The sequence below is a fragment of the Stenella coeruleoalba genome (genome assembly GCF_951394435.1).
Source record: "Stenella coeruleoalba genome assembly, chromosome: 15".
Taxonomy (NCBI): Eukaryota; Metazoa; Chordata; class Mammalia; order Artiodactyla; family Delphinidae; genus Stenella; species Stenella coeruleoalba.
In genome coordinates, this window is record NC_137161.1 from 14,602,293 (window position 1) to 14,741,826 (window position 139,534).

The 139,534-nt window shown below is 51.0% G+C and overlaps 5 protein-coding genes across 11 annotated transcripts in view; 2 read left to right on the plus strand and 3 right to left on the minus strand.

Annotated features, from left to right (window-relative positions):
• The first annotated feature begins 5,924 nt into the window (after positions 1-5,924).
• NCOA5 (nuclear receptor coactivator 5) lies at positions 5,925-38,935 on the plus strand. 3 transcript variants are annotated; one of them, XM_079945257.1, is made up of 11 exons: positions 5,925-6,034; positions 17,805-17,871; positions 26,516-26,842; positions 28,515-28,651; positions 30,148-30,274; positions 32,144-32,343; positions 33,683-34,003; positions 34,453-34,896; positions 36,698-36,839; positions 37,800-38,550; positions 38,814-38,935. In XM_079945257.1, the coding sequence occupies exons 2-10, from the start codon at positions 17,834-17,836 to the stop codon at positions 37,882-37,884; spliced, it is 1,821 nt and encodes a 606-aa protein (XP_079801383.1). In that variant the 5' UTR covers positions 5,925-6,034; positions 17,805-17,833; the 3' UTR covers positions 37,885-38,550; positions 38,814-38,935. The 3 variants fall into 3 exon arrangements, with proteins under 3 accessions (XP_079801383.1, XP_079801384.1, XP_079801385.1); XM_079945258.1 differs by lacking the exons at positions 36,698-36,839; positions 37,800-38,550; positions 38,814-38,935 and having other exon boundaries at positions 34,453-36,487; XM_079945259.1 differs by lacking the exons at positions 36,698-36,839; positions 37,800-38,550; positions 38,814-38,935 and having other exon boundaries at positions 33,683-34,026; positions 34,453-34,642.
• A 745-nt stretch (positions 38,936-39,680) lies between these two features.
• SLC12A5 (solute carrier family 12 member 5) lies at positions 39,681-75,523 on the minus strand (the record flags this gene model as incomplete). Of its 3 annotated transcripts, none has more annotated exons than XM_079945255.1 (26): positions 39,681-39,800; positions 40,011-40,144; positions 40,407-40,421; positions 40,763-40,962; positions 41,054-41,176; positions 42,096-42,203; positions 43,107-43,238; positions 43,894-44,063; positions 44,895-45,090; positions 47,489-47,657; positions 49,202-49,306; positions 49,658-49,777; positions 50,689-50,787; positions 51,099-51,217; positions 51,797-51,971; positions 53,866-53,923; positions 54,072-54,170; positions 54,480-54,650; positions 56,266-56,477; positions 57,283-57,524; positions 59,490-59,620; positions 60,121-60,175; positions 60,985-61,131; positions 61,508-61,639; positions 61,988-62,082; positions 75,185-75,523. In XM_079945255.1, 26 exons carry the CDS (start codon positions 75,303-75,305, stop codon positions 39,709-39,711), a joined length of 3,420 nt encoding a protein of 1,139 aa, XP_079801381.1. In that variant the 3' UTR covers positions 39,681-39,708. The 3 variants fall into 3 exon arrangements, with proteins under 3 accessions (XP_079801381.1, XP_079801382.1, XP_079801380.1); XM_079945256.1 differs by lacking the exon at positions 75,185-75,523 and adding an exon at positions 67,714-67,765; XM_079945254.1 differs by lacking the exon at positions 40,407-40,421.
• A 4,147-nt stretch (positions 75,524-79,670) lies between these two features.
• Positions 79,671-86,711, minus strand: MMP9 (matrix metallopeptidase 9). The gene is made up of 12 exons (XM_079945385.1): positions 86,323-86,711; positions 85,811-85,959; positions 85,386-85,514; positions 85,124-85,297; positions 84,746-84,919; positions 83,799-83,975; positions 83,522-83,677; positions 82,185-82,470; positions 81,925-82,064; positions 81,427-81,577; positions 81,232-81,335; positions 79,671-79,902 (listed from the first exon to the last, which is right to left on the minus strand). Exons 1-12 carry the CDS (start codon positions 86,625-86,627, stop codon positions 79,784-79,786), a joined length of 2,064 nt encoding a protein of 687 aa, XP_079801511.1. The 5' UTR covers positions 86,628-86,711; the 3' UTR covers positions 79,671-79,783.
• Positions 86,712-111,196: 24,485 nt separating this feature from the next.
• ZNF335 (zinc finger protein 335) lies at positions 111,197-130,928 on the plus strand. Of its 2 annotated transcripts, none has more exons than XM_079945263.1 (27): positions 111,197-112,842; positions 114,180-114,420; positions 115,351-115,428; positions 115,677-115,982; positions 116,070-116,201; positions 117,077-117,223; positions 118,513-118,765; positions 118,858-119,035; positions 119,693-119,805; positions 120,723-120,741; positions 120,873-120,989; positions 121,061-121,137; positions 121,220-121,380; positions 122,102-122,334; positions 123,251-123,344; positions 123,462-123,556; positions 126,008-126,267; positions 127,204-127,315; positions 127,406-127,780; positions 128,542-128,684; positions 128,765-128,925; positions 129,064-129,167; positions 129,261-129,338; positions 129,556-129,639; positions 129,728-129,793; positions 129,877-129,958; positions 130,051-130,928. In XM_079945263.1, the coding sequence occupies exons 1-27, from the start codon at positions 112,642-112,644 to the stop codon at positions 130,176-130,178; spliced, it is 4,038 nt and encodes a 1,345-aa protein (XP_079801389.1). In that variant the 5' UTR covers positions 111,197-112,641; the 3' UTR covers positions 130,179-130,928. The 2 variants fall into 2 exon arrangements, with proteins under 2 accessions (XP_079801389.1, XP_079801388.1); XM_079945262.1 differs by having other exon boundaries at positions 116,073-116,201; positions 130,051-130,927.
• A 207-nt stretch (positions 130,929-131,135) lies between these two features.
• The window catches only part of PCIF1 (phosphorylated CTD interacting factor 1), a 12,707-nt gene continuing 4,308 nt past the window's right edge, over positions 131,136-139,534 (minus strand). For both annotated transcript variants that reach the window (XM_079945260.1, XM_079945261.1), the window contains 15 exons: positions 139,013-139,155; positions 138,798-138,922; positions 137,398-137,535; positions 137,090-137,220; positions 136,821-136,975; positions 136,018-136,165; positions 135,840-135,923; positions 135,481-135,580; positions 134,260-134,422; positions 133,380-133,552; positions 133,151-133,237; positions 132,881-133,065; positions 132,131-132,224; positions 131,863-132,038; positions 131,136-131,765 (listed from right to left, as the gene is read on the minus strand). In XM_079945260.1, the coding sequence (XP_079801386.1) occupies positions 131,534-131,765; positions 131,863-132,038; positions 132,131-132,224; positions 132,881-133,065; positions 133,151-133,237; positions 133,380-133,552; positions 134,260-134,422; positions 135,481-135,580; positions 135,840-135,923; positions 136,018-136,165; positions 136,821-136,975; positions 137,090-137,220; positions 137,398-137,535; positions 138,798-138,922; positions 139,013-139,136 (2,115 nt within the window). In that variant the 5' untranslated portion in view covers positions 139,137-139,155 and the 3' untranslated portion in view covers positions 131,136-131,533. The remainder of the gene's footprint in view (positions 131,766-131,862; positions 132,039-132,130; positions 132,225-132,880; positions 133,066-133,150; positions 133,238-133,379; positions 133,553-134,259; positions 134,423-135,480; positions 135,581-135,839; positions 135,924-136,017; positions 136,166-136,820; positions 136,976-137,089; positions 137,221-137,397; positions 137,536-138,797; positions 138,923-139,012; positions 139,156-139,534) is intronic.

The window sequence follows — 139,534 nt, forward strand, 5'->3', positions numbered from 1 at the left end:
TCTGGAACACTCATCCTTCAGATTTTGTCTCTACTGACTTGGCCGGTTTTCCAGTTCTAAACCTGGTAAGAGAGAGTCAACATTCTCATTTGGGGTTATTTGTAAGGGACTCTGAAACATGGTAACTAGCATTTACTTATGCTATCTCTGCAATTTTAATTACCCAGCCCAGTGGTTTGCAAATCTGGGAGGGCTTTTTTAACAAAAAAATGGATTCTCAAGTTCTACCCTAGACTCGCTGAATCATAATCGCCAGGAAAGAGTGAGCCATTGACTCAGCTGAACTGCCTTACTCTCTGATATTATCCTTAAACAGTTTTATGATTATTATATTTATATTCTATTTCTATACCCCAACCTATGTAGGCAAATTAGGAGATGGATCCTTTGAGAATTTCAAGGGAAGGGAGGCATTAATCAGATTCCCTGGTCATCTGAGGAGTACAAACAGCATTCAATTACCTATGTCAAAGAATTCTCTTTAAATGTTTTCACTAGTATATTTTACATGGCTCTGGAAATAAAATAACTAAATATATTCCATCTAGAGTAACAATAATTGAAATGGTGTGAATCATCCCAAAAAGGAATATTATGAAAACAATGAAGAGAGGCTGCGACAGTGAGAGGCCTGCGCACCGCGATGAAGAGTGGCCCCCGCTTGCCACAACTAGAGAAAGCCCTCGCACAGAAACGAAGACCCAACACAGCCAAAATAAATAAATAAATTTATTTAAAAAAAAAAAAAAGGGGGTCAGTTGGGCTTCCCTGGTGGCGCAGTGGTTGAGAGTCTGCCTGCCGATGCAGGGGACACAGGTTCGTGCCCCAGTCCGGGAAGATCCCACATGCCGCGGAGCGGCTGGGCCCGTGAGCCATGGCCGCTGAGCCTGCGCACGTCCGGAGCCTGTGCTCCACAATGGGAGAGGCCACAGCAGTAAGAGGCCCGCGTACCGCAAAAAAGAAAAAAGGGTCAGCAAGGCTGTGCTCCTTCTGGAAGCTCTAGGAGGAAATCTGTCTTCTCGCTCTCTCCTGCTTCTAGAGGCCTCCTGCATTCCTTGGCTTATGGCCCCATTCTCCATCTTCAAAGCCAGCAGTGCAGTAACATGTTCTGATCTCTCTCTCCCCCTCCCTCTCTCTATCTCTATCTCTGTCTCTCACCCCTGCTCTGCTTTTGTCATCATATCTCCTTCTCTGACTCTGACCTTCCTACCTCCCTCTGATAAGGGCCCTTGTGATTACACTGGGCCCACCTGGATAATTGAGGACTATCTCCCCATCTGAAGATCCTTAGTCTAATGACATCTGCAAAGTCCCTGTGCCATATAAGGTGACATATCCACAGGTTCCAGACATTAGGCTGTGGACATCTTTTGGAGGACATTATTCTGACTACCACAGTTGCATAGAGCTATCCTGACATAAATGGGTGTGTTGTGGAGGCCAGACTCCCTGATGGCTGGGAGGGACCTTAGGGTGACTGCTCTGCATTTCTGGAGCCGCCTCTTTCAATGTACAACACACTTGCCAAGTGGGGGCAAAGTCATTCTGATCCGCTTTGTTGGCAGAATCTTGCTTTGAGGAGTATTAGGTCTGTTGGGCTCACCAGGAACTCATTATCATCACAATAAAGTCCCCTCCACCGCCACCCCAATGTCCTGGGGAAAAGGACGCACTGACCAGCTTCCAGCGACATTTATTCCATCTGTGAACAGAGTAGGCCATGAAAAGCCAAGGGCCTCTGTTTTCTAGGGATGGTCTAAAAACTGTTAGCAAAAGCAAATGTATAGAAAGGTGCAAACCATAATGTCATAAAATAAACCTAGATGAGATCTATGAGCTGATGAGGCCACGTGGTGAGCCAGGCATGATATGTGCTACTTCATTTAATTTAACTTACTGACCTTACGAGGTACGTCCTATTCTTATCCCCAACTTACAGATTAAGAAAATGAGACGGGATGCAAACTATTATATACAGAATGGACAAACAACAAGGTCCTACTGTGTAGCACAGGGAACTATATTCAATAGTCTGTGATAAACCATAATGGAAAAGGATACGAAAAAGAATGCATATATATATATACGTGTGTGTATATATATATACACATATATATACAACTGAGCCACTTTGCTGTGCAGTAGAAATTAACACAACATTGTAAATCAACTATACTTCAATAAAATACATTAAAAAATAAATAAATAAGATAATGAGACATGGGAGGTTAAACAACAAGCTCAAGTTTGCCCAGCTAGAAAGTGATGAAGCAGAGTAGTGGACATGGGACTGTCTGATTCCACAGTCCACATTTGGGGAATCTGGGTGAAGGACATTCAGGAATTCTTCATCCTACTTTAGCAACTCTATTGTAAATCTGAAATTATTTGAAAAATTTCAAAATATTTCTAAGAATCACGAAGTCTAGAGCCAGAGGTTTCCGTGATGTAGTAAATGAGAATTGCACTTAACCTGCAGCCTGTCTGAACTCTGCACATCCTCCACATCAATAGAAAAAGGCTGAGAAGTGGTCTCATGAGACAACTAGCAGAACGGGGTGGCAAGAGACTCCTCAGTTGTGGAGTGCAGTGCAACCCGGGGGGTCAAGAGCCCAAGTCACTCACCTCCAGTCTCTGTGGCCTTGGGCAAGTCATATCAGCTCTCGGTGCCTCAACTGACTCACCTGTAAGATTGGCATACTGATAGTATTTACCTAGGAGAATATCTACATGACGTCACAAGAGGGAAGGAATCCTCAGACAAGACACTGAACACTACAAACAGTAAAGGGAAAGATTGAAACATATGACTACATTAAAATTTTAAACTTTTGAATGATGAGATACCATTAACAAAGTAAATCGACAAACTACAGAAAGAAGACCTAACTAACGCAAGATCAGTATCCAGAATATGTAAACAACTCCTATGGATCAATAAGAAAAACATAAATAAACCCGTCAGAAAAATGGTCTGGAAATATCAACAGGCAGAAACCTGGATAGCCTGTAAGAAAAGATGCTCCATATCACTAAATTCAAGAAAGTTAAAACTAAAACAACAAAGATATCATTTCACACCTATTGTCATAAGCAAAAATAAATGAATAAAGTCTGAAAATATCAAAAGTTGGCAAAGATATCTAGAAATGGTACTTACACATTGCTGGCAGAAGTATGTATTAACAATTCTTTGGAGAGCAATCTGGCTATAAACCTCCTAAAGCTCAAGATGTGATATACTACAAAGTCATCAGTTCCACTCTTAAGTGTGTATTCTAGAAAAGTATGACATGTATACACAAGGAGGTATGTACCAATGTGTTCAATGTAGCACTCCTTGTAATAGAAGTCTAAGTGTTCCTTAGTACAGATACATAAACTGTGACTGATTCATACAATAAAATACTATGCAGCAAAAAAATGCATAATCTAGAGCAGTAGTTCTCAAACATTAGGGTGCATCAGAATCACCAGAAGGGCTTGGCAAAGGGCAAATTGCTGGATCCTATCCCTAGAGTTTCTGATTCAATGGATCTTGGGTGGAGCCAATTTTTTGCATTTCTAACAAGTTCTCAATGTTACTACTGCTGCTTGCTGGTCTAGGGACCACACTTTAAGAACCACTAAACTAGCTATATGTTTCAACACAGTTAAATCTTGAAAACCTAGTCCAGTTTCCAGCAAGTTGTGAAAAGATACATAATATATCTCTAAACACAGTAAACAATAGCATACAGATTATGAATATATATTTTTTTCTTTATAATAAAAATACAAAATATACCTGAAAATGTATAGAGAGTGATTATCTCTAGAAGAGAGGGGAAGGCAATGGAAGGAGAATCTTAGTAGTGAGTAGAAAGGTATGTGTTATATTATTTTATGTAGTTTAACACATGTTTGAAATGTTAAGGAATTTTTAAAGTCTAAATTATATAGTATCAGAACAGAATAGAGAACCCAGAAATAAAAATAAAATTTTAAAAATATATAGTATCTATCACATAGAGTTGTTGTGAAGAGTAAATGAGATAATGTGAAACTTCTGGGTGGGTAAAAATAGCAGGATGCAGTGGAGTCACAGAATCTCTGTCCTTGTGTATCTAACCAATAATAAAAAATTAAGTTAAAGGATACCCCCCAAAATTAAGAGAATTCAACCAGACAATGAAAAGGGTACAATTTGGACTTTCCTGGCGGCACACTGGTTAAGAATCCGCCTGCCAATGCAGGGGAGATGGGTTCGAGCCCTGCTCCGGGTAGACCCCACATGCCGTGGAGCAACTAAGCCTGTGTGCCACGACTACTGAAGCCCGTGCTCCTCAACAAGAGAATCCACCGCAATGAGAAGCATGTGCACCGCAAAGAAGAGTAGCTCCTGCTCGCCGCAAGTAGAGAAAGCCCGCGAGCAGCAACAAAGACCCAGTGCAGCCAAAAATAAATAAATAAATTTTTTTTAAAAAGAAAAGGGTACAACTTTATGGCATAAACATCAAAAAGGCGTAATCAAGGAAAGAAACAGAAGATTCTCAACTGAGTCAGTGTGGTTTTTAACCTGACCCAGAAAAGGATATCAGGAAAGCAGGTGAATCCACAAAATCCTGAGCCTTCTCATCTAGAGTGAGTGAACAACCTGGGATAAAGGGGAAACTCCTGGGAGTAGAAGTCCCTATCTGCCTTCAGAACCTCTCAGTGGAGTCGGAAAAAAACACACAGCTTCCATTTTCCCAGGTGCCATGATGAATTATGGGAAGGATCTGAAGGCCAAACATATCTGCTCATAGGCATCAGACACACCCTGTACTATTCACAAGGAGAAAGACTAGACAAAAGAGTGGATCCCTATTTCTTTCCTTCAGTTATTTTTGTTTGTACACAAGTGTGATTATTCGCCTAATTCTATCTCTCCACTGCACAGCATCTCCAAGATAGCAGGGATGGGTCTGCCTTTGCTTATGATAGTGCCTAGCAAGTAGGTGTATAATAAATCATAGGGCCACCTAGTAGGTGTATAATAAACATTCAGTGAATAAATTAGTGAAGGAGGGAGCATATGAGCTGGTGTCAAAGAAATCTGATTTCCCATAGTGTTCAAATTTCACAGCCACCGTTTTTATTTTGCATTAACTATTCACAAGGAGAAAAACTAGACCCCATGGGGTCTGGGGCATTTCCTAACTAATAAAAAAGCCTACCTGATTCACATAGCCATCGGCGTGATTAATAGAGTGTATTTACAATTGTGTGAGCAAATTCTATTCCCTGTGACAAATATATTCTACAGATTAAATGAACAATACAACATTTTACGTGCTTCACGGTCAACATTCTGGGAAATTTCTTTTTGACACTGAATGAATATTCCAGAAAGAAAGAAATAATTCAAAAAGAACCTGTGACTATATCACCAGAATCCTTTTGCCTCTTGTTAGTGAAACTAATAGGACACACAGCCTCTTTAAATGTAAATTTAAATAAAACATTTTCTCTACCTCTCTGCTCTCTTTGTTCCTTGTGATCCGCAGATTACGGGAATATATATACTAGTCTCCAATACACACATCTATAGGTGTTGAGTTTTATGCAAGACGAAATCAAGGTATTCTAGAATTTAAATGATCTATTTCCACAGTTAGAGAAGAAAGAAAGTACTCTGAACATCAGAAGAAAGGCGAAGCCCTTTAGGGGGAGGGGACCAGGACTGGGACCCATCCTCAGCCGGGGACGCCGTTACTAGGCAACCCCTCGCGTTCTCAACCACCGCCCGAGCCACTTCCACGCCCTCATTGCTAAGGAGATCGACGCTCCAACTCAGCCCTGCCGCAAACCTGCGCGCTCTTGCGACATTGCCGCGCCTGCCGCTGCGTGCGCGCCCTCTGCCCCCACTCTCCGCCCCGGCCGCCATTGCCTCGTGCCCGCGCTGGTCGGTTGGTGGCGCCTTTGTCCTACGGCGGGCAGGTGGGCTGAGGCGGAGGCGGCAGCGGCGGGCCTAAGGCGAAGAAGCGGCCGGGAGCCCGCCGCGCTGGTAGCGGTGAGTGCCGGGAAGCGGTGGCCGTCCGCCGAGGCGTGGGGCTGACGGGCAGGCGGTTGAGGGGGGCCGGGGCCGGATGGGGAGGCTGAAGCGGGAGGGCCCGCTCGACGCGCGGCCGCGGCCTCGGCTCCTCTCCGGGTGCGCGCGGGGCTGCGCATGCCCGGTGCGGGGCGCGGCCTTCTTTGGCTCCCGTCGGGCATAGGCCCGGCCAGTCGGAGCGGCTGGAGGTGGGCTCCGGGCGGGCAGCGCCGCATTGCCGCTTCCAGTCTGTGCGCGACCCGCCGATAACAGTCCTCCGGGCTCCTCTGTAGGCTAGGGCTGCACACCCCGCGCCCCTTTCTCGAAACGTGAAGTCGCTCGCCTGCGGGTCCTCAGCGAGTCGGTGGCGCAGTCGGGATTCAAACCTGGGACGAGGCGGCCGGCCTCACCGGGCGTTCCGCTGGGCGCGCGGCGCCGGGCGGCGAACCGAATGCTCTGTCCCCCATCGCCGCCGCCCGCCTCGCGGCCCCTTGATAGCATCCTCGAGGCGTCTCGTTGTTATGTGACACCCTCCCCCCACACACCCGTTTTATAACGCGGACCCGGGCCCAGAAAACGGGGAAAGCAACCGGGCCTGCGGTTACCCTGGCAACTAGCGACCGAGCCAGCGTCCCAACCGGCTGGCTCTCTTTCTCTGGACCCCGGGCACTTTCCGCACCCGGACGACCCGCCGGGGGCTTTTTTTAGAACGGCGTTTCCCCTGTTTCAGTCTCTCGCGTTGCACTTTTATGTCCGTGTACCCATTGTACTGCTGTTTATTTACCAAATGTTACTTTTTTCTTCTTTAAACTGACTCTTTTCTTCTTTTTAAATATATTTGTTTAAGGTGGAAACGTAAATCACGAAGCGTATGATGGAAAGCCAGTTATTTTTCTAATGCTCATAAAGAAATAAATACTTATGTATTAAAATAAACAGTGCGTCCTGATTCCTCCTGAAATTATTCTGCGTTCCACGCTCTGGGAAACGCTGCTCTAGGAGTATGGGGTTAATTGTGCTCCTTCTGCGTTTAGCTCTGTGCACGAAATTGTTCCCTGAGGCATAGCAGATTCCATGAAATGCCCCAGGGTCTTCGGGGATAATAATGTTGTAAGCTTTCTCGTTGTAAACTGTTCTCGTTATTGACTTAACGCGGGATAGTCCCAGAGAACTTCAGGGACTGCGCTCAAGGGCATCCGGTGTGCCTCCTCAGTTTTCTTGTAGCATCGTGGTGTGGTAGCTACCGGACAGTTCAAAAAAGATGTTTCTGCCAGCGCCGATGGATTTGGCTTTTGACAACTCTAGGTTTAATGTTTTCTGTACGAGTCAGTCTGGGTGTGAAAACTAACTTTGGTGTTGACTTTTCCAAAACAGTAAAGCCCAAGCTTTGCGCTGTGAATATTGGCGATCACTTGGCTATATTTCAACATCAGTTTCTTCCTTCATTCTGATCTCTTTGCCTTTCTTTTAGCTCATCTGTCACTCTCCAGATATTCTTTGAAACCTCTGACAGTCTTTTAACCTAAAACATAGAAACAGTGATTTTCCTTGTAGGCTGTGCTGGAGAAGGCCCAGTGGAAGGAATTTTTCTAGGCGCAGGTTGTTCAATGGCACACGCCTCTAAACACCACACTTTGAAGGAGGCATTGGTGAATTAACTTATTCATTAGTTAACCGTCTGTTCCTATTTGCAGTATGTCCATAAGCTCTGTTTTTGTGTGTGAGAGAGTAGATTGACTCTAACTCACTGAGAGAAAAATCAGCATAGGCCATTCAAGGGTTTTTTTCCCTCAAAGGCTGTGTGAAAAATCCATATTCCTTGGGATTACTTTGTATGAGCACAGTGTAGAATTTACGGAAGGCTAAGGTAATTTTCTTCACATTTCTAAGCAGCAGTCCTGTGTGGAGAAGAAATGAGAATGTTATTTTACTCCAGTCAGTTTCAGAACTTCAGCAAATGGAGCCTCATCTACCAGTGCTCCAAGGCTAAGAATAAACATTTTTTGGAAAGGCTTTAGAAGTCTAATGAGAAGGAGCACCTGATGGTTTGAAACTTCATTTTAAATAACCATTGCAAGCATTCATTCTCTATGGCCTGCAGATGGCAGTGCCTTTGTACAGCTTATTATTTTTGTGCAAATTGTTGGAGTTCAGTTGTGCTTTTAAGAATGGAAAACCTTTGGAGGAAGTATATTTAATATTTTATTCTGTTCCGTTTACATTGTTTCTTTGTGTTGTTTTTTTTTGCTGTTGTTGTTGTTTTTTGCGGTACGCGGGCCTCTCACTGCTGCGGCCCCTCCCGTTGCGGAGCACAGGCTCTGGACGCGCAGGTTCAGCGGCCATGGCTCACGGGCCCAGCCGCTCCGTGGCATGTGGGATCTTCCCGGGCCGGGGCACGAACCCGTGTCCCCTGCATCGGCAGGGAGACTCTCAACCACTGCGCCACCAGGGAAGCCCTGTTTCTTTGTTTTTGACTCTCCACACTAGGAATGAAACATCTATTCCTACACTCACTATTACTCTTGGTGGTAATGATAACATACAACTAGCAGTGCTTATGGTTCACAAAGCAGGTTTACAAATACCAACCCATTTTCTCCTGCCAATCCTCTTGTGAGATAGGTAGACCTGTCTTATTGTTATATCTTTTTTGCATATGAGGAAAACAGTGGCTCAGAGAGGTTATATTTCTTGCCCAATATAACGTATTAGTAGAACATATTCAAGAAATTATTGAAGGTAAAAGATTTTGTGGTCAAGCAAAATTGGGAATTGTTGAGGTAAAGCATTGTTCTTACTCCAAAACTTCTCAGAGGCTTTAATATACTGAACATGTGCAATGTAGATGTCCAAGAGAGGAAGGTATTGTGATGCCTTTCTCTTGCTCTCCTCCCACGAACATCCTATGGTAGTAGTGTTCCCCCAAACTGACCACTCTTTCTTCTATTCTCGGTTTGCTCTCTGTACCTTGCCGTTAACTAATGATTACCATATGTCTTTAAGACAAATACTTTTAAAGCTCTATCAGCCTTTTTGTGCCAAAAGATTTGTCCTGTGAACAGCGTACACATTGTCCAGACTATTCAGTTACTTGAAGTAAACTATCAGGAAGTTAAAAGAACAGTGACAAACAGAAAATTACCCTCTGTGTAATTCTCATTAATGAGAGGCATTAAGGAAAGGATCAGGGTAAGGCCACTGGCTGAAGCAGCAGCACATTAGGGAAATATGAACTGTACTGACAGCTAAATATATAATACCAGCATGCCTGCTGCTTTTTAAATGGTGGTTTTATTACCACCAGATACGAGTATTTATAGGGATGGTCATTTTCATTCTTTATCCTGTCACTAAAAAATAAAAGATAATAGGTCAACTGGACCAATTACTTTTATGTTAAGAAAATAATTCCCCTCAAAGAATCAGAACTTTTCCAGACCATAAGACTCTTTTCCCTTTATTTCATGTTCAAAACAACATTATTGTTGACCTATGCAAAGACCAACAACTTTAGGCAAAGAGCAGGGGAACTTAAGTTGCATTAGTGAACAGTTATAAAGCAGAGTGTCTTATAACTTTAGTTCTAAAAAATATCTTGAGTGGTCCCCTGGTTTGGATCTGGAATGATTGAATTACTGAAGGTTAGGTTGATTCTGCAGTTAGTGGGCAAGCTTTGAAGAACTTTGAATTGTAAGTACTTTGGCTTGAAGTTGCATACTTAATCATGCAGTTGGAGATTGAGATAGTAATAACAAGTATTTAGGGTCAGAGATGATACAAGAAATTTATTTTTAATCTCTATTCAGAAATTACTTTTGATATCCAAAAGAAAAATATAGGAAAAACATGACTTTCGCTCAATTTTACAACTTAGAGTTATAAATATATAATTGAACTTTTTTGCAGCCTTTGGTAAACTTACAGTAGGACAGCATCAGAATCACTAGAACAGCTTTTTGGAAATACAGATTCTTGGATGCAGCTCCCCACCCCAACTCCTAACTGACCTATCTTTGGAAGAGAAAGCTAGAGAATCTGCCTTTCAGAAGCCACCCGTGCAGTTTTTATGTACGTTAAAGTTTTGAGAACCCCCGATGTAGGACTTTAGAAAATGAGCTTTCACTGAAAATGGAAGGTTGAAGCAGGTTCTAGTACTAATCTATTTGTATAAGATTACTAATGGGAATTGACAGCTCTGGTTTATGGTTGAGTTTCCGTTAATGCGTTTGTTTTAAGAGAGACATTAATTTTAACTATAAAATGTTTTTTGGCTTCATAGTTTGAACTAGAGGTAAGAAGAATAGTTATAATGTCTGGAGTTTTCAATATTTTAATCCCTTCCATTCACATCAGTCAGAGCTTTCACCTTATGGAGAAGAAAGCAGACCTACCAAGATTGCATGGTCTGCTTAATAACTTTAGATTTGCTTCACTTTGCTTGTAATAGTGTGAATGTGAAATTATATGTATGTGTCCATTTTTCTCTTTGTTGCATTTAGGTATGAGAGCAAAATGCCTCAGAAGTTCTAGCCCCTGCCAGCAAAACTATACTGACAGCTCTAGTTTGCAGAATTTAGAGAGAACTTTAATGGGTAGTTTGACCCTTTTTAGCCAAAGAAGTGGATAACATGCTGTTAAAAAGTGGCAAACTTGGTGGTTAATATTTTTCCTGCCAGTTTGTAACTACAGGATTGGAAAAAGAAGCTTAAATTTTCAGGATACTTTTTAAATGATCAGATGAAATTGAAGGGAAGTGATGGACTGCACACTCCTTGTGGGGGGAGGGGGCACTGACCTTATAATTGAATATTATTATTACCTTTAGCACTATGGAAACTTGGGTTGATCCCATTTCCTTTGGAGGTTGCTATGTGATTATACTTTCTATACTGTTTTCAGGGATTGTATTTTTACAGATTTTAGCCATTGTGACATGTTCTTTGTAACATGTTTATGAGCTATTTCCCCTTGAACACAGGAGTTTAGAAGGGTTTTTAAATGGAGAACCTAATTATATGTTATGCATAAACTACAGGGATAAATAGATAATAGAGTAGTACTGTAGTTCCCAAATACCTGCCAAGAATCACCTGAGAAACTTGTTAAAATGCAGATTCCCAGGCTTCATCCTCAGATTCTAAAAGTTTGAGAAGGGTCTAGGAATCTGATTTTTAAACATCTTCTCAGATGGCGCTGATGTATCTTCATTAAAGAAATGTGATGTGGAGAGTGAAAAGAATATATATATAAACGAAGGGAGAGGGTGAGGAGTTGTTTAATGGGTATAAGAGTTAGTTTTGCAAGGTGAAAAAATGCTGGAGACCTGTTGCACAACTGTGTGAATATGCGTAACACTACTGAACTGTACACTTAAAAATAGTTAAGATGATAAATGTATATGATGTGTTTTTTATCACAATTAGATTTTTTTTTACGATATTAGAAAAAAATGAGGAAGAGCGGTTTGTTGTTTGTTTCTTCGTAATCAGTGGATTGTTGCTATTAAATACTGATTCCTCTGGCCATCAGTTCATTTTATATCCCTTTATTGAAGGTAAAATCATAACGTTTTAAATATTTTTCTCCCACATGGTCCCTTCAGTGTCAAACCAATGATCCTTGAAGGACATTATTATAATGGGCAGTATTTTGAATGTCTGAGGTTTAAATACATTCTTTTTTTGAATATACATACAGTAAACCTTCCTTAATTTGGCTTCACTGAAACTCTGTTTATGGTAGTTCAGCGCATAGCCTCCTAACAGGCCCTCTTGCCACCAATTTCTTCCTTTGCCATGGCAAAGTTTTTTGTTATCTAGTCTACTCTGGCTTGCATCTGTAATTCCTCTCTTTTCCTGCTCCTATCCTCCCATTCCCTACATTAAACTCCTATGGTATTTCTAACTTATGTCCTTCACACCACTCCTTTCCCTTTGCACGTGCTGTAGTGACTTCTCTCTTTCTGGTAAACTTCTGCTCATTCTTCAGGACTCATTTTAAATGTTACTTTTAGGCCTTCCCACCTCCTCCACCTCTCCTTTGCCCCCTATTCCTCCCAGTCTTCTCTCTGCCCTGCCACACATATACACATAGTTAGGCCTTCATTGTCTCTGCCACAATCCCACTTTAAATTATATTGTGATTATATACATGTGCCTCTCTCCTTTATTAAGCAGTGAACTCCTTTAAGGCAGAGACTTTAGCCTTGTTGTTTCCATATATCTTAAGACCTAGTATAGAGTGTGACACGTGGTATGTATAGAAGCATTTGATGTACTGTACTTTTTAAGTTCATTAATTTAGTTCTCTAAGGATCTCTACTTGTACAGTTTACTGAAATTTTACCTGTTTTAAATACACCTGTATTTTGAATTTTGTGTAGGTACAACTTTTTTAGTAGTTTAGATTAGCTCAACCTTTGTCAATCCAGATTAGTGAGCTTTTTCTCTTAGCTGATAATCTTGAATCAATATAACTAATACAGGTAGAATATCCACTTTATCAGGTTCAGAGAAATTAAGTGACTTGACTAAATCCGCCCCCACCCCCCCAAAGTAGGACTAGAACTCAGATTTACTGATCCGAGCCAAGTGTTCTTTTCTCAAAAGAAGTCAAAAGGGCAGAAAATTAAATGTTGACAGAGAATTTTTGTCTGAGAGGTTGAAGTGAGTAGAATGTCAGTAGCAAAAGCCAGAAACATTGTGGTTTGAGGTGATAGAAATCGAAGTTGTAATTGAATAAGCAGGTCCTATCCTATTGAGTGTCTGGGGCACTTACACATTGCAGTGACCAGCATAGACTGTGCCTTTTCCAGATTCCATCAGCATTTGATCAGGGAGTCCTCGCCAGTATTTAGAATGGAAATCAGGTCTTTCTACTCCCTGTTGGAGTCAGCATAACATGTTTAAGCACTTTAGTGTCAGACACACCTGGTTTTGAGTTCTAGCTCTGCCTTTTGATCATCTTGTGACCTCAGCTAAGTCACTTAATTTCTCTAAACTTCAGATTTCCTCATTCACAAAATAGAGATCATAATAGTACTTAACTCCAAGAGTTGTAGAAAGGATTGCATGAGATAATGCACATAATGTTCTTATGCAGGCTCTTTCCCCCATTCCTGTTCCCTGGAATAATATTCTACCATTAAGGGCATAATAATTATTTTAATTAGAAATTGAAGGAGATAATCAAATATGAGGGAATGTGTAGTTTTCAAAGTGAGCGTAAAGGATTGATTTAGAAACAGCAAGCAGGGCATTCTCTTATCCCTGACTCTTTACAGTATAACGCATAAATGATATCCCTGATGTTACAATATATCATCAAAGTCATCTTCATAAATATAGTTTCAATGAGAAGTCCTGTCCTTTCCCTTCCCAGTTTTAGGAGTTACTGTGTGATATCCACTGTCTCATCAGTATGGTTTTCCAAGTACATCACCTTTGTCATCATGTATCTCCAATTTAATAATTCCTGATTGTTGGTTGGTTTTCAACTAGACCTTTTGGCAAGCTTTATTTCATTTGTAATCACTTATTGAAATTGTAGTGAATTCCCTGGTGGTCCAGTGGTTAGGACTCTGTGCTTCCACTGCAGGGGGCCTGGGTTCAATCCCTAGTCAGGGAACTAAGATCCTGCAAGCCCTGTGGCGCAGCCAAAAAAAAAAAAAAAGAGAGAGAAAAGAAATTGTATAGACTTCTGGGTTATTTCAACCAGTCGTGGTACTGTCAAATGTTGTGGTTCAAAATGCACTTGTTTAAAGTAGTTCTCACTGTTTTCCATTGTGATAGTCTTTGAAGTATAAAAATTGGTTTTAAGGGGAAAAGAATTATTTTACAGTGATACAGTTAAAAAATAGAGCATGGGGCTTCCCTGTTGGCACAGTGGTTAAGAATCCACCTGCCAGTGCATGGGACGTGGGTTTGAGCCCTGGGCCGGGAAGATCCCACATGCAGCGGAGCAACTAAGCCTGTGCGCCACAACTACTGAGCCTGTTGTGCTCTAGAGCCCACATGCCACAACTGCTGAGCTCACGTGCCACAACTACCGACGCCCGAGCACCTAGAGCCCGTGCTCCACAACAAGAGAAGCCACTGCAATGAGATGCCCGTGTGCCGCAACAACGCAGCCAAAAGTAAATTAAAAAAAAAATAGAGCCAAAGCAGTTTCTGATACTATGAATGAAACATGCATTTTTATTTATAACATATCTAAGAACATTGTGTGAACCCTGTCTGGCATATTAGTCTAAAATAAAATTGTAGATTAGGCATTGTGTCTTCCTTTGGGAGTTCTTTACCCCATTCTTTTGTGATTTAAAATAGCTCTGCCACTTCCTGTATAACATTATGTTTTCCAGATTTTTTTCGCATTTTTTCCTTTTATGTAAATCCCTTCAATTGATGCTGTTTTTCTTGTCTAAAAATTCTTACCTGAGTAGTACTTTTAACTGTTTTCACCCGTTGGAAATTATAGATATTCAGGTGAAAGTTAAGCACCTTGTGGTGATGGTGATTTTGAATGGCATTCACATTGCTAATAAATTGACAAAGTATAGAACTACCAACCAAACTGAGGTGGAAGAGACACTAAGAGACTGAGTTGGCCCGGATAAAGTAAAGCAGGAGGGAAAAGAAGCACCATTTCTTCCCTTTTCTATGCAGAGGAGGCATTCCACCTCTCATTGGAGGCTCTTAAGTTACCACTGCCCTCTTGTTAGTTATATTCTCTCCAATTTTGTTTCCCACCTAATGTCCAGAAAGATTCCCAAATTGTCTTTCCGTCTGTTTTCCCTTCTCCTTTACATTAATATTTCTGTTTCCTTGGTGTAGATTATGTATCTCAGTAAGGATTAAGAAATAAAATAATCTAATTCAACTAATTAATACAAAAGCCTCCTTTACCAGTCCCAGTATTTTCATTTTCAGAGAGAAACTTGTTCAAATGAACCTCCAATTGATGAGTTTTCAAATTGTTTGACAGAAAATTGGGAATGGGCAAGGTTTTTTTTTTTCTGATTCTTTAAATCTTTGCTGTACCATGATAAGCCCCCTGAAGTTATTTCCACTTTTGGTAGCTTCTGTAGTCTTCCTGTATTTCTGAACTCCTAGGTTTTCCAAAAGTTCTGTGTGCATATATGTTAGGATTTTTTCTGTATGGGAATTGGTGGTGATAATAGTTTTTCATAACTCTCACTGAAAACCCCTCCACCTCTACCCTAACCTGAGCAGTGAGTCCTCTTAGATGGCAATGAGACTATCAAAATTTTCCAGGTCTCATTTTCTCCATATCTTACTCAAGATGGAGGTTTAAGGAACTCTTAAATAGGAATGAATAAACAAACACTTGACATACCACACTAAAAGTTTGCTAACTCCTAAAATTAAGAAAATAGTCTAAGAATTCTCTTTTTTGCAAAAGAAACATAAGCCACACCATCCAAATATAATTCCTTTGTACTACTCCATGAAAATAGATACTAGGAGGCAAATTACAATCAGAATCGTTTAAAGATATAATCTTGAATTTTTAAATCTTTCAAATGATTGCAAAAAAATTTCACCGACTTCAAAGGAAAATATTTACCTCCTTCATTCTAACTGGAACCAGTTTTGCTCCAAAGGTGTATGGTACACGACTACTTTGGTCTCCCCAGTCCTGTATATAATGGCCCTCACAGAATTGGATATAATTATACAATGTAGTAGTCCTTTTCATATGATGAGGGCAAAATTATATAGTATTTATAGACACCAATTAGAGTAGTACCATATGTTCCATGTCACCTAAACATTTGCCAGGTCAAGTCAGTGTTTAGATGAGTTTTCTTCATTCACAAGGCCATTTAATAATACATGGAATCCTGCTGGGAAATATGGTACCTATTTATTTATTTTTAAATAGCTATTTATTTGGTTGCTCCGGGTCTTAGTTGTGGCAAGTGGGCTCCTTAGTTGCGGCAGGCAGGCTCCTTAGTTGCGGCTTGTGGGCTCCTTAGTTGTGGCATGTGAACTTTTAGTTGTGGCACGCATGTGGGATCTAGTTCCCTGACTAGAGATTGAACCCAGGCCTCTTGCTTCGGGAGTGTGGAGTCCTATCCACTGCGCCACTAGGGAAGTCCCTATGGTACCTGTTTAAAAAAATCTGCACACCACCACCACCACTCCCCATGTATTCCAGAGATACTTTGAAAACTACTTAAATAAAGACATTACATTTGTCTCTGAATCATAGTCACCGTGTATTAGAAAGCAGTACAAAGTAAGTGAGCAGCCTAGGTCAGTAGGCCCTTCTAAACCTGAACTGATACTCTTCACAATTACATATAAAAGGAACTAGATATTCCCTGTAAGACCTGTCATTATACAACATGTAATTCAGGCCTTAGTGAACTTTAAGGGTTGCAACTTGTGACATGCAGTACCAAACCCATGGTCAGGTATTACTGGCCAAGTCTTTAGAGAACATATTTTGTTACCTTCAGTTTGGTCAAAAGCCATTCTACTAAAGATAATGGGCTTTGACTTAAAATGGAATTGAAGATCATTCTCATTTGAACAGGAACTCACAAGTTGACAACATAGCAGGGTAAAGGCTATCCAAGACCTCTTAAGTTTTGTTATTACTGAGGTCTTTCACATGATAAGATTCTGGTTAGAATTTTTCAAACACATAATTACTATTTTAAAGCACTCTATGTGAGTGCTTAATACCATTTAATGTCACTAGATACACTGTTAACTGCTTAATATGGAACAAGGGGAATAAAATTACACTGCAGCAGAAAGCAGTTTTATTTCTCCATTTACTAAAGTATGAAATCTTTAATGTACTTATTTATCTTTAAGGCATATAAAAATTGTCAAGTATTATCTTTGGGCATGGATTGGTACTTTAGATACTTCATCAGTTTTTTACTTACATAATGGTGTTTTTATTATTCAGTTTTTGCAGAGCAGGTTTGTTTTGTTTTTAGCAGGGAGGCTTTAACTGCACAAATTGGCTTTCTGTAAGTTTGTATGTTTCCACTGTTCTTTATCTGGTTGTGTATGCTAGGCTTCTGTAACGAAAACTTACAGTGAGTGTTTTATTACCTAACCTTACTATACCAGATGCCAGTTTTTATTCTTAGGTACTTGCCTATGAGGGTTATAGATGTTAACATGTCATATACTTTGTTTAGAAAATAATAAATTTCTTTCCTACATCTCATCCTGGAAGATTCTATCCAGTGGAATGCAACACAAGGCAAACTAAAAGGAGGCCCTGCTTCATGGAATATTCGAAGTTTTAAGACAGTGGATTCCAGCCATTACTTCTTTATAGCATAAAATGGAACGATTTGCCTTTGCTCTTTCTTTTTTTTTTTTTTTAATTCTCTTTCTTCCTTTCTCCTCCCTCAAAAAAGAATCTTACAGCTGGTTCTCCAAGAGTTTAGAAGACAACCTTTTCCCCTTTCAGAGGGGGCAGTTGTTAGGTTTAGGCTTGGCATAGTGTTAAAGCATTGACATAATCAGTTTTACACAAATTATGTGTTAGCTAGAAAACTGAGGGGCATTCCCTACGAAGCCATGACAATGTACTGCCGTAACTTAATAAAAATTGCCCAAGTGACTGTGCGTCTGCTGAATGGATTTTCTTACACCATCTGGTTGTCATTGTAGTTTTTTTGTTGTTGCTTTCATTTGAAATGTGCTGATGATCTTGTTTTTATTCCGTAGCATTGAACAGATGGGTTGATTATTCTTTTCAGATATTAATAAGGCAGCGGAAAGAAGAAATATGAATACGGCTCCATCAAGACCCAGCCCCACACGAAGGTAAAGTACCCTGAAGCAGTGAGTTACCTTGGGAGAGTTGGGCTCTGGGGAGTTAAGCCCAACTTCGTACATCAAGGGTCTTTTCTTCCCCCCAACAAATCAGAAACGCTCAAGCAAACAATAAGAACATGAACCTTGTGTGAAGGGCCTTGCTGCTTTTTTAAAACTTACATCAGGAGATGCAGAGGAAGCTTTGTGTTTTCCGTGACAAACCCAGCAAGTTCAGCTTGCAACATAAGTTGCAGGCGATTGGAAGAGGATAAATCTCTGTCTGTCCCCAGCTCACGTGTCAATGGGAGCCTCCACAGCAGGAGTGCCCAAGGGTCGTTGGTGTGTGCTGCGCTGCACTGCAGCAGGCAGCAGAGATTCGACTCTTCATTCCAAATGGCTGCTGGTCCAGATGTTAACCCAGGTTTACAGAAAGTGCTGCTTGAGAGATTGCTACTGTGCCTGTGCTGCAGATCCCCGGTGTGCTCGCATGCTTGGGTTACCTATCGAGGGGAAATAAAAAGGGCAAAAACACCCCACCTCTCAGAAGTCTCCCTTTTTCTTAGCTTTCCTGGAAATAAAAGGCATTTCCCCAGATGTTCTTCCACTATTTACAAAAGAGGTAGTCCTGATGTGTATCCTCAAGGTGTGCATTAAATTGGTCCCTTCTCTTAAAGAAGAGCCTTATTAACGTTACCATTTATACCAAAGATGAGAATATTATATTCAAACTGTCTGGCTCCGTAAACAGCACACAAGTGGATGTAGTGTGTGCGGTTTTGTGTGGAATGTGGACATATATATCTCATATCTGGTGTCTCTTCATGGCCCAAGTGGATATTCAGCATGGGTTTTGACTTTTCCCCTAAGTAAAACGCCAGTTTTCTGCCTAAACTATATACCACAGTAAACTACATTTCATATGATAAACTGAACACTGCTGAGTACAATGAATCCTAGTCTGTACTGGTAGCTCCACAGGTCACCTAGGGATATACCCAACTAGCTGGGCATTTACACATAACATACAGTTGTCCTGCTTTGGACCAAAAACACCTATAGTTTGTTACCTACTTATAGGAAGGAATGGCTGCTGTGTGTTTGGTGTATATGCCCCCACTTGGATGTGAGGATATTTTCTAAGCTACCAGGATTAAATTACGCGTGTCTGTTCTGCAGAGCTCAAGCAGACCCTAGAGGCAAAGTAATGCTGCTGATTTCAGTTAGATTCTTTGAGCACTCTGCCTGCACAGAGGAGTTGAGTCTGACACCACAACTATAGCTACACCACAGCTGTTAGGTGGATACCCTGGTCATCCATTGGTTTCACTGCAGAAATGAGCATATACATTGGTATTCTGTTTGTTCTCTCTAACACCATAACGAACACCTGCAGCTTGCAGATAAATACTGTATTGATTCATTTTGTGTGTATGTGTGAGTATGCTAAAGAACATAAACGAATCCTGTAGAGCTTCAGCAAATCCATATAATGTCTGCTTCCGTTGTGCTGCATCTAACCGTGCTGCAGATGTTGGGCAGTCCCTCTGTGTTGCTCCTTGCCCCGGTAAACATGGAATACAGGTGGCTAAGAGTTTGCATCTGTTGGTCAGAAATATGGGGCTGCACTGGAAGTTGTGGTTGCTAAATGACTTGAAAGGAGATACGGTGTATACCTAATTTCTAAGGAGCTCTAGTGTGTGTGTTTCTGAAGTAGGTAGCTTACCAGGAGTGTGGAATTGGTCACTATAAAACACTCCATTGGTAAAATCCTCCTCCTTTCTGGTGTCCCCATGATGCTTATGATCTCTAGATAATGTTGGTGTGTTTCCGCAGGCAAAAAAGGGGGAGTGCACATCGCAGAATACAGAGTAGTTCCCATTTGTGCTATGGATTGAGAAGAATATTTTATGTCATTCCATTAACAGTATACCTAACCAGATGCTTTTAACATTTCCAGTTGATTGTAGGCATTCAACCTGCATTGGCAATGTAGGGGAAATAACCAACTCACCTGGTTGGAATCCAATATAGCCATTGCCAGGGCAATTTACATTTTAAATTGCATTAAATTTAAAAGATTAATTTCATCCCAACCTAAAATGCCACTCCATAATTTCATCTGTGATAGAAGAAATATTTTATGCTGTTTTTCTTCTTTTAATACCCCCCCCAAGGAAAAACATACAAACAACATTGGAGGGGGTCTTTTAAAATGTTCTCCTTAACCAGATTTACAAATATAAATACACGTTACCTTTATATACCTTTTAATATATCATCTTCCTCAGAAATAAATTCTAAAATGAGGTTGTTTGGGATGTGGATAGGGCTGTGGCTTCCCACTTTATTTACAATCAATAGAAGGGACAGCTAGGCTAATTCAAATTCCATTAAGAATCAGTCTTCCTTGGTGATAGTCCCTAACTGGATTCCTCATCGTGGTGTTTGCCATGATTAAGTTTCATATAGTCATGCTTTAGTAAGGTTCGGGGAAGAGGGATGTTCACATTTAGTAAAATCTTTTCTGGGCCCCATCTAAAAATCTAAGCAGAGTTTTTTTACATTTAATAAAAATAAAAATTTTCAAACCTTAAAGCCAGATAAATTGAACACTGTATTCAGAATAGAACACTAACATTTTGATCATTGCCCTGATCACGAATTATCTCAAGATATACCAATAGGTATATCTACCAATAGGGTAGAAATAAAATACAGTAAGTAGGCAAAGTGTGTGGTTAGTCTGGAAGGGGCTAATCATTTCTCTGAGGGTGAACACTGGATAGCACTGTCTTTTTGGGTGCATGCTTCCAGTCAGAACCTTGAGATAATTCCAAGCGAACCAGTATGTTGACAACAATCCAACTGCCTTCATTTGGCAACCCTAATCATTTTATGTGCCCCCAGGCATAGAGAAATGCATTATTCACAGGAAAAAAACCCACTACCTATAGCACACATTTCCCTTAAGTTGTAACTCTGTGTCTTCAGTGTTGCTACTTTTAATAAGAGAATTGTTTTTAAGCATGTTGGCAGGACCTTTGTAACATCTTGTTTTGCTGGACTTTAACCTTGAGTGTCAAAACACCTCAGTATCTTTGGGAGTTTTCACAGGATTATCACCTCTTCAAATGTCTCTGTAAGCCACGGTTCTGCTGGCTTTGCTCTCCGTTCAGTAATATGCCTCCCTAATGACTCCAGCTGTCAGAATGTGGTTCTGACAATATTGGCCCAGCCAAGCACAGAATTCTGCATCAGGGATCCCTGCTCTGGATCAGATTTCAGCCTGAATTCTCATCATTTAATCCTTGGACCACTTCATTGGACTCCATTGTATGCATTGAGTACATTGCATAGTTACCATGCAGCTTGTCTAGCATTGGTGCTAGGCATCAGTCCTTACCTTCCTCAGAGACTGGACCATGATTCTAGTCGTACCTCAGTTCTCAGTTTCCACCTTCAGCTCAACACTTCGACAATCCAGGTCTGGAATATATCCTTATGCAGACGTGGCCTCCAAGTGAGACTCTGCATTTCCTAAACCTTCCTGCATGACCTGAAAAAAAGCAAATAGAATTAACTTGTCTACATCAAGAACTCTGCAGAGAATTTCCCTATGTATTCGTGAAGGATGTTAGGCCTGGTGCCTCTTTGGTGAAAATCATCAAGGATTGGTTCATCAAAAATAACCTCGTCATCATCAACTATATTTCAGTTCTTTAAAGAAGAAAAGAAATAACCTAACTGTAGACAAGTTTCTTATGTAGCCCGAGGTGATTTCTGTGTATCCACAGTGTTAATTCCTTTGATAACTGCTTGCTCCTTGGGTATGAGACGGCCCTAGCTCTAGGTGGGCTTCACAATTAAAGATTGCAGGCTGTGATTACCTCTGCACTAACACTTAAAGAAGAGCCGTCAGTTCTCAGCAAGTGCCGCCTCTCTCTACCAACAGAAGAGTCGTATTTGTGTTTGAGAAAATCATCAGTGTGCTTCCTAGGGAGAAGCATGGGCACTTATAAAATTTGGATTTGTAATGTGTGATATCTCATTGCACCCCATTATCCTACCTGCACCTAATGGCAAAATTCTGTACAAGTCTGTTGTCTCTGTTTCTAACAGCATGGAGCGCATGGTGGGGGATCAACATCACACAGCAGCCGGCCATTTAGAGAATGGTATTTGTGGACAGTATCTGTGACAGAACAGAAGTACGAAGAGCTGATGAAGGATTTTTTTTTCAGGAGCAAAAAAAAAAGGCTGGCCTCCCAAGGAAAATATTAATGTGAACAGAAAGAAAAAAAGGAGATGCTGACAAAGAATAGGACAGAGGCCTTCCTCCCTAATCTTCTGTACAGCCAAGGCCAAAGGACACCATCCTGGGCTTGAGGTCTCAGTCTCTAGACAAAGAGAAGCTCAAAGTACATCAGTTGTCCAAGATAATCATCTTATCAGTAAGCTGTCAAATGCCTAGTGCTCTGCATACCCCTATCATCCCCAGGAAGAGAAGCACTTCTACCAGAAGCACCTCACTTGCCATGGTTTTTCCCTTCGCCCATCCCTCCTTACCTCTCAGATGTTTCCAAATGGTGTGACTTTATTTCTCTCAAGGCAAAGAGTATTTGGCCTTTTCCCCCCTCCTGCTGAATAGCTGAGGAATTTGCAACAGAATTTTAGTGGGTTTTATCATTTGCCTTCAGTTTGTGGACTCTGGTTCTGAAATTTCTTTAACAACTATTCAGTTTCTTTTTAGCCTCTAGTGACCTAGTACCTGAGGGTACAATGCATTGGTCTCCAGTTAAACACCTCTGGTACTGTGGGATGATATAGTGAACTGTATTCTCCAGAAACTTACTTCTAACCCATTTGTTATCTGAGGTCAAGCATCTCATTCAGCAGGCTTCATCCTTGCGGCACTCTGAATCCTGCACACTGTACCACCTTTTTGTTACCCGGTTCTTGCTTTGAGAAACATGTTGGGGCCAGAAGCAGGAGCCCTTTTGTTCTGGGGAGTTCTTTGTTTGGGTTTTAAAGTGACCTTAAAGGGTTTTTTGTTTTTGCCTCCAGAAGAGCAGCAGTCTGCCATACTGCTCGTCTTTTGGAGAAAGGAAAAAAGCGTTGCCTTTTCATTTTAGAGAATTACTATCCTCTCTGTCCCTGCTTCTACCACTCCTTTGGTTCTTCCCCATGTGAATATTGTCTCTTCTACATTTTTACCCAGAAGGTAATTGAGGGGAAATTTGTAGTTTTGTTGCACACAGACTTTAGATTCATTGAGGGGAGGAGAGTGCTTGCCTTCCCAAACTGGAAGCACGAACCCAGATTTGGGGAATCTAGGGTGTTATGGTCAACCTCCAGGGAAAACTCTTGACAGGTGAGTAAGGTATTTCAGTGGATTCAAAAGAATGCGCACCAAATATGGCATTTATAATTATCCTGAGTCTGTGAGAAACATGCTCTGACATGGTGTTCTTATCCCTGTCCCCACCCCTGTTTTCACCAGCCCACGGCTTTGTGTGGTCTGTGGTCTGTCAGGTTCATGATCCCTTTCAGCCTTGATTGCCAGGGAACACTTGAAATCTGATTCCACCTCTAATAACTGTTTCTAACTGCTCCCCAAGGCAGGTTTATCTGCTGATCATTAATCCAGAAATACTTTACAGTTGTCCCTTTCCATTAGATCCTGAGTATTTGCCCATATTATACACTAGATCAGATGTTACACGTGTTAGGCGGATTTATGTGACATAATAAAAGTTGAAGTAAAAATCTTGGTTAGTCTGCACTTTATTTTAATAGGAAAAATGTTTAGCTGTCCTCATTTAAATTCTCTAGTCTCCCATATGTTTGCTCCCACAAATCAGGAGTACTTGTGAGCCTTAAAACATATGACAAGGACTTTTCATAGAAGCAGAATTGGCATTTAAATTGTTTTTGCTGTGACCATGTGGATGAAGTGAAATTGAGGTTCTCTTCCAAGCTGAGGGCATCATGATGAATGCCCATATGTGTAGTCATGGTAGATAACAAAACTATAAAGAAAACATGGTGCCTGCTCTTGAGAGGCTTACATTTTAGTTGAACAATTCAATTCATTAAACATTTACTGAACTCTTTTCTGTGTCCTATGGATACAAAGCATTTGGAAGAGCTTACTGTTTGGTAGGGAAGCCATGTAAACAAATAACTACAGAACAGTGTGATAAGTGCAGCAGTAGAAATATGTGTGCAGAGCAAGACTCATTTAACATATTCATGGAGCGTCTGCTACATGCCAGACAATATAAACCTATGCGGTGGCTTTATCATGGAGAGTGAAACTGACAGTCCTTGTCCTCATGGACTTACAGTCTAGTAGGGCAAACAGACATTAAACAAATTGATAATGCGACATCAAATTGTGATAAATGACGTCAAATTGTGATAAATGACGTCAAATTGTGATAAATGAGTGAAAACAAAGTGCTGTGAGAGAAAGTGGCCAGGATTTAGGGACAGAAGATAAACTTTTAAACTAACAGAATCAGGGAGTAAGGGATACTTAAGCCTGAGACCTGGAAAATGAGTATGGATTCGTTCCTGCTACTCAAGTAGAGGCATCAGGAAAAACCTTGACTAGTTATAGCTGAAAAGTCAGTATGGTAAGAAAGTGGTGAACTAGGGAGAAGGTGAGACTAGGTTGGAGAAGACAGGAGCCAAGGCCAGGGAGAATCTTACTAGCCTCAGTAGAGATTTTAGACTGAATTCGAAATACTGTGGGAAACCAGTGAAGGGTTTTATATGTGTAAAAGATCACTTTAGAGTAATCTGGAGAAAGATTGGGAAACAGGCAAGAGGAGAGGTGAGGAGACTGCTTTAGAAGGCTCTTACTGTGGTTTTGGGGAGAGATGGTTTGGGGTTGGCCTTCAGTGGTACTTTATAGAGGTAAAGAAACGGGCAGAATGGACATTAATTTCAGAGAAAGAGTTAACAGAATTTGGAAATGTGATTGGAAGAGTGGATGCGACTTTAAGGAAAGGATGACATCCAGTTTCCTGGCTTGAGCAACTGAGTAGGTAGATGAGATGGAAAAGAATGGAGGAGGAGCATATTTGTTGGAAAAGATCAAGAGTTCAGGGTAGGTTCTATGGAGGAGGTAATCCTTAAAGTGGGTCACACGGGAAGACGTAAAAAGGTAAACAGATCAAGATGAGTAATAGAAATAGTAAGTGCTCAGAGAGTTTAGCAGGAGGGGTCAGCGGTTGCTAGAGATTAGAGATTCCTTGGAAGACATGGGACATGAACTTGCCTTTGAGGATTGGGTGACACCAGAGTTAGTGCAAGAAGAACATTCCATGTTGAAAAGCCGTATGAACAGAAATACTGAGATGCGTAGTGTGAGTTAAGTCATAAGAACAGCTTAAGTAAAACTAAGGAGGTTGGATCAGGAAATGGGGGAGAAATAATAAATGCAAAGGGGCCAGATCTGTTAGGGAAGGGTGCCCAGAAGCGTGATAGCCAAGCTGCAGTTGGTAACAGGTGGAAATTCAGATGATTAATCTGGTATTTGCTGAATGAATTGAAATTTGGAAGATTGGGTTTTGATTTTGTTTTTTGGAAACTCTTGGTGGTGCCAGCATAAAAATAAGAGTTTGCATTGAACTTAGAAATCCAATGAGAATGAACAAGGAAAACAAACAGGATTCAAGTGACCTAGTGGAGATAGAGAGGAAAAACCAGTTAACTTTCAAGGACTTAAACCATGGTAAATGGGAAGATGATTTTAGGTAGAAATGAAAAAGTCAGTCTGGGCCTGATTGGGTTGAATAAGAAGTTGGGGGTGAGTTCCCAGTTGGGTGGGATGTCTCATGAAGAATATTGAAGCAGATCAGGCCAAACATACCTGTGACTTCAAATACTGGGTTTTTTTTGGGGTTTTTTTTTTTTTTTAAACAAAAAAACACCTTGGCAAAAAAGGAACCAGGTTCTACATAAACCTCAGACTGAGAGAGACCACTTCTCAATAAGTATGTTAAGAAGGTAGAGAAACTGAGTGTACCTGTACCTGACTGTATGTCTCATATTGTACTTCTTTCTTTTTTCCCCTTAATTTGATTAATCCTGCTAGATGTTTTAAGTGACGGTTTTCTGTACTTTAAGGACAACGCCTTTGATCACCGTTACTTTGTATGAGATGGTGCCGTTTGCTCATTTTTTCTTCATGAGTCTTGCCCCGTATTATGACACACACACACGCACGCATGCAACGTTCCGCCCCTTTTAAAGTCTCTTTCGAACAAGTCTGATGGGAGGAAATAGGTTCTGAGGGAAGACACTTTCACTTTGAAAATCTGTTGAGATAGAGATGATAGTTTGACATGTATACAGAATACTGAATTAGTCCCTGAAGCCTGATAGACACTATGATCCCAGTCAGAACTTTTGACTCTGGATCATACATTCTTCCCTCAATATCCTAATCTTTTGAGATTCTAGAACCTACTAGTCTTTATTTGCTGACCAGATGGTAACTATCCTTAAAATTTTAATCACGTTCTCACTGACTGCCGTATTTTAGAGAAAAATGCTTAGAGGGTGGGGGCTTCCTCCAATAAAGAGCTGAAAGGTTGGCTCCTTCAATTTCTTTGTCTTAGCATTTTCTTGCTACCTCCCACAGGGATCCATATGGCTTTGGAGACAGCCGAGATACAAGACGCGATCGATCCCCCATTCGAGGAAGTCCAAGAAGAGAGCCCAGGGATGGCAGAAATGGCCGGGATGCTCGAGATAGCAGAGACATGCGAGACCCCCGAGATTTGCGGGACCACAGAGAGAGCAGAGACATTCGGGATCACAGAGACAGCAGAAGTATGCGTGATGCTCGGGACATGAGGGATCCTAGAGACTTTCGTGACCTAAGAGACTCTAGGGATTTTCGAGATCACCGGGACCCCATGTATGACAGATACAGAGATATGAGAGACTCCCGAGATCCCATGTACAGGTACCTGTATAGCTATTCTGCTTGGTTTTTTTGTAATAGTCTTTTTTATGTGTGTTCTGCTGAACTAATGGAAAGCTCTGTATAGCAGTGACTTTATCAGCCCTATATTTCCAATGTCTGTCAAATGGTAGATGTGCTGCTTAATAAGTATGTGGTGAATGTGTGAATGATGATGAACTGTGCTTAGTGAATGAATCTCCCTGTGGCCTCTGAAAGGCAACATCATGCAAATGGAAAAAAAGGTGGAGTACAAATTGTTTTGGCCGTGCAAAACCGCAGGGAAGATGCACAAATGGCCAATAAATACGTGAAAAGATGCTCGACATACTTAGTTATCAGAGAAATGCAAATTAAAGCCACGATGAGATACCACTTCATACCTACTAGGATAGCTATAATAATTTATTTAAAAAAAAGTGTTGGCGAGGTGTGGAGAAACTGGAATCCTCATACATTGCTGGTGGGAATGTAAAGTAGTATGGCCACTGTGAAAAAGTTGGGCGGTTCCTCAAAAAGTTAAATATAGTAGAATTAATGATCCATCAGTTCCACTCCTGAATATATATCCAAAAGAATTGAAAAGAGGAACTCACACAGATGAATGTGAATGTACATAGCAACACTATTCACGGTAGCCAGAAGGTAGACACAATTCAAATGTCCATCAATAGATGGATAAAAAAATGTGATATATCCATAAAACAATATTATTCAGCCATAAAAAGAAAGGTAATTCTGACACCTGCTACAACCTTGATGGTCCTTGAGAACATTATGCTACGTGAAATAAGCCAGACAGACACAAAAGACAAATACATGTTTTCACTTATATGAAGTATTTAGAAAAGGCAAATTCATAGAGACAAAGTAACAGCAAAGGGGGTTGAGTCTGTGTTCGGGGTGATGAAAAATTATTTATGTGGATTTTTTGATTTTTTTGGTTTTTAACCACAGTTTTTCAAAAGCACAGGGAAGGAGGCTTGGGATGAGGGCATGGAATGGTTCCTCAAAACTAATATCAATCATTGCTACCAGGGCTTCCCTGGTGGCGCAGTGGTTAAGAATCCGCCTGCCAATGCACAGGACGCGGGTTCGAGTCCTGATCCGGGAAGGTCCCACATGCCGCAGAGCAACTAAGCCCCATGCACCACAACTACTGAGCCTGTGCTCTAGAGCCCTCGAGCCACAACTACTGAAGCCCGTGTGCCTAGAGCCCATGCTCTGCAACAAGAGAAGCCACCGCAATGAGAAGCCTGCGCACCGCAACGAAGAGTAGCCCCCGCTCACCACAACTAGAGAAAGCCCATGTGCAGCAACGAAGACCCAACACAGCCAAAAATAAATAAATAAAATAAATAAAATTTAAAAAAATAATAATAATAATAATAATTACTACCAGTTATTTTGTATTTACTTTAGGCCAGAGAGCTTACTTTATGCTGAGAGCTTTCTGTACATCCTCCCAGTCATTTTGGAAGGTAGGTTAACTCAGTCCAGCCACAGAGCTGATAAGCAGTGAGTCCCAGATACTAATTTCGTTTGTCTGATCCCAAAGTCCTATGCCTTACTGTGCCTTACTTCCTCACAGACAACTGGGTCTTGAAGAATTCTCTGTATTTGATTTTTGCAGGATAAGACTTTTAACTTTGCGCACATTTCTGTAACTTTTCAGGAGAGAAGGCTCTTACGACCGATACCTGCGAATGGATGACTACTGCAGGAGGAAGGATGACTCTTACTTTGACCGTTACAGAGATAGCTTTGATGGACGAGGCCCTCCAGGCCCAGAAAGTCAGTCTCGTGCAAAAGGTAAAGTAGCAGAAACAGCACTTAGCACTGGTAGGACACTTTACAAAAGAAAGAGGAAGCTAATAACCAACTGGAAAGGGGCTAATGACTTGGCTAAGCAATTCACAAAAAGAAGAAATACAAATATCCTATTCATGTGTAGAGAACATTCAGCTTGAAAATCATTTTTAAAATGCGAAGTAGTACCGTCATCTGGTTTAGTCATCTAACAAGAAGAAATAAATACGAAATTCCAGCAATAAGAAAAAAAATGAACAAAAGATGGGAGCAGAAGAGGTCATTTGCTTTTTTTTTTGCTCATTGACCAAGTAAAACTGTTTGCATTATCTATGTAGTATGTGGGGTTTTTTGTTTTATTTATAATTTTTACCTAACAGCATCTACTTTTTAGGTAAAGACAAACATGTTTTTTATTGATAAAAGCCTTGATTTTCTCAATATATTCAATACATCTTTAAAGATTTTTAGATTGTTTTACACCTGGTCAAGTTAAGAACCTCTTTTTTTCTTTCTCTCTCTCTCTCTCTCTCTCTCTCTCTCTCTCTCTCACTGCATTGGGTCTTCGTTGCTGCTCTCAGGCTTTCTTTAGTTGAGGCGAGCAGGGGTCACTCTTCGTTGCAGTGCGCAGGCTTCTCACTTCGGTGGCTTCTCTTGATGCAGAGCACGGGCTCCAGGCCCGCGGACCCCAGCAGTTGTGGCATGTGGGCTAGTAGTTGTGGCTTGTGGGCTCTAGAGCACAGACTCAGTGGCTTTGGCGCACGGGCTTAGCTGCTCCACGGCATGTGGGATCCTCCTGAACCAGGGCCCGAACCCGCATCCCCTGCGTTGGCAGGCGGACTCTTAACCACTGTGCCACCAGGGAAGCCCAAGAACGTCATTTCTAATTTGTTACAAAACTTACACTTTACTGCCTGATTTTGTTTGTTTGGGGTGGGGGTTGTGTTTGTTTGTTTACTGCCTGATTTTTTTTAAACAAATTACAATTACCTGTCAATAGGGGACTTAAATAGTTGTCCCAAAAATGAAAATTAGAATAATAATGAAATACCATCTTTTACCTATCAAGTTGGCAGGAGGTTTTTTTGGTTTGTTTTTTGTTTTGTTTTTTAATGACAATACTCAATGTTGACTAAGATGTGGAGAAATAGCACTAGGTGCTCCACCCCTGTGAAAGGATAAATTAGTAACAGCCTTTCTAGAGGGCATTTTGGCAGCATGTATGAGATTAAAACAACCATGCCATTGAATCCAATCATTCCATGTCAATGGATTTATAATAGTAAAAGACAATAATAAGGGTTATTTTTAGGAGGTAGTCTAGAGGATTAATTCAGAGAAGTGTGTGTGTGTGTGTGTGTGTGTGTGTGTGTGTGTGTGTGTGTGTGTGTGTTATGACCTTTGCCTGCAAGTAGTTCAGGATTGAAAATAAGGCCTGTGACTTATTTTTATAGAAAGGCACGGTGCATGTTTCAGTTTTCTCTGGTGTCATCCTGCAGAGCGTTTGAAACGTGAGGAACGGCGTAGAGAAGAGCTTTATCGTCAGTATTTTGAGGAAATCCAGAGACGCTTTGATGCTGAGAGGCCTGTTGATTGTTCTGTGATTGTGGTCAACAAGCAGACTAAGTAAGAACCCTTTGGATATTTTTCCTGAGTGAGGAGAAGGATCAGAAGAGAAATTCAGGTTCCTTGGCAGCTGTACACACTTAACTTGGGCTGTTGTGTACTCTGGCATTGTTATACTGTGTTAACCAGGGTTCTTTCACTTGTAGGTGACAGAAGACCCATTGCAAACTGGCTTAGGCCCAAAGGGAAATTTTTAGTTTGCTTGACTGGGAAGTTCAGGCATGGCCACATACAGGGTCACACTGTCATAAAGACTTGTTCTCTCTGTTGCCTTCACTCTCAGACAAGCTTTCTACTCAAAAAGGCAGAACAGCACTGGCTCTAGACATGTATCTTCTTAGCTCAGCAAACCAGTGGAAAGAGAGCTGCTCTTTCCCATTGCTTCCACCTGAAGTCCTGGAATTGTTTCTCATTGGACTGCCCAGGCTTACTTTCCCATCCCTGAACTATCACTCTGACCAGCAGTGCTGGGATGCCCTGATTGGCCAGGGCTAGGTCATGTGCCCACCCCTAGAGCTAAAAGTGGAATTAGCCCTGTGGAACCATATGGACTGAGTGGGAAAGGGGTGCCTTCCCAAGGAAAATCGAAGGGGAATATATGCTGGTCAGGCAAAGCAATAAATGTCCCCTTTGTGAGACAACACCGAATCCCCAGTACTTTGGAAGGCATACGTCTCTGCATTTGTCAGCCAAGAGCCAGGCTTTCTTTGTGAAGTGCCGTGGCCTTGCAGAGCTGTTAGGTGACCATGCTAGCCAAGCCAGAGTTACAGCAGTATTTTACTGTACCTCTGTTTCACATTCTTTTCCTTGAAGAAGCAGAGTAGAGGTGTAGAAGGGAGTATATAGCAGCTTGCAAGTTTGAGAGTAGCTATGTTCCCTTTCCCCAAGTGGTTAGTAAATAACTTCATGTATTTTCTAGCAGTTTGGGGTTAAAGAGCTAATTTCAAGGCAGAGACTAGGGAAATAGGTGTTGAGACACCAAGCAGCAGGCAGCATTCACAGGCTCTGGGCTGCCTTGTTTAGAAACAGATGCTGCTTTAACTTGCAGATGGCTTTTTTTTTTTGCCCCCCCCCCACTTTTGACTCATGATAATGTCATTTTCTGAGCACCTACTCCGAACTACTACATGCTAGGCACTTAAATAAATTTTTTAATCTTCACAGTAATCCTGTTTCATGTGTATTCACTCATCAAATTTCTTCTATGTGTGACAGGTGCTAGGTCCTGGAGCTGTAATGCTAATAAGCAAACACACATGGCCCCTTCCTCTTGTGGAGCTTATACCCTAGTTGGACAAATGACAGAAATAAATGTATTGGTGATGTGTCTTATAAGAAATATATCAAGGATCTGATTTAGATTGCAGAGAAAGTCAAAGAAGTGACGTATGAGCTGAGCCATATTAATCCTGTCTGACTGGTAAAGAAACTGAGGTTTGTAAGAGGTAAAGGGACCTGCTTAAAGCTTCAACTTTGCAAGTAAATGTTAGTGGTAGGATCCAAGCCTGTCTTTCTAGCATTTAGAACCCATGCTTTTCCCACTATGTTGTGTAGCCTCTACAAAGACGGACATGTGTTACAAGTCTTAGGCATCAGGATGGTGTTTAGGAATGAACATCAGAGTAGAGAATCAAGAGAAGGACCTGGGTACTAAATACTGTGCTATTGGCAACTTTATGTGTGACCATTCTGAGCCAATATAGAGAAGGAATTGGTCTAGATTCTTGGAGCCTGAAGAGGGCGCTAGGGAGACACTGGTAGAGCTGGGATTTGAAGTCTTCATAGGAGCTCACACAGCTAGCTGAGGTGCCACAGTGGGAGTTGGGAGTTGGTCAGGGAGTACTCACTGGGTCCTGTTTGTTTCTACAGAGATTATGCTGAATCTGTGGGGCGGAAGGTTCGAGACCTAGGCATGGTAGTGGACTTGATCTTCCTCAACACAGAGGTGTCACTGTCACAAGCCTTGGAGGATGTTAGCAGGGGAGGGTCTCCCTTTGCTATTGTCATCACCCAGCAACACCAGATTCACCGCTCCTGTACAGTCAACATCATGTTTGGAACCCCACAAGGTATGGAGGCCCAAGCGGGTCAGAATTTCAGAAGTAGTCACTAGTCCATTAATTTTTTTATGCCTTACTCAGAAGCAGCAGGTTTTAGGTAAATGTATTTCAGCTCAAATGTAGTAGGGCCCTTTTATAAGTGCACGGCAGAGACTTGCATAGTCATTTAGTCGTCTGATATTCTTTCACTGGATACAGTTCTGGGCCTGCTGTATATGACGTTATATTTAGCACTTAGGTATATACAGTGATGTGCTGGCAAATGTTTAACAACCAGTTCTGGGGGGGGGCGGTGTGGTTTATAGCATTTGCTGATTTCCATGGTGTAAATACTCCCACTGTGTTCTATATCAAGCTCCCAACATGAAGTCACTTCAGGGCAAGTTGGGAAGAGATGCACACAGTCTGCTCTCACCAGTGAGGGCCGGCTCCAGCGCAGCTCTGGCACATACTACACTGAATGCAATAGAGTCCTTGCTTTCACCAGATTTTCTAATGAGGGACAAAGCATACAACAGGCAATTAGGATACTCTGTAAGTGTGCTAGAGAAGTGGGTGGAGGGGCTGTGAGAACAGGGAGGAGGCCCAGAGTAGGTTCCTTGAAGTCCTTCCCTGAAGTAGCTTTTAGTCCTTTGCTCCCAGATTGTTGAGACTCAGCCAGCTGATTCCCTGCTCGTTGCTTGCGCTCACAGCACAGACCTTTCGCTTTTCCCGCCACCCTGGGGCTTTCTATTTGCCCCACCAGTTTTACCCATAACAATGGAGTGCAGAAGCCTCTCCAGCGGGTCATTTGTCTTTCTGAGGAACAGTCCCTCAGGATGTGTGAAGACATTTCTATCAAGTGCTGAGAAGTCTCACAACGCTGTAAATCATTGTTGCCCAGGGGTGAGGAGAGGAGGTTATTTAGGGTCACAGTTTGATCTTAATCCGTAACCTTTGAACTGATATATTAAAAAAACAGCTCTATTCTTAGGAGCACAGTAGAGAGCCAGGCTTTACAGAAGGGCTTTTTGGACCCCCGTGGCCTGCCTCCTGCGGTTATTCTCCGCATGGTCTTTTTGAATCTGTGAGAGACTGTCATGTTTCTTTGGTTTTTACTACACGTCTGTGATCTAAGAATTCCCCAAAGAACTAGCTCTGTACAAGGGTGTCTGTTGCCCAGCAAAGAAATCCATTCACCTATCTTCCCAACCTTCATCCCCCTCCTCTCCCAACCTCTCCCCATCCCCATCCCAAGGCTTTTTGTCACTGTAATGGTTTTCTTGCTCATCTGAGCTTGGTAGAGTCCAGTAGGTGGGCACTCAGATCTGTCATGGGAGAAAATAACTCAGGTCATTCCCTCCTGCAGAGCATCGCAACATGCCCCAGGCAGATGCCATGGTGCTGGTGGCCAGAAATTATGAGCGCTATAAGAACGAGTGCCGGGAGAAGGAACGCGAGGAGATTGCCAGACAGGCGGCCAAGATGGCCGATGAAGCCCTCCTCCAGGAAAGAGAGCGGGGAGGCCCTGAGGAGGGACTGCGCGGGGGGCACCCTCCAGCCATCCAGAGCCTCATCAACCTGCTGGCCGACAACAGGTACCTCACTGCTGAAGAGACTGACAAGATCATCAACTACCTTCGAGAGCGGAAGGAGCGGCTGATGAGGAGCAGCGCCGACTCTCTGCCTGGTGAGCTACGTGGCAGGGCCGAGGTGAAGTTCTGACTCTGCATTTCTCTAATCCCCAGGCTCTGTTGGGAGGGTGGCAGGCCCAGGGCTCTTGGGGTGGGCAAGGGAAATGAGCGCATCCCTTGGGCTCTCCCGTGGGCCAGCCATGCTGGTGTAATGATAACTTAAGACCTGGGCTCTGCTCTGTAGTTACCGTGGTGGGTGGGTTAGTATGCTGGCTCCCTGGGAACCAAGGTGGACGCCCTTCTTTCTTTAAGTAGTTGTCTGGAGGAATGAAGCTGTTTTCTGGGAACAGCACGTACCATGAAGTGGCCCCTTTGGGAAATTGATGTTATAGTCTGTGTACTGTGTGATTGATGTGATCAGTGATTGTTGTTCTTCCCTGGGCTGCTAAGCCTCCTGCCCATGGAGGGTACTTTCAACCAGATACCTCCTCCTTCTGTCTTGTAGGCCCGATTTCCCGTCAACCACTCGGGGCGACCTCGGGTGCCTCGCTGAAGACACAGCCAAGCTCCCAAACGCTCCAGAGCGGCCAAGTGCTCCCCTCTGCTACACCCACTCCAGCGGCACCCCCCACCTCCCAGCAAGAGCTTCAGGCCAAAATCCTCAGCCTCTTCAATAGTGGCACGGTTGTGGCCAATAGCAGCTCTGCATCCCCCTCAGTTGCTGCCGGAAACACCCAGAACCAGAATTTTTCCATAGCAGCGAACAGCCAGCCTCAGCAAAGATCACAGGCCTCTGGCAATCAGCCTCCAAACATTTTGGGACAGGCAGGATCTGCTCGGAACATGGGCCCCAGGCCTGGGGCTCCTTCCCAAGGGCTCTTTGGCCAGCCTTCCACTCGCCTGGCACCCGCCAGCAACTTGGCTAGCCAGAGGCCCGTGTCTTCCACAGGTATCAACTTTGACAATCCAAGTGTACAGAAGGCTCTGGACACTCTGATACAGAGTGGCCCTGCTCTCTCCCACCTGGTTAGCCAGACCACAGCACAGGTGGGGCGGCCCCAAGCCCCCATGGGATCATACCAGAGGCATTACTGAGGCTAAATCTCAACTACCCCTGGTCCCCTCTTCCTCTGGCCTCCCACCTCTTGCGTTCTAAATAGAGTTATTTGGAAGATGTTCTCTGCACCTCTCCAGGTCCACATCGAATGTCATAAGTTTCTACCATCTGCTCTCTTCTGCCCAAGGCTATGTTGCTTACCCCTTCCAGAGTTCGAGTTTATACTGCACTGGAGGTGTATTTTGGTGGTGGTGGGGTGGGGGTTTGGGGGGTTTTGTTTTTGTTTTTTTGTGGGTTTTTTTGGTAGAAAGTAAATATCTCTGGGGTCATGGGCAGTATAGATGTCTGGGCTCCATTTGTATTTCAGTTGTCTCTCTGTCAGCTGGACGTGGGGCAGGGGAGGAAGAAGCAGCTGAGCCCCAGCTGGGTGAGCTTGGGGTAGCATTTTCATGTTGAAAGCCACTGCCTTTGTTCATTCTGAACCTACCATGGGTGTCCAGCCTCACACAGGCCCACCAGAGCTCGAGCTTCTGCCTGCAGCTCCTGTGTAGGGTTCCAGAGCAGCAGGTTGGGCTTGGTGGGCACAGTGTCCTCTTACCCCATCCCACATGACGTGGGGTCTGCTTGAGGACTCAGAAGCCGGCTGGCTACTCAGCTACTGGAGTTGTTGAGGAGTGGCCAAGCCGGCCACTTTTCTGCCTGACCCAGGGTTGTTGGGTTTTGGTTTTCTCTTTTTTTCTTTTTGACACTCATTTCAATGAAAGATCTCCCGTGGACTGCACAGCTCCAGTCACCAGCAGTTTAACACAAACTGTGAACCTGGGCCCCAGCCACTCTTACCCCTAATATTTCTGTTAGCCTCTCCCTCACCAGTGGTAGTTGAAAGGAATCGGCTCTGAGAAGGCAACTCTAGACTCTGGCAGTGAACACCCTTTTTTTTTTTTTCAGTGATTGCTTTGAGCTTTTGACTCAAAAATCTGGCTCTTGTTCTGTTTTCTAAGCAGCAGGAGATAGGGACCATTTTGATGTCAGACTTTTGGTAGCTGGACATGTTCTTGTTACAGGAGGCTGTTCATAACTTTTGAGCCAGAGTGAAGATACTAGAGGGAGGACTTCTGGCTGCTGCTCTACATGGAAACAAAGGAAGCTGCCCTCTCCCTAGGGATGGTGCTCATTAGAGCCTTGCGGATCAGTCTCAAGGGGCCCCTGGCAGAAACGAGGGAGAGCAGTGACTTCACCTGAGTCCCTGCCAGTGGCTGAGTAAACAGTGGTTTCAAAAACTCAAGGTCCCCAGATGGCAGCATTTTATGTTCTGACCTGTTTGTGTTATATAGTGTTTTTTTCCTCTTTGGAACTTTTGTGTTGTTAATAAGATGAGATGATTACTTTTTAATTAAAACGAAAAAGTGAAAGCTGTGTTGTCTTTCTTGGGTGTGCATATCCGCAGGACCTCTTTGTGAGCGTTCCTTCCCAGAGTTTGAAGGTGAGGTTCCCTGACAGAGCACTGATGGGTTTCGGTCTGCCATGAGCCTGCAGTCAGGCCTCAGAACCTCTTTTAACCCTAGCTTCTCTCCTTATGCAGCTCACCTAGTACAGTTCAGAGCAAAAGCCTGCTGGTTAATTATAATGCTATGTAAACATCCTTGTTTGTGGCAGACTTGCATTGTGTCAGAGACTTATCCTCTTATTCTAGGAAAGGAAAACAGGACTTGTGAAGAGGCCTTTCCTGGCCAAAGGCGAATGGAGAGTGGGGTGCTCTCCTGTTTTGATTTTGTCTCACTTGCCGCCCTCTGTCCAGCCCATTATGCAAGGAGTTGGCAGAAGCAGAGTCACAGGTAGGAGCTCTGGAGAGCATTTAATAGCCCTATCAGGAAATTTGGAGTGGGTGTGGTGAAGTGACTGGCACAAGGCCTCCAGTGGATTAGGGACCAAGATGCTGACATTGCTGAGCCTGACCTAGAAGTGCTCACCATCTCATAGGAGATGTGGGTGCAATGCCCCTGCTGCCAGTGCCTTTGTCCCTCTAGGACAGGGCCCCAGAACTATCAGTACACTAGGCAACCCGCCTGGAGTGGTGGTCAGTGTTTCTGATTAAGAGTCTAGGGTCCTCCTGGAGGGCCACCTTTTAACACCCCTCTTCCCACCTACTAATTCTTCCCCCTGGAGTGTCCAAACAGCACACCTCAGGCTGTGAAGGGTATAATAAAATTATTTTTATTGCATTTTGTGCAGATGGGAGTCTAAAAAATTAATACATAAAAGCTATAAAGCATTAAATGGGAGCATTCAACAATAAAGGAAAGAACCAACCCTCTCCTTTTCATATTGGCACAGAGAACACAAGATCAATACTGAGGCAGAATGCGGAATACTGAAACACATGGAAAGTTAAAGGCAGGCCTAATAATAGTAATAAATACTCTTGATTTGGTTTGCAACCTCTCCTATTTACAAGGGTGTTCAACTTCATTGCATTGCCCTGCACATAGATCGTCTAAAACAAAAGCAACACTAGTTATCACTACAAGGCTATTGAAATATTGCACTCAGAATAAAAGTCACTTGAATGGACATGAAACATCTAGCTACATGATTATAAAGATAATTTGATGAGTGACGTGTGATAACGTTCATAACAAATATTGCACATGTAGCACAGAAAACTTGGGGTTTTGTTGTGGGATGTCTGTTTTCATCAACCGAAACTGCTCTTGCCAACCAGACAGTCTAGGCCCAGATAGTGCAACTTTGGTTCCCTAACTGATGTTAATATACCCCCTTTCCCTTCTACCTAGCCCACCACTTCAGCCCAGGAGTGCTCAGGACCCCAGAAGGCTAGACCCAGCTGCATCTGTCAGAGGGAGGTTCTTTGGAGGATGAGCGTGGGGAGTGCTGGTGTCTGATACCTCCGACTTCTGATTACTACCCGGAAGAATCTATCCAGCCCCCTGATCAAATTTCAGAGGGGCCTTGGCCTAACCGGCAGACATCCAAACCTACCTCCAGCCACACCTGGCCCAGTCTAGGTGGCACCAGCTCCAGCTCTGCCTTGGGCTCAAAGGAAAGGAGGTGGTGAGGTCAGGAGTACCCAGTAGCCTCAGCTCTGGGAGGTGGGCAGGATGTCTAACTAGATGCAAAGTTCAGGGCCCTGGGGCTGAAGGTACTGTACCCAGTCCCAGAGGGCGCTGGAACGAGCATGCAGTGCCTGCCGCCCTTAGTAAGGTGCCCTGGGGGAAGGGAGCCCGGCCAATGCGGTTTCCCTAAGGGTAGAGGGCACCTGCAACCGGGCTGGTGGAGCAGAAGCGCCAAGGACTGGTGTTGGAGAAGCCAAAGGCCTTGGCTCCTAGTTGGAGGAGGGCAGAGAGGCGCTAAGAACAAAGCACATAGCGACTCCAGCCCTCCCCCACGCCCAGGTGCCTGGGAGACGCAGCTAGAGGCAGCGAGGCCGGGCCCCGGGACGCGGAGAAGGCGGCTGGGTCCCCGAGGCCAGAGCTGCCAGATGGACACAGAGGAGGGAGCATCAGGGACAGCGCTGGGGCCTCCCCGGTGAGTCCGGCCCCCAACCCAGAACCGCCCCCGCCTCCCTCATCTGTCCCAGGGAGGAAACTCCAGGGGAAGGGACGCCCTCCAGCTCCCCGATTTCAGTCTTTGGCGAAGAGCCATGGGATAGGAGGAGCAGGCGACAAGCCGATTGAGGAGAGCTGCCTGCTCCCCCAGCGAAGGCACCGGGGCGGGGCTTCCTCGGTGGGGCGAGGGCCTCTCTCGGTTTCTCTTCCTTGAGGAGCGCCCCTCCCCTATCCTGGCCCCAGCTTGCATAAGAGCCGATGAGAAGAGGCTGTGCCCGTCTCTGCAGCCACAGTGGAAGCTCACTCCGCTGGGAGGCGAATCCAGGAAAAGCTGGACACTTGTCTCACTTCGTCTCCGAGAAGAGCTAGAGGGAAGGGTCGGAAGCCAAGGGCGCGAGGAAAGGGTGAGGAGACGTCGAGGGGGTGTCGAGGGACCACGACTCCCGCCTGGGCCTAAAGCACTTTTGCTCTCAAAACTCTCGGACGTCAAGGAAAACCCAGCCTCCCGAGGCCTCCGCCTTCCCTGGGCGCCCCCAGCGGGAGAGCTCGACAGTGGCGAGAAGAGAAGTCCGTTGCGCTTCTAGTCACAGAAATATGGGGACGTTAAAAATACACGCGATGTCTCCTGTACACTATGTATAGGCTCGGCCGGCCGGCGCCTACGGCCGCGCGAAGACAAGTGACGTAGACGGCGGAGCGCAGCCTCCCCACCCCGCGCCCTCCGGGCCGCCGGGGGAGGGGTGCAGAGCGAGGACGGGGCGGGGCGCGGGAAGAGAGGGAAAGGGCCGCGCGGACTACCGGGGTTCCTCAAAGCCCCAGCTCCGCTCCTCTCTGCGCCTCCTCCGACCTTTATTGCAGCGTCTCCTCCGGCGGGGCGAGGCCGGGCTTAGAAAAAGGGCAGCCGGGGCCGACAGGGCGACGCGCCAACGGGGCGCTCGGGGCTCTGGTCTCCGCGCGGGGCGGTCCTCTCCGAGTCAGCCCCGACCGACGTGGCCTCCGGGCTTCAGGCAGCGGGGAAGGGGGCCAGGGCGCGGGCACAGGGTCTGTATGTAAACGGTGACAGCGGCGGGGGGCGCGGCGAGGGCTCCGGGGCCGCGCGGGCCGGACGCGCTCGGGCCCGGGTGGCAGGTCCTGGCTCTCAGGAGTAGATGGTGATGACCTCGCGGCCGCCGCCGCGGACCAGCATCACCCGGTCCAGGTGCTCGGTGAGGACCTCGAGGAACTCCATGTCTGAGCGCCCGTCAAGGAGAAAGACCGTCCCCTTCCCTCCCGTTGGAATTAGGGCCGCGCGTGTTGGGCGCCAGGGGAACGCTGGGTTCGCGTCCCTGTTCGCGGTGCTGATTCTGAAGCAGACCCGTCTCAACTCTTCCTTCCCAGGGCCAGGACCTAAGTCCCCTGACATCCACCTCCCGCTTCCTCCCAATTTTAAGCCCAGGATACAATTTTCGTCACCGTTGCGGTTGCGGGGAGGCCCTGGCATGTTGAGCAAAACAAGCTTGGCGTCCCGGGATTTCTTGACGATGACCTCGTTCAGCCGCACAGCGGTGTGCATGCGCCGCACGTTGGACTGGTTCCTGAGGGAGGGACGGAGGGAGGCACGTAAGGCTGGGAGAAGGGAGAGTTGGATCCAGTCTCCCTTCCAGCCCCCCCACCCCAGCACTGGGCTGCTGGGATCTAGTCCTTGCAAGCCAGGGACCACCAACCCTAGACTTCTCCAAGCTGGGCTATTCAGAGACCCCAGAGGTCAGGGGCACAAACTGAGGGTTCATGGTGGAGTGAGAAGAGGAGGGACCCTGGCCAACCTAGGTGAGAAGTTAAAAATTCTGAAGCACTTACAAGTTCTCCCACTCCCTTCGGGAAACATAAGAGAAGCAAAGAGAGGAAGAAAAAGAGGGGTCAGAAAAAGCAGGAGAAGCTGAGGACTACCTGAGCCACCATCAACCACCCTGTGTGCAAACTGGTCCCGCTCTCCCAGCCCCCCAGGCTTCGCCTTTCCACTGCCTGCCCCAGGGAGTTCTGACCCTTAGCAATCAAGCCCAATCTGAGTCCTCAGATGGGGAAACCAAGACAAGGTCTGGGCGGGGTCTTCCGACTACCAGGCCAGGACCCCTTCTGCTCATTTGCTCTGCCATGGGGAGCAAGGACCCTGTAGGCTCACCCCAGACCCTAGCCCTTAGCCCCCAGGCCCATACGGCTTCATGCTGAAGAAGTCCTTGATGCCCTCTGAGGAGACAGGACTGGGGCCCTTGTTCTTCTCTGCCACAGATTTGTCCTTGGTCCAGGTGAGATGCACTTTCTCTGGATCTGCCTCGCCCTCCCGTTCGGGCTCCTCCCCCGGGGATGGTGAGCTGCTGGGGCAGCTGGGAGCACTCTGGTCATGGATCAGCTGCACCTGAGGGATAAAAGAAGGGACAACATGTGACTCCTTTGGAGGCCAAAGTTCCTGCTCGCACTGGCTGGAGCCAAACCACCCCGCTGCATACCTCCTCTTCCGGCTTCTCCTCGCTGTCACCAGCTGTCTCTTCTGGGACGTTGAGGCGAAGCCGAGTGTTGGCTGGATTCTTTCTCCGGATTGAGCCCCGAGACTCATCTGTGATACTCTGGATCTAGGGAGTGACACATGTTGGTGCCAGCTCTGCTGGAAATCACTACCCATGCCCGCCCTGCAAAGAGCTACCCCCAGAGCTGATGTTCAGCCAGGATGTGCACTTTCGGGATCCCTACCAGTTGTTAAACTATTGCAATGCTTCCACATCAAATAGCTATTGCCGCCACTGACCTGGCCACTCCAACCCCTCTCCAGGACCCCTGACCTCCCCACTATCCAGCAACCAAAGGGTTAACACCTGGTCCAGCTGGGCTCTACCTTAGCACTATGGTCCAGTGCCAGTTCTGATTGGTCATAGCACATGCCATTTCTTACAATTTTACTGTCACCCACCTCCAAGATCTCTTCTGTCCCCAACCCCCAGGGTACCATAGCTCATTTCCCCAAGGACCCCACTCCCTGGGGTGGGGCTTTCATTCAAATGCCAGAAGGCCAGTGGTCCCACATTACCCACACTGGGGAGATCTTACACCCATACCCCATGAGAGCTCATCATTGTTACCCCTGAGAACCCAGTTGGAGGTTTGCCCCCAACTCTCATCATCAGCTGCATCCTGAAATATCCATCTGTTACCCACTCTCTAAGCCTCTCGAAGGGTCTGTCACATAATCCCTTGTCCCCCACACTGGCAGCCCACGCCCCTGAGGAATCATCCATACATATTTAACATCCACTATTCTCCCTTGGGCCCCAGAAGTCACATAGTGAGCGGAAGATCTGTCACGCATGCCAAAGCCCCTCTGCATCCTGGCTGGGAGGCTTGAGAGATGCAGCCGCTGTGTGTACCCCTGCTGCTGGGGAACCCAGTGCCAGAAGGTGGCAGTGCCAATGGCCAGGAGTGGGCCATCCCAAACCTGTGCACGCCCAGAGCTGGCAGCAGCTTGAGACTCTCCGAGCCCAGCCAGGGCAACCTCACCTCCCTCTCCCGCTCATTCTTGGTTAAATGCATCTGCTTGAGGATCTGGGAACGCTGCTCCATCACCAGCGTCTTCTCGTAGGTGTAAGCGGAGATGTCGCTTTCATGCTGTGGGCAGGCAGGGGTGGAGATGGGGTGGAGGAGGGGAAAGGGGGGGAAAGTACGAGCTTCGGTGCAAGGCCAAGGGGAGGGAGGCAGGCCCCCTTCTTTCTGCCAACCTAGGGTTTCCCTATCCAATGACCTAGTTTAATCAACAGTTGTGGGAGGCAAGGACGAAGCAGAGGGCGATTCTCTTTGGAGGCAATGCGGCTCATTCCCTCCTCAGCCAAGCACAGGACTGGGCGAATGAATGGGTGAATTAATGAATGAGTGGATTAATTAATTACCTGGGTGAATGGAGATGGGGGAGAAATATAAAAAGGAACACAGAGATGAATGAATTTTGTACATGGATGAATGGATGAGTGAGTGAATAAATACATTAATGGATATGTGGGTGGATTAATGAATACACAGAGAGATGGGTAAATGGATAAATAAGCTGAGAGAAATGGACAGACAAGAGGCTGTAGCATGTAAGTGCGAGGAGCATGGACTCTAGAGCCAGTCTGCTTGGGGTTGAATCCTGGCCCTGCCACTTAGTGTGTGTTCGGGGCAAATTACTTAACCTTTCTGTGCCTCAACTGCCTAATCTGTAAAATGGAAATGCTGATAATTGTATCTATTTCATTGATTGCTGTGAGAAGTAATATACATAAAGTGCATAGTACAGTGCCTCACACGTAGTAAGCATTATTAGACATGGCTATTCTTACGAACGAGAGGAGGGTGTATGGATGGATGGATGGATGGGCTCTCGGGTGAATACGTGAGAGGCTAAAAAGTGGATGCAGGGAAGGGATCCAGCATCACAAGCTGATGGGAGTTGGAGTTCCCCATTTGGTTCTGGGGCCAAAGGGAAAGAGTCCAGAAGGGATTCCAAAACGTCAGAGGTGGCTCCTGGGGACTCACCATCTCCACCACTTCGACCTCCGCGGTGATACGTAAATGGTACAGAAATGTGGTCAAATCCTTCTTCATCTGGATGCTATTGTCGTCCATCTGGGCCACAGTGAAGATTCGCATCTTGCACTTCCGCCAGACCTGGAGTGGTGAAGGGGACCCAGAAAGGTCCAGCCCAGGTGCAGTGCGGAGACCCAGGGCCAGAACGTAGACAGGACCCTGTCCCTCACCCTTCCCACGCACCTTCCCACACATACATGCAGCCCCCCAGTCCTCTATCTCAGCGGCCACTCCCTACAAAAACGCCTCTGCGGGGCTTCCCTGGTGGCGCAGTGGTTGAGAGTCCGCCTGCCGATGCAGGGGACACGGGTTCGTGCCCTGGTCCGGGAGGATCCTACATGCCGCGCAGCGGCTGGGCCCGTGAGCCATGGCCGCTGAGCCTGCGCGTCCGGAGCCTGTGCTCCACAACGGGAGAGGCCACAACAGTGAGAGGACCGTGTACCGCAAAAAAAAAAAAAAAAAAAAAAAAAAAAGTTTTGAAAAACGCCTCTGCGTAGATGAGGGTCCCCTCATTAAAGCATCACTCGATTGAGTTAAACATTGCTCTCCTTTATAGTTCAAGGACATCTGCAAGGGGAGACACCTTCAGTTCCAAGCACCTCAGAATTAAGGAGGGGATTGGAGCCCTTTCCCAGGAGCTCACGTGGAGGCTGGCCCCTTCCGGAGCCCAGAAACCCCGCCCATGGATGTGGGCGCGAGCACGCGCGGACGCTCACTCACGCACACGCATGCGCACCTTGTGGTGCCGCAGCAGGAAGGGCAGCAGCATGAGCATGCCGCCGTCGTGCACAATCCACCAGACGTCGATGCTGCCCTCCGAGAAGCGCTCCGGGTTACCAGGAAACATGGAAACGTTCTTGGTGACCAGCAGAGCCAGGTGACCGGCCGTGGTTTCCCGGACCAGCTCTGGAGGAGACCAAAGAGATGGCCAGACGGTAAAACAGTGACCCTGGTCCCCTTCTGGCACCCAGCACCCCACCCCCACCCCATCCCGCCTTGGTCTTGGGCTGAGGAGTCAGAAAAACCCCACCTACCTGGGCCTCATCGCTTGTTTGAATTTGGGGAAGCCTCTCTGGGCCTCCGTTTCCCCACCGTTCAAGTGGTGATAACAACACCTGCCCTTTCTGATTAAGAACTCGACCATGCAGGGCTCACTTAATCCTCCCAACCACCTTCTAACTAGGATCTACCGGTAAAGCCGCCTCAGGGTTTACCAGCTGCGTGACCTTAATCTCTCCGTGCCTCAGTTTCACACCAATAAAATGGAGACAGCAATGCCTAGCCCTCACAGGCCTGCTGAGAGAATGAGAGAAAGCCTCCACTTGTCTGGCACACAGAACACAGTCTGTAAGTGTTAGTTATTGTATTACTTAGTACCCACTACTACCAAGGCATCTGATGCCCAGAGAGGGTGAGGCACTTGTGAACAGTCACACAGCGAGGAAGGGCCAGAGGGGAGATGTAGACCCGGGCCTCAGCGACTTCAAAGCTGTAGCTCTTCCCACTCCCTGCACTGTCTTCCTGCCAGCGTTGTGAACCCTGCCGGAGCCAAGACTGTCTCCTCCACACCTGAGTCCCTGGGCTCCCCGCACAGTGCCTGGCACATGGGAGGCTTTGAACGCCATCACCTGCATATGCCGACTCCATACCTGTTACGCCTGGGAAATGATCCCCAGGCCCAAAGAAGGACCCCCCACACACCCAGCCCTCTACCACCCCAAGCCCACACCGCTTTACCAATGAAGTTCCTCCACGTCTGATGAGCTTCCTTCTGCCGCCAGTTTCGGGGCCAGCCAACAAGCACGGTGTTGTGCTGCAGCCCCCCGAGGCCCCCGGACTGAATCAGGTGGGACACGCCATCTCGCAGGTTGGAGGAGATCACTACCTGGCAGAAGCCCTTCACCTTCTCTGCCTCCATCAGGCGCCGGATGGACTGCGGGGAGGGGAGGGCTCTGAAAAGGACTAGCCTCAGGCCTCCCTAGCCCTGCCCAGCCCCTTGCAGCCTCCCTAGCCCCCATCTCTCCCCGCCATCAACCCTCCATTCCTGAAGCTCAGCTCTGAGCATGTCGGCCTCTGGCACCCCATCACCTATGGCCCCCGTTCCCCGCTGCTCAGTCAGAGCTCTTCATGTTGGGACACCACGCTTCCCACCGCCCTGCCGTTGCTCACACAGTCCCCCTGCAAGCTCTCACCCACCACCCAGAGCCCCTCCCCGGCCGACCCCATTGTCCATGACACTCTGCCTGGCCCAACTCAACCATCACCTTCCTCAGACACCACCCGTCCACCCAAACCACGATGAAACTGGGCCCCTCTGCATAGCCAGACAATTTGGTTTTTAACAGTTTTTAAAAGTCAGCATGACAGTAAGCATTTAAAACGCACATTCAATCTGCACAATGAGGGAAGTGTTCTATTACTCTCACTTTATAAGTAAGGAAATTGAGGCTCAGAGAAATTAAGACTTGCTTCAGGCCATACAGATAATGGATGTTACTGTAGAAGTTCAAGTCCAGGGGTCTGACTCCATCCTTCACACTCTTAACCAAGCCTCTGATGTCAAACAGAAAGGACTCCTGGGCTTCCCTGGTGGCGCAGTAGTTAAGAATCCCCCTGCCAATGCAGGGGACATGGGTTCGAGCCCTGGTCCGGGAAGATCCCACATGCCGCGGAGCAACTAAGCCCATGGGCCACAACTACTGAGCCTGCGCTCTAGAGCCCATGAGCCATAACTACTGAGCCTGAATGCCACAACTACTGAAGCCCACGCGCCTAGAGCCCATGCTCCGCCACAAGAGAAGCCACCGCAATGAGAAGCCCACGCACCGCAACGAAGAGTAGCCCCCGCTCGCCGCAACCAGAGAAAGCCCGCGCACAGCAACAAAGACCGAACGCAGCCAAAAATAAAGAGAGAAAAAAAAAAAGAGAGGGCTCCTATTTCTATCTCTGCCCCCGCCTGTTTAATTCAGCATGCAGTGGCTGAGAATGCGCTGTGCACCGGGCCAGGCCCCAGGGGAGATGGAGAGGCACAAGACCAAACCCCAGCCCTCAAGCTGGTCACAGGCTGGTGGGGAAGACAGAACGTACACAGAAGGCTCTCAAGCCCACCTGAGGTTGACAGGTGCTACGTTAGAGTTAATAACTGCAGAGCAATGTTGGGCAAATCACCTCCCTCTATGAGCCTCAGATTTCTCATCAGTCAAATGGGCATCGTGACAGCTACCTCGTCCAGGAAGAGGGTGGATGACATAACATGATGCGAGTAGAGCTTAGTATATACAGCCTGAGAGATCCTAAACACTCAACACGTTCTATTGCTCTGCAGTTATTCACTCTAACCTCGGACGGGTTTAGAGCCTTCTGTGTGTGTTCTATCTTCCCCACCAGCCTGTGACCACCTTGAGGGCTGAGATTTGGTCATCTACCTCTCCACGTCCCCCGGGGCCTAGCCTGGTGCCTGGTACACAGCACATTTGCAGCCACTGCAAGTTGAATTAAATGGACCAGTGGAGGCCTCCAGCCCAGGGCCCTGACAGATCAGTGTGAACGGCCCAGTGAGGCAGAAACAGCAACTGTCGCAAGCCATTAGGTGTGTCCCTCCCCCTCTCATCTCACCTCCCTCAGGCCCCCTTTCCTCTCTCCACTTCTAGCCATGGCCCCGAGAGGAGAGAGACCTGAATCGCCGACAGAACCCACTTCCTCTGTCACCCACCAGACACCTGTTAATGACGCTTAATGCAGAGCCCAGCTGCCCCAGCCCACACTGGCTGTGTACACTGCTCTGTGGACATGGACCAGGGGATTAGAACAAGAGCAGGTGACCCAGAGTCAGGGACCCGGGTTCAAATCCTGACTATGCTTCCAGCCACCTTTGTGACTTCCAGCAAGCTGCTTTCCGTCTCTGGGCCTCTGTTTCTCCCTGGGCCAAACAGGGGTATTCACCCTGCCGACTCCACTTGGTGTGGGGACCAAAAGGGTCCACCTATGTGAAAACGCTTTAAAAGATTTATGCTTCGGCAGGTGGAGAAGGGGTCTAGCAGTTTTAATGTGAGTCTCTGTTTTCTGTCCTTAAACAAATGACCTGACTTCTCTAAGCCTCAGTTTCCTTATCCATAAAATGGGCACTTCCGGCTCTGATCGTCTTTGGTTCTGCGAGTTGGATTCTAAGGAACTCACTTGCTGAGCCCTTGGACTCCTCTTCTAAGGAAGAGGACAGAAAAGCCTGAGCTCCAGCTGATGGCAAAGGTGGCAGGAGGGAAAGTGGAAAGGAGCAAGGACTGCCTTCCTGAGTGCTGCATCCTTCCGCCCTCCCCACCAGGGCCTCTACTTACCTCCTCCGCCCGCTGGGCCTGGGGATGGTTGTCCAGAAAGGTGCCCTCAAGGACAGAGCCCACAATGGTCAGGCCCTTCCCTGCCTTGAGCTGGGAGGTCAGCGAGAGCAGCTGTGGATGTGCCACGTTCTGGTCTTGGTCCACACGCACCAGCACCAGCAGCTGTGGCCTGAAGAGGGTGCAAGGTCACATGATCCATCCACCACCTACCCAACCGCCATAAACTCATACACCCGTACGCCATACGCTGGTGAGTTCACTAACCACACGACCTCCATACTCCTGTCCACCTATACACCCACCACCCACCCATCCACCTACACATCCATCCATCCATTGCCTTGAGTATCAAGACATCCAACCATCTCCCACACATCTGTCCATCTACCCACCCATCCATCTCTCCATCTACCTCACTCACCCATGTTTCCATCCACGCCCCCACCCATTTTATCCTTCAGTTATCCACTCATATCCATGTTAATTTACCTACACATCCTTCTACCGCCATCCATTCACACATTCACCTATTCACCCCACCACCCTCCCATACATATACACATTCAGCCATCTACCCATTGATTTATCTGTTCATTTCCTTATTCATTTAGCCACTGCAGCCAGCCAGCCACCATCAATTTAATAGCTTTCTCTAAACACCTACTCTGGGCTAGACCCTGTGCTAAGCATTTGAGGATTCACAGACAAATTATGCAAAGCCCCAGTCTCTGGAAGCCCAGTTTAGTAGACATCAGCAAGGACAAGCCAACGATGTCCTAGGCATAGTTCAGGGTTCCAGGCCTTACTCTTAGCAAAACGAACCTGAGGGAGAAGAAGGAGGGATTGGCCTTGCAGAGCAATTAGTTAGAAAGCACCCTGGGGGGCTTCCCTGGTGGCGCAGTGGTTGAGAATCTGCCTGCCAATGCAGGGGACACGGGTTCGAGCCCTGGTCTGGGAGGATCCCACATGCCGCAGAGCAACTGGGCCCGTGCGCCACAATTACTGAGCCTGCGCGTCTGGAGCCTGTGCTCCGCAGCAAGAGAGGCCGCGACAGTGAGAGGCCCGCACACCGCGATGAAGAGTGGCCCCCACTCGCCGCAACTGGAGAGAGCCCTCGCACAGAAACGAAGACCCAACACAGCCAAAACTAAATAAATAAATTTTTTTTAAAAAAGCACCCTGGGCTGAGAGGCAGGAGGTGAAGATTCTGGGTCCAGTTCTGCCTTCCATGACCCCTGAGACCTTCTCTAGGCCCTGACTGTCACGTGAATAAAATGGAGATTGTTATTCATCTAGAGATTTCTAAGAGGCCCCATAACTCTCAAGGTGGAAGATTCACCTCTCCCAGAGCAAATGCTACACGATACTGCGTTTACCTGTCTGTGCGCATGCCTTGTCCACGGAACTGTGAGCTCACTACATCCCCAGAGACAGGAAGGGGGCAGGGCATAGATCACACGTTCGTATATTTTTTCTAACACATGATGGAATGAATGGATGGATGGATAGATGGTCAGGAGACTGGCCTGGCGGGTGGGGTTTCGGAGAACAAATGTCTGGAACTCAGCTCAGCCTCGGTGTTGTAGGTGGGAAGGGTTCAGACAAGGCTGAACACCACTCAGCAACCCCAAAACAAAGCAAGCGGGGTGGGTTGGGCCCTGCTCCCTGCCTCTCCCCCCGCTGAGCCCTCACGCTTGTGCCTCCACCACTGACCTCCAGTTCTTGGTGTGCGGGGGCCCTTCCTCTAGGCGTAACAGGGCGTAGCGAGCCGCACTGAGAGACAGGCCTCGGATGCCATCGCCCCACTCCTTCTCCGCCCTGGGGCCGGGAAGGGGGATCGCAAGAGGCAGAAAGCCAAGGAGAGTCAGGGAGAGCCGTCCACCCCGAAGTGGCCACCCCAGCACAGAGCCGTCTATCTCAGGCTCAGAAAGGAGGTCGCTCCTGCCACCTCCATTTCTCAAAGCTTCAGCCCCTCCCTCTGCTCCTGTTCCGTCTCTCCCCATCCCATCCCATCCCCCTTTGCCCTCCACTCTAGTGCCACCTTCTCCCACTTCCTGCCTCATCTCCCCGACCGCCCCACCCCCGAGCACTCATCACCCCTCTCTCTCCCCTCCTCACCTCCTCCCATCCCTCAATCTCGCCCAGCCCTCCCCACTTCCCCGCGCTTACCCACGGTACTCGATATACTTGTAGATGAGCCCAGCAATGAGCATGGCCACCAAGGCATAATACCAGGAGCAGATGAACATGAGGGCCAGGCAGAGGCTCATGCCCAGGAACGAGAGTGTCCTGGACAGGGGGAGGAAGGGCCAGCCTCTGAGCCCTGGTGGGGCTGTCACTGGTGCCTGGGCTCAGACAGCAGGAGTTAGATGGGGCGGGGCATGGGCAAGACCGGGGAGGCTACAGCCAGGTCTAGGGGAAATCACACCGTCATCTCCATGAGCACCACGGGGACGTGGGGCCTCTGGATGAACGAGCAGCCAGGGCACCTCCCCTCGCCCCACCCAACTCCTAAGTCACCACCCTGCCCTGTCCCAGTGCCTTAGACCCTGCCAGACCGCCCTGCCAGGGAGGTTCTGAGGCAGGAGTGTCTGGAGAAAGTTGGAGGCAAGATCTCCCAGGAGGAATGTGACCCCAGGGAAGAGGTGACTGGCACAGCAGTAGCACTGAGATGGGGGGCAGGCAGCCTGGGTTCTGGGCCAGGTGTACCATAGTCTTGCTGGGTGGCCTTAGGCCACCTTTCCCTATTGGAGCCTCCGTTTCCCTTTGGTAGAACAAGCATGATCATTCCTGCCCTGTCTGCCCCACAGGCCTATTGTGAAGATAAGGAGCCGTCAAGGAAAATGATCAGAAGTCCAGCCCCCGTAAGGAGCATCTTCCGTGCACCAAGCAGTGTAATGCTTACAAGGGCCTATGAGGTAGGTGCAGTTATTGTCCCATTTCACAGCTGAGGAAACTGAGGTTTCCTTGTCAAGACTGGAAGGTGTTGCACACTATTGACAGGAGAGGGATTCTGGCTGAGACCGTTTATACAGTGTTGTGTTATTACTTGTGATTATAAGGAGACCTTCTCCAGGACTTTTCTCATGCTAGTTGTGAAAAGTGGAGTTTGGGATCCTTAGACCTGGAGGGGATGGGCTGGGGTGAGGGGGAGAGGAGAGGACGGTCCTCTGGGGCAGGGAGGGGGAACGGGCACCCACCAGTGGTAATAGCGAAAGCGTGGCCGCCAGTTGGGCGTCCTCAGCAGCGTCTGTACCGCACAGGCCAGGTTCACAAACATGTAGCACATCAGAAAGAACCTAGAACACGGAAAGGTCCCAGGAGAGACAGAGATGCAAGGGGAGACAGTCAGAAGCACAGGGAGAGACAGGAAAGGGAGAAAGAAACTGCGGAGATGGCCAAGTCATCGGCTTAGGAAGAGGTTCAAAGGCCAAATCCCCTTACAACATGCCCTGGTGCATGTGGGGGTGAATCTCCGTATAACAAAGGACAGGTTTCTACGACAGTGGGGCTGTTAAAGTGTTTGGGTGGGCTGTCCAGGGTCACAGCTGAAGGACCCAGGTAGAGAGACCCCCAGAGATGATGGGGAGGGCAAGAGGCCAGCACGCACATAGAGAGGATGGGGGCGACCTCGTCCAGGGACGCAATGAGGATGCCAATCTCGCAGATGCAGGCGGTGAGAAGCAAGGCCCACGTTGGCTCTCCGTTGGCTTTGCCGTGGCCGAAAACCTGAGGACAGAGCAACCATCACAGGGGGCTGAGACCTTAGGACTTCTTGTGTCTCTGTTCCAGTCTTGGAGACCAGTACGGCAGAGGCAGGGAGAGGATGCTGTATTTCTCATCCTTTAAATGTACCCAAGGGGATACCAGGTTTTTGCCGTATCTTGCCCACTCTGACATTGGTACCCCAGTGCAGTGCAGTTCAAATGATCCCTGAAGGGGAAAAGGAGGGGACACGTGGATGAGGAGCTGCAGGGGGCCAGCAAGCAGCCGTGACTGAGTTTACCATAAATCTTTTTTTTTTTTAAGTACCACAGAGAGCACCCTCCTCTTACTTGCCCTTTGGCTGCCTCCCTGAGCCCCTGCCCAATCACGAGGCCAAAGGAGGACCATTCATTTTTCCCCTAAGCGTGGACAACCCTGCCCAAAGAGATGGCCCTGATGTTGGGCCCAAAGGCACACCCGTTCTTCTTAGTGGCGGCACAGAGCAGCAGGGCCCTGCTCCCTGGGTAGCCGCCCTGGGCAGGGGCCTGGCTGGCTGGTGTAGGCGGTGGACTGCTGTCCCCACACCCTGCCCCTGCCGCTGACCTGCAGGAAGGGCACTATGCCATCGCGGGAGATGGCCTGCAGCAGGCGTGGAGCCCCCGTGAGGCTCTGCAGCCCAGCCCCGCAGGTGGAGAAGAAGGATCCGATGACGATAACCCAGGGGGACGGCCAGGCCAGGGTGCCCACCACCAGGTTGCCATTCACAGCTTCGCCAAACCTGGAATGAAGCAGCAAAGGGACAAGAGATGCTGGGTGAGCACCGCTACCTGGATTTCCAAGGTCTCCCGCACAAACTGCGGGACCAACTGTACGTCCACTATGAGGCTAGGCTGTGCAGGGGAGAGGGGACAGACAAAGCCCCTGATGACCTGGGCACTTTCTGTCTGTGTGACCTTGGGCGAGACATTCAACCTCTCTGTGCCTCAAATTCTTCAGCTGTAAAGTGCGGATCGTTATAAACCTATCTCATACAATTGGTGGGACGAATAAGGAGATAGCATATGTAAAATACTTGGCACAGTGCCTGCTACGTGGTACTAAGAGTGACACTATTTTTTTTTATTGAGGTGTAGTTGATATTCAAGATTATTTAAGTTTCAGGTGTACAACATGGTGGTTCACAATTTTTAGAAGTTGTACTCCACTTATAGTTATAAAATATTTGCTGTATTCCATGTGCTGAACAATATATCCTTGTAGCTTATTTATTTTGTACATAGTAGTTTCTACCTTTTAATCGCCTGCCCTTATCTCGCCCCTCCCCCCAATAGTGATTCCAGTACGAGGTCAATTGTGTGATACTGTGTCATCCTGGGCAGATGTCTCAAACTATTAGAACCTCAGTGTCTCCATCTGAAAACTGGGGGTTCTGGCCTCATCGTGTAGTGATGGTATGTGGTGTGAGGATCAAGAAAAGCATTTTCGAACAATGACACTGTCTTCAAATGGAAGATGCTGCCTCAGTAGGTAGAGAGAGCCCTGTCCCTTCAGTGTGCAAGCAAAGGTACACTCAGATGGGCCGTTGCTAAAGGACTTCAAGAAGCAGATGAAAGATTATCCTGAATGACCTGCCGAATCCCTTGCAATCTTGTGGGAGGTCTGCGATGAAATGAAATGAGATAAATGGAGGTTAAGTTGCCCTAAAAGCTAATAGGTGTAATATATGCGAATTGCCTATTTGGCCAGGTCACCTCCCTACTTAAAATCCTTCAGGGTTTCCCCCATTTTTTATAAAGTAAAGCTCCAGTTTCCTGGTGCCAAAACCCAGGCGTCCAGGACTGGCCCTAGCCTAGGTCTCCAGCCTCATGTCCCCACTTCCTGGAAGCCAGAATGGCGCCTCGGAAACTGACTTCTGTGACAGGACCTCCTGTCTCACCCCGCTGGTCGTGTATGCACACACCCTCCAGAGCTGTGTGCTCCAGAAGCTCTGAATGCTTACAGCCACTGGTACCTACATGCGTGCGCGCGCACACGCGGCTCTGGGTCCCCTCTACTTTGGCCATGCTGTTCCCACTGCCTGGAGTGCCCCTCCCCCTCCTACTTTCCTAGGTAGTCTCTACCACTCAGCGCGTAAAGTGGGAAGGAGAGATGAGAAAGCGTGTATAAGGCACTCCCACAGCATCTCCTCTTGCCCGACCCTCTGGGACTGGATCGCAGCCTCCATAACCCCCAGGCTTTGCTTTATCGCCACCCCTACTGCTCTGCGTTTCAAGTCTGTTGACAAGTATGGTGACCAGCTCCAAAGAGCTCCTTCAGAACAAAAATCATTAGTTATTTATCTTTGTTATTTATCCCTGCCCCCAGAACCCTGGACAGTAGCTAACACATAGACATCCAGGAAGTAGTAAATGAATTAGTAGATTTTAAAGAAAAAGGAAAGGAAAGGATCGTTATCTTAAAGGAAATCAGACACCACTCATACTTCTTGAGTTGGAGTGACAAGAGAAAGGTGAATTATAAGAAAGTGAGTTGACAGGCAAACCCTGTGGCCTCCCTCCCACAAGGCCCCTTGCCCACGTTTCAACTACCCTGCCAGGCCTGTTTCCCAGAACCCGGCCCTCCATGCCCCCCCGCCCCCCCAGAACAGGATCCTCCCTGATCCCCTTACTTACTTGTCCCGAAGGACGACCCCCTCGATGCAGGCCCCAAACAGAACAACGGAGCTGATGTCTGCAGCGGAGGATGAAGGAGAATCCCCAGGGTGGCGCTGTCCTTCCTCCCCACCCCTCCTGAGCCAGCCAGGTGAGGCGGCAGCTTCAGAAGCCCTCCGTCTAGCCCTCCCCACCCACGGTGGTCCCTGCCCAGCAGTGAAGGATACAGACCGCGGAGGTGGTGGCGATGGCCAGGATGGTGCCAGTGGGAATTGACTTCTGGGCATCCCGCAGGTCCCCAGAGCGGTTAGAACCAGCCATGATCCCTGTGAACAGAGGAGCAGCTAGGACAGGAGCCACAGGAGACCAGACAGACTGAGAAGAAAGGACATCAGCCTCAGAGTCAGGAAGCCGGGGATCTAGTCCTGGTCCACTGACTCCTATGAGACCTTGGACTTGTTACTTGGCTTCTCCGGGCCTTAATTCCCTCACCTGTCTGTCCAGTGGGAACTGAACTGTTGGCTCCTGCCTATGTAATGGGGCTGTTGGACTCAGAAATTCCCCACATCGTGACTGACTCTCTCCCTACCCATCCACTCCCAGCCAGAGTCCTCCCTTTCTGAGCTCCCCTTCACCTGTGACCGAGGGGAAGTAGATGCCAACCAGCAGGGTGAAGTAGGAGGTCATATCGCTGAAGACATAGGGATGGTCCATGTCGACAGGGGTACCATCTCCCAGGCCCACCGAGGGCATCCCACGCCTTTCCACAATCACCCCCTTGGTCAGGTAGGAGCTCCAGAGGTTCTCTGTGGGAGAGACAGGATGCTCAAGGAGAAGACCAGACGTCAGGGTGCCAGAGCTCTGGGGCCAGGAGGTGGGGTGGGCAGAAAGAAGGGTCAGGGTCAACCACCTCTCGCTCCCCGTGGGCCTTATTTCCACCAACACTTCCGAAGCTCCCGCTTTGGGCCAGGTCATGTGCAGGGACTTTGCACATGAATCAGATCTAGTCCTTGCCCTCAAATGGTCCAGTCTACTGGGGGACATAGACACACACATCTCAGGCTGATTCAGTGTGTCCCAAACTGATCTCACCACCTACTCACTCCAAATGGCTCCTTTCCTATATCCCTTATTTTGGTAAATGACACTACCATCAACTCAGAGAGCTTGGCATTGCCCTCAACTGCACCCTTTCCCCATCTCCGTTTCAAAAATCTCCAACTCCTGTCCCTTATTCCTCCTAAATATTTCTCAAATACGCCACTTCTCTCCTTTCCAGGGTTCCTCCACTTCTGCACTAAATGTCAAATTCAGCAATAATTGTGATGAGAACAGGTAATTCTTGTGTGGAGGGCTGTCCTGTAGCGCTGTAGGGTGTGGAAGAACAGCCCTGGCCTCCGCCGCCGGATGCCAATAATAAGCCTTCAGTTGTGATAACGCAAAATGTCTCCAGACGTTGCCACACGTCTCCTGGGGGGCAAAGCAGCCCTGGTGGAGAGCCACTGTGTCATTCCCACTGCTGTCACTCCGTCACTCCAGGTAAGAAAACCACCAGCTCTCACCTGGACCCAGCATCAGCCTCCTCCTAGACTCCCTGACTCGGTCCCCTCTCTGCTTTCAGCCCATCCACGTGAGCGCCAGAGTGAACCTTCACAAGCAACAAGCTGACCCAGTCCATCCCTTTACTCAGAACCCTTTGGTGGCTCCTCGTTGCCCTCAGAACACCGTCCAAACCCTTCAACGCGGCTTCCAGGGCTGACCACAGTCAGGCTCACGCCAGCCTCTCCAACATCATTTCTTGATTCCCCTCCTTCCTTTGTACTTTATGCCCCAGTCACACCAAATTACCTGTGGTTGGAAGGACACAATATGCTCTTCTGTGTCTGCATACTTTTAGGCAAGCTGTTCTTCTGCCTGTAATTCCCTTATTCCCTTTGTATAACTGAAAATCTCTTATTTGTCCTTCAAAACCCTTCTCAGATGAGTCCAGGAAGCCTTGTCTCACCACCTTATACACATGACCACTCCCTCCCTTGGGAGGTCTCTGTTCATTGAATGCACACCTACACATGTCCTAATTTATTTGCTATTACTTCTGCCTCTGCTATTAGACTCCTTGAGGCCAAGAACTGTGACTTATTTATGTTGTGTTCCTGGTGCCCAGTGCAGTGCTAGGCAGTTAGCAGGTACTTAGCGAATACTTGTTAAGCTGATAACTTTCTTTCCCACTAGGTGGTAAGGTACGCGAAGGCTCCCTTTCATCTCTACCTCTCCGTGATCCCAAGGATAGAACATGGCCCAGAGTAGGTGCTCAATTAAAACTGATCGAATTTAACTGAATCCCAAGGAGTCCCTTAATCCTGTTTAAGCCACAATCCCTGCAGCATTCCCTGGACACCAGACCTCTTCCCTCCCTCAGACCTTTGATGAGGCCACTGGCAGCGCCAGGAATGCCCTGGATCTCCGTGACATTGTTTCGGGTGAAGTACTCATCACAGGTGGCGTTGAGGAATCGGGAGGAGCAGAAAAGGCCCCAGAGCCGTGTGGTCACTGTCTCATTTCCTTCCCAAGCCAGCTTGGCACAGACATCAAAGCCATGGCGAGACAGTGTGCGGTTCCCCAGGAGGCAGATCCTAGGGAGAGAAACAAGGGAGGAGGGTGGTGAGGGACGTAACTTTGCCCTGGTTTCACAGTAGAATCGCCATGGGAGCACGAAAAACATAGATGCCAGGGCCCCATATCCAGAGATTCTGATGTAATTGGGATGGAGCCCGGGATCTGTGTTCTTTCAAAGCTCCCCACAAGTGATTCTTTTCTTTCCCCCAGGCCCTGGGAGTCCTAATCCCTGGACCACCAGGGAATTCCCTCCCCCCAAGTGATTCTAATATGCAGCCACGGCAGAGAACCACTGCTTTCGGGCGATGCTATTTCAGCACCGTGGACAGCAGTCTCCGTGTGCCGTTCTTCTGGGCAGTGGGATGTAGGGGAATGTGCCCTAGGGAGAGAGGCAGAACCAACAGGGATCTGAGCCCCGAGACCCTCTCTTCTATGTCCTTTCCCATGATAGGGAAGGTGTTTAATACTAAGAGGTTGTCACATTCCAGAAGGTTGTCTCTACCCAAGAAAGGTTACCTAACACAGACCGGTCTTCCCTTTAGACATTGTTCCACTTGGCTCTTCCTAAGTCCACCTCACCAGCCAGCCCTTGACCCTCACAAGGAAAACTGTGCACACCTCCAAAAAATGTTATCCCATCCTAAAGAGATTTCCCTTAAACCAGGAGAGGTTTTCCCTCCCAAGGGAGTTTATTGTAAATCCACAACCACTCTGATTCTGAGAGATGGGGGCAGGGGGGTTGGCAGACACTAGTGTGAAGACCCTGAAACCAGTCCAGGGAGGAGGGGGAGGATGCCTGAGGCTCAGGGCAGTAGCACTTACGGGAAGTTGGGTGGGTCAAAGGCAGATTTGATGACCCCGGCATAGATGGCCAGGATGGAGAGGATGACACAACCCAGGAAGACAAGGGCAAACTTGTTGACATACTTGACGCCCACAAATACCACGGTGGCCATGCAGGTGAGCACGCAGGTGCCGTACACACGCATATTGTTCAGCATGGCTGCCGCCTCCCCACTGGCATCTTCTGCCTTGAAAATGGCCATAGCTGGGAAGAGGTAAGCCTGTGGGAAAGGGGTGCAGAGGTCAAGTAAGTAGGTAACCCACTAAGTAACCAACTAAGAATCACCCCAAGGAAATAACCTGAGGTGCAGGCAGGACTTTGGAGAAAAGATACGCATCACAGCATATTTACAGTAGTACAAGACTGGAAATGACATCCAATGATAGGGGAATAGTTAAGGAAATCATGGTCTAGCCTGCAAGGACTATTATACTGTCATTAAAAGATTGTATTGCAGAAATGTTGGGAGCAATTATTAAGTTCTATTCTTTTGTTATCAAGTATAGTTCTTAATGATTATTTATTGTTTTTATTATTTCAATAAGAAAGGCAGATATAAATTAGACATTCATCCCTAGAGGATTGGGTAAATAAATCATGATATTTCCGAATAGACTATGTAGCTGTTAAAAAGGACAACATAGATTTATATGAACTGACTCAAAAAGGCTATCCATGTTATATTAGGTAAAAACAATCAATTTTTGAAAAGAATGTGTCTTATCTCATTTTTGTAAATATATATGTGTACTTACATGTGACTATATACACACATATGTGTATATATGTCTGTCTGTGTGTAGATACATCAAAATGTTAACAGTCGTTTCCCCTGAATGGTAAAAATGTGAATAATCTTTATTCTTTTTGCACATCTGTATTTTCCATAATTTCTATACTAAATATTAATATATTTATATTCTTACAAAAGTTATTTTCACTTGTGATATTTGCAAAGAGGGTCTTGCATGATTAGAGAAAGCTATAGAGTTATATTTTCTAAAGACAGAATACAATATCACAAAATACTAGAAGGACGCACCCAATGATAGTGATGATTTGCCTTAGGAGACTGGTATTTCCTTTTTTACATTCTTTGATTTTTTTCCAATTTTATGCAATGGGTAGAATTGCTTTTATAATAGTTCTTTGATTTTGTAAAAGCCATAGAGGTCTATTATTATTCTCTCATAATTTGGCTTTTGGGGTCCTTTATTCCCCATCTACCCTCCCTGCCCCTGGACTCCTCCATTCCATCCCAAAACCAGAAGCTGCAACATCTGTTAGTTCTAGTTCTCTGAAGCCGAGTGGTTGGGTGGACAAGCACGGGCTTCAGGGTCAGGAAGACACAGGTTCATATCCCTTCCATACATCCCTTAAACTCTCTGAGCCTTGCTTTCCGCATCCATAAAATGGGGACATCTTCTAACTAATGCAAGGGTCGTGAGGATAAAATAAAATGGTACGTTGAAGGCCACGGGGCCTGGGTAGAGTAGGGGTTTGGGAAATAAATGTCAGCCCCACTTTCTATATACCAAGGAACCCTCTTCAGCTCCCACCTCACCTCCTCCTGCAGGGGCAGGAAGAACCGAGACCAAAGTCAGCAGCCGTCCACTTCGAACACTGCCCAGGGACCTGACTTCTCATCAGTCACTGCTTCTAACAGATCTCTTTCTCAGCTCCCTCTTCTTCTCCTCTGCCATCCGCTAGCCATCAGCCCCCTACCACTAACATTCACAGAGTGCTTAGCACTGTCCCTGGCACACAGTAGGCAATCACTGTGTGACATGACTTATTATTTCTTATTTCATGATTTTACTCTTCCCAACGCACCTCTGCCACTCGGTAGCTGAGTGACCTTGAGCAAGTCATTTCACCTGTCTGAGCTTATCATTTGTAAAATGGGCATGATAATACTTAAACCTCATGAGGATTCAGGCTAATGACCGTAAAGCACTTGGAACTCTGCTGAGAGCACAGTGGGTGCCTGATAAACGACAGCTGTTCATGTTACATAATTAGTGTATCCTGTCTCCCCAACTAGACTGTGAACTCTTTCCAGACAGAACCGTGTCTGATTTTCCCTTGGCCTTACTTAGTGACCCAGCCTACAGGAGGTGTCCAGGGAGCATCAGTTAACTGACTGACAGCCTGGGGCCCACACCTCCTCCTTGGCCCCTCTCACCAGCAGGATTTCGATGGTGCCCAGGATGTACATGGCCCCAGCAAACGTAGTGCCCAGGTAGAAGCAGAGGCCCACAGCGCCCCCAAACTCTGGACCCAGAGACCTGGAAATCATGTAGTAGGAGCCGCCAGCTGCAGAAAAAACCCAGTATCAGCAAGAGGTTCGAGGGGCACTGGGCTGCTGTAGGGGATGAGGGAGGATCAGAGACAGTGGTGGGAAGGAGGATGCTCTGCGCCTCCCAAGCCTTACAAGCTGTAGCCCTAGGACTGAAGGGAGACCCAGCCAGACGCTCTGAGTGGCTTCTCTAGCACTAATTCCCATGTTGCTAATTACCCCTCTAAGGAGGTCATGGCTCAGAAAATAGGATGATGGAGAGGAGGATCTCAGGCAAAGGGAGGAGATCTTGCATTGCCCCATTCAACGCCATCAACACCTCTGTCCCCTCCCCTTCACACGGCTGCCCCCATCTATCCCACAAAAACGCCGTAACCCAGCCCCCGAATCTGCGGTATTGCTTCTCTGGGGTCCCGATGGTACCCAAAGCCCAGGACACTGTCCCTCCTTCCAACTACCCAGGCCTCCCTCCCAACCATCCAGGCCCCTTCCCCTCCAAGAAGCCCCAGTCACATACCAGGCACAACACCGTTGGTTGCAATTGCACTCATGGAAATGGCCGTGAGCATCGTCTGTGAGGAGAGAGATCGTCAGAGTGGCGAGTAGGGTGGGGGCCAAACCTTCTACCCCATAAACACCCGCCAGACCCACAAGTCCTCTTCCATCAAGCTTGTCCTCGGCCCTGTTCCAACTCCTACTCCTGCCAAGTCCTTCTTGTCCAGAAAACCCCTTCTTCACCAAGCACATGAAAGAAACGCAAGCTATAGCATCAGAGAGCTCTGGAAACCCCAGCTTGGCCTCTGACCAGCTGTGTGACCGGAGACAAGTCACTTCAGTTCTCTAAGCCTCAGTTTCTTCATTTATTAAATAGGCAGGTGTACTAGCTTCAGCACTGGCTACTCACACGCAGAGGGGGCTCAAGGGTCACATGTGAGGAAACGTAAATGTCGTGAGAAGTAGGTGGTTAGTGAACATGTGATTTTTTTAGAGAGGATGGGAATAATTCAGTTACAAAGCTGTTTGGGACCCGTAATCCCATGTTTTGTGAGTCAAGACCTACTGAAATGTTAACTACTGTGAGACTGTAGGTGAGTTTTATTTATTAATGTACACCTATCTTTTTCATCAATGAGTCTGCGGTACCTGTGTAATTACAGCCAAGCACACACACACAGCCAGGTGAAACCTGGTTAATAGCCGTCAGGGACTAGCCTGTGAGATGCTGGAAGGACCAGGCAGACCTAATTTACTCTCAAAGATTACACGCAGTGGTTCCTATAAAAAGATCAGGTCTCATGCTTCCCCCTCCTCCCCCTCCCCCCGCCAGGTCCCTGCTCAGCCCCAGCTGCCAGGCGTCAGGAGAGGGGAGCGTGTCACTCACACAGGAGCAGCAGATGAAGACCATGCAGAAGGACTCCATGATGCCCGCGATGCCCACCACCCAAGTGAGCCGCAAGAAGAGGATGACACCAAAGATGTTCTGCAGGCACGGTAGGTACACGCCCATGAAGGTGCCCATGCGGGGGGCCTGCCAGGGAGGCCAGCGTCAGTTTCTGCAGCCCCCCCAGTCACTGCCAACACCCCAGGCCCACTCCTCCTACCCCGGCCCCTCCATCCCCCACTTTCCTCTTCTCTCCATCCCCGTCCCTTCATCCCTCTTCCCTCTGATTCTCATCTTGCTTCCCTCCTCCCTTCAGGCCTCTATCACCTACCCTTCAAGCCTCCCCTCCCTCTCCCCTCCATGTCTATCCCTCACCTCCCATCCCTTCCCCTCCCTCAGCATCCACCTCCCATCCCTCTGTCTCCATCATGCACCCCTCCATCTGAATCCATCTTTCCTGCCCCACCCCCTCTCCCCTCCCACCCTCCCTCCTCCCTCAGCCCTTCCTCCCCGAGGCCCTCACCTGCACCGGCTTCTTTTTTCCACCCTCATTGTTTTCTGCCTCTTCGTGCTCCCTACTTCCCTGAGGCAGGTTGGTGTAGTTGGCCAGGCCACTGAGCAGGGAGGACACCATGGGGCTGGTGTCCATCTCCTCCTGTGGAGGGAGGCTCTCAGTGTTGGGAGGCTAAGCCCTGGTCGGGGGTGGGGGGGCTAGACGGTAGGAGGCCGAGAGAGATGCAGACCAGGGGCAAACCGTTGAGGCTAGGATGAGATGAGCAAGGACGAGGAGAGCAAGGAGAACAGGGAGAGAGCGGGTTGGGGTAAGAAGGGGGATAGCAGGGGAAAAGGGGAGGAGAAGAAATGACAGGGAGGTTCAGGGAGGAAGGTGGACCTGAGGGAGAGATGGAGAGGAGGGGACTGTTCCCCAGGGAAGGAGGGAGGGGGTGGCTGACGAAGGCGGAGGTGAACTGTGGGTGGAGGCCCAACTCCCCTGGCAACCCACCTCAAACAGGGCCATGTTCTTGCCATCATACTCCTTCCCCTTCTCTGTGTCGGTGCTGTTGATGAAGGGGCTGCTCTCCTTGGGGTTGCCATCACCTGAGAAGGCGGAGGAGTCAGGGGCCTGGCACCAGCTGGGTGTGGCCCACATACCTGGGCGTCCAGCTGAGTGGCCGCTTTAACTCTCTGAACCTCGGTCTGCACATTGCAAAACTGGCGCTAATACAACCTCCCTTGCAGAATTTTAGTTGACAGCGCATGCGAAGAGCCTAGTGTGCTCCCTGGCTCGTACGGGGTATTTAATGAACGTGGAAGTGCTCCCTTGCTCTTGGGGGTCCTACTTCATTCACCAGGGCACCCTAGACTCTCCAGCGTCCCCTCCTTGACCACAACTAGCCCATCCTGGTGTTTGGGGGTGGGGGGAAGGCAGAGAACCCTGCAGCTGAGGCCCCAAGGATACTCCACCTCTTGGAAGAGTGACCCCCCTTTGGCATCTCCTGTGTCCCTCATTCATCTTCAGTCAACAAGTATTTACTGGATGTCTCCTGTGTGCCAGCGTGGGCATGGGCATGGGGGAGTAAAACACAGAATAAGACACCATCCCAGCCCTTGGGGAACCCAAAGGCAGGGGAGATAAACCAGCAGCCAGGAATTTCCAACCCAGAGGATAAGGTCCGTGGTAGAATATGAAAGAAGAGCTGTGGTAACACAGGAGAAGTGTTCAGTCCAGCCTGGGAGGTCACGGAAGGCTTCCCAGAGGAAGTGACGTGTCGGCTGAGAACTGAAGGATGAGTAAGAGCTAGACTGGGAGGGAGGCGGGAGGGTGTTCCAGGCAAATAGAACAGCAGAACAGCATGTTCGATGGCCCAGAGGTGAGAGTGAGAGGAGTGGGTCAGAGGAGCTGGAGGAAGCTTGATCCGGCAGGAGTCTAAGGAAGGAGTACGGTGGGGTGGGGGGCAAGGATGGGGAGTAGCATGTAAAAAAAAAGAGGCTAGGAAGGTAACTGCGGGCCGGGTCCTTAAATGACTAGCCAGGCATGTTAAGGATTTTGGACTTCATCCAGAGGACAATGGGAAGTCATTGAAGAGTTTCAGGCAAAAAACACCATGAACAGATTTGTGTTTTAGAGCAATTGCTCTGGCCTTTAGATGAAGAATACAGAAGCTAGTTAGGGACTTTCAGAAATCTGGGCAAGGGCCAATGATACCCAGACCAGAAGCAGGGCGGAACAATGAATAGACTCCAGAATTACTGGCACACATTTCCATGCCAGATATTTGAGGATGTGGGAAGGAGGAATCTGGGATAAGGCCTGGGTTTCTAGCATGGGTAAATGGGTGGATATGGTGCTATTTAATAAACAGGGGAGGGCTTCCCTGGTGGCGCAGTGGTTGAGAGTCCGCCTGCCGATGCAGGGGACGCGGGTTCGTACCCCGGCCCGGGAAGATTCCACATGCCGCAGAGCAGCTGGGCCCGTGAGCCATGGCCGCTGGGCCTGCGCGTCCGGAGCCTGTGCTCCGCAACGGGAGAGGCCACAGCAGTGAGAGGCCCGCGTACCGCAAAAAAATAAATAAATAAACAGGGGAGAGAAGGAGATTGGGGGTGGGGAAGTTGCTGAATTTGATTGCTGGTGAGGCGCTATAGGACACCCAAGTGAATATGTCCAGAAGCACTTGGATGTACGGATCAGTCTGGGTCCCAGGAGAGAGGCCAGACAGGGGGAAGACATGGGGGTAGCCCATGAAAAGGCGTGTAGGAAGTGTGTGAAACCGTGTGCCTGGAGATCATCCAAGAAGAAAGCCTCTAGGGCATTAAGAAGAGGGTCCTTTCAAAGAGATGTAAGGGGCCCTCCACAGACACACTCCCTTGGCTTCAGCCATCACACTTTCTCAGTTTCAGGGCTGAACCCCAGCAGTAGACATCTCTTTGGACTCCGGAGAAACTCGCCAATGACCAAAACAGAAGTGAAGTTGAGGCCCTACATATTCTGAATTTCCTGTCCCCTCATCTCCTGGTCCCTCTCTCTCTCCCCATCTCCCCAAATCCTCCCCAGCCTCTCCTCCTGGAAACCTTCCTTCATCTCCCAGCCAGGGTCCATCCCCAGAGCATGACCTGCTATAACCAATCTCATCCCGACTCAAAACTGTGGAAGTGATGCCTCACATCCTCAAGGGAAACCCACCACCGTCTCCTGTCACCACCTCCACTTCACTCATCAAGCCAAGAACTTCTCCCAACAGGGGCCTCCACCAGCTCACTCTTCTCCTCACATATGTGGGTTCCTGGGACTTGCAGACCGGTCCTCCCAGTGGGAGCCTGGCATGTAATAGGTGCTCAGGAAAAAGTCTGTGGAGGTGAATTCCCCCAGGCTCCCTTCCTGACCCCCAGTGTCTCAGAAGAGCTGTTTGGGGCCAGAGAAAAGGAGAAATAAAAGTGAGGTGGGTCCCTCCTCCTTTTAAAATGCTGGCAAGATGTTCCTATCACACTATGGTGGTAACTAGAGAGGTTGAAGGGGGATGAGGTGAGAAGAAATTTCTTAATGGTTAAGAAAACAGGCTGGAGCCAAGGAGATTTAGGTTCCAGTCCCAACTTTGGTGGCTGTGTCGACACGTTGGGCAAGTCACTTAAACTAAGCCTCAGTTTCCTACTTTGCAAAGGGATAATAATGGTGTTTAACTCATAGGGCTGTTGTGGGGATTAAGTAAAATAATGCCTGTTGGGCGTGCCCGGCACCTAAGTGTAGCTACTGCCGTTACTGTTACAATTACGATTACTAATAGACGTGGTACCCCGTCCAGCCTGGGCTCCCTATCCCACACGCCTTCCCCGGCAGCAAGATTTAGGGGCCCTGTCTCCTGTGGGACTGGGTCCCTCTCTCCACAGCGTCCGCTCTTAGGGGCAGGACAACCAGACACGAGAGCCCCCCATTCCTTTCACACCCCCTCCCCTCCTCCTTCGTGGGGGCGCGGGGCGCGTGCAGGGCGGGGATGGGGGGCGTCCCGGCCCGAGACCCGGCATCGAAGCACCTCCGCGCCGGTCTCCATGGCGACGGCGCGGGCAGAGAGCGCCGCGCGGAGCAGAGCCGGCCACGCGCCCGCAGCGGCTTATGTAACGCGACGCGCAGCGCGGAGCCGGACTCCCGGCCGGATCCCAGCCCCGAGACGAGGGCAGGGGAGGGAGCGGTTCGTAGGCTTGTCCTGGGTCCCGCCTTTCCACCCGCCGCCTGGGTGGGACGCCAGGCCCCCGGTCTCGTCTGCCAGGGCTGATTTCGTCCCCTCCCTGGAACACCGGTTGAAGGGGAGGGGTGAGCTTCATGAGTTCTCAGAGGAGCAGGACTACGAAGGGGGAACTCGCCCTGATTCCCCGGAGCCAGGAGTCAGGATGATGGGAGAGCGCCGTGCGGCGCGCGCGCGAGAGGCAGGGCCAGACTGAGGCTGAGCCCTCTCGGCCCCCCCCCCCCGCCCCCTGGGAGCTCTCCGCCCGAATCGGCTTTCAATTAAGCGGCGGCGGCCAGAGCTCCCGGGGAGGAAACAGGCTAGCGGCGCGGGCTAAGGAGCCTCCCCTGGGGGCCTGGGGCCAGGCCTGGGGGAATCCCCAAGCCAGATTGGGGGAGTAGGGGAAGGCGTCAGACCCCAAGAGGAAAGGAGACCTGGGGGCCAGAGACAATAAATATCCTTGTGTCCTTTCGTCCAGAGGAGCCTTCTTACTCTGGTCATTCCTACCTCCCCGAGGTCAGGACCAAGGGTCCCCTCCTACATTTCCAAGAACCTGAGTTAAGAGATGCCAGTGGTTGTCGGCCTGGTGGTCTTCCCTCAAGCCCAGGAGGTCCTTAGAGCCGCCTGTCATCGTCTCCAGGCACCACTGGGAGGCCTTCTTTCTCTCTCTGGGACCCAACATGCCAGACCCAGGTCCTGGCCACTCTAGTTCCAGATCCTGGACACTGATATCTAGGGAGAAAGTCTCCCCACGAGCCTGCTACACTCAGAGTCTGGGAAACTTATGGGGAGGGGTAGAACTGAAGGAGTTCCTAGTTTGACTACTGCTTCACACCCAGAGGCCACTTTTCTAGGCCACGTGAGACCCCATGGAAATCCCATGGCGCCCAGTAAGACGCCATCCTCAGGGTAGAGAAAGCAGGGACTGGGGGATTGGACCCATACCCCGTGTCTGCGAGAACAGAGTCCCCTCCTCAGAGTGGTGACATCTGAAGGGGATCCCAGGTGGACATGGCCCCCCTTCGTTCCCTAGGAACCGCGACGGGATGCCGGGCTCTGCTGCGGACTCGACTTTGCCAAACCCCCTCCCTCCCGCAGCCTAAGCCCGCTGTGGAGGGGGGCGGCTGCGGACTGAGGTAACCTCAGGGTGACTGTGGAGATGGATGAGTTAGGCAGCCAGTAGTTCCTACCCGTACTCAGCCTCAGGGAGGAAGAAGGGGTGTCAGACAAAGGATCGGGGACCCGGGTGTCCACAGACTTCCCAAGCGACCCCTTGGCTCTGACTTGGACCCAGGATCCGGAGGACTTCAAGGCCAGGCTGCCAGTCCCTGGAAGACCCTGCTCTTTCAGCCTTGGGCCACCCCTGGGGGAGGTCTGCAGGAGTCTCGGCCCAGAGGGTCAAGCAATGCCCAGGGGAGCGTTTGAGGCGCTGAGCGCAGACAGCCAGAGCGGGAGGCGCGCTAGTGCGCAAGGGACGCAGCACCGCTGGAGGGTGGGGGCTGGGGGCGGCTGACGGCCGTGCTGGGTGGCTGAGACCGCGGGGGGGCGGCGGGGGGCCCGAGAGCCCGAGGGGGTGGCTGGCCTCGCAGACCTCGGAGCAGGGAAAGCGCGGAGGAGAGTGGGAGCCGCGAACGGACTCACTCCAAGCCCCTCGGCTCCTAGCGAGTCTCCGCACCCACCGCAGCGCGTCCGCAGTGTCCGCGCCACGGCGCCAGGAATTCGGCCGCTGGGACCCCATTCCCGAGGCCTCACTGGGGAAGCTAGCAGAGCTGACTGGAAAGACTCTCCCCTGCCCCGCCCTTGAAACCACACTGCTATGCCAGGGTACTCAGAGGAAGGGGAAAGGGGGAAGAAAGGAAGGTGATCTTGCTTCCCGTCCCAAACCCACGGGAACGCGAGAGGGAGAAGGAGATTCCGCAAAGTAGAGCTGAAAATCCCCGGAGGGGGTACGCTTCGGTCTGAGGTCGGACCCCGGGCAGCTTTGGGGGAGGAGGCCCGGACCACATCAAGTGACCCCTTAAGGAGACACCGCAGCCGGACGGGGGCTGTCATATGGCTCCAATCCCCCCATAGGCACCTTCCCCCCATCTTTCAGCTGGAAGTCTCAGAGCGAGGGACTGCCGCAGACTGCGCCCCCCGCAACCCCCGCGCTCTGCGCCAGGACGCCAGGGTCCTTCCTCGGGAAGAGGAGCCCTCCTCCCTCCCGTCGAGCTACACGTCAGCCCGTTCTAGCTCTTCCAACCCCTTCCCACCGCCTCCCCCGCTTAGCTACCCCACGTCTGCCCCCGGGCCGTGGGCAATGGCAGCCCCTTGGCCCCCAGCCCTGTCCCCGGGCGCGGCGCATTCCAGCACCTCGTACAGTGCCTGGCGCATTCCAATGGAGCTGGGCTCCAGGCCGCCTTGGGCGCCCACCGCCCCGGTCAATCCCCGCCTCTCCTCTGAAGGAGGCGGCCCCCGCTCTGCCTCTAACCCCAGAGCCGCTTCCTCTCCTCGCCGCCCCCGGACCGCTGCTTACCAGGGTTGGCTCCCCCATCGCCGTCCTCGCAGTCCGTCAGGTTGTTTAGCATGGTGGCGGCGCGGCGCCGGGCCCGGGGATGGCTGCGGCGCCTCACCCGCGCCCCTCTGCCTGCCTCCGCCGCTCTCTCGCTCGCTCTAGCTCTCTCTCGCTCTCCGCTCCACGGAGGAAGAAGCTGCAGTGCCCGCCCGCCCGGCGCACACACACTCGCACACGGACACACGCTCACACCCGCGCGCGCCCCCTCTCAGCGGCGGCGCTGCTCGCCTCATCCCGTATGCAGGAGGCATGAGCCACTGGCGGGGTTTTGCGGGGGGGAGCGAGGGAGGGAGAAAGAAGAGGGGACGAGGGGCGGGCAGTGCTCTCTTGGAGGCCCCCTCGCACGAAAACTGGGGGCTTGCGCGGGTGGGATGGAGAGGGTGCTGCGGGGGATGGGGACCTCGCCTCCCTTGAGCAGACGTAGCTCCGCCCGCCCCCCACTCTCCGGCGCAGGCGGGGCCGGCACGTGGGCAGGTGCCATCCCGCGCCCTAAAAATAACGGCAGGGAACTAGGTCGCGGCCGCGGGGAGGCGGCCCCGCAGAGGCTGCCTGGCCGAGGGTCATCCGCCCCCTAGAGGGAAGATGAGGGGGGCTGAGGCGGCAGGGGTAGGGCGCCATGGAATATGGGTCCCTGGAGAGCCTGTCTGCAAAGCTGGGAAGGCCAGCCCCAAAGAACGGTGGAGAACCAGACCCTCTCCCATAATCACTGTTCAAGAGGTTGGAGCTAGGGATGTATGGAGGCCAGAGCTTTTAACCGAAGCACTGTGCTGCCCCCCGTGGGGTTCAGGGTCACTGGCTGAACTGTCTGGCTCATCCTGTCTTGAAATGGGAGGATGAATCTGAGGAGTTGCAGTGAACACTTTACTGCGCTTAGACTGATGGAAGTCTTAGCATCTCACCTCCAAGGCAAATCACTGGAGCCCAAAGACAAGGACCCTCTGACTGTGGAATGACCCTGGGAAGGAGAGGTGGTGAGGAAGAGACAAGGCAGCAGTGAGGTTTCAGGGAGCGCTGACTCCCCACTGGGGATGGTGCAGCCTTTAGGGAGGGCAGGCGGGTCGGAGGCATGCCAGGAACAGAGTGGGGGAGGGGAGAATGAGGCCGCCTGTCCGTTTGGGACCAGATTTTCTCCCGGGGCGAGAGTGTCTAATCCCCTAATCCAGGATTGCTTTCTGAGGATTCCAGAACTGACATGCTTTCTGTGTTCCTCCCCCTCCCCTGACATCATCCCCGTAGAAGCTTGATTGTCCTGGGACCCCTCAGCACCCTTAGAATACAGGCTTGAGCCAGGGGTGGAGAGATCTCAGGAAGCGGCATCAGAGGTTTGGACCCTTTGAGTCCCTGGAAAAAACTAATTATCCAAGGAGGAGAGCAGATCAAGGGGAAATGATTTTCAGACTCACCCAAGCCTCCAACACTAGCCCTCTAAATTCCAGGAGAGTTCCAGGGCTGGAGAGGCTCGTGTCAATCATCTTAGCTAATGCACAGCTTTCATTTTACAGGTGAAAAAGCTAAGGCCCAAAGGGTGGGGGTAAGATGACTGCCTGTGGACACTATGCCAGTGAATGGCAGAACTTGGTCTAGAATCCAGTTTCCTTTATTCCAGTTTCGGACTCTTTTCCTCAACATAACCTCTTTTTAAATGGGTCCTGCCTCCAATAGAAGGGACACGAATGCAGTCATATCCAAACTGCTCAGTGGCCTCTGATCCTTGGCTACTAAGAAAGGAACAGGGACTGGGTCGGAGATGAGCTCTCTCCCTTTTCTTGTGCTCAGCCTTCAGACGTGCAGCTGGAGTGGCCTCTCAGCTTGCAATTGGAGGTGGGCCCAGAGACCTTCAAGGATTCTTAAAAAACAAAACAAAACAAAACTGTCCACTCGACCAGAGGCCCAGTTCTAGGATGGGAGTTTTCAGGACCATGGACAGGGCCCGCTGCTCGGATTCCGTTGTCGCATTATTTGTCAGTGGCTTCAGATTCGGTCAACCACAGAGTCTTCAGCAGCTGACTGGAGGGGCCCTCTGAGGGATCCACCAGTAAGCTATCCCTGCCACTGTGTTTTATGGACGCCAGAAGGACTCTTTAGGGTGGAGAGCTAGGTATTCAGACCGGGTGTGAGAACTGGTCCTCTTGGCTTTCCCAGAGAGAAAACCACACACACAAAAAAGTGCAGTGAGTTTGGATTGGTGACAGAGGTTTAAAGGGTTGCAGGTGGGTAGGCCAGTGTGCAAGAGTTTCTAAACACTCCACTCCACGCACCACCACCACCACCACCACCATCACCACCATTATGGTTTTCTACTACTCTGCAGAGACAGGTAATATAGTAAAATGTGCAGTAGGTTTGTCTGAGAAGCGCTGTGAAATAAATACTGAGGTTTTTCAGCAATCCCGGGTCTGGGATGTTCCCCTGGGGGTAGTTCTCTTCATCTGTGGTCCAGAGCCCTGGCTGCTCAGGGACTGAGCCCGCTCATGGAGAAAAGCTAGATCCCAAGGGAGTATAGGGGAAGGCAGGGGTGATCCTCTTCCCCTGGGCATCCCATCTGTCCACCCCCACCAAACCTCCTATCTCACAAGGCATCTGGGATTCAGGAGATGCTGGTGCTGTCTGTCCTCTGCCCTCAAACTCTGTGTTTCCTTGGGCAAAACTGAGGTCCTCTCAGGGCCTGTGTATCTCCATCTATGAAATGAAAGGGTTAGGCTGCATAACCCATGGGCCTTCTTCCCACCCTGAAAACTCTCAGTGCTCTCTCAATTTATCTCAGACTAAAGCCAGGGAGCTCTTCATGAGGAGACAAGACCAAGTGAAGAGACAGCCGCAAGGGGAGACCCCGGTCCTTTGATTCACACCCCCCACACACACACCTCTCAAGAAGACTGATCTCTATTCTGGCTTCAGGCCAACCCTCTGCAGTGAGGCTTTCAGAAAACACATTGCAGGCACCTCCTGCACTGCCAGCCTGGCCTTGGCCAGTAAGATGACCCTCAGCTCTGAGCCCCAGGAACATGGCTACCAGCTCAGCACCGCTTCCCCACCCAGAGCCCTTGGAAGATCTAGGGCCAGGGGAATCTCCTCATTAAAGCATCACGAGATGCAGAGCTGGGCAGGGTCTTATTTCTAAACTCCGAGTCTCTAAAATTCCTCTCCCCTCCCACCTTATGCTTCTCATAGAGAAAAAAGGTCAGGGAAGCTGCCTCCTAAATATCAGGACTGGGGAACTGGAAGGAACTTTGTAAGTTATTTTTTTAATCGTCCTCATTTATGGGGAAATTGGAGTCTAGAAATGGAAAGGTACAAATTTTCTCCATGAGGTGAACTCGTGGCAGATTGGGGGCCAGAATCTGGCTTCCTGACCTGCAGCCCAGGGCCGCAGCCACTGAATCAGGACCAGGAACTGTCTGGAAGAAATTGGAGCCACCTGACTGGGTCCTCCTTCCACGAAAGGCAGGCACAGTGTTCCTCCTTATGGCTTAATCCCTATCCATCTTTGTCTCTATATCATTAGCCCCACGGCCTAACCCACCCACCCCCAGCTCTGGCCTCATGGAACCAAGGCCCTGAACTCCTTTCTTCACTCTTCTCTCCCCCACCTGCAGGCCCCGTCCTCCAGACCCCAGACCCTTGCAGTGAATTGACGAGTCCGGCACAGAGCACACCCCATACACACAGGGCTCGCAGCAGACACGTCAACCACCATCGTCTCCGTGGTAACCGGGGGCTTAATTAACAGGCTGCAGCCCTGTCACCATGGAAATGGCACCCCAACAGCCCCCCACTCCTCGGCAGATTCAGCCCATCTTCCCTCTTTCTGAATCAGGACCCCTTTCTCACTGTACCCCCCCCCACCCCACCTGGAGAGCTGGTGCCCGCAGATCGCTCTGGTTCATTGAGAAGAGGGGAGGGGAGATGAGGGGGATGAGAGAGAGAGAGAGAGAGAGAGAGAGAGAGAGAGAGAGAGCAGCCCATCACCATGGCAACTACAGCCCCGTTCATAACCAGTTTGTTGCCATGGAGATTTCCAGGCCTCACCTTGGGCTGAGGTACTGGGCCGTGAGGTTCTGAGTCCCGGCTTGAGGAGTGGGTGACTGGAGAACTCCTTGGATGGGCTAGAGATCTCCAGATCAGGTATTTTTACCAATAATTCAGTGTCATTCTTCCCAATTTACAGATAAAGAGACTGAAACAGGAGGTTTGGGTATGGGGGAGGCAGAGAACATCACTCTTCTAGATCATCAAAGGATTTGAGCATTTTTATGGCTAGAAGGACCCTCAGGTAGCTTCCTGTTCAACTTCTTTATACTACAGATGGGGAAACTGAGGCCCAGAGAGGGGAAGCAATGTGCCCAAGGCCACACCACAGAGGCTGTGCTAGCGAGTGGATAGGCTACATCGTGGTCTTGCTCCAGTCCCCTAGCGTAAGTTGGCTCCCTCTCACTCCATGGGGACACATCCCAACTCCTGTTAGTCTTAACCAGGCCCAGCGCTCTTCCCAGTGCCCTGTCTTCCTCTATGAGAAACTGAGGCACAGCAGGGAGTGGTGCAAAGGGATGGGGGAGTCGCTCAGAATTGTAACAGTTGGTCCCAGGTTCAATTCTGTCCAGCCAAGTCACCATCCATCTTCCCATGGTACAAATGAGGCAACTGAGGCATGTGGGCTGCTGCCCAGTGTTAGTGGTAGATTCAAGGATCAACTTCTGACTTGCTTCTTTCCTCCCCTGTAAGTCGCATTCCCACCTATAGCTGATCTCCTGGCAGCAGGAAGCACCTCCAGGGGCAAACTCCACTCCCTGGGTCCAGAGTGAAAGGTAACACTTGTATGTAAATGACCTACAAACCCTCCCCCAAGCGTTCCCCCACCTCCCACATGCTGCCATCTCTCCCTAAGGGGCCTGGGTGATGACAACAGGTGGGGAGAGCATCCCCCTGGGGCCAGAGCACTGGCACAAAAACAGCTGTGGGAAAGATACCAGCAGATTTTATGTTCCCCTAGGGAGCCCTTGTCCACTTCCCCATGTAGCGACCTACCAAGGAGAGGTGCTGGAGGCTGTCTCAGGGCCTAAGAGGTTCAAAATCCCCAAATTACTCTCAAGATGGAACTTCAGTAAACTGCTGCACACAGGTACCCATCCCACAGATAGACACAGAAATACACACATCAACATGCCAATCAACACACTGGCATACAATGACACACGTAAGCACTGACTCACTGACTGCCCCACAGGTCAACAGAGCTAGCGTGGGATGCTTCTCCCTCAAGACATGCAAAGACACACACACACACCGCCTCTGCCACAAGCCCACAGCGTTCCAGATTCACATCCAATTTGCACACACACCTGCACACCCAACACTGGGAGCCGTACTTTACTTCATTATGCAAGAGCTTGGAAATGGGAATGGAAAGACAGAACAGTCACCTTGGGATAAGAGAGCGAGCCATCTTATTCTCAAGCCAGGGGGTGGGGAATGACAGGAGAGAAGGCAAGGTAGGGGAAGCAGGAGTCTACAGCCACTCCCCCTCTTATCTGATGAGCAGGAAGCACCTACTAAGTGCCAGGCTGTGGGCTTGGTACTCGGAACACAAAGTTAAAAGGATGTGGTCCCTGCCCTTGAGATGTAGGAGACACACAAGTAAATAACTTCCATCCATTGGGACATGTGCTATAATAGTGCAGTGGTCAGGCAGAAGAGGAATGTCTGCCTCTGCCTGGAAGTGAGGGAACGTGAAAAAGATTTTCAGAAAAGGTTAAATGAGCTATAACTTACAGAGTGAGGAGGAGTTTCCCTGGCTAATGGAGGTGGGAGAAGAACACGGACAGGTATACCAGGAGCAGATGAGGGAAGGGTTTGAATGACAGACTAAAGGGTTTGCCATTTATCCTACAAGCGATGGGGGGGGCGGGGGGGGCGTTGTGTGGTGTGAACAGGATTGGAGGCAGGCAGACCAGTGAGGAGGCTGTGGTCATGGCCACGTGAGAGATGATGGAGGTTTGGACCAGGGTGATGATGACAGGAGGAGAGATGTGGCCAGATTCAGGATAAGTTTTGAAGGTGAAGTGGCCAAGACATGAGGACCAATCAGATCTGGTGGGAAGAGAAAAGGGGGCGTTGAGAATGGCTTCTAGAGCTCTGACTTTTCCTCCTGTGGGGATAGCAATAATTATAATGGCTGATGTAAAATATGCTCGTGTATCTACGTCTATACCAACTGTGAAAATGAGAAAAGGGGCAGATTATGGGAAAGATGAAGAAAGGAAAGAGCCCCCCAATATGACAACGTCCAGGAGGCGGTTGGTTCACGGGACTGGAGCCCTGCTGAAATATACGCCTCAGTTTGGTCATCTATCCAATGCAGAGGTTCGCCAAATAAACCCCTAAAGGGGTTTTGGTGCTTAGTTTTGCTGGGGTCAGGGTGAGCTCACCTGCGGCTCAGCAGCGACCCCTGGCGGCCCGGGGAGGCTCTTCCTCCTCCCCGCGCTGGGGCCAAGCGAGTTCTCCACGTTCCTTTCAGGCCTGAGGGGCCCAGAGTCAGGCAGGGGACCCCTGAAAAGTGGCCCCTGCGGAGAAGACTGTGTGTGCATCCAGGATGCTAATTCTTCATCGAAGCCTAGAAGGATCCCTTCCCTCCTCTCTCTTCTGTACCCTGCATGTAACTTCCATTACAAGACCACTGCAGTGGGCCCTCCAGGAAGACGCCCCCAGTACAGCCTGAGCTGGCTCCACCCACCGCTTGTGGAGCTGGAGTAGAAGGAGCTAAGCGAATCCCCCAGGGACGGGACTAGAGTGCCCACGGAATCCTGCCAGGATCGAGCTGCCCGGGGACCAAATTTCTCATTCTCCTGTCTTCTTCCCGGGATCCCCAGGCGCTGTCCGCGACGCCTCCTGGGTGACTGAGGATTGGAGACCTAGCGACCCGGACTCACGTCTCCTCCCTCCCTCAACTCCACCCCTATACTACTAGCCCAACCCCTTCGTCTCTGGTCCCGCCCTTTTCTGCCCCCAAAACGAGATAGTCCTGCCTCCACCCATTGGCTGTGGACGCACACGGCCCTCCCTTGTTCCTCCCTGGTTCCACCTTCTTCCCCTCTGGTCCCGCCCCCTACCCGAGATGACCCCGCCCCTTTATTGCGCTCCGGCCCAGCACCCTGGACCCTAGCTTCTTTATAAGATCCGCCCCTTCGCCTCTAGCGCCACCCTCTTCCCTGTGTCCCCTCCCACCTCAAATGTGGTCCCTCCCTTCATCATTTCCCCTCCAGCCTTCCCCCAGTTCCCTAGGTTCCACCTCCTCTCCCTTCTCTGGCCTTCGGCTGGGACCCTCTGCCTACCAGTCCTGGTCCCACCCTTCCCAACAGAAGGCCCGCCCACTGTGTCCCCTCCCCTTCTCTCGCCCCGCCCCACTCCGGCAGGCCCCGCCCCCTGCGGCCTCTACCTTTGGCGTCTTCCCCTGAGAGGCGACGGAGATCGGCTGCTGAATGCCGGTGGGACTCCGAGTCAGAGGTCCCGGCAGGCCCCGCGGGGGGCAGTGAAGTGACAGTGAACCTGCGGCTCATGGTGCGGAAAGGAGCCGGGCGGCCGCGGTACGGGCCGGGATCGCACAAGTGGCCGCAGCCGGGCTCCAGGAGGCAGAAAGAGCGTATTCCCCCATCCCCGCCGGCCGCCCCCCGCCGGCCGTGACGCCGCGCAGGGTCCTAGTGCCCTCTGTGCTGAGCCACTGTATCTGGCCACTGCGCTTTGAGGCCCTGGGCTGTCAATTCCACTGGAAGCGCTTGAGGATCCAACCTGCTGCTGAGAGCCACCCCTGCACCTCCCCTGCACCAGGAGCCCGGGCCCTCCTCGGCTGGGGTCTCCTAAACACCTGGGTTTAATTCACTCATTCAGCACATCTTGATAGCGCGCCTGTGTTTGAGGCTTTGGTGCTAGGCACTGATTGGATAAGATCGACTGGCTTCCTGCCCTCGTGTGGCTCAAATTCTAATGAGTGAGAGGAGAAAGATTACAAGTGAGCAAACGCATAGACAAGATAATTTGAGACTGTGGTATATGTTAAGAAGAAAAAGTAGGGCCAAGGGGTAATGACTAGGGGGAAGGACTACTTTAGGGGATGGTCTAAGAAGACCTCTCAGAAGATGTGATATTTGACCTGAGCCCTCACTGATGAGAAGGAGCCAGCTAAGCAAAGATCTGGAAGAAGAGCTCTCTAGCAGAGAAAATAGCAAGTGCAAAGGCCCTGGGGTGAAAAGAAGCCTGGACTGTTCAGGGAGCAGCAAGAAGGCCAGTGTGTCTGGAGCAGAGTGAACGGAGAGTAGACTGATGGAGATGAGGGAGGAGAGGAGGGCAGATCGTATGGTCTCTTGAAGGCTTCAGGGAGGAGTCTGGATTCTTTTCTAATCTACAAGGGAAGTCATGGGAAGTTTTTGAGTAGGGGAACGTTGGCTGCTGGGTGAAGACTCAACTAAGGGCAGGAGTGGAAGCTGGGAGTCAATTAGGAGGCTCCTGCAACCCCCAGGTAAGTGGTGATGATTAGCCGGGCTAGGGTGGTGGCAGTTGTCCAATTCCAGATACATTTTGGAAGTAGAACCTACAGGACCTGCTGCTGGATTGGACATTGCATGTAAAGGAAAGAGGAGTCAAGGAGGACTCCTAGACTCTCATGCACTGCTGGTGGGAGTATAGATGGGCAACACCACTTGGGAAAATTGTTCCGTCAGCTAAAGTTGAACTTATACATACCTGTCTACTCAGCAATTCCACTCCAAGATACATGCCCCAAAGAAATGGCCCGTGAGCCACAACTACTTAGCCCATGTGCCATTACTGCAACCCGCGGGCCTAGAGCCCGTGCTCCACAACAAGAGAAGCTAACGCAATGAGAAGCCCGCGCACCACAACAAGCTAGCCCCGCCCACCGCAACTAGAGAAAGCCCGCGCGAAGCAACAAAGACCCAAAACAGCCAAAAATAAATAAATAAAATAAATTAACTTTTTTAAAAAAAGCCAGACACAAAAGAGTATATACTGTAAAATACTCTTTAAATAAAGTAAAAAATAGTCAAAATGTATCTTTAAGCTGTTAGAAGTAATGGTGGTAACTCTTGGGATGAAGGGGTAGTGATTAAAAAGGGGCATGAGGGGGCTTCTGGGGTGCTAAGAATGTTTTGTTTCTTGATCTGGTTGCTGGTTAGACAGTCGTGTTCAGTTTGTTGAAATGTACACTTATGATGGGTCAAGCTGTCTGAAGGTTTGTTACATTAGAGCAATGGTTCTCAACTCGGGGCAGTTTTGCCCACCAGGGAACGTTTGGCAATATTCAGAGACGTTTTTGGTGTCACAACTGGAGGAGGGTGGCACTGCATCTAGTTGGTAGAGGCCACCTGTGCCATCTAGTCCTACACCAAGACTGCCAGCCCGGAGCCGCAGATTCACCATCGCCTCCCTGCACCCTGTCCCCATGTTAGGGCCCATGATAGAGGGAGGGAGACTGACCCTGAATGGGTCTAGCATCTGTCCATGGATCCCACTACCTCCTGGAGGAAGGCATCAAACGTCCTACAGTGTATGGACAGTCCCCCACAACTAAGAGTAATTTGATCCAAATTGTCAACAGTGCCGAGGTTGAGATACCCTGTGCCAGAATAAGGAGTTTAACAGATCCCTAGATTTTAAGACTGATCAGGTTCTAAGCTCAATTGAGGGCAGATGACGTTGTCTTTTATTAAGGTGGTGACAACCGATGGAGCAGTATGCTTGGAAGGTGGCGCCCGAGAGCTCAGGTGGACCCGGTATATTGAGATATCTCTTTGGCACCTAAGGATCATGCGGAGGTAGCAGTAGAACATCTGATTCTGGAGCTCAGGGGAGAGTATAAGGCTGGGGATATAAATTTCGGCGTCTTTAGCAGAGAGATGCTGTGTAAAGCTGCAGGGCTAGACGAGATCACAGGGAATGCGTGTACACAGCGAAGACGTCCAAGGATAGAGCACAGGGGCACACCATCATTTAAAGGTTGGCAAGAGGGAGATCCTAGCGAGAGGGGAGAAGAACCAGGAGGAAGGGGTGACCCAGAGAACAAGTGACGAAACACTTCAGGAAGAAGGGCATTATCCACTGGGTCAAAAAAGCCGAGAGATGGTATGGAACGAGCCCAGAGAAGTACCCACTGTATCGGGCTACGGGAAGATCACAGGTGGCTTTGAAGAGAGTCATTTCAGTGGAGGAGTGCAGTGGGTGCCAGGTTGCAGATGACTGAGAAGAGAATAGGAGACAGTGAGTAGAAACCGTACTTTGGGGACGTTTTCCTGTGGATGGGGGTGGGCAGTAGAGAAATGGAACAGAACTGAGAGACAGGGGTCTAGAGGGATTTTAAACAAGCCATATTAAGGAACATTGGTATGCCAGTGGGAGTGGGTCATTCCTGAGTGAAAAACGGGTGAGTTAAGAGAGAGGGGCCCCACCCACAGGAAGCTTAGGAAGAAGTTCCCTGAACCTCTCCTTACACTCCCACCCGGGGCCCCGGGTGTGGAAGATGATCAAAGCTGACCAAGCCCATCACCTCCACTCACCTGGCCCGACCCTTCAGTCAAGTCCCTCTGCCCTCCTGGAAGGTCAAATCCATCCTCCTCAGCCTGCCACTTCGACCTTCTCTCATCTAGCCCACACCACCATTCCTATCTCAACCATTCCAGAACCCTCTCTGCTCAAACCACATACTAGAGTTCTGAGCCATTTCTAGTTCCCCCAAACGCCCCCTTGCTTTTTCTGTCCTCCCAGCATTTACGCCAAGAGCTCACATTCCAATCCCAAGGGAACGATCACCAGCTAGGAGACTGCAGGTCAGCTGTGTAATTCTGTGCCACAGTTACCCATTTATAAAGCAGGGGGAGGGAGTGATAGCAATAGTAATAGTACCTCTAAGGTAAGAGTAGTACCTGTCTCACAGGGTTGTTTTAAGGATTGGCTGTGTTAACTCACATAAAGCACGTGCAACCGTGCCCGGCACACAGTCAGTGCTGTGCTAGGGGTAGTTCCTATCATCACGTATATAATCCATGTTTTATTTATCCACTGCCTTGCTTCTGCGCACTTAGGTTGTTACCAGTTTCTCATTCTATGAACAATGCTGCGATTCACATCCTTCTAGGTGTTGTTTTGTGCACACGTGGGCGAGGGTTAGAGAGTAGGAACATTTTTAGGGTTAATGGTTCTTGGTAAATTATCCTCGAAGAAGACAGTCTTCCTTGCACAAGAAGAAACTCTTGCTCACCCTTCCGGATGCAGTTCAAGTTCACATGTCATCTTGGCTGGGAAATGTTTCCTGACTTCAACCACAACACGCAGAATCACACACACAAACACACACGCGCGCGCGTGCGCCATTATTCTAGAAAAAGGGTCACACGCTGCACACTCTCCAAGTGTGACCCCACCCCTACCAGGCACAGAATCATCACCCTTGTAACTAAGCTGGACTCTCTGGGGTTGGAGCCCGGAGCCTGCATTTTAAGCAAGTTGCAAGGGCTCTCTCAGGCACCCGAAAATTTGAGGACCACTGAGAGGTCGTGGAGGATAGAAACATAGTCTAACTCATTTCTCTATCCCCAGTGCCCGGCACAGGGCCTGGCTCCATGTAAGGGCTCAATAAATGTTTGATGAATGAATAATAGGTTGACCATTTCCTCAGCTATAAAATAGGAGTAATTACATTATACCTTCCTAATAGGAAGGATTGAACGTTAATATTTATGACGTGCTTAGAACATTGCCTGGCGCATAGTAAGCCCTCTGTTGGTTACACACATACATGCGTGCATACAATACAGACATTAATCCGCTCCTAAAGGTTAAAGAATCCAAGTTTATTAAAAACATTCCAACGAAAAAAGAAGGTGAGAAGAGAGGGCCCAGCCCACCTCCCCTTCTCCTTGTCCTTCAGAACAGACCCACCAGTTTGGATCCGACAGACTGGCTCATTCCCTGTCGCGATGGCCCCTGTGGGGACTCCCACTGCAGTGCTGAAGCCGGCTGGGGGGCCCTAGTCCTCGGGGCACTGCAGGAGGTCAAATGTCACGTAGCCCACATAGTCCACCTGATTCACCTCATACTGGGAACTCACGCGCCAGTAGAAGCGATCCTGGCAGAAGTATGCTTTCTCTGCAAGGGAAAGGCAGGACCGAGAGGGGTGATTCCAACCTTCCCACATACACATACAGAAACAGGAGTCAGATCTTTACAGTCAACCCTCCTGCCCTTTCGAGATCTTTCCAAGGTTTTCATAGGACACCTGTGTCCCCCCCGCCCCCCACAGAGATGCTGGAGGGCACAGACCTCCTTGTCCAAAGCACTGACACAGAGCCTGGCACACAGTCGATACTCAGAACAATTCATTCAACAAATCCCATTCATTCATCCAACAATATTTATCGTGCCAAGCACTGTTAGAGGCACTGGGGATACAGCAGAGGAAGAATGCAGGCAGGACCTCAGTTCTTTTGGTGCTTACACCCTAGTGGGGTAAGACTGACGCTTAACAAGCAAATGCATAAATAAATGAGACTGGTTTTGACAATGGAGAAAGCGATGGAGGAAATATTAAAAGCGAGCGAGCAAGTGAACAGATAATGAGGGTCAGAGAAGGTCTCTCCAAAGAGGTGGCCTCAGTGCTGAGACCTAAAGGATGAGAGGGAGGCAGCCCAGTGACAATCTGGGGAGAAAACCTTCCAGACAGAGGGAACAACCGGCACAGAAGCCCTAAGCTGGGAATGACCTTGATGTGTTCAGAGAACAGCCAGAGGCTGGTGTGAGTGGAGCAGAGCAAAGGGAATGACAGGAGTAGTGGGAGGGGATGAGGAGGGGGGAGGGGGTCAGATCAGGTCATGTTAGTTTCTTTGACCTTGGAATGGGTCTAGAGTCACCCACAAAACCATTGCCCTCCACTCCTAGCCCCTCCCTACTCTCACAGAATATATTAAAGGTATTGGACAACCAGTACGGCTTGGACTAGGGTGTTTGCAGAGGAGCTTGTGAATACTTTGGCGGCTGAGTCAACAGAACTTGTCAGCTGATTGGAGGTGAGCAGTGAGAAAGAGAAAGCAAGTGTAACTCCAGCTACCACTCCCATTTTACAGATGGGGAAACTGAGGCTCTGTGAGTAGCAGTGACTTGCCAAAAGACACACAGCTATGAACTGTCTTATTTATCACTGTATCCCCAGTGGCAGTATCCCTACTTGTAGGGGAAAGGGCTTTCAGCTGGGGAGACAGGAAATCTGGGTCGTAGTTCTGGTTGTACTCCTGTGTCCCTGAATGATCTGGTAAGATCCCTGCCTCTATAGGGAACTCACCTGTGCTGGGGCATTTGCCTCAATCTCTACGGGCTTTTGCTTTCTCTCTCAGAATTTGACCAATCACTAAGGCAGGGGACCCTACCGTGGGAGGTGTCTCAGGGAGGGATCCTCCCCCGACCCTCGTCCTCATCCCTCACCTTGGTACTGAAAGATGTCATGCGTATTCATGGGCACCCCGGGGAACATCTGGTCCACTGGGGTGGCGCTCTGGGGATCCACCTTCTGTGTCTTCACGTCGAACCTGCAGGACGGCAGCGAGGAGACAGTTGCCGAGCCGGCGGGCAGTCGGATGGCGCCTGGGCTCCCCCTGCCGGCGGTCCCGGGACTCTCACCTCCAGAAACTCTGCCGGCTGAACAGCAGCACCTTACCCCCGGCGCGCGGGAGGGCCCCGGTGACTTGGGCCACTTCCGGGCCCAGGCCCAGCTTGTCCAGACGCCTTGGGCCTAGCACCGACGAGCCTGTGTACACCCACACTTGGCGCCCTGCAGGAGAGAAGAGTCACATCGGTCTGGGGGCGGAGCACATACTCTCCTTGAATATCAAGAGGGAGAACGCAGCGAGGCCTTTCCGCGCCCGGTGTGCCCGCGGTCTGTGTGCCCGAGGAGCAGAGTCTCTCGGTACGATTGTGCAAGGGTGCGGTGAGGAGGGCTGAAATTCAGCCCCTGCTAAATTTGCTAAATTGCATCCGCCAGAAGGGGGCGTCTTTTTCTAATGCGCACAAGACGTTTTATGTATTGTCCTCGGTCTCTTGGTCCTTCTAGGTTGGTGTGTGTGTGTGGATTTTTTTTGGGGGGGGGCGGATAGGGAAGGAAGAAAGGAGGAAACTAACCAGAGAAGAAGAAAATCTTCTTCGTGAGCGGATCCTCAAAAGCGGAGTCCAGCTTGAGGGGCAGCGCAGGCCACGTGTTCTTGATAAAAAAGGGACCCTGCAACGGGCGTCCCCCGCTCTCAGAGAGTCGCCAGTACCTCCTGGACGAGAAAAGGGAATGGCTGGCACTGAACCTTGAACACAAGGTCAGTGGGCGGGGAGACACAGGCAGGTCCCGCCTCCAAGCCCCTTCCCGAAACCTCACAGCCCCTGCCCCTCACCCATCCTTGAAGAGATGCAGGCGTTTCCCGATCTCCGCGATGGCGTCGAAGATGTTCACGTTGCAGACATCGTCCGCTGGATCCAGAGACCTTGTAGGGATCGCAGAAGGGCCAGCAGTGGGAGGACCCGTGGGGCCAGCTGAAGGGGGGCCCGTGGGGCCAGCAGTGGGGCGTTCTGAGGGGGGGGCAGTGGGAGGCCCCGTGGTGCAGACTGTGGGAGGGGCGGTGGGCTGCGGTTCAGCTGTGGCAGTGGTTGGAGGCCGTGGTTCAGGTTCGGGGCGAGGACCTAAAAAGAGACACCGCATAAGACAGCCCCTGTTCCTACGGAGCGCTGTGCCCATGGACTGCCTGCTCCCCCAAAGCCTACCAGCCAGGCCCCTGGCGCTCACTCTCCCCACTCTGGATGCTGGAGCCTGCCTTCCCCCAACCCTGGGCAGGCCGTTTCCTTTCACATACTCACCCCCATCCCCAGGCTGCTAGGAGAGAAGTGTTTTTTGAGCTCTCAACCTGAGTGCCAAACTTAGTGCTAGGAGCTTTATAAACTCACATTTGGGGCTTCCCTGGGGGCGCAGTGGTAAGAATTCGCCTGCCAGTGCAGGGGACACGGGTTCGAGCCCTGGCCGGGGAAGATCCCACATGCTGCGGAGCAACTAAGCCCATGTGACACAACTACTGAGCCCGCTTGCTACAACTACTGAGCCCGCGTGCTACAACTACTGAAGCCCGTGCACCTAGAGCCGGTGCTCCACCACAAGAGAAGCCACCACAGTGAGAAGCCCACGCACGGCAACAAAGACCCAACGCAGTCAAAAACAAATAAATTTATATTAAAAAAAATTCACGTTAGCTTGTTTGATCTTCAGAAAAATAAAAGAAAACCTATGAAGTAGATTCTTTAATATCCCCATTTTTTAATGAGGAAATATACTAATGATAATAAGTGGTGATAATAATAAAAATGTCGAACACTTATGTGGTGCTTACTATATGCCAGACATTATTCTAGCTCACTTAAGCCTCCCAACAGCCCCATGAGGCAGGTGTTAGCCCCACTTTACAGATGAGGAAGTTGAGGGGTGAAGTAACATATCCAAAGTCATCTAGCCAGGAAGTGGCTGGACTGGCTTTTGAACCTATGTCTGTCTCACTCTAGAGTCTGGGCTCTTTATCACCATCTCCAAGCACTGACCTGGCAACAATTGTACCCATTGGCCAGGGTCTCCAGAAGATAGATGTTGGGGTCCTAACTTTCCCCTCCTCTGCATTCTCGGGGTACTCGCGGCTGGCAGAGCCCAGCCTTTCCCTCTCCTCCCTCCATCCCTGCCCCATACCCTCACCATACAGATGCTGGATGCCCTGCACATCGTCCTTATGCAGGGGGTGCTTCTCAGTGAAGCTGTACATGGGGTACATGAGCGCCTCTGGCACGGACGAGTGATCTAAGCCCAGCGCGTGGCCAAACTCGTGCGCCGCCACAAGGAACAGGCTGTATCCTGGACGAAAGAGGGAGCCTGAGACGTGAGCCCTGAGCCGAGCTCCCAGCCCCAGCCATCCCTCCCGGACACCACTGCCCTGGCTGAGGTCCCAGCCTGGGAATCTCAGAACCATGCCCACCTTGATCCGGGCAGAAGCCCCACTTCTTGTCTCTGTCGAAGTTGGAGGTGGTGGCGCACCAGAGCTGCCCATCACGGCGGCCCTCTCTGGTGCAGGTCGAGTACTCCTTGCCCAGGAAGGTGAAGGGGAAGACGCACAGCTCCCCCGCCGAGTTGCCCTCGGTCACCGTCGCGTCAGCTGGAGAGACCCAGGGCCTCCGGTGAGCCAAATGGGTGGGTCCAATAAAGACCCAGGGGCGGGCCAATCATGAAGCGAGAGACACTTGGAGGCCTATTTTAAAAGCTTGGGCGGGGTAGGGGTCTTCCCTGGTGGCTCAGTGGTTAAGAATCCGCCTGCCAATGCAGGGGACACGGGTTCGAGCCCCGGTGTGGGAAGATCCCACATGCCGCGGAGCAACTAAGCCCGTGCGCCACAACTACGGAGGCTGCGCTCTAGAGCCGCGAGCCACAACTACTGAGCCGCGTACTGCAACTACTGAAGCCCCCGGCACCTACAGCCGGTGCTCCGCAACAAGAGAAGCCACCGCAATGAGAAGCCCGCGCACCACAAGGAAGAGTAGCCACCGCTCGCCGCAAATAGAGAAAAGCCCGCGCACAGCAACAAAGACCCAACGTAGCCAAAAATAAAAAAATAAAAAAAAATTAAAAAAAAAGCTTAGGGGGCGTGGTGCCGCACACAGCCGAGACCAGGCTAGACTGGTGGGCGGGACCTGAGGATCAGAGGCCCAGGGAGAGGCTGCAAGCAGGACTAAAAGGCGAGGCCTCCGCGAATGCGGCGGCAGCAATAGGAAGGCAGGGGGAGGAGCCGTGGTGATGGCGGCCAGAGTCACGGCTGTCCTGAGGACCGCCGAGGAGTAGAAGAACAAACTGATGGGTGGAAGAGCCACGCTCGGGGACCATCGCGGAATTAGGGAGCGAGGCTGAATCAGGTAGGTGGGGCAGAGGTACCTCGGGTCGGGCAGAAGCCATAGAGCTTGTCCTGGTCGTAGCTGGCGGTAGTGGCGCACCAGCGGTAGCCGTCCGAGCGACCGTCGGTGGTACAGGCGGAGTAGGAGCGGCTCTCGAAGGTGAACGGGAAAACGCAGGGCTTGCCGTCCGCATTGCCGTCCTGGGTGTAGAGTCCTGGGAGGCCCACGCGATTACCCGAAGGCGCCACGAGTTTATTGACCCACAAGCCACCTGTGTCCTCCACCCCTCCTCGCCTCGTTTCACAACGGGAGAACGGACCCAGAGAACAGGACAGTGATTTGCAGCCCACACAGCACTAGCGGCAAGGCTGGGATAAAACCCCAGTGTTCTGGACCCTCGAGGAGGGTGGGTACTCACTCTCGCTGGGGCAGAAGCCGAACTGGCGGTCGGTGTCGTAGTCGGCCGTGGTGCTGCACCAGAGCATGTCGTCGGAGCGGCCGTCCGTCGTGCAGGCAGAGTACGAGCGGCCCTCGAAGGTGAAGGGGAAGTGGCAGGCGGCGCCCTTTGCGTTTCCGAAGTAGGTCGGAACCACTGCAGGAAAGGGAGACGGGGTCAGGGCGGCTGGTGATGCGCGTGAGAGGAGAAGGGAATGGGAACCCGGGCGGTTCGGGAATCTCACCGACGCCTTTGCCCAGAGACCACAACTCTTCATCGTCGAAGTGGGCGTCTCCCTGAATGCCTGGGCCAGGAGGAAAGGCGTGTGCCAGGAGCCCGTTCTTTCCATCGAAGGGATACCCATCTCCGTGCTCTGAAGAAGCAGGTGGCGAAGAGAGTTAGCCGCGTATGGTTGCGCAGGTTGTGCACTGCCCAAGGGCGCTGGACTGAGTGCGGGCTGAAATCCAGCCTCGGAGCTGCTGTCCAAGATTTGAGTCCCCGCGCTATGAGGTGTCGGTCAGCAGGGGGCGCCATAAAGGCGAGCGGCAGCCAGGGCTGCGGGCACAGGCAAGAGAAATCCGGGTCCAGGGCCCCCTCTACTCTCTCCGAGGTCCTCCCTCCTCTGTCCCCTCTCCGATTCTCCTGGCTTTCCCCTTCTCGCGTTCTCACCCCTAACACCAAACTGGATGACTATGTCGGCTTCACGGCCGTACACGCGAGTGAAGGTGAGCGGCGTCACCGCGCTCCAGAGCGCGAAGGCGCGGGCAAAGGCGTCGTCGATCACGTCGCGCGGCAAGTCTTCCGAGTAGTTTTGGATCCTGCAGGGAAAGGCAGGAGGCTAGAGGTCGGAAGTGAGAGGCGGGATCCGGAGCAGCGGCGACACCCCGTGTCTCAGCAACTTCAGATACACAGCGCTGTGTGCGCTCCACGCTTTCAGCTATAAAGCACTTTCAGATGCATTTTTCTCTTTGGACTCTCACAACGGCCCTGACAGGAGGACTCAGACTGCGAGGTCGTTTCCCATGGGGGAACGAAGGCTCAGAGGTGGAGCCGCTTGCCCTGGGCTCACTAAATCCCTGGTTTAGTGACACCCAGGGATGGGCCTAAGACGGGACGTGTTCACCACCGGGCAGCCTCTCCCCACTACGCCCCGCTCGCCCCCGGGGGGCCCAGCCTCGCACCAGTAGGTGATGTTGTGATGGTGCCACTTGAGGTCGCCCTCAAAGGTCTGGAATCTGCCCAGGTCTGGGACGCCGCAGCGTGGGGCACGCATGGCATTCAGGGTGGTGCTGTCCAGCTCGCCCGTCTCCGGCAGGGCCAGGCGCCGCTGGAGACGCTGCAGAGGCTGACGCAGGGACTGATCATCCTTGCTTATCTCTGCCACATTAGTGTAGCCATAGCGGTACAGATATTCCTGCGGAAGGAGGGGCAGAGACATCCCAGAGCCCTGACTTCCTTTCTCTGATCTGCTGGGTGAGGACTCCATCCCTCCAGGCTCTCAGGGACTAGCAACAAGGCGTTGTATCCAGGACTGGGTACCCTACATCCCAGTGCCTGTGCCCACCCAAGAATCTCCCCTCCCTGTAGACATCCTCAGCTCCTTTCCACCCCCGGATGCCCCTGGCCCATGCCTACCTCAGGGCCTCCTAGGGTTTACCCCTGTTCATCCCCAGCCCATCCCCACTCCAGAGCCCTCCAATGTCCCTTCACCACTTCCCATTGCCCATCTAAGAAACCCTCATTAACCCCTTCCTGGCAACCACTGTCCAGAGCATCCCAGTGCCCGAGCCTGGACACCTCTGTTCTCCAGAGGTGCCCATCACCCCCCAACATGCCCCTAAGTATCTCCTCTGAGAGCCCATGTCCTTCCTGGGATTCCTAGCCAGCCCTTCCCAACTCTAGGCTGGAGTGTGTGCCTACCTCTGCCAGCTGCCTGTCGGTGAGATTGCTTCGTAGTTCTCCCGGGAAGACCACAAAGGTGGGCTGGTGTGGTCTGGGGGCAGCAGAGCAGCAGCCCAGCACCAGGAGCGCCAGGACCAAGGACTGCCAGGGGTTCATGGTGAGGGTAGCAGTGTCTGGCTGCAGCTGCCCTTGTGGGGACTTTAAAGAGGCGCTGTCAAATGAATCAGTGACCCCGCCCCTCTCGGACAGGCCCGGGCGAGAGCTGACTCAGGGAATGGGGTGTGTGTGTGTGGGGGGGGGGGGGGTTGGGCAGTCCCAACATGAGAAGGCAAAGAAAGGGCTTACACCACCTCCCCCTCTCCCTCCTTCCCACAGTCCCCATTGCCGAGTCAGGCGGGACCCCAGACCCACAGGAAACCACAGGCCCATAGGGGAAGGATTGGGTTTTGCAAACTGCAGAGCTTGTGAGAACTGTATGAGAGCGAGGGAGGGAGGCACGGCTCGAGCACTCCCTGAGCCCTCCATCTGAAGGCCCCAAGTGGTCAGCCTAAGAGAAAAGCATGGAACATTCCCTGAGGCTTCTTTCTGAACCTAATGATCCCCCTTCCTGGTCAGACCCCCTCGTGGGCCCCTCCCTACACTCCCAGGCTCTGTCCTCTTCTCCTTCCTGGAAGCCTTCCTTCATTCAGCTTCCTCCTCTGCTCCATCTGAGAGCAGAAGGCATGGGCTCTGATGACAGGAATCGGGGGATTCCACGGGGACAACCCCCCGTCTTTAACAGGCTGGATAGTTCAGGATAGTAAATGGGGGAGTTTGCGGCATCTGGAAGCCAGCAGACATGGCTTCATTCCTTCAGTGCCTTGGGCAAATTGTCTTCACCACAGTGAGTTTGTTTCCTCAGCTGTAAAAAAAACCCTTCTGACCTTTACCCCTTTCCCGTGGCCGGCTGGGTCCAGCCATCCAGGGCCAGCAGCCCCCTAAGTGGTCTGCTATGTCCCAGGCCCTGGGATATTTACTGTAGCTAAAGGCGATGAGGTTGGTGTGGGAGAGGAGGGTCTGGAGAGGTGGGGCTGTGGTGGACCAGGGCGCATCCTATGGCAGGGGTCCTATAATTACGTGCAAATATCTGGACAGCCAGCTGCTATCTGCACTCTCTGTCCACTGGGTGTGCGTTGATTTAGACTTGCCCACTTGGGGAAACTGTGTGAAATCGTCTTCCGGTTTGTGTGGAAGAAAAGAAAAACCTGTCTCCCCCCACTCCCCACTGGTGTCAATTGAATAAATGTACGTGAACTCCAAAAAGTAAATAAATAAACAATAAAAATAAATTTAAAAGGGCCCTTTGTCCCTAAATTGATGTGAGGATAAAATGAGATCAAACACATAAAATACTTAGGACAGTGTAGGTTGCAAGTATTCAAGAGATGGCTGTGATCGCTTTTAATTATCTGAGCCAAGACCATGATTCTGACCTGGAATCAGGAGACGGGGTCTTGGACTCTAATCTGCTGTGTGAACTAGAGTAAATGCCTTCCCCTCTCTGGGCTTTGGACTCTTCAGCTGCAAAATCACAGGAGGGGGGTGCGGATGATCTCCAGGAGCCCTTTCACTTCTCCAGAACTGCTCAACCCAGCACAAGCTCCAGCCCCAATTATCACCCCTTATGCCAATAACAAGCATCTTCCTTCCCTCCCTTCTTTCCAACCAGCCAGTGTGAGGCAGGATCTATATTTGCCTTCTTCAAAGCATTATTTGGGAAGGACTACAGCAACAATTTGACAAGCTGTATTTAAAGGGCTTACTATGTGCCAGGCATTTTATATGCCTATCTAATAAATCAGTCTATGAGATGGAGGCAGTTAACTTCCTTTATGGGAAAATTGAAGCCCTAGAGTTCACGAATTAACGAGCATCTGTCTTGGAGTCGCATAGTTCTGGTTTTCAGTCCCAGCTCTGCCATCTCCTGGCTGTGTGACCCTGGGCAAGTCAGTTCACCTCTGAACCATAATAATAATGCATTCTTTGAGATTTACTGTGTTAAGTACCATGTTAAGTTCCCTATAAGCATCTCATTTCATCCCCACCACTCTGTGAGGTAGGTTTAAGTACCCCTCCCATTTTTAGAAGAGGAAATGGAGATTCAGAGTGGTTAAGGAGCTTGGCTATGATCACACAGTGAGTTAATACAACAGAATCAGGACTCAAGCCTAGGGCTATCTGGTTCTGAAGCTTTTCACCTTTAGTACCGTTTACAGGAAATGAGATGACTGGGGGCGGGGGTGAGACTTAAAACTGGGACCCTTCTCCACTAATCCTCTGCACCAACTTCAGATCAGAGAGGAGGCTCAGGTCTTTGGGGAATCAGAGGTTAGGACAGGGGACTTGGGAACTGTATTCCAGACTTGAGAGTATGGGATCATAGAGCAATATGATTTTAGAGATGGAAACAAAGAGACCCTCCAATCGAGGGGATCTTCATCTGGTAGCAGACATGGACTCTAGGAGAATCCATGAACCACCCCCAATTTGCCATCAATTGTACAAAATGCCATATCTATGTACGTACGTCACATTTCTCAAATTAAACGGTATTGATGTTTGGGGCCAGATAGTTCTTTTTTTTTGCTATCCTGTCATTGTGGGATGTTGGGTAGAATCCCCAGCCTCTACCCCACGCCGGTAGCACCTCCCCCTGCCAGTTATGACAACCAGAAATGTTGCCAAACATTACCAAATGTCCCCTGGGTGGGTGGAAGGGTCACTATCACCCACAGCTGAGAACCACTGATATATGTTGATTTTTCTATGTAAAGGGTCCAAAACTTTCATCATATACTCAAGCCATTGATAATGATCCTTAAAGACCATTTACTCAAGAAATATTTGTTGAGTTTTTATGGGCCAGGCATTGTGCTACGAATTGGGAATATAGTAGTGGCCAAAATGGGCTTTGTCCCCAAGCTCATGGAGCTGAAAGTCCAGTAGGGGAGAAATTGAATAAGTAATTAGTAATGGAGAGACAAACATCACAAGAAGGAGGTGAACTTATCTACTCCAATTACCGCCACCATGCAGATGAGGAAACTGAGGCCCAGAGTGGAGAATTTACCTCTCTTAGGTCACAGAGCAAGCCAGAGACAGAGTGAGGGGGGCAGAAATGAGTGGTAGCTAAGAGCCTGTGCTCTGGAAATCAGCTGAGAAGTTCAAGTCTCCAACCTGGCACCGACTTACTGTGTGATCTGAGTCATTGACATAACCTGTCAGTGCCCCAGTTTTCCCATCTGTAAAATGGGGCAATAATAGTGCTTGCCTCATGGGGCTGTGAGAATCAAATGAGTTCACAGATATAGAGTGCCTGGCGCATGGTAATGAGTGCTTGCTGGGGTTGGAGTCCAAACCCTAATTGTGATTGCCTCTGGGCCAGCTGGCTGTTTTTACCAACTGGGGAGCAGGGAGAGGGCATCCCGCCAGGAACCCCAGAGCTTGATTCCTGGAATCAATCCAACCCTCCTTTCCTCACCACCTCCCAACTTCCTCCTTTACCTCTGGGCTCCCCAACCCCCCATGAAGGGGAACTTGGGGGAGCTTGGCTTTCAACACAGCAATGGCAGGAAGTGGTTCTGTCACCACATCCCTTCCCCACTTCCCCCAGCCCCTCCTTCCAACACCACAAGAGAGTTTAGTCAAGGCACTGGGAGAGCAGGGTATACCCCCAGGTGCGCACCCCCTCACCCTGTCTAGAGTCAGAACTTGGACTCTAAGCCCCTCATCCACGTGGAGGCCCCATCAGGATGGGGAGGGGGCTGATCCTGGAGCCCTGAGTCACCAGCTGGATGACACAGCTCTGCAGGCTGCTATTAGTAACTCCAGGCCCCCAGACAGAGGTCAGCCTCACGGGATGAGGATTCTCTCCCCCTCTCTAGACTGGGGGAAGTCCAGCCTGTTTCTCCCAAACTTGCCCAAGAGGGGAGGTGCAGCCAGGCCTGAGAGGTCCTGGCAGGATGTGAGGAAGACACTGGTGTCTGGGACAAAGCAGGATGGCAGCGTGTGCGTTGCAAGACACTGCCCGAGGGGAAAGTATCATCAAGCTCCCACCACCCACAAACACACCTACCATCCCAGCCCCAGGGTGCTGGCAATTCCCATGCTGACTCGCAGAGGCCCTAATAATAATAATACCATCATGCCTGCCACTATCTGTGTTGAGCTCCTTCTATAGGGAGTCATAGAATTATAGACTTTGGAATCAGACCTCCTGGGTTCAAGTTCCAGCTCCTACTCCTTCTGGCTGTGTGACCTTAAGCAAGTTACTTTGCCTCTCTCTGCCTCCATTTCCTCATCTGTAAAATGGGAAAGAGAACAGTCCTTACTTCATAGTGCTGTGGAGGGATTCAATGAGATTAGACGCTGCAAGTTTTTAGCACACAGTCGGTACGGGGGTGGGGATGGGGCAGATGTTAGCGATTATGACTCTCTTACTCTAGTGCTTTCACCCGTACAAAGTAGAACTCATGATCTCATTTAACTTTACAAATTAGGATTCATGAGCCCATTTTACGGGTGAGGAATCTGTGAGGCTCAGGGAGCTGCCCACAGTTAGCAAGGAGGAGGTCTGGGATTGCGCGTGTGCCCCCAGCCACCTCAGTCAGTGATCATTCTGATAGTCAATGCCGGGGTCGGGGGGTGGGGGGGGGGGACACTTGACAGCTTATCCAGCGCCGTCATGTACCTCATCACCTCTGATTTGTACCTAATGGTGGATCTTCTTAACATCCTATTTGAATCTGAGCTTTCAGAATCCCTTGGCATTCATGGGAGGCAGAGATTGGAAGCCATTTTCAAGGTGACGGACCCGAGGCCCAGAGAAGTGCTTCAGGTTGCTCACTGTCACACAGCTGATGAGTGACAGATCTCCTGCCTAGGCCTTCTGACACCACATCTCGTGCTAAGATCAGGTCACTGGATCTGGCAAGAAGGAAGTCGATGGGGGAAGCAGCCTCTGGAGTGGAGGATGCCCAGAAGTCAGGCTAGAGGGGGTTAAAGCCTAGGAACCAATAGAGAGAACAGGTGTGGGGTATTTGACGGGGCTCCATAGGAAAAAAAAAAATGGAGGGGGGTGAATAAAAGAGGGAAAAGGAACGATCAAGGTAGCTAGAAGAGGCAGAGGAACAGTCAAGCGGAGTTTCCTTTAAGGAAAGAGGCAATGATGCTGTGGAGGGAGAGGTGTGCGAGTTGAGAGGGCAAGAGGATGCACCTGGGACCAGTTCCTCAGGCATCGGATTGCCCACTGACAGGTAAGGCTATGCTGGGGGTCCCAGCAAAGCAGGTGTAGCCCCCAAATACACGTGTAAAATTTGTATGTTTGTATTTTTTTAATTAAGGCTTTATTTTTTTTAGAGCAGTATGAAGTTCACAGGAAAACTGAAGGGGAAGCACAGAGATTTCCCATCTACCCCTACCCCGACGTGTGCATAGCCTCCCCCATTATCAACATCCCCACCAGAGTGGTACCTTTGTTACAGTCGATGAAACTTCACTGACCTATCACCATCACTCAAAGTCCATAGTTTCCGACTCACTCGTGGTGGTACCTATTCCGTGGGTTTGGTCAAATGTGTAATGCCGTGCGTGCATCCAACCTTATGCTGTCATACCGACGAGCTTCGCTGCCCTGAAAATCCTCTGTGCTCCACTCATTCATCCCTTCCTGCCACAGAGATTGTTTTTGATATTCGAAAAAAAATATCCTTAAAGTAGCCAGCATGGGAAAAGTCAGATCTTTGGTGAACTTCCTTATATAGTCATTTTTGGGTTTAGTGTCGTTTTACTTTAGGTGACATAAGGGGAGGGGAGTCATATTCTCAGTGCTTGCAGCTTCTAAAGGTCTAAATCTGGCGCTGTTCACAATGGGGGTGGGGGACGGGGGGAGCCCCTAGCCCTCAGGAAATCCAGGTTAAACATTCAGTGGTCACTTGGAGTGGTCACCCCAGATACATGGAGAAAGAACCCTGGGGAACAGAGCAGGAGAGAAGAATCCACACAGCACACAGGGCAACTGGCAGCTTCTTTGCCCCTTTTACACACCCGAGTTGCACCCCTGCTCTTGGCCGGGCACACTTTCTCATGCACCTTCTAGTTCTGCGGTTCTCCGAGTGTGGTCCCAGGACCAGCAGCAGCAAACACCTGGGAACTGGTTAGAAATGCAGACCCTCACCTGCCCACCCCCCGGCCCAGAACTATTGAATCAGCACCTCTGGGTGTGGTCCAGCAACCTCTGTTTTTTTTTTTTTTTTTTTGGCAACCTCTGTTTTAACAAGTCTAAGTGATTCCGCGGCTTCAAGTTTGAGACCTCTGCTTTAGAGAGAGAGTTTTTGACCCCATTTACGGATGAGGAAACTGAAGCTCAGAGAGATGAAGCCACTTGCCCAAGGTCACACAGCTAGTACCAAAATTAGGTGGGAATCTAGGCCTTTTGACTGTAAAGCTGTTAATATAATCCTACCCCCAGTATTATAACAAGGATTGATGTTCAAATATTTAACAACTAGGCCCCCCCTCTCTGCCAGTCAGAAGTGATTCTATCCAAAGAACTCCAGGAGGCCCCTTGGGGAGTGGGGGGGGTGTATGAGACCATTATTAACCCTTTCATTCCTGGATCTGCAGTCCTAGGGGTCTGGAGGAAGGGACTAGGGTTCTGGGGCACTTAAAAGTTTCGAAGCAGCATCTGTTACCAATGGGTAGGGAACTATTTCAATATTTTAACTACTGATGCTTACCAGCTGAACCTCAGCCCTGACTACAGTCCCCTTCCTAGGAGAGACTCCTTCTTGTACCACCAGTGGAGGTCCTGGAGCTAAATTTAGCCCCAAAAGAGCACAGGTATAACAAATGTCTTATGAGAATACCGTTCAGCAGCGCTTCTCTAATTTCGCTGCACACTGGAGTCTCTTGGGATTTTCTTTTGAATAGCGATGCTTGGGTTTCACCCCCAGAGATTGTGACTTAACTGGTCTGGGGTATGGCCTGAGCATTGGGTTTTTGTTTTTTAAAGCCCCCATGATTCTCATATGCAGCTGGGGATGAGAGCAATGCTCTACAGAGTCCCTGAAACCTGTGAGAGACTCCAGATCAAGAGCTCCTAGTTTGCACCAGTATATCCCGAGGCTGGGGACTTAAAAAATATATATGTATATATATATATACAGGTTCTCAAGAGACTCTGATTCAGTAATCAGTGGGGCCCGGAACTGGATGTTAGCAAGCTCCCCTGATTTCTAAATCGGTGACCCCCGCAGGCTGTGGTAACTGAGAGAAGCTCAGAGATTCCACTCCCCTCTTCCCCAACCCACCCCCAACATAGCTGAAGCAATTGAGAACATTTTGCCAGGAAGTATCCAGAACCAATTTCCGCAGTTCTTCCTTCCCCTGTGCTGCGGAGACATTGCTTCAAAGAACATACTCTGAAACACAGCCCAAGACACCCTCCCAGGAGAGCCGTTTTCTGGATGCGCCACTGCAGAGCCCCAGGCCTGCGGATTGCCTTCCCTTCCCATTAATCCTGGGACACCCTCATTTAGATGTGATCTGCATACATTTGCATATTGAGCTCCAGCGCCCCCCTTCTTCCCCCGCCCCACACCCCCGTGGCATGTTAGAGGAAAATAAAATTAATGTATTCAAAAAGCCCGCTGAGATGCGTTCAAACCTCACGCAGCGCTGGGACTTTGATACACTTGAAGCCAAGGCGATGGGATAAAGGGAAGATGGCACAGACTCGGTGTGGATGCAGCAGGATGGCCGGCGGAGAGGACGCAAGTTAGAAGCCTCCTGAGGTCTGGAATCACAGCCTAGCACCTGATGACAGGCAATGCGGGATTTCTCCGGCGGGAAAAGACAGGGAGCACCAGTAGACAGGGTGAAGGAGCTCCCCCTTTCACAGGGGTGGGTGAGATTCCTTCCCAGCCTAGAAGGGGCCTGGCTTGGGGACCACCGCAAAGGCCCTTCTATATCCAACCACAGGCTCCATGAAGAGACTGCCATGTGACAGCTGTTGCCGTGGAAGGGGCTGGAATCTGACAGTCCTGGATTTGAACTGCGGTAAATGACTTTCCCTCCCTGAGCCTCAGTTTCCTCATCTTTAGAATGGGAGTAATAAGCTCATTACATGGTGATGGGAGTCATGTCTCTATTTGGTTACCCGGTGATGGACTATCTTTCCTAGGCCCCTTCTGAGGCTGGTAAGGAATCTGTTAGTGTGTGCAAGTGGCATTGCCAGCCCAGCAGCCCTGAGAATTCTCAAAGGCTGTCCCTGCCCACAGCTGACCAGCTCCCTCTACCTCCAGCTCACTTTCCTAGTCTGACCTCACATTACTGCTGGGAGGCTCCAGAAACCTTTTCTATACCTTCCTTTTTGCTTAAGTTAGCCTGAACCAGTGTTGGTTGCTTGCAGCCAAGGGCCCCCATTGACACAAGGACCATTCTCTCTTCCTTCTCTTCAGTTTCCTGAGTGTCTTTTTTTTTTTTTTTTTTTTTTTTTGCGGTACGTGGGCCTCTCACTGTTGTGGCCTCTCCCGTTGCGGAGCACAGGCTCCGGACGCACAGGCTCAGCGGCCAGGGCTCACGGGCCCAGCTGCTCCACAGCATGTGGGATCCTCCTGGACCGGGTCACATCCCGTGTCCCCTGCAACAGCAAGCAAACCCCCAACCACTGCGCCACCAGGGAAGCCCTCCTGAGTGTCTTTGATTGTAAGCACCACTAGCCTCATTTCCAAAAGCCTCTTCCAGTGCAACATGGCCCAAATGCACTTCTCTCCAGCCTTGCTCCTCCCTTGTGGCTCCCCCCTCCTGCTTCTATTCACAGCACTCTCTCCTCTCCAAGCCTCCCAATTTCCAAACCATCTGCATGTAATCCTATAGCGCTGCCCTCCCACTCTCATGTCATCCAGAGAGTTGACAATCTAGATAATCGTCTTAGATCCATCCCCTCTGTATCAGTCTGCTAGGGCTGCCATAACAAAGTACCACAGACTAGGGGGGCTTAAACAACAGAAATTTATTTTCTCATAGTCCTGGAGGCTGGAAGTTCAAGGTCAGGAGTCGACAGGGTTGGTTTCTTCTGAGGCTTCTCTCCTTGGCTTGTAGATGGCCGTCTTCTCCCTGAGTCTTCACATGGTCTTCCCTCTGTGCATCTGTATGTCCTAATTTCTTCTTCTTATAAGGATACCAGTTATACTGGATTGGTATCCTCCCTAATGACCTTGTTTTAACGTAATCACCTCTTAAAAGACCCTCTCTCCAAACACAGGCACAATCTGAGGTGCTGTGGGTTAGAACTTCAACATATGAATGGGGAGGACACAGTGCAGCCCATGACAGTCTCCATCCTCTGTGTCCTCACTGCCACTGCTCCAGTTGCAGCCCTGCCGCTTCTCACCTGGTAGTACAATAGCTCAGCCCCTCTTGTACCCAAGCACCGACACTCCAGATTCATCTCATTGATCAGCTGTCCCTGACCATGCTGAGAAATCTTCCATAGCCTCCTAACGTCTCCAGGATAAAGGCTGAACTCCTTAGCCTGGCATCCAAGGCCCTTCAGAGCCAGGCTCCAAACTGCTCTTACAATCATCATTGCAATTAAGGCCAGGGAAAATGGCAATGTTGTCTAGCACTTTGCTATTCAAAGTATACTTCATGGACCTACAGCATCAGCATCACCTGGGAGCTTGTCAGAAATGCAGAATCTCAGGCCAGGCCCCAAACCTACTGGATCAGAATCTGTGTCACCTGCACAGACCCCAGGCCATCTGTATTCACACTGAGCTTGATAGCTTACAGACACCAAAGGCATCCAGACAGGGACTCATAGGAGTGGGACCTGTGGTCACCTTGTTGGGTCAGAAACTTGACTTTGTCCAGACAAAACCATCCAACTCACAGGAGTCTGGCATGCACAGCAGATGACAATTCCGAACACACAAATGAACTTGACTCTGCAAGGCTATTAACAATGCCTAACTCACAAGTATAAACAAAGGAAAAGGTTGCCGGAGATTGCTCCCTGATGGGAAAGGCAAGTTTCTCATCTCTCATTTCCATTTGGCAAACATTTATTGAGGCCCTGCTGAGTGCCAGGCTGGGCGGTGGTTGGGCAGATGGAACGAAAGGGGACTTGAGCTTTGTTCTGTAGGGACTCACAAACCAGGAGGGAGACAGACCACAAAGACCTGCATTCAATAACCAGTGTACATGCCAAGGGCGTCCACCCACACACTCTATTCCCCTATTCCTCCAACCTCATGCTCTGGCCTCTGGGCCTTTGCACTCTCCATTCTTCCCCCCCCCCCGCCCCCGCCGCCCCTGCTCCATCTCAAACCCTTCCCATCTCTCCCCTCTCTGCCCTCCCCCCCCACCCCGTGCTGGCTAAATCTTATTCATCCTTTAGATTTCAGCTGAGATGTCATTTCTTCCAGAAAAATGCTGCTGATCACCACCACCCCCAGGCTGGGAAGGGGGGCTCTTCCATACTCCCATGATTCCCCTCAACTCACCACTTCCCTTATTGTGGCATTTTTCATAATTCAGAGTGAATTTCCTGTTTATTCATTTATCTCTCCCCACACGTTGAGATAATTATGAGGGCAGGACCCATATCTGTTGTGTTCACTGTATTCGCAGATATTTCTTAAACATAGAAAAAAGGAATAGTAATAGTGGTCAGCTTTTTTTTGAGCTCAGGCACTGTCCTAAATACTTCTATGTATTAATTCATTTAATCTATGACTACACAGTTCAGTGGGTGCTGTTATTTTTCCCATTTTACAGATGAAGAAATAGAGACACAGAGAAGTTAAGTAACTTGCCTAGGTATCCCAGCTATTAAGTGGAAGAGTAGGGATTCAAAGCCCGGCAGTCTGGCTCCAGAGTGTGCATATTGGAAAAGAGGGTGATTAACTCTCTGGGAGAGAGGTCAGTGGTCAGGGAAGGCTTCAGCAGGAACAACACCCCAGCTGGGTTTTCAGGAGTGAATAGGAGTTTGCCATGTGGAAAAGGAGCAGGGCTTTGCAGCGTCAACAACCTCCAATCTGGGCTCCACCTGTCAGTGCAGCAGCATTTTCCTGAAGGTCAAGTGGAAGGCAATTAACTCTCTAGATACTGTCCAAGGAGGCTTAGACAGAGTGAGTGCCTTAGACAGCATCCAGTTTCAGCCTGAGTCACCCACGGGTGGGCGAGGCAAGTTACACAAACACTGGGGCTCCAGTCCTTCAGTCCCTGGATGGATGAGGAGTACACTCCCCAACCCTCTTGCCCCCAGATTTGAGGCTCATTTCCCAAACCACATCCCCTTTCCTTGCAGGGATTGGAGCATCATCTCAGAGGGAAGTTCCCGGCAAGCACACCTTCGGGCAGGTGCAGGCCCAGAGCAGACCTGGAGAGCCAGGGAGTTTCCCCAAAACCCCATTCAGGCTGTCCTGAGTCTGACCTTACAAACTCTGGGAGCCTCCTCTGTCTCAGGAGTCCCCCAACTTTTAAAGCCCCTGAACCCTTTTAAGGAACTGGATCTCAAGGGAATCACAGCATATAAGATAGTTTAAGAGGAAGTGCTGTGCGGCTCCCCATCTCTACTGACCCCAACCCTGAGAGAAGCCCTGAGCCCTGAGCCCTGATCTTAGCCCAGCCACCTCTTTTTACTGCTGAAAAAACTGAGGCCTGGAGGAGGGAAGAGATTTGCCAAGAATACAGAGCAAGTCAGGGCCGGCACCTGGATAGGAAGTCCCATCTCCTGAGCTGAACCAGCCTCTTCTCAATAAACAGCACCATCTCTCCTGTCCTTCCTGTCCTGGCCTCTTGAATGCAATCTGGAAGATTCTACCCCCCACCTTTATTCATCCCATTCATTCATTCAGCAAACAGTTACTAGGCACCCAGCTGGGCCCCTGACCTCAGGGGGTAGCAAACGGATGTGTAAGACACATTCACAGACATTTACAATCCCTTCTGACAAAGCCACATCAGAGATCATTCATCCCTTAGTCTCAGGGCCTAGCACATAGTAGGTGCTCAATAAACATGTGTGGCGCACTTAGGAAGGAGTGACATGGGGATGATGGGCTGGCAAGGTGGAAGGGCCACCTTAGACCTCAGAGCACCTCCCTCTCCCGTCTCCCATCACTCAGCACCGTCGTGGGGATGGACAAGAGAACTCAGACCCAGGCTCTGCCTGAGCTTTGCGCTCTGGTTGGTCTACACCCTGGGCTGTCTGAACTGATAGCCATGGGGCCCAAGTGGCTGTTTTAATTAAAATTAAATAAAATTTGAAAATCCATTCCCAGGTTTCATTAGCCACATTTCTAGTGCACAAAAGCCACACGTGGCTGGTGGCGACCATGCTGAACAGCACACGTTACAGAGCATCAGCAATCATCACAGAAGTTCTTTGGACTGTACTGCTGGTCTAGAGCAGGGACTCCAGGACCAGTACATTTTCCAAGGTACTTGGGAACTGATGTAAGGTTGTCAACTCTTCATTTTGCCAGAAAATGTTAAAAGCAGTAACAATAATTTTTAAAAAAAGAACATGGACACTAAGAGTGATATGAAATTCTTGATCGGGTTCTCAGTTTTAAAAACCCACATTAAGGGATATTCGTGGGACAACTGGAAAATTTTGAAGATAGACTGCATATTGGATAATTGTATGTGGTTATGTAGGAGACGACCCTTGTTCTTTGGAGATTAGGGGTGGAGTTTTAGGGGTGAAATAGGAGTATGTCTGCAACTACCTTGTGGTTCAGAAAAAAAGGTATTATATATGTGTGTGTGTGTGTGTGTATATATATAGAGAGAGAGAGAGAGAAAGAGAGAGAGACAAAGGGAAAGCAAGTGCGTCGATGTGTTAACAACTGAATGTCTAAATCTAGCTGAAGCTTAGAGGATTGTTCATTGTACTATTCCTGTAACTTTTCTGAAAGTTTGAGAATTTTTCTAAATAAAAGTTGAGAGAAAAAGAAGTCAAGATAATGGTTACCCCACTGCCAGGCAGAGTATGATGGGTGCTGGAGGGCTGTGCTGATGCTCTAGTTCTTGATGCGGGATGTGGGTTACATGATGGTACAGTGGGTTGAATTGTTCCTCACCCCCCTCCGCACCCCCGCCCAAAAGATATATCCACCTGGAATCTGTAAATGTAACTTTAGAAAAAGGGTCTTTGCAGATTAATTAAGTGAGGGATTTTCAGATGAGATCATTCTGGATTAGAGCAGGCCCTGAATCCAATGACTACTGTTCTTGTAAGAGAAAGGCAGAGGGAAATTTGGGACCCAGAGACACAGGGAAGAAGCCCACGTGAAGATGGAGGCAGAGAGATTGGAGTGATGCTGCCACAAGCCAAGGAACTCCTGGAACCACCCTAGGCTGGAAGAGGCAAGGAAGGATTCTGCCTTAGAGCCTTCAGAGCTAAGTGCATCCCTGCTAACACCTTGATTTCAGACTGAGAAACTGCAAAACTAAGAGAATACATTTCTGTTGTTTTAAGCCACTAGGTTTGTGGTTATCTGTTAGAGCAGCCCTAGGGCACGAACACCGGTGTGTTCACTTAAAGAAAATTCATCAAGCTGTACACTTAAGATCTGTGCGTGTTTCTCTACAAAGAGACGTGTACTTAAAAATAAAGAAATCAGAATGACTCTACTATCGGCATTCATTTATTTTAAAATTTTTAAAGAGGAAGTTTTGTAAAGACATATCTCAAAATAAAAGATGGGCCCATCAAATGACATTTAACTTTATGACACTTTTTTCCTTCATTTTACTAAGCATCCGAAAACATAGCTCATGGTAGATGAGTACCAGCTGCAGATGGGCTGTTCCAGAATCACCTGGGGAGCTTTAAAAGATACAGAATCCCAGACAGAGAGGTCACCAGGACAGATAGAGAGTCCAGAAATAGAGCTGAAGACATGTGAGAATGTACTATCTGCTAAAGGTGGCATTTCACGTTAGTGGAGGAAGACAGATTATTCAATATGGTGTTGGTCCAACTGGCTAGCCACTCGGAAAAAAATAAAGCTGTATCTCTACATCCAATCACCAAAATAAATTCCAGAGGATGAAAAATTTAATTAAGAAAAAAAAACACCCTAAAAGGACTACAAGAGAATGTGAGACATTTTTTTTTTCATATTCTTCAGGTAGGAATTGCCTTCAACAAACATTCACTGAATATTTATTCTCTAACTTTGTGCTTGGTGCTAGAGATGGGGACCAGTGGAGACCCTTGTTCTCTGGGAACTCACACTAATGAGGGTTGTCTAGAACAGTGGTTCCCAGGTTCTAAGATTTCACTAACCATTCATAATAATTTTAAAATTATTTGCTTTTTAATAATCTTTGAGTGGGGAAAGCATTTCTATGCAAGATACAAAATTGCAAAGCTATTATGAAAAATATTAATAAATTTTGGGAATTCCCTGGAGGTCCAGTGGTTAGGACTCCATGCTTCCACTACAGGGGGCACGGGTTCAACCCCTGGTTGGGGAACTAAGATCCCACAAGCAGTGCAGTGCAGCCAAGAAAAGGAAAAACAAACAAACAAAAAAGATTAATAAATTTTAATACAGAAAAATAAATGGCCAAACCCAAAATGGCCCTAAGGGGGGTGGAGCTAGATTGCTTAACGAATATGCGGTTTTCTTTTGAGGTGATAAAAAAATGTTTTGAAACTTGATAGAGGTGGTGGTTGCACAATATTATGAATGTACAAAACACTATTGAATTGTAAACTTTAAAATGATTCGTTTTGTTACGTGAATTTTACTTCAATAAAGATAAATAAATACGAATACAATTTTTTTTAAAGCTAACTAAACAAAACACACCCAAATGCTCCAATGGGAAAAAAAATTGCAACACAAAAGGGAGACAAAGAATTCATATACAAAGAATGCTAATAAATCAGTAAGGGCATGGAGCAACAGAAAACCTCATATATCATTGCTAAGAATGTAAATAGGTGCAAACTTTTGAGAATGTAATTTGGAAATATTTAAATGGAAATACCTTTTGACCCAGCAATTTCACTGCTAAGATTTTTTTTCTTACCAGTATACTTACATACACATTAATTGTACTATTCTTGCAACTCAAGCGAATATAGGTTCAAAGATGTTTATTGCCACACTGTTTATGATAGCAAACAATGAACCTAAGTGCCCACTAGTAGGGAACTGATTATATATGGTACATCAATGAAGTGGAATCCTACCCAGTCATTAAAAAGAATGAGAAATAGGGCTTCCCTGGTGGCACAGTAGTTAAGAATCCACCTGCCTATGCAGGGGACATGGGTTCGAGCCCTGGTCCGGGAAGATCCCACATGCCACGGAGCAACTAAGCCCGCAAGCCACAACTACTGAGCCCGTGAGCCACAACTACTGAACCCCACGTGCCTAGAGTCCGTGCTCCGCAACAAGAGAAGCCACCACAACGAGAAGACCGCGCACCGCAACGAAGAGTAGCCCCCGCTCGCTACAACTAGAGGAAGCCCGAGCGCAGCAATGAAGACCCAACGCAGCCAAAAATAAATAAATTAAAAAAAAAAAAGAATGAGAAATATCTCTACGTGCTTATGGAAACTATCCAAGACAAGAACTATTGTGTGTGTTGGGGTGGGGTTGGGGGGTAATGTCTGCAACAGTGAGTATTATATATCCAGTGTGTGCAGATTCTTAAAACATTTCTGGATGGTACACAAGGACCCGACAACAGTGGTTACCTCTAGGAAGTCACACTGAGATTGGCGGACAGGGAGAGCGATTTTTGCCTGAACTTCACACCTTTTGTACTTCTCAAATTTTTTTTACCATGAATATAGACTAGTTTTTGGATATATTACTTTTTTTCAAGCAGGTTTTTTTTAATTAATTTTATTTATTTTTGGTTGCATTGGGTCTTCGCTGCTGCGTGCAGGCTTTCTCTAGTTACAGCAAGCGGGGGCTACTCTTCGTTGTGGTGTGCGGGCTTCTCATTGCGGTGGCTTCTCTCGTTGTGGAGCACGGGCTCTAGGCGCGCAGGCTTCAGTAGTTGTGGCACGCGGGCTTCAGTATTTGTGGCACGCGGGCTCAGTAGTTGTGGCACACGTTTTCAGTAGTTGTGGCTTGCGGGCTCAGTAGTTGTGGCTCAAGGGGTCAGTAGTTGTGGCTTGCGGGCTCTAGGCACACAGGCTCAGTAGTTGTGGCACATGGGCTTAGTTGCTCCGCGGCATGTGGGATCTTCCCAGACCAGGGATCAAACCTGTGTCCCCTGCACTGGCAGGCGGATTCCTAACCACTGCATCACCAGGGAAGTCCCTGGATATATTACTTTTTAAGGTTAATTTTAAAATTATGAAATAGTTGAGGCATAGGCAAAGTATAGATAATAATGAAACAAACTCAGGTTCCCAGCACCCAGATTAAGTAATTTAACATGACAGATACAATTTGAAGACTCCTGTGCACTTTTCTATGATCCCACTCCCCTCTTCCCTAGAGGTAACATCATTCTAAATTTGGTGATACCAGACATACATGTTTTTATTCCCATATATATAAAAAATCTTTTATAACTTCCATATTTATCAATAAACAATATATTGTTTTGCATGTTTTTCCTTTATACAAATAGTGTTAATTTATGTAGTATGGCTCTTAGACCCAGGCAAATCTGGCCTTGGTCCTCAAGTTTTAGAGGGGTTTCCTTCTGGCCCTTCTCTGTCTGTGCCCCACTCCATGGGGCAAGGCGTTCAAGGGAATGTGCACACCTGGGGCCTGTGAGCCTCTTCGAGACCACACTCAGGGTACCCAGGACCCCAGGACTTCAAGCCCAAATGGCACCAAGCCTGCTTCCAGCTTCTGTGCAGGACTCTTTCCAGGGTCCAGCCTCCTGAGATGGGCCATCAACCTAAGTGTGCACCCCTAGGCCAGAGGGCTGGCCAAGAACCGACTGCTGGGAAGGGGTGGAGGGGGGGAGTAAATGGGGCTGAACCTGGGCTAGTGTTCCCTCACACGAAAGTGGGGGTGGGATGCGGATGGGGGCTTGGCCTTGGTTGGTATTCTTGCCTTGGACCCTCCCCACATTAAATTCTGTGCCTTTGGATGCACAGAAATATTACATTTTTTGAGCATTATCTATATGAATAGCTATAGCTCCTTTATTGATTTTCACTCCCACACAATATTTCTTTAAAGTTTTAAAAGTTTCGGATCCCTGGCCCCTGACGCAGATTCTGATGGAGGGGAGGGGCTCCATGGGCTAAAGCATCTGCCCCTTCTGGAAGCTCTTTGTGTTGCAGCTAGGCGGCCCGGTTTGGGAACCACGGGGAGGTAAGCCCCTCCTGTTATGTCCATGGCTTTGCACAGGCTAACACTGTCACTTGCTGCTGCCCCTCCTTGCGGTCCCCAAGGTCAGCCTGGACTGGCCGCTGCACAGGCCACCAGCCCAGCTGCCTGGTTCCGGCCTGGGAGACGTGATGGAGGCAGCGGGCGCCCCCTGCTGGAGATAAACGCAAGCTGAACGGATGGGTTCCCCCATCCCTCCACCCCACTACGCCCCACCCCACCCCCGGCCGCGCCCCCATCACCTACCTTTCCCTCCAACCTCTAGCGCTCATTTAAGGCCAACTCCGCTGGGATGCAAATGACTGCCATGTCTTCTGCTTTCAAAAACGTTCACACATAAAATAGACATTCTAATAGCTCCCTTTCATGGAGCCTTTATTAGGGATAAAGGAGTGCCTTTGAGAATCTATGGGGCTCAAGTCCTGATCAATCTTCTGATCGCTGTGTGACCTCTGGCAAGTCATTGGACCTCTGAATAACTCTGAGGTTCCTCAAGAATAAAACAGGACAGTAATGTCACCTGCCTCACAGGACTGCTTTGAGGATTCAAGTGGTGCCCGGCATGCAAGGACTCGTTACTATTAGATGCCAGACCCAGGGCTAATGATTTCTCACCGAGACAGAGAGATCACTTGTGCCAGCTGCTGCTCTGTTCTTTCTGTTGATTATATCATTTAACCATCACAACTTCATGCAGTGAGTGCACTTATATTCACCCCCACCTTACAGAGGAGGAAACTGAGGCACAGAGAGATCAAGCAACTTACCCAAAGGCTCACAGCTTGTCGGTGGTGGAGTATTATTTGAACCCAGGCAGTTGTACTCCAGAGCCCATATCTTATTGCTACATCCTCATGGCAATCTGGGGAGGCATGTACTATGCCCATTATACAGCTGGGGACACTGAGGCTCAGAGGGGTGAAGTGACTTGCCCCAGATCACACAACTAATTAGTACTGGAGCCCTGGCCTGGACTTGCCCCAGTTCTGTCTCTCTGCATTGTCTTGTGTAGCTCCGTGACAACCCAGCAGGCATGGTGGCCCTGTGTGACAAACGAGGATGCTGAACGAAGACGGCTGAGTGACTTGCTCAAGGTCACAGAGTCAGTTAGTAGGGAGCTTTTTCTGTTGGGGGTGGAACCAAGGACATTCTATTCAGGGGCCCAGCACCTCTGCGGCGCCCTGCTGCAGTCCCTGGACATCTCTTGTCTTTATAATCACAGCTCCTCTTCCCAGGCACCCAAGTTTAGCACTACTTGCTTCCAGGCCAGCCTCAGCACAGCTGTCAAAGTTGTGCTCTTAAGCTGTCAGCCTGAGCCTGGCCTCAGCATTGGCTCCTGGGGCTTCCTGTAGGGCTGCAGGCCCAGATTCCATCCCTCTGCCCTCTGGGAGGCAGCTGGTACCATGGAAGGAACAGGAGTTTGGTGCCAGGTAGTCCAGGGTTCTAATCCAGCTGTGCCCCTTCATTTCTGCATGACTTTGGGTGAGTTTCATCACCTCCCTGCACTCCTATTTCATCACCTCTGAGATGGGGGTAATGATCAGTGCTTTGCAGGCTCCTGTGAGGATGAAATGCAATAAAGTGTGTACAGCATCTGGTACACAGTAGGTGCTCAATAAATGTTAGATTCCTTTGCTCCAGACCTATGTCCCCTGCTATTTATGTCCCTTCCTCACAGGCCCAGAAATCCCAACCTTCCCTTCCAAGATGGTCCCTCAACCTGTATAAGATGTCTCCGAGCCAGGCTTGGGCTGGTGTAGAAGCCACATCCTTTGTGTTTCCTGGGGCAGAGGGGACCGGCATACAGGCACTGGCTCACAGGCAGAATAACATTACCATATGTAACTCAGCCATTGTTCAGTGGCCCATGAGAGACTGATTGAGCACCTACTATGTGCCAGGAACTGTTCTTGGTAATGGGGCAACAGTGGTAAACAAAACAAGATCCCTGTTCGATGTATATCATTGAGAACTTACCTATTCAATGTTCAGCCCTGGGGCTAAGCACCATCGGTGATGCTACTAGGCCCACTTCCTGAGTACTCACACTGTTTCCCATTCATGGTTTCATTTATTCCTCACAGATTCCATCTGAAGTATTAATATCATCTCTAATTTATAGGTGAGGAAACAGACATGGAGAGTTAAGTAACACAAAGAGGGGCTGGGGGCTGACTGCAGACAGTCTGATCCCAGAGCCTGAGCTTCACTGCACTGCCATGGAGTCTCCCTCTTACCCTCAAAGTTTCTATTGTTGCCATTTTACAGATGAGGGAACTGAGGCTCAGAGGGAATGAAGGCTGTCCAAGGCCACACAACATATAAATGTAGGTGCTGGGATATTTGGAGCCAAGGTTTGGCCTGACTCCAGACCCCACGTCACCCCTACCAAGAGCTGACTCATTCTACAACCATTTTCTTCCCAGCAGAGAAACAAATCAGACTCAGGTCTGGCCTTGAGAGGCTCAATCTATTGAGGAAGCCAGTGGGTAACTGGCAGCCTCGCACTGTGGTATATGTTATGACAGTGACACATATAGTATACTAGGGGAACTCACACTAGGGAGATAGTAACTACTGGGAAGGAGTCCTGGAAGGCTTCCTGGAGGAGGTGATGCTTAAGGTAGACGTGAAAAGGTAAAGAGCCTAGAAGAATCATATGGAGTTGTGGAGAGGGGGGTTGCCTGACAACACATACATGACATGGCCTCTTCCTAGGTATGGGACTATTGAGGCCAATTTTTCTGTTTAATGCCAAATCCATTCTCTGCCCTTCTCCTCCACTTCCTATGGCAAACCATGTTTCCTGGGCTCCCTTGCCAACTAACTTCTGGCTCTGTCCAGCCAGTGGGAAGCTTTGGTGAGAGATCAGAGTAAGAAGAAGGGAAAAGCTGAGGTATTTCTCCCCACCTCTCTCAGTCTTGGGGAGGGCAGGGTGAGGGAGCTGTGGTTTCAGTAGCTACAGTGTCTCCTTTGGGTGGCCCCAGTTCCTGGTCTAGGTAGTACCATCTCCCCTCTTTATAGTGCTAGCCCTCCGGGAGGACATGCCTTTCCTGAGTTGCTAATCTCAGGTTTGCTTGCCTCAATTCCCCTTAGTCACTCTTTCAGCTCTTCCAACAACTTTGTTTCTAATTCTCTAAATTAGATTTCCTCTTTAGAATCATCTGGCCTTCCTCTTGTTTTCCTGGCCAGACCGCTGATATTGTCTCTGTTTCCTTGTCTATAAAATGGAGGTTCAGAACTTCCCTGGTGGTCCAGGGGCTAAGATTCCGTGCTCCCCATGCAGGGGGCCTGGGTTTGATCCCTGGTCTGGGAACTAGATCCCACACGCCACAACTAAGAGCCCACATGCTGCAACTAAGACCTGGCACAGCCAAAAAACTAAATAAATAAATATTTTTTTAAAAGAAGGAGATTCATCCAGTCATTCAACAAATAGGTATCTAGTAGGTTCCTTGTGACTGCAAAACTGTGCTAAGTGTTGGGAATATCACAGGAAAGAAAACAGATTAAAAGACATGAAAATCCAGGCGTTGCCTACCCCTCACGACTCTGTAATGATCAGACGAGATGTTTGCATAAATGTCACCTGCTGCCTGGGTCTCAGGAATTGCCAGCATTAGGCAAACGCTATTTGGACTAGAGCCTGTTTTCTGAATCTAAGTGTTCTGGTCCTAGGGCCTTTACCCACTTCCCCTTTCTCCCTCCAATCCTGACAGAGAAAGATTTAGGACGAATAAAACAAAGACTTAATTTACACCATGGGGAGTCAACCTAAGGCACTCATTATCCCGTGTGGTGGTACAGTGTTAAGCTATAAATAGGTCTTTTAAGATCAGGTTTAGCTAAACCCATAGATGGCAGTGACACGGAAAGAGAAGGTAGAGACGCGCCCCAGAGCACCCACCTGCTGACTGCCTGCTCCGAGCTCTGCTACCCTCCTGGGGCACCTAGCACAGTGGAGGGAGCACTGGACTGGGCCGGGAGTCAGGAAACGAGGGTTTCAATCCCAGCTCTACCGACCATCAAGCACATGACCTTGGACCAGTCATTTCACTGCTCCTGAGCCTCCGTTTCCTCATCTGTAACCTGGGACTATTGAGAGTACCTAGGATCTCTGGTTGTTGTGATGAATACAGTTTAAAAATGCATATGAAGCACCTGGTACTTGGTAAGTGCTCAGTAAACATTTGCTAGTATGATTATTATTTGCTGCAGGAGATCTGGCCTAGACTCCCAGCCCTTTCCATTAGAACCAGAAAACTTGCTGTGTGCTTTTGAGCAAGTAATTTTCTCTCTCTGGGCTTCAGTTTCTTCATCTGTAAAATGGGAAAAAATAGTAACCAAACTGCCTGGCTCAGGAAAAGAGAGTTAAAGGATAAACTAAGAACCAGGTAGGGAATTCCCTGGTGGTCCAGTGGTTAGGACTCCATGCTTCCACTGCAGAGGGCATGGGTTCAATCCCTGGTCGGGAATCTAAGATTTTGCAAGCTATGTGGTGAGGCCAAAAAAACCCAAAAAAACAAACAAAAAAAACCCCACAAAAAACCCCAAATATATGTATATATATATATTTATATATATATAAATACATATTTATATATATATATAAACCAGGTAGTACTATTATTATAACTACACGAGAAACAGTACAGAAATAGTACAGCAATCAAAAAGTGCGGAGGGGGCTTCCCTGGTGGCACAGTGGTTGAGAGTCCACCTGCCGATGCAGGGGACACAGGTTCGTGCCCTGGTCTGGGAAGATCCCACATGCTGCGGAGCAGCTGGGCCTGTGAGCCATGGCTGCTGAGCCTGCGCATCCGGAGCCTGTGCTCTGCAACGGGAGAGGCCACAACAGCGAGAGGCCCACGTACCACAAAAAAAAAAAAAAAAAAAGTGCGGAGGTTATGGGAGTTCCCTGGTGGTCCAGTAGATAGGACTCAGCACTTTCACTCCTGGGCCCCAGGTTGGATCCCCTGACTGGGGAAGTGAGATCCCAAAACCTGCTCGGTGCTGCAAAAAAAAAAAAAAAAAAAAAGTGCAGAGGTTAGAGCCAGATTGCCTGATTTTCAATGCCAGCTCCACCCTTAGATTCGTTTACTATCCTATGCCTGTTTTCTCATATTTAAAATGGAAATAATGATGGCGACTACCTCATAGAGTAGTTGTGAGGATAAAATAATGTAGGTAAAGTGCTTAGTACAGTCACAGGCACAGAATATCTTTTTTTTGAATTTTTGAATTTTACTTATTTTTTATACAGCAGGTTCTTATTAGTTATCCATTTTATACATATTAGTGTATACATGTCAATCCCAATCTCCCAATTCATCCCACCACCACCCTCCCCGCCACTTTCCCCCCTTGGTGTCCATAGGTTTGTTCTCTACATCTGTGTCTCTATTTCTGGCACAGAATACCTTAAGTATTATGATTCCTAGGCATACTTCACATGGTACCTAAATTGCTTGAGGCTTTAGAATCAGAGAGACCTGCCTCCATATGCCAGCTCTATTCTTTAGGCTGTGTGACCTTGGACAAGTCACTTCCCCTCTCTGAGTTTCAGCTTCCTCCTCTCTACATTGGAATCCCTGATACTATAACAACCCCTGATTCCTTAAGGAACCCCTTTGCTTTCCCTGATGCAGCAAAGCACATGTGCAGTGCCTGGCATGTGGTACATGTGGTAGGTGCTCATGGAAAATGCCTTCCCTCTTCTTTTCCTCCTGGCTCCTCTCCTCAGCATTTTTCTCAATGCTCTACTTGAATGTCCTTCTGACCCAGAGCCCCTTCACTGCTTCTAGAAATCTCCCCATCAAAGCTGAGGCCAGAACTACACACGGCATGCTCTGGTGGGAAGAACCCTTGATTGGCAGTCAGAAAACCAGGTTGGCTTCCTTCTCTTTGTAATGGAAGAATTCTGATATATTGTTTCAAGGAGTCATGACCTCAGGCCATGAGCTTTCCCTCTCTGGTCTTGAGCTCCATGACGAGGCTATTACCTTCTGTATCACGATATTTTGCAATCTTGTGATTTGGTGGCAAAGGCCAAGGTTCAGATTAAGCCTTAGTTGGGCTGGGGATGGGATTGGGTGGTGTGCAGCTACTCCTGAGTACCCTGACATCCTTGAGGGAGGTGACTTGTTTGGAGGCAGGCTGCATCCTACTCCCATGGAATGGGGGTTGGAGGTGGCTCTGTAGGGCTGAGGAATCAAGTTTACGCTGGAAAACTGCCTGGTGGGTACAAAACCAGCCTGCTGTCATGCCCTTGTTTACCCAGCTTTCCAGGGCTGCTCGGCGGCCTGGTCCTGCTGAATGGGGGTGAGGGGGAACGAAGAGGCATAGCCAATCCAGAGACCTCATGCTCTATTCCCCCTAAAAACCTGCTCCTAGGAAAGGAGCAGGGAAACCCCCTCATACTCAGGTACAACAAATCATAACAGCTCAAAGCACCCTATCTTTTAAAATAGGTTTTCTTTGCAGGATTTTTTTTAGATTCTCCCCGCCCTCCCCACCCCACCCCGCCCCCCGCCAAATTTGTATTTTTCAATCGACGAAAACAACTTATGCAACAAAGAGACTTCAGGACAAACCGGGGCGCCAGGTTCCTGCGCAAAATGCTAAAAAGGCTTAAGCAGAGGGTGTTGCCAAAAGTGGCATTTCGGGCATCAGAAGGACGGTCATACCTTTCTGAAAGACTGCAGGCCTTTAATACATCTACACTGAGCAGAGGAAGTCTATGGAGAATGCCTTGACTTCCCAGCTCTATTATGTAACAAATACGTGTACAGAGCTCAGTAAGGGCCCTGTACTGACGCTTCTCCATTCCCCCAACTCCAGCCATCGGGGCTTGCATTCCAAGTCCTTTTACTTGATGTGACGTTGGACCAGCCACTTCCCATCTCGGGGGCTCAGTTTCCCCATCGGTAAAACAAGGACTATATGCTCCCCTCTTCCCAGGACACGTCAAACCTAATCGGGAAGGATTTGATTGGGTTCGATGAGAGCGTAAAATAATCGGTTGAAAGCCAGGCGAAAAGACCGATAACGTTTACTCCTCTCCCACCAAGCCAAAACATCCCAGTTTCACGCTTTTCTGAGCTGTTCCGGGAAGGGCGTGGTCAGGCCACTGGGAGCCACGCCCCCGGACGTGGGGCCAGCCTTAGCCGCGCCCAGCCCTGCGGCCCAGGGAAGGGACCCAGCAGTGACGTCACGTAGCCACTCCTATGTATTCCTCCGCCGGAGAGAAAGTAGCTCTCAACCCACAGAGGACTCCGTCACCCATACTAGGAGACATGTAAAATCCTATATTCTCTGAGAACTCTATTATGGTTTTGAGACCTCGGGGCCACCTTCCGGCACACTGGAAGCCTGTCTTTCTCCGGGCCGGCGTAGGAAGTAGTCCCGGCCTACGGAAGGCCGATGGGTCCCTCCGCAGCGGGGGAAAGAGGATGGCGACTTCGTCGATGCCGGAGTCGGAGAGAAACGCGGCTACGAAAGCGTCAGGTGAGCGTCGGGTGGAGTCAGGTCGCCCCACTGCACCCTGCCGTGAAGTGGGGCCACACTGCGGGGATACCCGGTGGAGAGGTCCCGGGCCGGCGGGGCTGTCCGAACAGGGCCCCGGGGTCCCAGGCCCTTTAGTCGCTCTCGCACTTGCCTGAGCGGAAACCCGGAGCCGCCACAAGATGGCGTCGGGCCTGGAGCGCAGGCAGCGCCGGGGACAGCCCCGAGTCTCCAGGCCCCGGGACCGTCGCTGTCAGCCCCCTCCGCACGGGAACCAGGGGAGGGGGGAGCGAGCCGCTGACCCAGGGGGCTTGCGGGCTGTACCACCGACTCTGCACCCGGGGGGACTCGGGGGACCGAAGGGCTGAGCCACTGAGCCCGGCCGCGGCCCGTAGAGTGAACCACTCTGCGGGAATCATGGAGGGGAGGAGCAAAGGGTCAAGATTACCCGCCACTGACCACCCTCCGGGGATGGGGGTAGGACCCGAGACTGGGAGGCAAGGCTTCCTGGTCCTGTTTTCTCGAAGCTCCCCTCGCAATACACTAGAAAGCCCCGCCCCGTCGGCTACTCAGTGTTTGCATCTGCGAAATGGGCATATGGGCGCAGCTGCGTGCGCCGCGGGGCCCCGAGATGAAGCCCACCTCTTCCAGCCCCCGTCACCTCTTCTCGCAGAGTAAAGGCCCCGGACCCTGGGCCCCCCTATCAGGCCGCCCCCCGAGCCGATGGAGGAGAACGAGGTGGAGAGCAGTAGCGACACGGCCCCTGGTCCTGGCCGGCCCGAGGAGCCCTCTGAGAGCGGCTTGGGTGTGGGCACCTCGGAAGCCGTGTCGGCCGACAGCAGCGACGCCGCGGCCGCTTCGGGGCCAGCCGAGGCCGACGACTCTGGCGTGGGGCAGAGTTCGGACCGCGGCACCAGCTCTCTGGTATGGACATTGCTTGCCGGCGTGGGTGGTGGCAGGGACCGCAGGCAGCAGTGCCTGGCGGCCAAGGGGAAGAAGCCAGCAAGGCTTGCTTATAGCTAATATTTGATTATGGTTTACTGTGAGCCGGGCACCATGCCAGGCCTTTTGCGTGGATTTTCTCATTTAAGTCTCATACCTTGTAAAGCACATACCACTGTTTTCCAAATCTCACAGAGGAGCAAACTGAGACACAGCGCCAGCATTCAAATCTAGACTGTGGGCTGACCCACTGCACTACCCACTGTCCTCACTCTTTGGGATGCAGGTGACCTGGTTCAAGTCTTGGCTGTACCACTGATTCACTGGGACACCTCTTTGAACCTCGGTCGTCAATCTTTAAAACGGAGCAGAAATACCTACTCCTGAGGGTGCTCTGTTGTGAGCAACCACCAGACATTTTCTTGGAAACGCTTTGTAAAATAGTCTCCTGGCTCTGCCGCCTCCTGGCTCTGTGATCTTAGATAAGCCACCCAAACTTTTAGCTGTCAGTTTTCTCATCTATAGAATGGGAATAATAAATATACTTGCCTCAATAGGTTTTTCTCTTTTTTTTTTTGAGAACTAAATGAATTAATATATGCAAAGCAATTAACACAGGGCTCAGCACATGGTAAGCAGCCAATAAGTATCAGCCCTACCGTTGTCATTGTCTGCAAGATAGTGATCATTTTCAGGACATCACATTATAGAGGTGCACAACAGTAGCCCCCACTTTGGGGTCCAGGGGTTTTATTAATTCAGCAGAGGTGGGCTTAGCATGTGCCCAGCTTGTGCTGGACCCAGGGGATACAGCAGGAGACGAGAGATGCGGTCCTGGCCCTTATGGAGTCTGACCTGGGAGACCTAACATTGCAGAGTGAACCATAATGTGATGGCGGGACACAGGCGACCATAGCACTGAGGATGGAGAGGTCCTAACTTGGCTTTGTGGGTCAGGGTCATCTTCCCAGGAAAGGTACCAGGTGAATGGCAGTGAGAAGGCTGAGTAGGAGTTAGCCACGGTGTGATGCTAGGAAGCATTTCAGGCAGAGGGAGCAGCTTATTTGAAAGCCTGACGAGAATAGCCTCACCTGGCTGTTGTGTGAGGTGTGGGAAACATGGGGCCTTGTACCTGCCCAGAGCCAGGGACCCTGGCGCTTGTCCTTGGGGGAGCTCTGTGACTAGAGGGTTTCTCTCACTGGTCCTCAATGGGGGTGAGGTTGTGGGTGGCCCCACCTACCACGTCCTTGGGCCAGGGTGGGGGCAGCCTGCCCTGCCCCATCCCTGGCTCCTAAACTCCCCTGTTTCCCGTCCCCCAGGAGGAGGTATCCGAGAGCAGCTCCAGCACAGAACCCCTGCCCCATGGCTACCTCCCTGATTCATCTTCTGTTTCCCATGGGCCAGTGGCAGGGGTGACAGGCGGCCCCCCAGCCCTGGTGCACTCCAGCGCACTCCCAGACCCCAACATGCTGGTGTCCGACTGCACGGCTTCTTCCTCAGACCTCGGCTCAGCCATTGACAAGATCATCGAGTCCACCATCGGGCCCGACCTCATCCAGAGTGAGTCAGGCCACAGGGGGCAAGAGTTGCCCCATAAGGGTTTCCCTGCAGAAGCAGCTGTGCAGACTCAGGCAGATAACCTTACCACTCTGAGTTTGTAACATGGAAACAGTAACCCCGTCTCATAGTGGTAAACGATGTGGGGATTTTTTTTTTTTTTTTTTTCGGTACGCAGGCCTCTCACTGCTGTGGCCTCTCCCGTTGTGGAGCACAGGCTCCGGACGTGCAGGCTCGGCGGCCGTGGCTCACGGGCCCAGCCGCTCCGCGGCATGTGGGATCCTCCCAGACCGGGGCACAAACCCGTGTCCCCTGCATCGGCAGGCGGACTCCCAACCACTGCACCACCAGGGAAGCCCCAATGTGGGGATTTAATGAGATAGTACAGTATAGTTCCTGGCATATGATAAGCACTCAATAAATATAGAAACAGTGACACCTAACTTTGTACTGGAGTCTCTTCTAAATACTTTACCTGTAGTAGTTCATCAATCCTCTTGGTAACCCCAAAAGGTAGATGCTGTTATTCTCACAGTCTGGATGAGAAAGCCAAGGCACAGAGGACGTAAACTAATGTACCCGCTGTCATCAGCAAGTGTTGGGGCGTGAGCTCAGACAGTGACTCCAGAGCGGGTGCTCGTGATTTACCAAACTACTTTCTATTAATAATGATCCGTGTAAGGGTTGTAGCACCTGGAAAAGCCCTGGGATGGCCTGGAAAACCAGTCCTCCTTTAATGGTTAAAGGTGGGCAGCTGTGGACTGGCTGCTGGGCCAGCGTGTCACACACAGCAGACCTCTCAACAGCCCTGCCCTGGACGGGAAGTGGGCAATGGGGCAGCGGACTCACAGTCTCACGGGTGAGTCAGAATGAGTGTGGGCAGTGACAGTTGTCATTATCAGCTGTGCATCCCCTCCTCACACCTCTGCCCAGGCTGCATCACCGTGACCAGTGCTGAGGGCGGTGGGTCCGAGACCACACGGTACCTGATCCTGCAGGGACCAGATGATGGTAAGACTCCAGGCGCCAGACCCAGGGAACCCTGCTGTGGGCGGGGGAGTAGGACAGGGAGGCTCTGCCGTACACTCACTGTGTGATCTTGGCAGCTTCTCCACTGCCTTGGGCCTCTCAGTTCCTCCACTGTTACTCTGCTGAGGAGTGGGGTTCTTGGATCCCTGGGCCTGCCTGGGAGGGGCAGCTGTAGCTCGTGGCCAGCCTCCCCCTCCACTTCCTCCCCTCTCATTCCCTCACCTTCCCAGGGGCCCCCATGGCATCACCGATGTCCAGTTCCACCCTGGCCCACAGCCTGGCAGCCATCGAAGCTCTAGCCGATGGCCCCACGTCCACATCCACGTGCCTGGAGCCCCCTGAGGAGGTACAGGGTGGACCCAGCTCCCCAGCGCAGCCATGCCTGGGTTCTGGCGCCGAGGAGCCAGACCTGCAGAGCCTGGAGGCCATGATGGAGGTGGTGGTGGTGCAGCAGTTCAAGTGCAAGATGTGCCAGTACCGGAGCAGCGCCAAGGCCACACTGTTGCGCCACATGCGGGAGCGGCACTTCTGCCCAGGTGCGTTGACGGTGGCCTGCCTGGCCGCCTCCACAGGTGGGGCTGGGGTGCCAAGAGTCAGATGCAGCAAGCTTGTTGTACCGCTAGCAGCCGCCGCCACCGGAAAAAAGGGACGTCTGCGGAAGTGGGGTGCCTCTGCCAGGACCCAGGAGGAAGAGGGCCCAGAGGAGGAGGACGATGATGACATCATAGATGCCGGCGCCATCGATGACCTGGAAGGTAGGCTACCGTGGCTTTCGGTCCTGTCACCCACACCCACATCTGCAAATACGGAGCTCCCCCTGGCCTGTAGGGAGGGCCAGGGACGAGGAACTGGCGCACACGCAGCCACGAGTGCCTCCAGCATAAGATAGAGGAGTTGGAGCTCTGGGACCAGGAGCTCTATGTGCAGCTGTACGGGCCACGTGCTGAAAAATAGTACTGTATCCAAGAGGGTCACGTTCACATTTGTCTAGCAGAAACAGAATGGAAGCCACGTGTGTTTTTTGTTGTCATGTTAAAAGTAAAACGAAAAAGATGAAGTTAAGTTCAGTCATATATTTTATTGACCCATTATGTCTAAAGTATTATTTCAATATGCAATGATTATAAAGAGTTATTAGTAAGCTTTACGTTCTTTTTCTCATACTAATTTTCAGAAATCTGTTGTGTTTTATACTTATGTCTCCAGTTAGTCGAGGCATATTTCAAGTGCTCAGTAGCCACATATGGCTAGTGAGGAAGCTACTGGCTCTCTCAATGGATAGCATAGTCCTGCTTTGTAGACTGGAGTGACTAGACAGCTGTTTTCTAACAATGGCCGTAAAGCGTATTGAGGAAGGAGTGCTTTTTTCTGATTCACATAAAGGTGCCATCTGAGCTAGTGGTAGGTGTTAGGAAAGGTACAGAGAAAGGACTGCAGGGGCCAGAGAGTGGCGCTCACAGTTAGCCAGGGGGACATCAGGAGGGCTCCCCGGAGGAGGCACTACTGGTGGGTTTGAAGGGAGGAACAGGCAGGGAGGGATAGGGAAGTGGGCCTCTTTCCAGGGAAGCTGGCAAGGGGTCAGGACTGAAAGGTCAAGGCTGATGCCCCCCTTCTTTTGCTGTCCCCACAGAGGACAGCGACTATAACCCTGCTGAGGATGAGCCCCGGGGCCGGCAGCTACGGCCCCAGCGCCCCACTCCCAGTACACCGAGACCCCGCAGGAGACCTGGCCGGCCCCGGAAGCTGCCTCGCCTGGAGACCTCGGATCTCCTGGATGGTGAGACTTACTTGTGGGTGGGGCTGTGCGGTGGGGCCCAGGGGTGGCCTCGTTCCCCGCTTGCTTCCATGGAGCCCTTGCAGACATGCTTGCAGAGTAGCATGTCTCAATCCCACCGGGGTGACCTGCAGGCCTCCTCGTAAAGGGGAAAGCTCTCCCATACCAAGCTTGAGAGTTAGCTTTCTGAAACGGCTTTTCCGTGGTAAGCTGTCGCAGCACAGAAGTTTGAGTATTTGTAACTGAACTAATAAGTTTTAAGAATTATTACTAAAATGAGAATAAGTCTGAGGTCTGAGACTATGTTGGAGGAGCACGGACTTGGAGCATTACAAGCCGGGGACAGGAAAGACCCGCCGTGGGCATGAATGCCGGCTCTGCCACCTACCAGCTGTGACCTGGAGCATGTTACTTTGCCTCTTGAATCTCCCATTCCCTTATTAGGAATGGAGGTGATAGCAGCCGCCTCTTAGGATTGTTTTTTGAGGCTTAAATAGACAGGGAAAAAATACATGGTAGCTGTTTTTGTACATGCAGTTGTGGGTGTTGTATTTTTTTAGTCTTATTTTTCAAATAACTTTTTACTGAGGTATATGTGTTGAAAAGCACATGTATGCTAAGTGAATCAGCTTAGTGAATTCACAGCTCAGTGAATTTTCACAAGGTGAACACACCTGAATAACCTGACACCCCATTAAGAAACAAAATGGCATATAATTTTGAATTTTTAAAACATTACATTGAAATGCTGTTAGTGTTTTTGAATAGGTAACGCATTCAGATGTTCAGACGTCAGAGGCTTTGCGAGTGTGTGCGGTGATGTCTCTTCCCTTCCTCCCGTCTGCCCTCCAACTACACAGCCTCCATTGGGAAAACCAGTGTTTAAGTGTTGCTGTTGCTCCCCAGACTTTAGAACGTTCCCATGAGGTCACTAGAGCAACAATTATATCCATTTGACAGACGGGGAAAATGAGACTCAGAGAGGGGAGTGGCTTTGCCTGAGAACACACAGCAAGTCGATGACAGCTTAGCCTACCCGCAGGTCTCCTGGCCGCAAGGTCCCAGCTCTCCCAGTGCTGCTCCAGACTGTCCCATTTAAGTCGTGCTGTGCTAACAGCCCGTCAGCTGCAGGAGGAACCGTATGTCCACGCTGCCCTCTAACCACGGGCTGCCTGCGTCTGTCCCGTGACCTGACGGGCCTATCAGTGGTCTGTGACGGTGTGTGTGGGGGAGGATATTTTGGCTGGCCTCTGGCACAGCTGTCCACATCTGTCCTGGTGTGTCCATGGCAGGTGTGGAAGGAGAGCCTCTGGTCAGCTCCCAGACTGGACAGAGCCCTCTGGAGCCACAAGACCCCGAGGCACCCAGCTCCTCAGGCCCGGGACGCCTGGTGGCCCTGGGCAAGGCCAACCGGCCCCCTGTGGAACCCGGCATGAGCCAGTCAGATGTGGAGAACGCAGCACCGTCCTGCCAGGACGAGCCCGACGCCCCGCCCCGCCGCCGTGGGCGACCCTCCAGGCGCTTCCTCGGCAAGAAATACCGCAAGTACGGTGGCAAGCGGAGATGAGGGCTGGGGGCAGGGGGAAGTGGCCAGGCCCCTGGCCCAGCCAGACCTCTCCCCAACACCCTCCTGGCAGGTACTATTACAAGTCGCCCAAACCCCTCCTGCGGCCCTTCTTGTGCCGCATCTGCGGTTCCCGCTTCCTGTCCCACGAGGACCTGCGCTTCCACGTCAACTCCCACGAGGCTGGCAACCCCCAGCTCTTCAAGTGCCTGCAGTGCAGCTACCGCTCCCGCCGCTGGTCCTCGCTCAAGGTGTGGCCGAGGGAAGCGGAAGCGGAGGCGCGAGAGGGCAGGGGGAGAAGGGACGCTGGATGGGAGAAGGCCCCAGGGGGAGTGGAGATCACCGCACCCGCGGTCACCCTCCTGCCCCGTGTCGTTGCGCGTCTGGGCCGAGGGCACACTGTGGTAGGCCTCACACTGCATGGTGGCGTCACATCGTCTTAGACTTGCCTCACAACCACCACAGCGGGCAGATGGCGGTGCTACTGCTTTAGTCGAATTCAGTGTGTTAGAAAGTCTCCCAGCTGGTGGCGGGAACGTGTCTCAAGAAAGGGGTTCCTTTTTATCATCTCACGTAGCCCAACAAGGTCATAGGTGTTGAGAGCCCCATTTTACTGACGCAGGAAACTGCAGCTTGGCTTGGCCAAAGTGAGGCAGAGCTGCCCACGGGTGGAGGTCGGGGGTAGCTTGAGCACAGATGGCCAGAGCCCCTGTGCTTTGTGCGCACAGTGCTTCCTCCCTCAGACCCGGACCTAGAAGTTGTTCTCTGGACCCCTGCGGTAGGGGTGGGGAGCGGGGGTTGTTCCAGGGTGCAGTGGGGAGGGGGCGCCTCTACGGCTGTAGGCACAGGGCGGGTGGGCAGGAAGGGAGGCTACACCCCAGCCCGCTGTCCTTCCGCCTCTCTCCCAGGAGCACATGTTCAACCACGTGGGCAGTAAGCCCTACAAGTGTGACGAATGCAGCTACACCAGTGTCTACCGGAAGGACGTCATCCGGCACGCGGCCGTGCATAGCCGGGACCGGTCAGTGGGGGTGGGGAAGTGGAGGCCCAGGGTTACCATGGATTCCCCCTTACTGAGCCCCTGCTCGGGGCCAGCGCCCTTTGCAGCACAGTACAGATGGGGGAAAGGCAGGGCGATTCATCCCAGATCACTTGGCTCAGAACAGGGCAGTGTCAGGGTCTAGAGGTCCCTTATTTGGTCTCTTTCCTGCTTCGAGCTTTGTAAATTGGGGACAGTCACTATTGAGGTGATTAAAGGAAATCGTGTACCTAAAGGGTCTCAGAAAATGATCTGAAGGTCTTCCAGGCTCCACGTCCATACTCCATCTCTCACGGCACTGATAGGGCAGACGTAGGACAAGTGGGTGGAAAAACAAAGATCCTCAAGGGCCTAGTGACTGTTCACTGAAGTATCACAGTGCGGCTTGCAGGCTCTTAGTTCCCCGACCAGAAGTTGAGCCCCGGGCCCCGGCAGTGGAAGCGCTGAGTGCTAACCACTGGACAGCCAGGGAATTCCCGCTTTTAGGTGTTTCTTTAAAAAAAAATAAAAAGGGAGGGGGAGTTCTATGTCCACATAAGATTAGGGACACCAGGTTGAAAACCTGGTTCAACAGCTCTTTTCCCTGCAGAGCTTCTCAGAGCCTTTAAAATGCAAATGCATTTTGTGACAGAGAGAGAGAGAGAGAGAGAGAGAGAGAGGGGGAGAGGGGGAGAGGGGGAGAATGCACTGTGCCTAAAGTTAGTTGACTGCAAAACTTTATTTACAGCACACCTCTTGGCATTTTCCCCAGCGAACTCCCATTGGGGGAATACTGTTCTAAGAGAAAGGGGCTTGGGTTGGGGCTGAGGACAGGGCCGAGGATGGGTCTGGTCAGCGGGGGAGGGTCTGGGGTGGGCTTGGGGACAAGATGGTCTGACTGCTGTGCCTTTCTCCCCCAGGAAGAAGAGGCCAGACCCGGTGAGTCTGGGGCCCCAGGCCGGGAAGGGAGCCTGCTTGAGGGCGGCTGGGGGGTTGGTGGGGGAGGAGGCATGGTCTCACCCTCTCTCCTCCCCTTTTCTCTCCACCCGGCCCCTTCTGTCCCTTCCCAGACCCCGAAGCTGAGCTCCTTCCCCTGCCCTGTGTGTGGCCGTGTCTACCCCATGCAGAAGAGACTCACGCAGCACATGAAGACTCACAGCACCGAGAAGCCCCACATGTGTGACAAGGTGGGTGGGGCTGGGGGCAGGGGGCCCGCCTGGGGGCTCCCTGGTCTGACCCGCCTCGCCACCCCCCGCAGTGTGGCAAGTCCTTTAAGAAGCGCTACACGTTCAAGATGCACCTGCTCACGCATATCCAGGCCGTCGCCAACCGCAGGTACATCCCCGAGGAGGCCCCTGGGGCTGCGGTTCCCCACCGCGCCCTGTCGCTGAGCTCTCCCCTCTCCGACCACCTCCAGGTTCAAGTGCGAGTTCTGCGAGTTCGTTTGTGAGGACAAGAAGGCGCTGCTGAACCACCAGCTTTCCCATGTCAGCGACAAGCCCTTCAAGTGCAGCTTTTGCCCCTACCGCACCTTCCGAGAGGACTTCCTGCTGTCCCACGTGGCCGTCAAGCACACAGGTCAGGCCAGCCACCCCCCAAAACACCGTAGCCCCCTGTCGGAGGCTCAGCTCTGTCCTCGTCATCCCCCTCGGCAGCCCCAGCCCTTCTACTGCAGGGAATCCCCCCGGGACTGTCACTCTAACCTCAGCTGAGTTTCCAACGCAGCCAGCTCTTCTCTGTGTGGCCCAGGGCCAGTTGCTGGCGCTCTCTGAACCTTTCTTAATTGTGAAAGGAGAGAATCAGAAGTACCAACCATGGGGTTGTTATAAACGTGAGTTCCATTTGTTCCCTGAGCCCTGTCTGTTCTGGGCACTGGGGCTTGAGAGGTCTTACATAGGCCCTGCCCTCGACAGAGGAAACCACTAAAGCAGCATCACATCTTGGCCCACAGAAGATGGACAGCAAAACTTAGTTCTTTCTCCTCCTCGGTGCCTAGCCCTCTGGCAGACACACTAGGGAAGAAGAGAGAAAGAGAGCTGGGGGGACACTTCGGGAGATGAGTCATAAGAGAAGTATGTGGTCACCTGACCTTGAAAATAGGCACTCGGAGGAAGGCTGTGAGCGCAGAGGGAGACCTGGCTCGTTTCTGTCCTGGCACACCAAATTGCACAGAGCATGGGTTTCCCTGAGCTTGGGAACACATCGCAGGGAGTGAAGCAGTTGGAGACGTTCTTGGGGTCACAGAAGGCTTCCTAGAGGGGGTGGGCAAGCCCAAGCATCCCTACACATGTGCCTGCAGGGGCCAAGCCCTTTGCCTGTGAGTACTGCCACTTCAGCACGCGACACAAGAAGAACCTCCGCTTGCACGTACGGTGCCGACATGCAAGCAGCTTTGAGGAGTGGGGGCGGCGCCACCCCGAGGAGCCCCCTTCCCGCCGTCGCCCCTTCTTCTCTCTGCAACAGATTGAGGAGCTGAAGCAGCAGCATAGCGCAGCCCCTGGACCTCCGCCCAGCTCCCCAGGACCTCCTGAGGTAATGAGCTCAAACAGCAGACAAGGGGGTTAGGAGCGTTGGCTGCAATGCTGCTGCGATGCTGCCTCTCCCAGCCCTAGCATCCTCACTGGCACACTGAGTACAGCGAAATGACCCCTGCCTCTCTGGATTGTGGTGAAGAGCAGCTGAGGTCACAGATACGTCACCCTAATCTCAGAGTAGGGGTGGCTTTCCAGTGCTAGTAATAGAGCGTGGAAATATCAGTATCTTGACTATGGTGATAGTTTATTATTGTCTTCATGTAAAAGAAGTCCAGAGGTCAGCAGCCCAGGGCTGATGTGGCAGCTCCTTGATCAGTCATCAGGAACCAAGCTTTCTCGATACTTTTTCCCAGCCGTCCTAGGCATGTGACTCCCGTTTTTGTGATTGACTTATGGTCCCATATAGCTGCAGGAGCTCCAGCCTTCCTAGCCACATCCCAGGCAAGAATCAGGAGGAAGGGATAGGGGAAGAGCAAAAATGATGCCCGCCATCTATCCGTCTTACCTTCCTCGTGAACTTTTACCAGAAGCTCCTGCTTAACTACAGGGCCACACTTCACCCAGCCGCAGGGAGGCTGAGAAATATAGTCTTGTAGCTGAGTATGTTGCTTGCCCCCTCCCCTCCCCTCCCCAAAAGATGGACCACCACGATGTGCTGGTAGAACACAGAGGCTCTGGAGTCAGATAGTCATGTGTTCAAGTCCCAGTTCTGCTACTTACTGGCTGTGGGATCCTTAACCTTAGTCAGTTCATCTGTTGCGTGGAGCTGGTAAATATCTTGAAAATATCTTGAAGAGGGTGAAGATGAAACAAGCCAATAGCTGTAAAGTGTCTGGCACATAGGAGGTGCTTGGTGAATGCACTTGAATCTGAGCCTGCCCCCTGTCACACTTGGCCATATTCCCACCCCGCAGATCCCCCCAGAGGCAGCATCTCTCCAGTCACCCGAGACACCCCCGCTGCTGTGTTCTGACACCCTGGGTGGTGCTACCATCATCTACCAGCAAGGTGAGTTCTGGTGGGAGCAGGGGCAGGGCTGGTGCCGGTGGGGGCCGGAAGCTGGGGAAGAGGGCATTGGGTGCCAGTTTTCCAGCCATTTCTAAGGCTCAGGTCCCACCCACCCAGGAGCTGAGGAGTCGACGGCCATGGCCACACAGACAGCCTTGGACCTGTTGCTGAACATGAGTGCTCGGCGGGAGCTGGGCAGCGCGGCCCTGCAGGTGAGCTCCTCCCCGGCCCGGCTTTACCCGTGGTGCCAGGTCTGCGCTGGACGCTGGGAGCGGAGGCTAGTGATGGAGCAGACGTGCCCTGCCCTCAGGGAGCTCCCAGTCAGTGGGAGACAGATCCACTGAAACCCAGTGGGCAGACGCAGAGGAGGGGGACCGCTGTGCCAGGGAGGCCCCGGGAGGGCAGAGGCTCTCCCACTCCGCTGTCCGGAGTCACCAGCGGTCTCCGCCATGCTGAGCAGTAAGCACTGCCCGTGCCCATGAGGCTGAACTAGCTTCCCATCTAGCCTAGCACCCTCATTCCACGCCACCTCCCACAGCCCAGAGGCTCCCAAGGCTTTCCTGAGCTCCGACCTCTCACATGCTCCGTGCACCTTAAGCCTAGCACATCTTCGCCCAGGTTCATCATCTTTACTTCTCCCTCCCCTCCCCCGTGCCTCTCCAGATTCTCTAAGGCGGAGAGAGGTTTGTTAGCACCTCCCATCTCCCAGCCTCTTGAAAAGATGGAGACTGTGTTTGAGATGATGAATTCCAGCAGCTTGGAACAGTGACGTGCTGCTGGGGGACAGCGCTCTGTGGAGGGGAGCCTGCTGTTGGACCTGGAATCTTCAGAGGGTTTAGTTTGTGGCATCTGGGGGTGTGTAGAAATTCTACATTTTTAGATAGTTCAACGTATCAGGCTTTTATAGTTTTTGCCTGTGGTATCATCCTTAGGCCTCTTCACCTCAAGATTATATAAACATTCGTTTGTATTTTCTTCTTAGGGTTTCATTTTTTACACTTAAATTTTTACTCCACCTGGAATTCACTTTTGGTGTGTGCAGAAAGGTAGGGGACTAAGTTTACTTTTTTCCCAGAAGTTGTCCAGTGCAATAAATCGAATCCTCCCGTTTTCCCCAGTGGCTCAAAGCATCCCCTTTATCGTGCACTGGATTCCCCCAGGTACAGGAGTCTGTTTCTAGACAAGTTCTGTTCTATTGCTCTGTTTGCCGTTCTCATGCCAGTATCATCCATTTTGGTTGGTTTGTTTTTCTGATTACAAAAACATACGCTTGTGAAACCCAAAATGAGCGTTAAGAATTGTTCTCTTCAGAAGGTGAAAGTCCTTAAGGTTCCTCCCCTCCCCTCCGACTCCACTGTTAACAGGTTAATAAGCGTTTCTGCAGTTTTGTCCACGTGCTCACTAACACAGAGACCTCCTGATCCTTAAAAAATGAGATCACGCCATCCGCGCTCACAGGCAGCCTAGCTTTTCTTCCCTCTGCAGTGTGTGAGGCACAGCCTGGCCACACACACACGTCCACTCCTTCCTGACGTCTCCACGTCATTCCGTCCTAGGGATGTTCTGAAGCTTATTTCGTCAGGCCTTTACGCGTGGGTGGCTTCCTTGTCATTAACTCAAGGCAGTGCTTCAGTGCACATACATTTTCGGGTGCTCATAAACATGTTTTTTAGTTGGGGGAAAAAAAAGCCTCCTAGAAGTAAATAGAATCAGTGGGTCCCAAGGCGTGACACCTCATAAAAGCTATGTCAGTTACATGACCACCACTAGCGTGTGCTTCCTCACAGCCTCGCCAGCGCTGGGCATCAGTTTTTATAAATCTCTTCCATGTGATGGAAGTATATGTCAGGGTCTTAGTTTATAATTTTGTGATCACAAAAGGGATCGAGTTTCTTTCTTTATGTTCATAGACCATTTTATTTCTTCTCTGATGTATGTTTGTGCCCTGTATCTATTTTTCCATTAAATTATTAATCTCTTTTGTGTAACTTTGCAAGGGCTCTTTGTATGTGTGGGAACTCCACTTTTTATCTCTTATGTGAATTATTAAATACCATCTCCCCCCACGCCCCCAGCTTCTTTGTTTTCTGATCTCATTTTATGGTTTGTTTTTCTGTAGGTTTTAACATATTCTGTCATGATTAGGAAACTTCCCACCCCAAGGATTATAGGAATATCCATATTTTCTCTTAATATGTCTCAAGTTTTATTTGTTACATTTCAATCTTGAAAACATTTGAAGCAGGCTTTGGAGTAGAATGTGAGGTAGACTCTGACTATTGCATTTTTTTCTTAAACGGTCTGCCACTTGTTCCTCTACTTCAGGATTTCTTATCCTTGGCGCTTTGGGCCAGATAACTCCTTGCTGAGGGGCTGTCCTGCTCGTCTGGCATGTTCGGCAGCATCTCTGGCTTCTGCCCCCTAGGTGCCAACCAATTGTGGCAACCAAAAATGTCTCCGGACGTTGCCCAGTGCCCTTGGGGGGTGGTAACGCTCTAGCCTGTTCTCGTTAAGTCTCTTTCCAGTTGCCAGGAACACACAGTTGGGCTCGTGTGAATACGTGGTGGTGGCACTGGGTCCCGCCAGACCGTGGGTGAGCTTTGAGGCCCTGAGATAGAAAAGGGCCTTGAACGCCAGCTCCTTTGCCACTTGTGCCGTTGCAGGTGGCTGTGGTGAAGTCAGAGGACGTGGAAGCAGGGTTCGCATCCTCTGGTGGGCAGCCCTCCCCAGCAGGTGCCACTCCCCAAGTGGTAGCCCTCCACATGGCAGAGCCAGGGGGCAGCGTGGCCGCCGAGAGCCAGCTAGGCACCCCGGACCTACAGCAGATCACCCTGGCGCCTGGGCCATTTGGCGGGGCTGGCTACAGCGTCATCACGGCACCCACCATGGAGGAGGGCACATCGGCTCCTGGCACACCTTACAGGTGAGATCTGCTGCCTGCGAGACCCCCCCCCCCAGCCGTTTATAGGTGTGCTGGGGGGAGTCAGATGAGGACCCCGCCCACCCAAGCCTAGTTGGCAGGAGGTAAAACTCCTAATACACGTAAAACAATTGGGCTGTAGGGGTGTCGTGTCCCTTCAGGAGGTCAAGAGCCACTGAAGATGTGCCGGGCACGTGACATTCGTGACCTCCCTAAAGCATTCCCACGAGATGCATGTTTCCCTCTCTTTACAAATGAGGAGGGAGGCGAAGTAACCCACCTAAGGGCAGACAGGCTGTAGATCTGACCCTGGTCTCTGTGGTTCCAAAGCCCACGTCCTCCTTGTATGGGACGGTCCCTGAGGTCGTTTTAGGAACGAGCTCAGGCTCCTTAGCGACATTGGAGGCCCTGCAGCTGCACTTGGCTTTCTCTACACTGAGCACGTTTGGGGCAGAAACGTTTATGTTTCGCATGTTCGCTGAACCCCTGGGCAGTCTGAGGAAGCCCTGAATTCAAGTACCAGATTGTTCAGCTGGGATGGGAGTCAGAATCCCTGGGCCGGCACCTGGGCAGCCCAGTCTCTCAGCATCTGCCCTTTACCCTTGGCCCGTGGGTCCTTGCAGCCCTGCCTCCCCACTCGCCCTCTCCTCCTGCCCCACCTGGTCAGACTTGGGCTTGACCCCTGGAGCCCTTCACCTCGCCACCCCCCAGCATGCCCATCGAGGGGGCAGGGATGACCGCTTCTGAGAAGGACGATCTCTGGACACTTGGTCGCCATTTACGCAGAGGCAGCGGAGGTTCGGCTGGTAAAGGGAGGAGCCAGGGGTCAACCTGCGGTGGCAGTCACTCCTCAGTTGATGCCTTTCTTGGGGAAGGGGACTCCTGTGGCCCTCCATCCTCTCCTGGAACGCTGCCTTACCCCCGCTCCTCTGCCCACAGCGAGGAGCCCCCCGGGGAGGCAGCCCAGGCCGCGGTTGTGAGCGACACCTTGAAAGAAGCTGGTACCCACTTCATCATGGCCGCCGACGGGACCCAGCTGCACCACATCGAGGTGAGGCTGGGGGTAGCCACCTCTACTCTTCCCATTTCTTCCTGCCTCCCTCCGTCCCTCCAAGCCTCACGCTCCCCTGCCTGTCCACAGCTGACTGCACATGGCCCCATCTCCTTCCCAAGTCCAGACGCCCTGGCCTCTGGAGCCAAGTGGCCCTTGCTGCAGTGTGGGGGGCTGCCCAGAGACGGCCCTGAGCCCCCGTCTCCAGCCAGGACCCGCCGAGTGGGGGACCCCCAGGGCTCTGCCTCCCCACCTCCTGCTGCCAGCAAAGCCCTGGGCCTGGTAGTGCCCCCCTCGCCACCATCTGCAGCCACTGCGTCGTCAAAGAAGTTTTCCTGCAAGATCTGCGCTGAGGCCTTCCCCGGCCGAGCTGAGATGGAAAGTCACAAACGGGCCCACGCTGGGCCTAGTGCCTTCAAGTGCCCCGACTGCCCCTTCAGCGCTCGCCAGTGGCCCGAGGTCCGGGTAGGTGCCCCCGTCCCCCTGCTGGCACCCGTCTGTGTAACAAGCCTGGACTGAGTACCCCCCCAGGCCAGGTCCTCCGCTCCCTGCTGGGGTCAGAGATGACTCAGCAAGGCCCCAGCTCTCAGGGGGCTCAGTCTGGCGGGGAGGCACGCCAGGTGGTGACTAACACCCGACAGCGTCCCCAGTGTGAACTAAGTGCGCACAGCAGAGCACAGATGGGGAACGAGTCACGTGGACTTGGGGTGCTGGGGGGATGTCCCAGAGGTGATGGCTGAGCTGGGCCTGCAGGAGCAGAGGAGTGGTGGCGTGAGGCAGCTGGGGAGAGTCGAGTCGTCCAGAACACTGAGGGCACAGTGTCCCAGGGAGGTGCGGGGGTCGGTTCCGGGGACTCCGTCTGTTCACCCGAAAATCATTGGTTCTCAGATCCGAGCGCGTGCTGAATCCTCACAGTGGCTCAGTGAGGGGAGCGGGGCCCAGAACCCAGAGTGTCAGAGCTGGGGGCGACCTTCAGAGGCCCCTCTTTGAGCCTGTACGTCTCACAGGGGTGAGCTGAGTGTCAGCAGACACAGGGCTTTCCGAGCGGCCTCACGACCGAGCTCGTGGCTCTCGAACACCCAGCAGTGCCAGACCTTGGCCTGGCTGGTACTTCTCACCCAGCTCCTCCCACATCCACCGCGCCTGAGGTCAGGGTCCCTGGCTCCCCTGTCCGTGCGGAGCCATCTGTCCTCACCCAGCCGGTGCCCCGACTGCCCCATCTGCAGGCCCACATGGCGCAGCACTCAAGCCTGCGGCCCCACCAGTGCAACCAGTGCAGCTTCGCTTCCAAGAACAAGAAGGATCTGCGGCGCCACATGCTGACCCACACCAACGAGAAGCCCTTCGAGTGCCACCTCTGCGGGCAGCGGTGAGGCCGGGCGCAGGCAGGCGGGGGCTGCCAGGCACGCGTCGTGGGGCCGCCCCTGAGCCGCCTTCCTTCGCCCTCAGCTTCAACCGGAACGGGCACCTCAAGTTCCACATCCAGCGGCTGCACAGTCCCGATGGGAGGAAGGCGGCAACCCCGACCACGCGGGCCCCGGCCCAGACCAAGACCCCCACCCAGACCATCATCCTGAACAGTGACGACGAGACGCTGGCCACGCTGCACAGTGAGTGGCGCCTGGGGCCCCGGGGTGGACAAAGGACTTGAGCCACTGCCCCAGAAGGCACCCTTGGACCAGGGCGGGGCCAGGGCGTCTCAGGTTCCCCTGGAGCCCCTGAACGAGCGTCCACCCCTCTCTGCCCAGCTGCACTCCAGTCCAGTCACGGGGTCCTGGGCCCAGAGCGGCTACAGCAGGCACTGGGCCAGGAACACATCATTGTGGCCCAGGAACAGACAGTGACCGATCAGGTGAGAGCCTGGGCTGGGGGCCCTGCTGGCAGGTCATGGGCAGGGGTGAGGGCACACAGAAATCTGAAGCTAGAGCTGACCTGGCCCTGACAGGAGGAAGCCACCTACATCCAAGAGATCACTACAGCAGATGGCCAGATGGTCCAGCACCTGGTGACATCTGATAACCAGGTGAGCTGCTGCCGCCACCTCAGCCCTGAGTGCCCACCCTCCTCCCCCCAATCTCCAGGCCCCATTCCCAGGAAGGGGTTGGGGGAACGGTACTTTCCAAACTCCTCCTCCAGCTGCCATTGCTGACAGGGTGTCCCTGACCCCCCTGCTCTACCTTCCTCGCTGAGCTCCCAAGGAGCGGGGCCCCAGCACCTGCCTCTTCTCCCCCCTTCCTCAGGTACAGTACATCATCTCCCAGGACGGAGTCCAGCACCTGCTCCCCCAGGAATATGTCGTGGTCCCGGAGGGCCATCACATCCAGGTAGGCCAGGCCTGGGACGCAGGTGAGGAGTGAGAAGAGGGGTGTACATCCCCCTTGGAGAGTAACTGGATTGGCTCTCTCTCTCCAGGTCCAGGAGGGCCAGATCACACACATCCAGTATGAACAAGGGGCGCCGTTCCTTCAGGAGTCCCAGGTAGGGCCCTTGGGGACCAGGTGGAGCCAGGGCCACAGGCAGGGGTCCTGGTAAGGCCACGTCTCATTGCCGCTCTCCTCCAGATCCAGTATGTGCCGGTGTCCCCAGGCCAGCAGCTTGTCACACAGGCCCAGCTTGAGGCTGCAGCGCACTCAGCTGTCACAGGTATGGGGCTGGACCCGGAGGGTCTTGGGGGCCTGGGGCCCAGGCCTAGTTCCTGAGCCTCAGGCTCACCATCCTTTCCCCTCCCCTGGCAGCGGTGGCCGATGCTGCCATGGCCCAAGCCCAAGGCCTGTTCGGCACGGAGGAGGCAGTGCCTGAACACATCCAACAGCTGCAACATCAGGGCATCGAGTACGACGTCATCACCCTGACCGATGACTGAGCCCCCGGGGCCCAACAAAGACCATGGATATTGGGGCCAGCCCTGCTTGGGGTGGGGGGGCCCACTGGGACTCCCTCGCTGCTCCACCTAGGATCTCCAGATACTGAGCAGCCAGCATCCTATCACTCCTGGGGAGCCAGACCTGTGCTGCTGGGGTTAGGGGACAGCCGTGGGCCCCAGCCAGGACATGCTGCGGGCCCCAGCCTGCAGGCAGGCTTTGGGAGAGAGATTTATTTTTGTTTGGATGGACCCACTGGCCCCTCAGTCTCAATAAAGGGACCAGAGTCCAGCCTTGGCCAGCTCACTTTGTCCACGTGCTGCTGCAGCCAGAAGGAGGCAAGGATTTAGGAAGGAAGAGGAGCCCACCACGGCCCGCAAGGGTGGGAATGAGGTGGAAGCTGCCCAGCCCCGCAGTGCATCATCTTGGCCTGCCTCTGTAAGTACAGTGGCCCACCAGGGCAGACCCTCGGGGCAAAGGCCCGATACTGGGAGAGATGGCTAAGCTGGTGAAAGCCCCACTGAGCACCTTCAGACCCTGCCTCCTCCCCGGCCTCGGGGGAGCACTGGCTCCTTGCCTAGAGGTCCTCAGAGCACAGCCAGGTGCCTGCAGAGGCCACATGCCCCGACCAGGTGCCTCTGACCTGCTCTTCCTCCTGACCCTTGCCTGGAAAACACAGCTGGCTGCCCACTCACTGTGCTGGCTCCAGGGCCAGCAGGCATCTAGGTTTCTGCCTCGACACAGCTACCTGCCCTCTGCTCCCCAGAGGGATCAGTGAAGCTGATACCAGCTGTGGGAGTTTGGGGCTTGCAGATTATTGATGCAGGGAGGGCTCTGGACCCTTCAGACCTCCTGGACGTAGGCGGAGGCCACCAGGGACCCAGGTGTGGAGACGACAGGATGAGAAGTTAGTAAGATACCGGAGCCCTCGGTTGGGTGTGCGGGCCCAGGGCTCATGAGAAGGTGAGCCTGGATGTAGCGGACTGTGGTCCCAGAAGTCGCTCCAGGTTCCTCAGCCTTCTCTGCCCTCAAGACCCTCACACATTCTTGAGGGGGGGAGGTGGTTCTGTATTTCCTTTTACAAATGAAACAAGGTGGCAACACGATGGGGGCCAGGAAGGAAGGGAAGGCATGGGGCCTATTTACAGGGGACTTGGAGTGAGTTTGAGGTGGGAGGTTGGGGGGATGCGGGCAGGGAGGGGAAGCCCTGACAGAGCTGTAATCTTCCTATGTCATTGGCAGTCTGGGTCCTGCTGCCACCCCAGAAGGAGGGTCCTGGGATCCACTCAGCCCCAGGAGGCCTGAGCGCCAGCAGTCCAGACCAGCACCCTGGGGCTCCTCCTCCCCGCAGGATGTGTTAAGTGGAGTGAGGCTCCCGGCTGGGGCCCTGCTCGCGGCCTGAGTCCCTGTCCTTGGCCTCCGAGGAGGACGACGAGGAGCCGACAGAGCCATGGCTGCGGCCCGACTGCCGGTAGGCGGCGCTCAACTCCTGCAGCCGCTCAGGCGTTGGCCCCCACTTGGCAAATCCAGGGTCGTTCTGTAGGAAGAGCACGGCTGTGCTGTGGACAGCCTTGTAGTGCATTTCCTCCCTGCGGGCAGAGGCAGCGGCTCAGGGAGGGGCCCGGCCCGGCCTGGTCAGCCCTGCCCAGCAGCCCAGCCCCCCTGCCCCGCCCGCCCAGCACCCACTTCTTGCAGACATGCTGGGAGCCGCTGCGGTACTCGTGCTCGAAGGCGGGCAGGACCAGCTGGTGGCGCTTGAAGCGGCTCTGCTCCATGCGGGTGAGCGCTGGGGTCGGGGGTTCCCGCCACTCGGGGATGAACACGATGAAGGACAGGGGCTCTGGCGAGCTCTCGAGCAGTTTCTGTGGGAGGGGCCCACGGTGGCCATCAGGGCCTGGCCCTCCAGCAGCTGGCCATCTTGCTCGCCGCCCCCCACCCGTGGCGACACACCCACCTCAAAGTGAGAGACCATGGCATCCATGAGCTCCTCGCAGAAGGGAGGGTTGGCCTCGAAGGAACCACTCAGCGGGGAGAAGTCCAGGCAGGGCCTGGGGACAGAGGCGAGCATTTCAGGTCCCAGGACCCAGTCCCTCCACCAAACACAGGCGCTGCCCCCACGTGTAGGCAGCCACGTTGGAGAGATGGCTCTGGGCAGGCCAGAGGCCACGAGTCACCCTAATTCTGGGACAAGGCGTGGCCATCTCTGTTGAGTGGATGAGGACACAGAGGCTCAGGCTTGGTGACCCAAATTCACTGAACTGGTTAGTGGAGGAGCTGGAGCCCCAGTCCAGTTCTGATCCCAGTGCCACCACAGCACGAGCCACACCCAGGAATCCCCTGCTGCTGAGCTTGCCCTCTTGCTAGCCGGGCGGCAGCTGCCTCTCTCATCCATCCGCACCCCCAGGCCCCCGCCACACCTCTCACTCCTCTCAGTGCCCGGAACCAGGCGCTGCTGCTCCACACCTGGGCTAATTCTCTTGAGAGCCACAGGCTGGGTGAGGGCGTGGCACAGGCTCCCAGACACTGAGCCACATGTCCCAGGTCACACAGCTGGGGGGGGGGGTGGGGGCGGGGCAGGGATTCCACCCCAGACTGCCCAGCTCCAAAGCCCTCAAGCCTCGGGGAGCAGCTGACCCAGGTGGGCTCTGTGCTCTGGAGGATGGCTGCCTGGGCAAGCGGGAACCCACCGGGCCCGGACCCTCACCCGCGGGAGCCGAAGTAGCCGTCCGTGTCGGGGAAGGCGGAGCAGTACTGGCGAAAGTAGCAGTTGAGGGGTGAGGCGAAGCACTCAAAGCTGACGCCGAAAAGCCGGTGGAGGGCCTCGAAGACGTGCACGGGCAGCGACCCCTGCAGGCCTGTCCCCTCGTAGAGGCCCACGCCGAACATCATCTGCAGAGCAGTGGCGCTCAGCCTCTGGGGCGCAGCCTCCCCCCGCTCCAGAGGAGCCCCCACTCCAGCTGCCCCAGGCCCGTACCTGGTACCGGCGGAGAAGACACCAGACTCGGGGCAGGAACCTCTCAAAGGCAGAATCGTCGATGCAGCTGTAGCGGTAAAGGAGCCACTGTAGGACAGAAAGCAGGGGCTTCAGCAGCAGCCCTTCCCTCCCTCGTCACTGCCTCCTGCAGAGGACTCCAGGTCCAGAAAGATCAGCCCTTCACACCCCCCTCCTGGGGCACCTGCCTCCCCCACCCCCCAGCTCTTACCAGCTTGCTGAAGTAGTTGCGGCTGACCTTGACCATCTCGCCCTTATACCGGATGCAGACCACGTTATTCTCCACGTGCATTTCCACGCTGGGCATGGGAGGTGCAGACACGGCCAGCCGTACTGGATAGCAGTACACCAGGCGGGGCTCCACCTCGGGGGCCTCCACCTCCTCTGTGGGCAGGAGAAGAGTGAGGGGCCGCCAACTCTCACCCTGGACAGCCTCAGTGCCTACCGAGGGCCAGGCGCTTCACACGCGCAGCCCAGTAACCAAGGGCGGTAAGTCTCACCCTGTGGAGGAGCAAACTGCAGCTCAGACAGTTCGGTAACGAAGGAAACAGCTAGGCAACTGGCAGGCGCAAGAACCAGTGGCCCACGTCAACACGCTCCGTACTGACTCGGGCCCCCGGGCCACCATGCCTTGGGGCCTGGTAGCCAAGCTGTGGGTTTGTTGCCAGGCAGAAGTATGAGACCTGCACTGCTTCGTCATCATAGTCACAATACCTTATTTAGGGATCTTTTGGGGCCCAGCACTTTAGTTCCCAGGGAATCCTCACACGCTCCTGTGGCCAGGTGTCTCACCTCAGTGAGGCTTGCAGAGAACGGATGTGAAGCAGGTCCACCTGACTACTTATCCCTGGCCTGTCTCCCTCTCCCTCCTCCGGCTCTCCCTTTCTCATCCCTTCTTCTGTTTCCTAGAGGAGTGCTAAAAACCCAGAGCCGAAGGCCACAGCATGTCTCGCCCCAAGCGCTGCCGGGAGAAACAGGCTTCCCCAAACCAGCTGGCGGCCTTGAGGCTCAGCCTCACTTGTCCCTTTGTCAGGGCCCGGGATACCGAGTTGGTGGCGTCACAGCTGGCTCCTCGCCACCTGGCACTTTACCTGGGATGTTGTTTTCCTTGAGAATGGCAAGGTGCTTCTCTCGGATCCGTTTGACGTACTCCAGAGAGATGTGGTAGATCTTACTGCAGATACCCTCCACGGAGTCCTTGGCTGCGGCCGAGACGTGGGGGCCACACTGCCTCCGCAGATGCTCCAGGCGATCCTGGAGGAGACACTCCTGATCAGGGCTCTGGTGGGCGGGCTGGGGAGGGCTGTTAGATTCCAACAGTCCTCGTTCCGAAACAGGCTCTGCTACTTACTAGCTGTGTCACTTGGACAAATCCCTCAGCATCTGTGAATCTTATTCCTCAGCTGCTAAGGGAACACAAAATACTTACCTAACAGGGCAGTTTGAATATTAAATGCGATCATCCCCATTAAGGGCTTGCCAAGCTCCTGGCATACAGTAAGTGTCCGATAAATGCCAGCACTTATTGTTGGGGTTACACTGGGCCAAATCCCTTGATACTTGCTGGGGAAACAGACAAACCAGGCACAATCCCTGCTTATAAGGCATTTGCAGTCTACGGGGAGAAAGACTGTTGTAAGACAGGGGCCCTGTGGTCACTGCAGATTTGCAATTTGAGCTTTTAGCAATTTGTAATTATACTGAATTGCACGTGTCAAAGTGATGGGTGAAAGTGAGTCACTCTGGCTAGTGAGTACACCTACCTTTGTCACTCTCTACGTGTCAAGTACACAGTTACTATCGTGAAGTGCGAAACCTTGTCTCTTGTGAAAAATGGTCCTGAAAAGAAAGCCCGTTGCTAGTGCTGGTGGAGAGTTAAAGAAGTGATGGGTTTAGGCCAGAAAACAGAATTGTTTTGAACACATTAAAGTGGGCGATTGAATCTGGTAGTAGCTCTTAACTGAAATAGGGCCACACACACCCAAGAAAAGGCAGTTTGTCGATCTGTTTCCAAAAATCTAAAGGGAGGTGTTGAACATTCATTAAGTTGAAAAGGCAGCTACTTATGGTGTGTGGCCGAGCACAGGATTCTATTAAGAACGCGAACGGAAATGTTCTCTGGGAGAAAGCCAGGAGCCTAGAGGAACATCTTCAGATGTGAGTCTGGGGACTGATGACTGTCAAAGGTCCACTGTACTACTGTATGGAAGGCTGACGTGGGGCCCGCCCAGCCTCGGCAGGCAGAGTGGGCTTCTTGAAGACAGTGGCCACAGAGCCTTTCCACCACTGGCCTTCCGGCTGGGGCCACTCACCATATAGTCCTCCTTGGAGGCGGAGTGGTCCTTCCGCAGCCAGCTGAAGGTATCCTCCACGTTCCACTTGACCACCTTCCTGCTGTCGGGAGATGCACTCCTGCCAGTTGAGGGTACATAAAGGGGCCGGCTGTTGAGCGTCTGCTCCACCCTCCCTCCTCCTCCCATCCTACTTCCACTAGCATTTGGGCATCAAACCCAGGCTGACATCATGACCCTTGTTCTGCCTTTGGGAGCTGGCCCCACTCCTGCCGCCAAGCGCAAGGACAGGGCCCTGAGAGTGGGCCAAATGGCCTGTGCCCTCCTCCCCCACTCTGCTCAGAGCCCCCTTGTGCCAGGGTCACGAGACGGAGCCAAACCTGGACTCGATGAGCCGCCTGGCAGCCTCTGCGTATTTGAAGAGCAAACGCTTGGCTTCCTCCCGGAACTTGATTCGGGATAACCTGGGTTAGAGAGCAGGCAGAGTTAGAGCCCTTCTATACCGGCCTGGGCACACAAACCAAGTTGCCGGGGTCCGCCGCAGCTGCGGGGCTGTACCTGATGGGAATGTCATTCATGATTTCGCGAAACATGGAAGGTGACACGACCGGTTCGCAGTTGCTCGGCAACAGAGGATCAGAGCCTTTGTCCACGACCTTGCGCTCCAACATCCAGCGGTTGAAGGATTCCCGGGGGGGCTCAATGCCTGTGGGACGGGAGAGCTGATGAAAGTCTGGATTGAGTCAGCGGGCTCCATGCCAGCCGGCACAGGAGGCATGGCATGGGCACTGGAGGTGCAACAGTAAACAAGACAGCCCCTGTTATGTCAGGAGCTTAGTCCTAGGCAACATTTCCCAGAGTATTCTGAGAATTGCTAGTTTTATAAAGGGTGTTACAAAGGGTAACAAAGAGGGGAGGGATGGATTCTATATTTCAGCCAAGTTAAGCAGGCTTACCTGCTACTTAATAAAAGCTACAGTTTATTACGCATTTACTCCTTGTAGTAACGCTGTGAGGTACAGGTGCTCAGGTTTTTATGCCCTTTTACAGATACATGACAAGGCTTCGAACAGTGCCTGGCAAACAGTGAGCACTGGAAGTGTTAATGATTGGTTTTGTTGTTTGGGCGTTACTGATCCCAGCCACCCTTTACGTAGGCACTGTTACTGTCACTATCTTACAGATGAGGAAACTCAAGGGCAGAGAAGTTAATCGATAAACCCGAGGTCACAGAGCCAGTGGTTAGTGGAGCCGGGACCCCTCCACAGCACACGCTCAACCACTGGGCTCCACTGGCCAAGCCCTAGCTCTTGCTAACGGTGGATGGAAGCAAAGGAAGCTGGGGCCCAGGAGGCAGTTACCCTCTCGCTGCTGGCACAGCTCCCGGTAGTGCTGCCGAAGCTTCAGGATGAGCTGGGAACGGAGCAGCTCCACCTCGGGATGCGGAGGCAGCACCTCTGATGGCCCCCGGTGCTTGATGACAGCGTTGGTCTGAATGTCGAGATCCCAGTACACCCTTGGGGCACAGACGGGAGCAATGAGGAAAGGGATGCCCTGCCTGCCACCCCACGGTCCCAGGCAGGCTGACCATCGGTGATCGCCACTCCCAAGCCAATCAGCAGGGACTCACTCAGTGGGTCGGAGGAGAGCTGCCTGCTGTTTATCTTCAGGGGATGTCCCCCAAATCTTCAGGGTTGGGGTTCCTGGGACGCTGGGGGAGCTGGGCACTGACGGGCCCGTGGGTGTCATGGGGATGTCAATCTGGAGCAAGAGTCAAAGGCGTCAGGTCAGGAGAGCTGGCCCACGCGCCGACGCCGTGTGCACCTGGTGAGCTGCGCCCCGGGCCCCCTCCTGACCAGTCTGCTGATGCTCAGCGCTCACAGGGCACCTGACTGGGCTGCCTCGGCCCAGCCAGCTCCTGAGTCCACACACACTCACCTTGGGCTTCTTCACGCCATTGCCGCTGGGCTGCTCTTCCGAGAGCTGCCGCTTTCGGGGCTTGTTCTCAGCCGGGGGGGTTTCCACCAAGCTTGAGTCTTGGGGCAGGGGGGTCGCATTCAGCCCCAAAGGGTCCGACTGGTGGAGGGAGACCAGCAGAGTTGCAACCAGGGCCAGCGGCTTAGGAGTCCCAGTACTGCGGAGGCCTGACGCCTCCCATGCCCCCGCTCCCACTCCTTGGAGAAGAGCAGAGGGGCTGGGATGCGGGAGGGACGCTCGGCTCCACTCCTGCCTGCTCCTTGCGACTGTGCACCCCGGGGGAGTGCTTCCCCTTCCTAATTCCCTCACCTTCAGAACAGCCAAGCTGAGACCGACCTCGCCACTGAAAAGGTGATTAAAGGACCAGTTTAACATGACATCTGGCATGGGATCAGTGCCCAGTACATGTTAGCTGCTTTTCCTTAAGAACCAGAATGGGGGACTCCACTGGCAGTCCGGTGGTTAGGACTCCGAGCTTTCACTGCTGAGAGCACAGGTTCAACACCTGGTGAGGGAACTAAAGATTCCGCAAGCCGCTCAGAGCGGCCAGAAAAAGAAAAAAGAACTAGAATGAAAATTAGGAATAAAGGGAAAACTCAAGAGACTCTGGGAAGTCTTTTGGAGACACCGAGGGTATGTGTGTGATGGTGGGCAGCAGGGCCTAGCCCTGAAATCCCTCAGGTGCGAGTCCTGCTCTGCCTCTTACTGGCTTGAGGTCTTGAGCCAGTCACTTCCCCTCTCTGAGCCTGTCTTCATCTGCAACATGGGGGTGGATCGTGCCAAGAAAGGCTGCCCCAACTGACGGCAATCCAAAAGCCCACATTCCCGCCAGACAGCCCGTGCCCCCACTTCCCCATCACGTGGACACTCCAGTTCCCAGACAGTGCTCCTCCCCGCACCCGACTTCACTCAGCCTACCTTCTCACCTTAAACGCTGGTTCACAGAGAAGCCTTCCCTGTCCCCTTCCCTTCCCCAGACCCGCTAAGAATCCCGGCTGTACTCTGACACAATTCTTCACGCAGGTGCTACACTGTAATCCTCCTGGCCCCTCCAGTAGACTGTCCCCTGAGCATGCAGAGGCAGGACCAGGCCTATCTTGTTAACAAGCACATCACAGGCACAGTGCCCAACATGCAGTACGAGTTCAGCATCGTACACTACAATCATCTTTCTAGGTGTCAGTCTCTCCTACTGAAGTATAGGTTCCATGAGGGCAGGATTGTGTCTGTCTTGCTTGGCATTGTGTCCCCAGGTCCAGGTCCTGACACAGGGCTAGGTACGTAATAGCTGCTCTGGGTACATTTGGGGAAGGCCCAGATGCCAGAAGCCGCCAAGACCCCTGCCCGAGGCCGGCACTCACAATCACATCGTGCTGGCCCAGCACGGGCATCTCCCACAGGGACTGGTTGGTGAATCGGTTGAAGTAGTAGGGACGGTTCTCCCTTCTGCTCCAGCACTTCTCCCAGCCAGCGTGCACCAGCTCCTCTGCAAGCAAGCACGGAGCCCAGCCAGGGTCAAGACTGCTCCCAGGCACCCTTCCTACCCCACCACCCAACCACTGCCCCTCGCCAGTACCTGGGAGGTCCTGCACCAGGCGGACGGGCTTTGGAGAACAGGGCTGGCTCTGATTGGAGGTGCCTGGGGAGTGACTCAACAAGGATGCTTCCTCCCGGGGGCTGCCGTGATTCTCATTGGCCATCTCAGCACCCACACCGGACCTGCCACACAGAGGACCGAAGGGTGTCAGGGCCAGCAGGGCATGGAGGTCAGTTCCACCCCCGCACTGCACCCCAGTTACAATCCACAAGGGCCCCAGTGACCACCTGCACATGTGGAGAAACCAATCCAGTCCCTTCCTGGACGGCCAGCCTTGTGCCACAGGAGCCCTCAGCTCTAAGTTGCAGTTCCCTCAACTGTAAGTGGGTGCACTCCCGTTGCTCTTTTGGCCTGGAATACTCTTTCCCCGCTTCTCTGCCTGGCTTGCCACTAGGTCCACATCCTCCAGGGACCCTTCCTTGGTCCTCCCTTCCCCAGGCTAGGTGATCAGAGTCCTAGGATTGTAGGATTGTCGCACTCAAATAGTCTGGTCCACTAACT

Excerpts from the sequence above, each read along its gene's own strand:
- NCOA5 (XM_079945257.1), top strand. The coding sequence starts at position 17,834 with ATGAATACGGCTCCATCAAGACCCAGCCCCACACGAAG. Across the intron at positions 28,652-30,147 it reads AAGTCAGTCTCGTGCAAAAG|AGCGTTTGAAACGTGAGGAA; the intron begins GTAAAGTAGCAG and ends GTCATCCTGCAG. Across the intron at positions 32,344-33,682 it reads CATGTTTGGAACCCCACAAG|AGCATCGCAACATGCCCCAG; the intron begins GTATGGAGGCCC and ends TCCCTCCTGCAG.
- MMP9 (XM_079945385.1), bottom strand. The coding sequence starts at position 86,627 with ATGGAGTCCTCACCCAGCAGATCAGAGAAAGGAAGTCAGGGCTCTGGG. Across the intron at positions 85,960-86,322 it reads CATCACAACATCACCTACTG|GATCCAAAACTACTCGGAAG; the intron begins GTGCGAGGCTGG and ends CTTTCCCTGCAG. Across the intron at positions 79,903-81,231 it reads TGACATCTTTCAGTACCAAG|AGAAAGCATACTTCTGCCAG; the intron begins GTGAGGGATGAG and ends TTTCCCTTGCAG.
- ZNF335 (XM_079945263.1), top strand. The coding sequence starts at position 112,642 with ATGGAGGAGAACGAGGTGGAGAGCAGTAGCGACACGGCCCCTGGTCCT. Across the intron at positions 127,781-128,541 it reads GCCAGTGGCCCGAGGTCCGG|GCCCACATGGCGCAGCACTC; the intron begins GTAGGTGCCCCC and ends CCCCATCTGCAG. Across the intron at positions 129,168-129,260 it reads AACAGACAGTGACCGATCAG|GAGGAAGCCACCTACATCCA; the intron begins GTGAGAGCCTGG and ends TGGCCCTGACAG.